Source organism: Tiliqua scincoides, chromosome 5, assembly GCF_035046505.1.
Source record: "Tiliqua scincoides isolate rTilSci1 chromosome 5, rTilSci1.hap2, whole genome shotgun sequence".
In the NCBI taxonomy this organism is placed as follows: domain Eukaryota; kingdom Metazoa; phylum Chordata; class Lepidosauria; order Squamata; family Scincidae; genus Tiliqua; species Tiliqua scincoides.
The window spans coordinates 137,233,101-137,376,231 of NC_089825.1; the positions used below are offsets into that span (position 1 = coordinate 137,233,101).

The window sequence follows — 143,131 nt, forward strand, 5'->3', positions numbered from 1 at the left end:
GTCCAGCACTTAGTGTTCTCACTTCTAGTTGTCACCATGTGGCATACAATGTCCTGCTGACAGGATAGCTTCTCCACCATGGCAGGGTTTGTTTGCTTTTTAGTACAGCAATCCCTCCGTATCAGCGGATCGAGTATGCACTTAGTTTCACTTAGCCATGGTTCTCTGCAGCCCCCCTGCAGCACTTATGAAACAGTTAATCCTGCAAGGTAGAAGGACACAGCCAGAAAGTTAACAGGAAGCTGCTTCCTGTTAATGTTCGCTTACTCTCCTCCCTGTAGCATGCGTGTTGCTTGCCCTGCATGTTGTGTTCTTCAGTTAAGCAGGAAAATACCCTTGGGTTTAAAAAAAAACAAAACAAAAAAAAAGCACACATATAGGCTTCCACAGCTAGCAAAGAAAAAAAAAGGTTACATGCATAGGGTTGGGATGCATGGTTGACGTGCATTGAAATGAATATAAAGTTCCCCATATCTGCTGTTTCTGTATCCACTGGGCCCACAAAACAGAAACCCCATACATGTATATGATAACATTCATCAGGGAACTATATTCACTGGATCCTGACCTTATACAACATCCTTTCAGTGGGAACATGTTAAATTATTTTGTAATAATGTTCGTTTGTTAGATTCAATGTATTTGCTTTTCATGGCTGTATATTAGTTATTCATAATGTTGTGATGTTTTGCCACTCCTAAAAGTTCTTTAAGATAGTGCCTCCCCCTTGCATCATTTTATATAACCCAGAAATTCCAGGGGAAATGGTAGGACTGCCTTCTTTTACTTAATGGTACCCCCCAAAATCAGCAGGCTTTTTCAAAGGGAGGCTATAACTTCCTTAGCACATGATATGCCATTAATTCTGACAACAGTGATATCGGTGCAAGGCCACATTCTCTGCTGGGCTTCTGGCTAATTACTGAAACCCACCAGGGCATGTTATGTGTCCTCGTAGACTGTGGGGTACAAAATAATTCTTGGATGTAGCTGTGCAGCCAGCAGAGAAGCAGTGCTGTTACTGCAGCTATCCAAAGCTGGATGGATTATTAAAAAAGAGATTGAGAATAAAACAGCCAAAATTATAATGTTGGGACTGAAGTGTTGGGACTGAAAAAGGGCACCTGATGAGGGACATGATTAAGGGTGCAATCCTAACCCCTTATGTCAGTGCTTTCCAGCACTGACATAAGGGCAATGCAGCTCTGCGATAAGGGAACAAACATTCCCTTTCTTTGAGGAGGACTCCGTAAGTGACACCCAACTGCAGGATGCAGCACATGTCCCATTGGCACCGTTATGCCAGAGCTGGAAAGCACTGATGTAAGGGGTTAGGATTGCACCTGAAGAGGTGTACAGTTAGGCCGGGGATAGATAGAGTGGAAAGGAAAATTGTTCTTTTGTCTGTCACAACCATGAAAATTGAGTAGAGGGAGAGCTGGAACAGACAATTAATCTGTGGAATTCTTTGCCACAGGATGTAGTGATGGCACATGACCAAGATGCATCTAAAAAGACATTGGAAAATCAGTAGGCTTTTTCAAAGGGAGGATATAGCTTCCTTAGCACATGATATGCCATTAATTCTGACAACAGTGATGGCGGTGCAAGGCCACATTCTCTGCTGGGCTTCTGGCTAATTACTGAAACCCACCAGGGCATGTCATGTGTCCTGGTAGACTGTAGGGTACAAAATAATTCTTGGATGTGGCCGTGCAGCCAGCAGAGAAGCAGTGCTGTTACTGCAGCTATCCAAAGCGCAATGAAAAGAAGCCCACCACCATGGTCAGTAATTCCCTCCAAAGCCCCTGAAACTGGCTGTCACTGCCATTTGTTGAGGACTGTTTGAGTTTACAGAAAGACAACCCTGACACCAAAAAGCCTCCACAACCACGAAGGTTCTGTCCAAAACAGATCAGTGCAGCATGATTGACAAGTAAGAGCTTCTGTATTCAGTGGGGCAATGATTCATGTGGATCATGAAATCATGCCAAGGAACATGGAACATTCTGGAAAGTGAAGACTTGGGGCATCAGGATCAAAAAGGATTCTGATCCTCTCCTCAAATTTGAGTCAGCACCTGAATCAACACTTAACACAAAGGTAGAATGATTTCAGTGCCAGTTGAAGTGCAGTTCAGTACAGCTGGATTGGGGAAGCACAGTCTGAAATGTGGTGAAAGGAGCTCTAAGATCCTGAAAAGTGAACAGGGTCTACCTGGTCATAGACGCTGGGCCAAACAATGGCACCTTCATCTATAGTGAACACATTGTCCGTAGGAGCCTTTGGGTCGATCTCTCCAACTTTAACTCGAAGAAAAGACTGGTTTGATAATGTGATCCAGTTGAGGATATCAAATCCAGCTACCCATTCCCCTTTTGGGTCAAAGGAAATTTCATCTCCAGCACTGTTGTTAAATGAGACTCTTCTCAGATAGTGGTGGAGCTAAATTGGAGCAAAAGAAACCCAAGTATTAGAAGAATCCCAGAATATGCCATCTTTAGAAGGCGAGTGATGGTCACAGCTGTGTATCCAAGTAAACTGGATGCTGACAAAACACTAGTGAATGAAGCAAGTTGGTAGTGTTTCACTCAAGTTTCCTCAGTTGGAATTGTGCTTAGGTATAGTGGGTGGTGAAGACCAGAAGGGAGTGTGAAGAGCTCCTGAAAGATCACTCCAAACTGGGAGAATGGGCAGCAGAATGTTCGATGTACTTGATTGCACGTAATTATATACTTACAAAGTATTAAGTATAAATGCTCATCGAGGAAAGAAACCAAAGCTTCACATATATGCTAAGGCAGTGGTTCGTAAACTGATGGGTCATGACCCACCAGCCCAGGAAGCATTGTCTTTCCTCCTTAAGAGGCAGGATGGAGAATGGGAGCTACAGCCACCAGGATTGTGCTGCTGCCGGGGATATAAGGGGTTTGTTAGTTTTTTTTACTTACTTCAGTCTGTGCCAACCTCAGGGGAAGGGCGCAGGGAGTCCCGTTGCCTCAATATTTTGAAAAAAATGCAATGGTAACTCACTTCTGGTTTGTGAATTCCATGTGTGAGGGAACTGACACAGTTGTCTGGTTCTCAGAGGATTGACTCCCATCAACTGAGATCAAGTCTCATTTTTAGTTGGTATTGATATTTATATTATGTATCTAGAACAGTGATTTCCAATCTTTTTCATCTCATGGCACTGTCAAGGGACACTATCAGTTTTTTTGACAGTTGAAAGAGCAGACTGCACTGCTGGCCATGGGCTCACATCCCCCTATGGTCCTACTAATACATGACACTTCCCAAGATTAGGTGGCACACTTGTGGACCATTCATAGACACATCAATGTGTCACAGCACAGTAGTTGAAACTCACTGATCTAGAAGGCAAGAGAATTCAACATTTGATTCTATTATTCTGGTGGTGTTAATGAGGCAAAAACTGAGACAACATTGTGATGGGGAACCCTTGACATAATGGATGTCATTCTTTGCCCTCCATTTTGGCCTGCCTTTCCCAATTCAACGGCATTGTACAGGTTGGTTGTCTTGTAAAATAAGCAGCGCAACCATGACAGGAAGATGATAAGACACCTAAATATTCACATTTAGCTCAATATTAACCCATTTTTGCCCAGCCCACAGATGTACACATTTGGTTCCCACCTCACCCCAGCAGTGTCTTTTCTAGTGGCTGTCTGCTGGTGTTGCATCTTTTTAGATTGTGAGCCCTTTTGGGACAGGGAGGCATTAGATATTTGATTTTCTCTGTAAACCGCTTTGTGAACTTTTTGTTGAAAAGCAGTATATAAATACTGTTGTTGTTGTTGTTGTTCCTGTTGCATATATGCAATGTTGGGCAGAAATGGCTTAGGGCCCAATTCTATTCAACTTTCCAGCACTGGTGGAGCTGCAGTGCAGCCCCAAGGTAAGGGAACCAATGTTCCCATACCTTGAGAAGGTCTGTGAGACTGACCTTCCACCTCAGGACGCAGTACATGCCCCACTGGCACAGCTGCACTGGCACTGGAAAATGGGATAGGATTGGGCCCTTAATGGAGAAGCTATGAGAGGACTGGGCTGTAAGTTATACTTGCATCCACCACACATATGTCAGCTTCCCCTTGTATTCACTCCTTCAGTGCCATAAGAATGTGAGAAGACCCCTGCTGGATTGGGCCAGAGGTCTGTCTAGTTGAAGACCCTGTTTCCCTTAGTTGTTAACCAGCTGCTTTTGGGAAAGCCACAAACAGGACAGAAAAACAAATAGTCATAATTTTCATCTTGGTTGAATGGGAAATAGTCAACAGCAGTGCTGGAGTCAGTGGCCTGTAAATGCAGAAGCACAGCTCAAATCCTATCCCCACTTCTGACCTGATCGGTCTTACATGGGCTGCTCAGACTTGTGTTGACGGATTCGCTGGTGGAAATCTGAGTAGCCCCATACAGGTGGCTGCTGTGCAACATGGGAAAAGGAGTAAAATATCCCCTTAACCTGAGTTGCGCTCCAGCCAGTACCTGCCTTGAACTGGATACAACACAGGCAACTCTGTCTACCTGTTCCAGTGCAAATTAGAATTGAACTGACAGTCATTTAGTGCCTCCAGAATTTTTCTCTGTAGGTCATGGTCCAAACAAGAAATTTCCCACTCTGTGTGGGGATCATTGAAGTCACCCTTTACTATCATACATGTTCCTTTGGATGCCTTCCTAATTTCTTTCTCCAGTTCCATGTGTTCAAGTTACCTGTGGGATCTTGTAGTTGAACAGAATGTTGGCTATGTACTTCCAGATGTGCGAGTTTGGCCCCCCAACGACAGCTACTATGTTGTCTTGCAGGTCACACTTGTAGTTGGGGATAAATCTTCCCTTTGTGGAGAGAAGTTCCATTGAGGCAAGATAGGTCCATCTTGCCATGAAGTAGCTATTCAAGATGTTGAAGCCAAGGGTGATGTTGGGTAAAATCTTGGAATTTTCATTTATTTCCTTCACGGCAAACACCAAGGCCAGGATATTCTGGTAGTTCTGCATCAAAACCCTACAATGAGAGTTGCATGCTGTATCACGGTGGGTATGTTTTAGGATATGACTCTTGCCACTTTGAAATCCAACATATATTTGGTAATGACACTACTAAAATAGTATGGCCACAATCTATGAAGTGTAAAGAAACTTTGGTGCATAGACTTGAAATGTAAACTTCTCTGAATGACAGCACAAATCAGCTTTCTAACTTGAAACCACACAGATTGAACACATACACAATGTTCAAATTCAGCTACAAAGGTTTCTTGGAAATATGCTCCCTATGACATGCTCATTTACTGCTCATTTACTGCTCTTGGAAAATCGGTTCATTCAGAACTTTTCTAGAACTTCAAGAAATTCAGCAATGAATCTGAGGAGAGTTTCACTCCACGGGGGAAGTGACTGGTGAATGACTACCAAACAGTTTTGTCTGTGGGTGGTAAGCATTGAAAAGGAAGACAGGGAGTGTCTGGATAACATCTCCAACTTCTGGGATAGTTTCTTTGGAACTTGGGCTGGGAGGGGACCATGAGGCTAGGTTTTTGAGGTTGAGTTGGAAGACATAGGTGGAAGGCAATAGGCAAGACGAAGTTCAATCGGTAAGACCCAGTGGGCTCTGAACAATTGCATCTGGACAATAGGGAAAGGCACAGGGAAGGGCGTAAAAGAATGGACACACTTGTACAAGCAAAGAAGTGAATGTTGGAGGTGCCAGGTTCGTAGAGAGAGTCCTGGATTGCAGATGGGATGGGAGTGTGTGACACGCTCTAGTAGGTCATTCTCAAACACAGCAGAGGGAGAGGGATAATGAAGAATTTGGGGGTCTGTGATTCGGTTTCTTATTGGGTTTTCTGACCATGAATTTAAATACAATATTTAGAGTCTTTCCTGATTAATGCCTTTTTTTCCCATTGAAAGCTAATAATAATAATAATAATAATAACAGGTATTTATATACCACCTTTCTTGGTCTTTATTCAAGACTTTATTCAAGGCGGTTTACATAGGCAGGCTTTATTTAAATCCCTTATTAAATAGGGATTTTTACAATTTGAAAGAAGGTTCTTTCTTTCAAGAACCACTACATTCAAGGTGTTTCATTCCAATCTGGCTTCACATTCTGGCCTCCATCCTCCCACGCTCAGAGCAGATGGAATAGCTCGGCTTCAGCTTGTCAGCTGCTTCAAGGTCGCACGGTGCTGGTGGCCTCGAACTGGCGGCCTTGTGGATGTTATCTTCAGGCAGACGGATGCTCTACCCTCTAGACCAGACCTCCTGCTAATGATGGCCAATGCCCGGCTCCCAGGTTTGGGAACATTCTTTTATGTTTACGGAAAGATAATGGGATTTGAGATTGGGAAAGGGTTGATACCACATTTTCTCTGGGAGGCTTGATAGTGGGCATCTTGTAGTGCAAGACAGCCAGGACACTGGATGAGCATATGCCTTCTGTGCCATAGAAGTGAGAAGGAGAAGGGTATCCTACAGTTCTATCTCAGGTGGAAATGATGCATGACCCATCTCTAAATCATAATGCCAGTTTCCCACTGGGGGCTTTAAGGGCCAAATACTATGGTCTCCCTGCACTGCCCAAACTCTCATTCTGGTAGCACAAAACCAGGCTGCTGATGGCTGCTGCAGCAAAAAGGCAGCAGCTCCGTTTATGCAGCAGTGGCTCCAGAGGTCTCCCTCAGCACCAGTACATTGGCAACAGAAGTGCATTGTGGGCAGGGAAGGCAAAAGTAGGGAGTTTTGAGGGCCACGGAGGAGGGTCTGGAAGGGCAGGGACAAGAGGGAGGGGTGGAGGGGTGGATCTCAGGGCACAAGCATATGCCAGAACCTTTCTCTTTCAGGCTAGCCCATGCCTTTCTCTCAGAGAGATACCACCATGATCTGAGTTTCTACTTCCATACCTTCACTAGATAGGGTGTTTCTAGTTAGACCTTGTACCTGCAATCATTCTCTGTTTGTTGGGTCAGGGTGTGTGTGTGAGTGTGAATCAGTGGCACAGCTAGAAGGGGTAAGGGGATCAAATTGTGTGAAACTCTTGGGAGGGTGGCACAACTAGTGGCCAACACTGTGGAAACTGTAGTGTAGTGTTTATGAATAATAGTGGAAAGGTATAGATTGTTTGATTGGTCATTTGACAATGAATGCATTGAAACAAACTTTGTTGAATTATCTGTGTTCTATCAGTTATAGCAAAATAACCAGAAAAGGAAAACACAACCGCCTTATGTTACAAAAAGTGGATTTCTTTAACTCAGAGCTGACCAATGAGTCTGACTGTTCTGAGAGCCAATGAGGTGCTATTATGACCCATGATGGAGCTGATAAGGTGTTGGTATGAGTCAGTTCTCATTTCCATGAGCTAATAATAGGAGTCCTGTTCAGTTGGGTATGTCTTATCAAGTTGTCCATTGGTTTTTTGTTGGTTACTGATTTATTGGGTGATCTGTACTGTTATATAGTAAAACAAATAAATTAACAGAGCCATCCTATCTTGTGCTGGAACAGGCAGGCCAGGAGGCCTGTGCTGTATCCAGTGCAAGATAAGGCCCCAAAGTGGCTCAGCTAAAGTTAAGGGGAAACTCCCATAACCCTGGGTAAGCCACTGTAGCCAGAAAGGGTCTCCTCGGACTTGCGTCACCTCCTGAGGTGACATAAGTTCGAGGAGAGCAGAGCGGCTTAGAGCCACTCCTCACTACTAAGGAATGGGGGCTAGGATCTGGCATAACAGCCGGATCCCAGCCCCAGTTCCTGGGGCCGCCATCCATCTGCCTCCCCCCACCCCGGAACACCTCCCTCCCACCTCCTTCCTGCCCACCCCAGAGCCTTGCATTGGCCAACCTTGGCCAACACAAGGCTCCATTCCTAAGTCGACGCGGAGGTTGGATTCAGCCTCTGTGGGCTGGTGTGCATCCCTGTGCTGGCCAAACCAACTCTAAAGGAAGTGCAAACATGCTTTACAGCACATTTGTGACCCACAACATAAAGACATTGTGCTTTGCAATGCAAGCAACTTGTGTTGGCCCAAGGTCACCCCACGATTGTGTCCTAAATTAATGGGGTGACACCAAGAGTTACCACAATTGGTGACACCAACCCTAGTGATGTCACTGGTGGGACGTTTGGATGTTGTTGGGCACGGGTTTAGATGACTTCAAAAGTGGATTTTAAACATTCATGGTGCAGTATAGACAGGACTGGGAGGGACGAAAGTGGAGCATTTCCATGCCCCCAACCCTCCCAACAGGGCATCCCACTCACATTGCACTTGTGACAACTGCAGCCGCAGCAAATCAAGCACTGGTAGTGCTTCATGCAAATCTGATTCCAAAATACGTAGTTGGAAGTAATGGGATGTCATCACCAGCAACCACTTCCAGAAGGCCCATTTCAGGCCAATTGGAGACAGGGGCAGGTGGGTGGGCCTAATGCACAGACCCTCTGCTCCTCTGCCAGTCTTTAACACACAGAGATCCCAGCTATGATCATGGCTGATTCGTTTGCCACACCAAAGCGTGGGACCCAATTTCATGAATTCTGGAAAAACAGCTGAAGTCTAGCCCTTTCTGCAAGTCTATTAGTATTTATCAGTATACCTATAGAGACATAAGCATATGCTTTCCTTCTCAGGCAAGTTCTTCCAGCATAGGTCTCCTTAAACCTGTGCCAGCAATTTAGCAGACACAGGTTTGAGTAGATCTGCTACAGCGGCTAAGGATTTCCTCAGGGCAAGGGAACAAATGTCCCTTTACCTTAAGGAGACCTCGATTCCCCTGCAGGTTGCAGTATATGCCACAAGGCATCAGTGCAGTGGCATTTCCATAGAACTGGCCTGCCCACCCCAGTTAACATCAACTCAGAAGTAAATCCCACTGGGTTCAATGACACCTACTCCCAGGTAAGTGTGTATTGCATTACAGCCGTAGCCACAATTAACTTTTGATATTTTGGGTCCACGTCATTTAAGATTTCTTAATTCCTTCTTCTAATTAGCTGCCCCCTTTTATTCAGTTCAGGTCTCACAATGATAATGTAGCACTTGGGGGAGAAGATACAAAACAGGAGCCCCAAACTGGAGGCCAAGATGGAGAAGATCTCCACAGCCACCAAGTGTTTTCCTTTGGTACTCAGGTAGGTTGGCACAAAAGACAACCAAACACTGCAAAAGACCAGCATGCTGAAGGTGATGAACTTGGCTTCATTAAAGCTGTCTGGCAACTTCCTGGCTAGGAAAGCCACAACAAAGCTGATTATGGCCAGGAAACCCATAAAGCTCAAAGTGCAGTAAAACATGGCAGCTGAACCTTCATTGCATTCCAGCACAATTTCTGTTGCCATTGAGTGCATATCAAAATCTGGGAATGGGGGAGACTTTGCTAACCATACAGTACAAAGAGTAGCTTGCATTAGGAAGCAAGAAAGAACAATGGAGAACGCCAGTCTTGTGCCCACCCATTTCCTTATGCTGGACCCTGGTTTGGTGGCCAGGAAAGCCAGAACCACAATGATGGTTTTGGCCAACACGCAAGAAATGGCCACTGAGAAGATGAGACCAAAAGCAGTTTGTCGAAGGAGGCATGTCAGTTTCTCAGGTCGACCAATGAACAGGAAAGCAGAAAGGAAGGCGAGCAAGAGGGAGGCGAGAAGAACGTAGGTGAGGTTCCGGTTGTTGGCTTTGACTATGGGAGTGTCCTTGTTCTTCATGAAGATCCCAAGCACCAAAGCAGTGATGAAAGAAAAGGAAAAAGCCAGAGCTGCTAAAATGATCCCCAAAGTTTCTTCATAAGACAAGTAGGTCATTTCTTTTGGCACGCACAAAACCTGGTCCTTACTGGGATATTGGTCTTCTGGGCAGTGAAAACAGTCATCCATGTCTGAAAAAAAGAACATGGGGATTTTCTATAACTGGGCCCTCAGGATAGAGTTCAGTGATGTACTTAAGCATTACTAGAAAGTCCTGAATCAGGGCTTTCCAAACCCTGAACCAAGGGCCAAATCCAGGGTTTGGGGAAAGTCCTTTTCTCCGTGAGTAGAGCTTAGCAGTTTCCATGCTGCAAGCATTTCCAGTAGAACTGGGCTCCGGGACACTCTGGGCAGTCATATCTGCCTGGATGTCCTGTTGCACAGCCTTCTGGGCCACCGGGTAACAGAGGCAACTGCCCAGAGCATCCCGGTGCCCAGATCTACTGGAAATACTTGAGGCACGGAAGCAGAATGTAAGTTCTGTTCTGAATGGGGACTGCATTTTCGTCAAACAGCAGATGTGACTTTGGTGACTGCTGTCTTAAATGAGGGCCGCAAGGTCCAAATGCAAATATGTTTCTACCTTTCTCAACCAAGTATTTGGCAATCCCCAGTTAACCACGACCAATCCAGGTTGTTGGCTCCTGTTGTTCATTACCAAGATGCATTATTCTCACCTTAGGCATCACAAAGGAGAACTTTTCAATACATTCAACTTGTCTGCACAAGTCAAAAGTTCCCTTTTCTGTTTCTGTGAAATGGGTGCTGCTCTACCCAGGAGTGCACATATCATTGATTCTGTCAGCTCAGGATCTCTGATCAGTGCTCATCATTATGAATTCTGAACAATTGTTTAAATACAAGGGAAATGAGACTTTTTTGGGGGGCGGCGTTTGTTCAGCAGTGGCCAGGTAGATGGAGGCATGGGGGGAGGTGGAGAAGTGGCATTCCAGGAAGGGGGGAGATGGAGGGAGGGTGGGGAGAGAGCGGGGAGAAGCCGTTCCGAGGGGAAGGAGTAGGGTGGGAGGGAGGCAGGACTGGTGAAGCTTCACCAGATCCAGAGAGCCTCTGTGTTGGGCTCAGTGTCCAACACAGAGGCTATTGAGTCTACGCTGACCTTTGGGTCACTATAGAATCAAGTAGTTCCATTGCTTTACTACAATGGAGGGCTACTTGCTTTACCCGCGGGGAAGGGGATGAATGTCCCCTTCTTCTGAGGAGCCACCGGCGGCTGCCTGGAGCTTACTGGATGCAGCGGAAGCCATTTCCAGCACTGCTGCAGCCCAGCATGCCGGTCTGCTTAGGATTCGGCTACCCACCATTAGGAAAATTTCTGGATTATCATCAATGTATTTGATGAACTTTAAGCAGGGCATGTCCTACCGTTCTGATTTGAAATCTTCCCTTCTGGACATTGGAGGCAATCATAGCAGCAAAAGGGTTGTCCTTCCACCTTTCTCCTGCTATAGCCAGAATGACAATGGCCATTACATAGAGAAAGGGGTTGTGCCTGTCCGTAAACAAAAGCAGAAAGACATTATGAAGGCATCTAAACATACTATATGTTCAGAAGACATAGTTTGGACTTTATATTTCACTGATCACTTTACTTTTAAGAAATGAGTAATGCCGGCATGACAGAACGGAAGTGGTATGAACAGAAAGTTGCAACCTGATATTCCTGACTTCTGCCTAAATAATGTAGGCTTTATTCACAGATGTCCAGCATTTGGTCACATTACTTCTAGTTAGTACTAAGTGCCCTACAATGTCCAACTCATTGGACATAGTGCTGTAGAGTTTGGGGGCTATGACAACATTCGTCGGACAATTATTTTTACTGTCTCCAGACTTTATCCAAAGTCTTCTCCATTGGAACATATGAGTGGCAGGTTACCCCTTGATTAGTGCTCAGCTGTTAATTCCATTGTTTCACATGATTTCATGAATCATACGAACAGCAGTATTGCCCTGACAACATTCTCATTCACATGAATCATATAAACCTGGCAGGGACAACATTTTGCAAAATGAAGATTTGGGGTATAGAATCAGTATCTGGGTCAACCTCATCTGATTGACAAGACACAGAGATAGAACGATTTCAGTGCAGTTGGGTACAGGCTATGTGGTGAAGCACAGCTTGCAAAATGGTGAAAGGGATTCTTTCACCTTGAAAGGTGAAGTCTCTACCTGGTCATAGATGCTGGGCCACACAATGGCATCTTCAGCAATGGTGAACATTTGGACCTCAGGTTCCATGGGGTCTATCCTTCCGACTTTAACTCTACGAAAGCTCCGGTTTGCGAATGTGATCCAGTTGATAATATCAAACCCAGCTATTAATTCCCCATTTTCATCAAAGGAAAATGTTTCTCCAACACTGTTGTTGAACATGGAACTTCTCAGGTAGCGGTGGAGCTAAATTGATGCAGAAGAAGGCAATTAATCGTGATATTCAAGAATGTGGAAATACCCAAATCTAATGATTGGTCCGAAAGTATGAGTAGCATCTTTATGTAAGAGAATGTGGCTCTTAATACTACAGGTGTGCGCCACTTAGATATATTCTCTTAGAAACATTCTTAGATACATACTTAGATACGCAATTAGGCCATTAAGTGAACATTCAGTCCAAGCTATTGCCTTGTTGTGCAGACACTCCCTGCCAGTCACTAGTTGGCTGCACAGGCTACTGGAGACAGACACTTTCTTCTTTACATTAAGAGCCTCTCTGTTGTGTAAACAGACCCTTTGCTGCAGGTTATGGGAAATGTGATTGCCTCATTAAGAACATCTTTATTGTGCTGTGACCACCATCATATATGGGGTCTGTTGTTAAACGAAGAGTTGTTAAGCGGTGCACACCTGTATTTCATTTGAAAGGTTCAAGTGACATGATTCAAGATAGTGTAAATCAAGATTCTTTCAAAAATATTTTAAATAAAAATAAATTTCTCTCTATATACTTAAATGATGTATAAGCGTTCATAAATGTTAATATATATGTACAACAATGTGTAAGTGTTCATATATGTTAATATTTGTACTAAAATGTGCATAATCCAACCAAAACTGTATTTTCATATAAAATAAAATCCCCCCCAGTAACATTCCAGAGTCATTGGTGTAAATGACGCCACTATTGCATCTCTCTCACAACTCTGTTTCAGCTCCCACAGCCACAAATCAAGGTTTTGTTGTTGTTGTTTTGTATTTTTAAACAAACAACAAATCAAAATTTCAGGGCCAAACTACTCATTGAAAATGGCAGGCGAATTTACTCTTAAATTCCAAAAGTTTAGTGCTGACATCAATGGAGAATATTTTAGAGATTTATGGGACAACCAACAGTGGTTGCACAGATAGAGATGATGTGCTCTGGACATTACCTGCCATGGCTGCTGATTCAGAAAATTCCATCTCTCATTCACTTTCGTTCCGTGGTTTAACTGGGATGAATGAAGGGCATGCAAAGCATGTGCCACAGCATAGACCGCATTGTAGACACTGTAGCTGTGGGAAGTCATGCTCACTTCAAAGACAGATGTGGGGAGAGTCTCCAACTTCTCCTCCCCACTGCAGGGATTTCCATTGTCATTGTCTTTGTTAGAGTCGGGGAAAAAGCAATCAAAGGCCTGTTCCCAGAAGACCTTGATAAAGCCGTCTTCTCTATCTGAGGCAGGATTTCTGCTCTGAAGGAATTTCTGAAATCCCAAAACCTCCTTTGAGGGCACTGCAAAGGAGATGGCGCCATGCATGCACTCCACACTGAAGGTTCTTTCAAAGGGAAGTGATGTGAAATCCGACTGGGCTGGCATAATCCAAACTTTGCCTTTTGTCTTCATTGGTGCACCCTCATATTCTTTCATGAGGGGGAACGTTCTAAAAAGTGCAGTGACCTGAATTTCACCATATAAGAGCACAACAGTGGCAGTGCTTCCTAATATCGTTTTGTATGCCCCATGCCACAACTCCACCGTTTCATAGATTTCATTGGAGAAAGATTCTTTGGGCACGGCTTCTACGAAAGCAAAGCAGATGCCTTCTTGGGTGAATGTGGGGAGCACGTTCTGAACAAACCACTCTCCACTGTCACTAGGTACATAAATCACCCCAACCCACGTCCACCTGAAATGCAGCAGCAACTTGAGAAATCCCTTATATTGATGGTCAATTTTTGGAAACATCCGGTGAAAGAAAACAGCCTTGGTTTCAAGATTCAGAACTGGAACAGAGCCATATACAAGCTGGAGAACATTAAAAAATGGAATGATACATGTCTACACAGAAACAAATGCTTGTGTCTCTCTTTCTGTGAGAGAGTTATGAGAGTACAGGCGGGATCTTGGTATCCACAGGGGATCCATTCCTGGGCCTCCCATGGATACTGAAACCCATGAATAAGTGAATATGCAAGTCCAGTTCACTACGACCACTATGATCTCTGGATACGACCACCAGAGTCTGGAGGTGTTCTGAGATACCCTTGTCTTGTGTGCTCCCTGAGGCATCTTTTGGGCCACTGTGAGACACAGGAAGCTGGACTAGGTGGGCCTTTGGCCTGACCCAGCAGGGCTTTTCTTACCATGTGAGTAAACAAGGTTTCACAGATCTGGAGAGATGAAAGGCATGGTGAAAAGATGGATGCTATCAAAAGAAGGGAAGAGGAAGGAAGCAACTTCAGAGAAAGCAAGACTGATTACAGACCTAAAGAGAGATGAAAGCTGGGGAAAATGGGCATGAGAATGCACAAGGCTTCCCAATGTGGGGAATGAGGTGCACTAAAGTTGTAAAAACATGCCAATAAATTAGAGGAAGAAGAACAACTTATGTTCTTCTCAGACCCTTATAGGTACACAATTGTCCAGATTCTTTCCAGAAAAAGGCATTTGGCCTCCCTCCTTCCTCTGTGTGACTTTCAATGAGGAGCAGCGCTGTTCATAGATGGCTTAGCAGGTTCCCCTCCCTTGGCTAGGGAGGAGGACAGAGGTTCCCCCACACTTTCAGCTTGACTGACTGGAGATCCACACACAGCCTCTCCTCCTCCTCTGTTTGAAAAGAACAGGAGCGGCAAAGGAAAAGTGAAGAGAAAGGGCACCCCTCCTCCCTTCCTAGACTGGGAATTGCCCATTCAAGTATCAGACTTCTACAGGCAGCCTCTCTTCCCAGCCCACACCACTCATGCTCACTTCAAATAGAAGCCACACTGAGGAGAGAGAGAGAGAGAGGCTGCAGGCAGACCTCTTGTAAGTAGGTCCAGCTTTAGGCTAATTGGACTGATTGCTCCAAATTGGGCCCCGAGCTAGGTAAATTGACTCTAGCCTAGTATATGATTTATATTAAAATGAGCTTGGATACATCTGGTGCATTAACTCACATGCATTTTTTAAGCACATGTTTTGATTGCTTTCCATCCTTTCATAGATCTGTAACATCTATAAGTGATATTTATAGCTCTGTGATACTACAGACTGTGGCTGTGAACCTGGGGCCCCACCACTAATGTTTCCCCACAGCTTCTAAGGTCAGCTCTGCTTCTAAGTAGAGGGAAGGGAGGTGTGGATAGCACTGTTCCCCCTCTCTGTCTTGGACACATGTTGCCTCCCTTGCTTACTCACTCACCCAGCTGCCCTGTCCCTTCATCTACACAGGTGCATGTACAAATGAGCCTGGGGGTGGCAAAAGTGGGGGGACACAGGCTGTCACCAGCTATCAGGGTAATATTTATGAATGGATAGTACACTTATAAACTTATATTTATGCATATTTATCTAACTCTCATTCCAGTTGATCAAACAACTGACCCTCAGCTTACACTTGTCTGCAGTTTAATGAAATCTGATGGCAGCTTACCTGTGGTATCTTGTAGTTGCACAAAATGTTTGCTATGTAGTTCCACATGGGAGAGTTGGGTCCCCCAGTGACAGCTACTACATTGTCTTGTAGGTCACACTTGTAGTTGGGGTTGAATTTGCCCTTTGTGGAGAGAAGTCCTAGCGAGGCAAAGTATGTCCAGCTAGCTGAGAAATAACTGTTATAGATGTTGAAGCCTAACGTGACATTGGGTAAGATATGGGGATTTTCATTTATCTCCTTCACGGCAAATTCCAAGGCCAGGATATGCTGGTAGGTCTGAATGAATACTCTACAATGAGAGTTGCATGTTCTATCACAGTAGGTATGTTTTAGGATATGACTTTTTCTACTTTGAAAACCAACATATATTTCGTAATGACACTACAAAAAAAGAATGGCCACAATCGATGAAGTGCGAAGAGCCATTGGTGCCTAGACCTGGAATGTAAACTTCTCTGAATCACAGCTGGCAATTCTGAATGACTACGAAGAAAGTTATATGACATTGCAACACATTTACTCCACAATATGACATTAACTACACTTAAATTTAAGGAAAATCCATAGATGCTTGCCAGCTAGACATTTTTTTAAAAAATTACTGTAACTGCCAGGACTTGCATCAGAGGTTGGGGTACTTAGGCAGCTGCCCAAAGGCTCACTACTGATCCATGTGACTGCATCTGTGCCCGTTTCCTTCAAGTTGTGTTGGGCAGAGTGACTATCTCAGGGACCACCCAGAGAGGAGGAAGCCAATTCAGGGTGGTTTACACAAGTGTCCCCAGAAGCAATGCCAGGATGTTGGCTGTGAGGGTGGGGGGAGTGGGTCAGGAAAGGGATGGAATGGGGCACGTGGGAGAAGGGAGCACAGTAGGTGGAATGCAGGAGAGAGGGGATGGATCCCAGTGACACCGGCATATGGAAGGACTCCATCCCCATTACTTCTCCTCTTCCCTCTCCCTTACTCTCCTCACTTCTGCTGCAGCAAAATGGTTGGAACACTCCAAGGAGGTACATTGGAGCAACAGAAACATGCCCCACGGGTAAGGGAACAAATGCTCCCTTAACCCCTGCTAACTCAGTAAGCGGCACTTTTTAAGTGGGTGCCCTTCTTTTATTTAGCAGGGGGAGAGTAACTGGCCCTCCTCACTGCAGCAGTGTCTTTTCTAGTGGCTGTCTGCTGGTGTTCTTTTGCATCTTTTTAGATTGTGAGTCCTTTTGGAGTTGTTTGTTTGATTTTCTCAGTAAACCGCTTTGTGAACTTTCTGTTGAATAGCGGTATATCCTCCTGTATGACGCAGCCTACAATTCATTGACCCAGCTGCATTTCTAGTTAGGATTCAGTTGTTTGCTGCAATTCATATGAAACTGAATACATCACTTGTCAAATGTATTCCTAAAATCAAGACAAACAGCGTCCTCAGCATTCCCACCACCCACTCAGCTAGTCTGCCAAGTAAAAATTGGAACAGTTTAATGCTGTATTACATGTCATACAAAAAGATTCACTTTATGATAAGGAATTTCTTAATGCCAGTCATTCCCATCGCAATCATGACTATCTCAATCCCATCTCAACCTGTCTAATCAGCCTGTCTGAGCATAATATCTGAAAACATGCATGAAAGGTTCAGGAAAGTCAGCTCCTTACAGACGATCATCAAGCAGTCCCTGAGATGGATGTCTTCTGAAAGTATGTGGGTCAGAAATCAGGTAGCTTTGAGAAATAATGCCACCAATGATGAAGTCTCCAGACTCATAATAACTGTAATGGAGAGGAACATGCTCGCCTACAGAACACTTCGTAATAGGGGCACTGTACACTCCTTGAGGCAGGCATATTAATAATAACACCATGAATTGCAACATCCTCTATGACTATCTACCTTTTGTAAACCCATTCACTGTATCCAGATTATGCCATATATTTAGATGTTTCTGAAGGGAGCAATGATTCCCATGAGACTTGGAGAAATCGGTCAAGTCATCATACTTAATTTGATAATGACAAGGGGAGAAAATCATCTCCTGAGTGTTATGGACACCCTGAGACATGTCAGAAGAAAACATGTTGATTTGAACTGGGTGATCTTGGCAGGAGCTGAAAGATGTAATGAAAGCTAAGATGGAGACAATGTTCTAACCCAATGGTTGCCAAACATTTCAGCGCCACAACACATTTCATCCTCCCCACACTCTTGGCAGTGTCACAGAACCATTTGGCAGGCCCCAGAGAAGCAATTTCTGGTAAAATGAGAAGTTGTGTCCACAAACCAAAAGTTGCTTCTAGTTGGTTCTGTGGGACATTCTGAGGCCTGCGGTGGCCAATAAAGTGGGTCACAGGCCTGGTGAAGAGGACTCCACAACTTCCCAATTAGGCAGTGTAGCACTACCAGGAGCATTGTGTTGGGTCTGGCACACATGGAGTACCCACCGTACATGGACCCACAGTTTGTGAAATGCTGTTCTAACCCACTGCATGGGAGGGACTGCAGAAATGAAGTCTACATCCCCTGTTGGGCATTTATTTGTACAATCAAGTTTACAATACTGCACCTCTAAGTGCATTGGACTAACTTTTGGTAAGAAATAGTTAACTGGAACTAGATTGGGTCTACAAATTTTAGATATTATATTCCCTTCTTCTTATCAGTTGCCCCCTTTCATTCAATTCAGGCCTCAGCACTATAATGAAGCATTTGGGGGCAAAGATACAAAATAGTAAACCAGCCCCAGAAGCTAAGATGGAGAAGATCTCCACAGCCACCATGTACTTCCCCTTGGTGCTCAAGTAGGAGGGAACGAAGGACAACCAAACGCTGCAAAAAACCAACATGCTGAAGGTGATGAACTTGGTTTCATTGAAGGTGTCTGGCAACTTCCTGGCTGAAAAAGCCACAGTGAAGCTGATAATGGAAAGGAGACCCAGAAAGCCCAAGACACAGTAAAACATGAGAGTGGAGCCTTCATTACATTCCAGTACAATTACTCCAGTCACTGAGTGCATGTCAAGATCTGGGAATGGAGGGGAAGTTGCCAGCCACTCAGTACAAATGATGACTTGAAGGAAGGAGCAGGAAAGGACGATCACGGTTGCCAATTTATTTCCCACCCATTTCCTCACCCTGGACCCTGGTTTGGTGGCCATGAAAGCCAAAACCACAGTGATGGTTTTGGCCAACACGCAGGAAACGGCCACTGAGAAGATGATGCCAAAAGCAGTTTGTTGAAGCAGACATGAGACTGCATTGGGTTGTCCAAGGAACAGCAGAGCACAAAGGAAGCAGAGCAGGAGGGAGATGAGAAGAGCGTAGGTGAGGCTCCGGTTGTTGGCTTTGACGAGGGGAGTGTTCTGATGCTTAATGAATATTTGGAGGATTAGAGCAGTGATGATAGAAAAAGAAAGTGTGAATGTAGTTAAAGTGAGCCCTAAAGGCTCTTCATAAGACAAGAAGCTGTAAACCTTTGGAATGCAGTTATCCTTATTACGGTTGGGATATTGATCTTCTGTGCATGGAAAACAGTAGTCCATGTCTTTTCAGAGAAAAGGGAAAATGAGAACAATGAGAAAAGCTGCATACAGTACAGGCATTCTCCCATATACGGAAAGGATCTGTAGCACAAAAGCCCTGCAAATACGGAAATCACGGATAGACCGGACACCTGTTTCAATGGTGCCCCCCATGCAGCACTACCCCCCATGCATGCATTCACATTGTTAAACTGCTTACCCGTCGAAGTTTTCTTGTTTGAACAAGTTGCTATAAGCTCATGGTGCAACGTGAACAGGCTGCCAACAATCTAAATAATTAATCTATCTCTATTGCTAGACAGGAAGCGGAAGTTAACCACTTCCAGTTTAGCATTTGAGCTCGTTTCAGCAAGTGTTTAGGCAGCCTGTTCACATCGCACTATGAGTGCAAGTGCTTATAGTGACTTGTTTTAGCAAGAAATCTTTGCTGGGTAAGCTGCTTATTGACAGTAAAGGGCGGGGGGCATATCCGCAGATAACCAGAACCGCTGATATTAGATTATGTGGATACGGGGGCCAGCCTGCACCCTACATTGATCAGCACTTGGAATTATAAAGCACTGAATGAGGGTGGCTGGCTCAAAACCTTAGAAAAATTAGCTTATTCAAACATTGTTGCTTTCATGAAGTTCTACTCCAAGGCAATTCATATCTTAAGAACCTGCAACCAAGGGGAAAAAAGCACCTCATCAAGGAGGGCATCTTCTCACCTTTGGTACGATGCACTGGCAGCCCAATTGGGTTGTGCTGCTGAGCTTATTATGACAGTGGAAGTCACTTCCATGGTTGTAAATGGCTGCCAATGGAGTGTGGAGCATTCTGTGAGTGCTGCTGCAAGAGGGCCCTGCTGTGCCCATCCGACTAGGGAAGGCAACCATGGGGTGGTGGTGGTAATGGGGCAGGCTAGGCGTGAAACTGGATGGGGTGGGAGAAAGGGAGCGGGGAAGCTGCACGGCAGGGTTGATTTGGTGGTGATGGTGCACAAAAGATCCTAACCCCTCCTTTGTCAAGCTTCCCACCCAGTGTAACTGATACTGTTCTACGCAGCATGTCTCTCACCATTCTGATCGGATATTTTCCCTTGTGGGCACGGAAGGCACTCGTAGCAGCAAAATGGCTCCCCTTCCAACTTATTCTTATGATACCCAGGATGGCAGGGTGGGTTACACCTCGAGAGGGGCTGTGACTGTCCAGGAAAGAAAGCAGGAAAAGTTTCAGAGACCAGAGTTTTGGATGTCATGTCTCACTAGGCACAGTACAGTTAAGAAACGGACACATACTGACACAGCATATTGGTACAAATGGACAGTTGAAATCTGTTCTTGACATCTTTTCCCCATAAGATATAGATTTGATTCAAAGCTGTCCAGCACTTGGACACTTGGTGTCCTCACTTCTAGTTATCACTGTGTGGTATACAATGTCCAGCTGAAATGAGGGCCACCATGGTATGGTCCTGTTTGCTTGTTAGTATAAGATAAAATTCCTCTGGGAATTCTTTCCACTTCCTCCAGACTTCATCCAATGTCTTTTCTGCTGGAACATGTTAAACTAGTTTGCTATAACATTCTTCTATCAGGTGCAATGCATATGTTTTTCATAGTTGTATATTGTTTATTCATCATGTTGTGATATTTTGTTACTCCTAAATGTTCTTTTGGATAGTGCCTCCCCTTGGCATCATTTTTTCTAACCCAGAAATTCAAGGGAAAATGGCAGGAATGCCTTGGTCTTCTTAGTGCTACCCAACAGCATAGCTAGTGCATCTGATACCTGATACCCCTCCTCTATATAACGGCCTCAATTCCCCCCATCTCTTAATTGTTTCTTCTTCTTGCTTTCTGGCTGCCCAGGTCATTTGTCTGTTGTAAATTTTACTGCAAAGGAGGAAGAACCAACAGGCAAATGAAACGGACAACCTCTCTCTCTTCTTGCTGGCCTAGCAGCCAGCAGGAGAGAGCCTGTCTGCATTTTTTTCAAGAAAGGACATAAGTTCTTTAACTCTTGGATGCCATTAATTCTGAGAGTGGTGGTGGTGGTGCAGGCCCTGCTTCTTTGCTGGGCACTTGGCTAATTACTGGAACCTTCCAGGGCATCTCATGTATCCAGGAGGCCATGGGGATACAAAATGATTCCTGAAAGTAGCTGGACACCAAGCAGAGAAGCTGTGCTTTCACTGCTGCTACTGAAGCTCCCTCAGGTGGCAAGGCTTTAAGCAGGGGCTATCATGTTTGCTCAAGGGCTCTGAGTTATCAGTAGGATTGCCCAGGCACCAAAAATAGCTCTCCAAAACCACGAGGGTCCGGCTAGAATGAATAAATGAATGAATAAATGAAGCAGTATTTGCAAGTAAAAGCTGCTATATTCCATGGGACATTCTGCCATTCACGAGAATCATGAAATCATGTGAAGCAACTCAGCTATAACATTTTTCTAAGCGAAGATGTGGAATACAAAATCCAAATTTGGATCAACTTCATCTGATTGACAGAACACAGAGATAGAATGATTTGAATGTAGTTGGGTACAGGCTGTGTGGTGAAACCCAACTTAAAAAATGGTGAAAGGGACTCGTACATCCTGAAAGGTGAACAGACTCTACCTGGTTATAGACGCTGGGCCACACAATGGCATCTTCAGCAATGGAGAACATTTGGACTTCAGGTACTATGGGGTCTATCCTTCCAACTTTAACTCTACGAAAGCTCTGGTTTGTGAATGTGATCCAGTTGATAATATCAAATCCGGATATTAGTTCCCCATTTTCATCAAAGGAAAGTGTGTCTCCAATGCTGTTGTTGAACACGGAACTTCTCAGATAGCGGTGAAGCTAAATTAATGCAGAAGAAGGCAATTATAGAAGTATGTGGAAAGACACAAAAGGTAATGATTGTTCAGAAAGTATGAATAGTGTTATTATGTAAGGGGATGCTACCCTTCCTGCATAATTCAAAATTCCCTCATTGAAAGATTCAAGTGACATAACTCAAGCTTCTGTAAAGAATCAAATTACACAGCAACCCCCAATAAAGACACAGACAAGGGCAATATGGTACAAAGGGCCACTTTATTAACTATTTAAATATACTTAAGATTACAACAGGACCTAACAAATAAGTCATGCGAGTTCTACATGGGGGAAACGGAGTTGCCCGTCTACTTCCCCCTATAACAATTTGGGGGACCACACCCGACTCTGGGCAACATCAGTGCAAGCCTGCCGCCCGCTTCATTGTCACCCCGAAGGGCCAGGGTGGCAGGCTAGCTCAGAACACCCGAGCGAACCCACGATGCGCCTTTCCACCAGGTCGAGGTTCATCCAGCCTGCGTCACCCAGCCGGGAATGCCAGCAAGACCAAGCGTAGAGTCCACCTGGCCCTTGCCACCCTGCGGTGTACACCGAGATGGCCTTAGCTACCCAAAACCTGCATGACACCTGCCTAAAGTGACCAACAAGACCTATGGAAACCCCAACTCCACCCCTAACTCCACAGTCCAGGGTAGGCAAAAAAAAAAACAAAAAAAAACAAAAACACACCAACCAACGTGCCAATTAGGCTGATGGCAAAAAATTCCTACCTGGCCCCAGCTAGTCTCGGACTGCCAAAGGGTGGGCGGGTGGGGGATTGCTGCCTGGTCCTGACTGAGCGGGCTCCCCTGTGCAGCCTGCATGTGGCCCCAATCCAGTTAGCCCCCAGCCAATAGGCTGCAGGGCTGGCCCCTCCTGTGCCTCATGCAAACGCCGGTGCCACGTTAATTCACGTGCCACCGGAATTCAATAAAAAAATAAATTACTCACTACATCTGGATATGATCTTATACGTTAAGAACAACGTATAAAGGCGCAATCCTAACCTCTTATGTCAGTGCTTTCCAGCACTGACATAAGGGCAATGCAACTTTGAGGTCAGGGAACAAATATTCCCTTACTTTGAGGAGGCCTCCATGAGTGACACCCAACCGCAGGCTGCAGCACATGTCCCATTGGCACCGCTATGCCAGTGCTGGAAGACACTGACATAAGGGGTTAGGATTGTGCACTATGTATTTTAATATATGAACTATAATGTATGTATTTTTATCCCACCCCCCAAAAATATATATATAGTAGCCCCCACAAATCCACAGACTTGGTTTCTCTGGATCTGCAGGTCAAATGTATTTGAAAAAAAAATTGAAACTCTCCTTCCTTCCTTCCTTCCTTCCTTCCTTCCTTCCTTCCTTCCTTCCTTCCTTCCTTCCTTCCTTCCTTCCTTCTCTCTAGCCATTTAAGCCACACCATACTGCTAAAACTTTTCAATGCCTTGTTTGACTGAGACTTGTACAGTTTTCGAGCAGTCCTTCCCAAAGAGGTAGCATTAATGAATGTAGTTGTCAATCTACCACTGAGCGCATGCCTTTTCCTGTTGTGCCTTTTTTGCTTCCTGATAAAGCCTGATAAAGCAGGCATGTTGCTTGACTCCAGAATTACCAGCCAGCCCCACCTCCTGTCTCCAATCTGTCCCCATCAAACTTGCCTGGGGGGGGGCAAGGCAAGGTAGCCTGAAGCTCCTGTTTGCACACCCACATCCAGCAGAAGCTACAATCAAGCAGAGGGAAAGAAAAGCAGCTTCAGCTCAAAAAAAATCCAAGGCTAATGCTTGGCTTAAAAAAATAAAATCCCCCCAGGTTACTGCTGGTTCTGGAGGAGAGGCTGTCATTGGTGTAAATGGCCCCACTCTTGCACCACTTTCATGACTCAGTTTGACCTCCCATAGATCCTTTACAGCTTTCAAAAAACAAACTAAATTTCAGGGTCAAATTACTCATTTACTGAAAGATGACAAAAGTTCTGACAGACGTGGATAATATTTTACTCATATAAGGGTCAGTTGTAGAGTACAGAGAGACAATGTCTTCAAGACATTACCTGCCATGGCTGCTGACTCAGAAGCTTCCACCTCCCCAAATCTTCCTTTGTCCTGTGTTTGAACTGGGATGAACGGAGGGCATGCAAAGCATGTGCCACAGCATGAACCACATTGTATACACTGTAGCTGTGGGCAGTCATGCTCACTTCAAAGACAGATGAGGGGAGATTCTCAAACCTCTCTTCCCCACTGCAGGGATTTCTATCACCATTGCCTTTGTCAGAGTTGGGGAGGGAACAGTCAAAGGCCTGTTCCCAGAAGACCGGGAGAAATCCATCTTCTGTGTCTGAGGCAAGGTTTCTGCTCTGAAGAAATTTCTGAAATCCTAAAACCTCCTTTGAGGGAACTGCAAAAGAGATGACACCATGCATGAACTCCACACTGAAAGTTCTTTGAAAGGGAAGGGATGTGAAGTCCATCTGGGCGGGCATGATCCAAACTTTGCCTTTCGTCTTCACTGGTGCATCCCAAAAAATTTTCATGAGGGGTAACATTCTAAAAAATACAATACTCTGAATTTCACCATATAAGAGTACAACAGTGGCAGTGCTTCTGTATATAGCTTCGTATATTCCAAGCCACAAGTGAAACATTTCATAGGCATCACTGGAAAAAGATTCTTTGGGCATGACATCAATGAACGCAAAGCAGATCCCTTCTTGGGAAAATGTGGGGAGCACGTTCTGAACAAACCACTCTCCGCTGTCAATATTTACATAAATCACCCCAATCCACGTCCACCTGAAATGCAACAGCAACTTGAGAAGTCCCTTATATTGATGGTCACTCTTTGGAAACATCCGGTGATTGAAAACAGCCTCCGTTTCATGATTCAAAATTGGAACAGAGCCATAGGCAAGCTGGAGAACATTAAAAATTGAATTGTGAATGTTCTCACTGAAACCTAAATCTGTGTCTCTCTTTCGTATCGGGATCATATTGACAAATTCTAATGCATCTCTGTTTCTCTGTGATTCATATATGGCCTTACCATTTGCTTACCATTGCTTACCAAAGAAAATGAATTTCAATTATACTTTCATTTTCTTTCCCCCTCCTTGTTATGGTACACCTTTCTACCTAATTATTACTGTGTTTAAACCTTGTGGCTTCGTAATCTACTTTTGGCACCCAAGGCCGCAGTACAGTTGAACAGTGCCCTATGACTGTGTTGCTGCAGAGGGAGCTGCACAGTTGGAGCTGGCCAAGATTGGTCTCCATAGGTTGGATGGGGGTTAAGAATAGGATGGAAATATCATAAGAGAGACTGAAAAGAGTCAGGGAGAAGGCAGGCAAGAAAGAGAGAGAGAGAGAGAGAGAGAGAGAGAGAGAGAGAGAGAGAGAGAGAGAGAGAGAGATGGGCCCTGGAGGATGGGAATCGGGACTAGAATAAACAACAAAAATATTCATTTACTCAGCATGTAATTAATCTGTGGAACTCCTTGCTTCAGGATGTGCTGATGTCACTTGGCCTAGATACCTTTTGAAGACAATTGTCTTCAAAGAAGAGTCCATCACAGGTTACAAGCCATAATAGGGATATGGAACCTCCTGGTTCTAGGTTATTTCTGAATGCCATGTGAAAGGGAGTGGCCACAGAATGCAGCTATCTCACTGCCTTGTCGGCCCCCTGAGGCATCTGGTGAAGCACTGTGAGATACAGGAAGGTGGACTAGATGGACCTTTTGCCTGATCTGGCAGGGCTCTGTAATGTGTGGGGAGGAAGGGCTTCACAGAATTGGCTAGACAGAAAGGCATGGTGAAAAGACAGGAATAGGAACACCACAACTTCAGAGAAAGCAGGACTGATTACAGGACTAAATACAAAGGGTTCCAGGGACAGATGGGCATCTGTGTAAGATTACAGGGCTTCTCTGTGTGGGATCTGAGGTGCACCTAAGTTGTAGAAAACATGCTAGTAAATTAAAAGGAGAAGCACAGTTTATCTGGCTCCATATGTTTATTGACCACAGTGTCCTCCTCAAACCGCTTTAGGTGCCCTTTCACCCAACCACTTACCAGAGAATGCAACTTCTTTCCTTCTTCCATGTGGCTTCTGTTTAAATCAGGAGTTGCCCTGTTCATAGCTGGCCAAGCAGCTACAACTCCTGTGGCTATGCAGGAGAAGGTTTCCCCACCACTTGACATTCTGGAGGTCCATACCAGCCTCTCTCCTCTGCACAGCTTGAAATGGACAGGAGCAGAAAAGCAAAAGGAGATGAGGGTACCCCTCTCCCCTTCCTAGCCCCATGTGCAGCCTCTCCTCCCAGCACACACTGCTCCTGTTCACTTCAAATAGAAGCCACGTGGATGAGAGAGAGAGAGAGAGAGAGAGAGAGAGAGAGAGAGAGAGAGGCTGCACACAGACCTCTTGTAAGAAAAGTGAAGGGTGAAGATACCTTCTCCTCCCTCCCTAGCCTTGAGTACTTGGCCCCTCTGTCTATTTATTTACTCACCCACCTCACTCTCTTGCAGGTACATGTACAACTGTGCCCAGGGGTGGCAAACTTGGGGAAGTTCAGGCAACGTACAGACACAGGCTGCCACTTTTTAATCATGGTAATGTTTATGAAAGGAATTTCACTTTATAAAATGTGTTGCTTTAAGAGCCATAGATGTTAGGGCATATTTATCCAACTCTTATCCCAGATGATCAAACAACTGACCCACAGCATACACTTGCCTGCAGTTTTATGAAATCTGATGGTAGCTTACCTGTGGTATCTTGTAGTTGCACAGAGTATTTGCTATGTAGTTCCACATGGGAGAATCTGGTCCCCCAGTGACAGCTACTACATTGTCATGTGCGTCACACTTGTAGTTAGGGATGAATTTGCCCTTTGTGGAGAGAAGTTCTAGTGAGGCTAAATATGTCCAGCTAGCCGAGAAATAACTATTATAGATGTTGAAGCCCAAAGTGATATTGGGTAAAATCTGGAGGTTTTCATTAATCTCCTTGGCAGCAAAGATCAAGGCTAATATATTCTGGTAATTCTGGAAGAGGACACTATAATGAAAGCGACATGGTGTTGACATTTGCTTGATAATACGACATAAGCTGCACTTGAAATCAATATATGTTTGCTAGCAGCACTGCAAAAAAGAGATCTAGGAAGATCTGAACTTTGGTGCCCACATCTGAATCACTAACTTTTTTTACAACACTTTGGCCATGCTTCCAATCAGAAAGCCACACACACATGAAATTCATGCTCAAAGATATATCGTGTTTTGATATTGTCTTTGGTTTATAGCTTACTCATCCCTCTTGCATCTATTGCTCTCCTATACAACCTCTCATGATCAATAATAGAGTGAGGATAAAGATATTATTCTATGGGCTAACTGCACCTCCCGGTCACTCTGGCATTCACTCTTTGCCTGAATAGTGTGGGTCGAACACACAGAAAGTTCCTGTTCTGCATTGTTGATCTGTATGAAGGTGTCCACCAAGTTGGAGAAATGTGTAGATGTCCCACCTACTGCAATACAGGACATAAAAATAGAGGCAATGTGACTTCATTATTTAGCAGGCGAAACCTTTAGATTGATTCATAATCGGTTAGACAGCCACACACAAAGAGCAGTGTCTCCTCATCATACTGCAGAAAAATTTGAATGGAGTACCCCAGGGCTGTGTCTTGGGCCCAATCCACTTCAATGTCTTTATCAATGGCTTTCATGAAGGGATAAAGGAAGCCCTCATGTTCAGAAATACACTGTTTTCGAGCAGAACTTATCCATATTATTAAAGCTGCATTACAACAATCACTGTATACAACAATCCTTTGTGTTGTGGTGGTAGAGTGACTGTCTCAGGGAGTCCCCCAGAGATGAAGAAGCCTGTCCCTGGAAGCAGGGCCAGTAAGTTGGCTGTGAGGGTGGGTGGTGGGAGGAATGGGTCAGGGAAGGGATGTCTGGGTTGGGAGGAGGGGGGCAGAAGGTGGAACGGAAGGCAGAAAGGATGGATCTAAGCAGCATTGGCACATGTGGCCAAAATCTATCCCCATTCCCTCTCCTTTCCCCTCTCCCTTACTCTCCTTGGTTCTGAGCCAGAAAAATGGCAGGCACAGATCCAAGAAGAATCATTGGGGCAGCAGACACTTGCCCCAGGATAATGGAACAAAGTGTCCTTTACATCCTTCCATGACTGCTTCTCCTCCCTCGTGTATAATGCAACCTGCACTCCGTTGACATGGCTGCATTGGCAGAGGGGTTAGTTAGGATTAGGCTGTTAGTTGGCATTCATATAAAATGCAGAAGTGCTGTCACTTCCTGCAGCTTTACTGAAATCAAGACATGTGGCATCCACAACACTCCCATCACCCACTAAGCTAGCAATCCAATTTAAAAAGAAGTGAAATGATTCAATTCTGTATTGTGTGCCCTACAGAAGGATTTGCTTCATTACAAAGACGTTTTTAAGAAATGCGAGTCTTGCCATTCATTCTCACCTCAGTCATGTTAGAGCCAACTGGATCAGCCTGCCTGAGCATATCTGAAAACAAGTAAGAAAGGTTCAAGTAAGTGAACTCCTTACAGGCAGTCGTCGACCAGTTCCTGAGAGGGATGCCTTCTGAACGTTCTCAGGTCAGAAATCAGGTAGACTTGGGACATAATGCCACCGATGATGACATCTCCAGACTCATAATATTTGTAATTGATTGGAACAGGCTTGCCTGTGGCACACTTAGTAGTAGGGGAGTTGTATACTCCTTCAGGCAGGCATGTTAACAGCGACAGCATGAATTGCAACATCTTCTGTGGCTATCTCCCTTTTGAAAACCTATTCACTGTATCCAGATTGTGCCATATATTTAAACGTACCAGAAGAACACAATGATACCCATGGGAGCTGGAGAAATCATTCAAGTAATCATGCTTAATTTGATAATGACCAGGGGAGAAAATCATCTCCTAAGCATTTTGGACTGTCTGAGATATTCCAGATGAAAACATGTTTATTACAATTCTGCAGAAATCATCCATGACCCCCCCCCCAGTGGCATAGCAAAGACATTGGGGGCGCAATCCTAGGAGCGACCTGGGCCTGCACAAGCCCCCAAGTCCTCAGGAGTCAGCTGGGCTGGTGCAGAGGTGTGTGCCGGCCTGTGGAGGCTGAATCTAGCCTCCGTGCCGACTTCATGGGGGGAGGCTTGTGTTAGCCAAGCTCAGCCAACGCAAGGCTCTGGGAATGTCAGGGAGGTGGCAGGGGGAGGTGCTACAGGATGGGGGGAGGGAGGGCAGTCCCAGGAGTGGGGGGGGGGAGTGTGAAGCATGGCCGGGTCCTAGCAGATATGCCAGATCCTAGCACCTGTTCTCGAGCCACACAGAGCGGCTGCAAGCCTCTCCGCTCTCCTTGGACTTATGCCACCTCCAGAGGTGGCGCAAATCAGAAGAGATCCATTGAGGCTGCAGTGACTTACCCAGGGGTAAGGGGAAAAGTTTCCCCTTGCCTCCAGCTAAGCCACTTTTGGCCCTTATCTTGCTCTGGGTGCAGCACAGGCCTCCTGGCCTCTCTGTTCCAGCATAAGGTAGGATTTTGCTGTAATAGCCCAATTCTATCCACTAACCTCCCCGTCAATGACGCTGTGCCAAAAGGATGACCACTGCATCCCATGGTGGGAGGGCAGTTGCAGAGGTCTATTATTCCTCTAAGTAAAGGAATAATAATTCCCTTTCCTGGAGCTAAACATCGGTGGCGCAGAGTGATCTACTTGGACCTGTGACCACTAAACAGCTGTTGCATGCCCACATTGAACCATGCCATAGGAGTGGGTCTGGGAAGAGATTAGGATATCTGTGGCACCCGTGCTGCTTATCTCGCCCACCTCCTGGGACCTGATCTAGGTGTCCCCACCCTCCCCCCACCCTGTTCCACCCTCCTGCCATCCCCTTCCACCTCTCCCTCTGACGTACCTGCTCCAGCACTCTGTGGGAGAAGCAACAATGGAGTGGGAAGGTGCAGGCATTCCTGCTGGCAGTACACTAAATTAGTTAATGGTTAGAATGGAGGTTGAAAGGGAAGGTGAAAAGAGTCCAATCTCTCCAGAGTGCATGGAGAGACTGCTTAAAACAACAGTAATAGAGGCCCAGCGGAAGTGTATACCGCAAAGGAAGAAGGACTCCACTAAGTCCAGGAGGGTGCCCGCATGGCTAATGAGCCGAGTTAGAGAGGCTGTAAAGGGCAAGGAAGCTTCCTTCCATAAATGGAAGTCTTGCCCCAATGAGAAGAATAGAAAGGAACATAAACTGTGACAAAAGAAATGTAAGAAGGTGATACGGGAGGCCAAGAGAGACTATGAGGAACACATGGCCAGCAGCATTAAGGATAATAATAAAAGCTTCTTCAAATATGTTAGAAGCAGGAAACCTGCCAGAGAAGCAGTTGGCCTTCTGGATGGTGAGGGAGGGAAAGGGGAGATAAAAGGAGACTTAGAGATGGCAGAGAAATTAAAAGAGTTCTTTGCATTTGTCTTCACAGCAGAAGACGTTGAGCACATACGGCCCCTCCTGACCATGGAATTAAGTCAGACAGAAGTTAAAAAAGAAGATGTTTTAGACCTCATTGATAAATTAAAGATCAATAAGTCACCGGGCCCTGATGGCATCCACCCAAGAGTTATTAAGGAATTGAAGAACGAAGTTGCTAATCTCTTGACTAAAATATGCAACTTGTCCCTCAAAAAGGCCATGGTGCCAGAAGATTGGAGGATAGCAAATGTCACTCCTATCTTTAAAAAGGGAAAGAGGGGGGACCCGGGAAACTATAGGCCAGTCAGCCTAACATCCATACCGGGTAAGATGGTGGAATGCCTCATCAAAGATAGAATCTCAAAACACATAGATGAACAGGGCTTGCTGAGGGAGAATCAGCATGGCTTCTGTAAGGGTACGTCTTGCCTCATGAACCTTTTAGAATTCTTTGAAAAGGTCAACAGGCATGTGGATGCGGTAGAACCTGTAGACATTATATATCTGGACTTTCAGAAGGCATTCGACATGGTCCCTCACCTAAGGCTACTGAAAAAACTCCACAGTCAGGGAATTAGAGGACAGGTCATCTCATGGATTGAGAACTGGTTGAAGACCAGGAAACAGAGAGTGGGTGTCAATGGGCAGTTTTCACAATGCAGAGAAGTGAAAAGTGGTGTGCCCCAAGGATCTGTCCTGGGACTGGTGCTTTTCAACCTCTTCATAAATGTCCTGGAGACAGGGGCAAGTGGTGAGGTGGCTAAATTTGCAGACAACACCAAACTTTTCCGAGCGGTGAAGACCAAAAATGATTGTGAGGAACTCCAGAAGGATCTCTCCAGACTGGCAGAATGGGCAGCAAAATGGCAGATGCGCTTCAATGTCAGTAAGTGTAACGTCATGCACACTGGGACAAAAAATCAAAACTTCACATATAGGCTGATGGGTTCTGAGCTGTCTGTGACAGATCAGGAGAGAGATCTTGGGGTGGTGGTGGACAGGTCGATGAAAGTGTCGACCCAATGTGCGGCAGCAGTGAAGAAGACCAATTCTATGCTTGGGATCATTAGGAAAGGTATTGAGAACAAAACGGCTAATATTATAATGCCGTTGTACAAATCGATGGTAAGGCCACACCTGGAGTATTGTGTCCAGTTCTGGTTGCCGCATCTCAAAAAAGACATAGTGGAAATGGAAAAGGTGCAAAAGAGAGCGACTAAGATGATTGCGGGGCTGGGGCACCTTCCTTATGAGGAAAGGCTACGGCGTTTGGGCCTCTTCAGCCTAGAAAAGAGATGCCTGAGGGGGGACATGATTGAGACATACAAAATTGTGCAGGGGATGGACAGAGTGGATAGGGAGATGCTCTTTACACTCTCTCATAACACCAGAACCAGGGGACATCCACTAAAATTGAGTGTTGGGAGAGTTAGAACAAACAAAAGAAAATACTTCTTTATTCAGCGTGTTGTTGGTCTGTGGAACTCCTTGCCCAGGATGTGGTGACAGCGTCTGGCCTGGACACCTTTAAAAGGGGATTGGACAAGTTTCTGGAGGAAAATCCATTACGGGTTACAAGCCATGATGTGTATGCGCAACCTCCTGATTTTAGAAATGGGCTATGTCAGAAGGCCAATGCAAGGGAGGGCACCAGGATGAGGTCTCTTGTTATCTGGTGTGCTCCCTGGGGCATTTGGTGGGCCGCTGTGAGATACAGGAAGCTGGACTAGATGGGTCTATGGCCTGATCCAGTGGGGCTGTTCTTATGTTCTTATGCCGGAAGCACAGTTTAAGATTTCGGGGAAGCCTCAGGAGGCTTCCCCGACTCGTCCTGGAGTTGCACGAGGCTTTGCAACATTTCGATGAGTGGAGGGGTGGATTTGTGCTCAAGGGGCGGCGGCATCCTGCCGGGCGGCGCCATTACAAACCTTTGCCTGGGGGTGCAGGGCTGGGGAGGTCCTCCACTGCTTGTGCCTAATTTTATGCCACATCAACAAATATAGTCTATTATTTTTAGGGGTGCCCCGAACATGTCTTTAGTCCTGGACAAGTGCCAGAGATGCTAATAGATCTCAAACCTAAACCAAATGCAAAACAACTCTTTTTCTCTCCACCTCCCCTCTTCTTCTTCTAATACAGAGAAGTTGCTTGAACATTTCCTGAGGCAGTCATACCTTGCAAGTCTGTTTTTCAAGGCACTTGCACAACCTTAGTCTCCTGACCTCAGGAAAAAAAAAAGAGCCCTTTACTAGCTACTGGCTCCAGCGGTTGACTATTTACCATTCAACCAAAATCCAAATTACAGCTATTGGCCTTTTCTGTCCAGTTTGGGGGTTTCCCAGAAGCACCTGGCTGGGTATTGCCAGGAACACACCTCCCTCCTGACTGGGAGGGAACCCCGAAGCTAGAGGAGGCTCTGCGCTGATCAAATGCAGCACCCCCCCTGGCCAGCCTTCTCGACCGTGGGAAGCCTGTTCTGAGCATGCTTGCCGCGGAAAGGAAGTCCAACACAAGAGTAGGGTGGCTGGCAATGAAGCTCAGAGGTGCTGTGAGCGTTTCCATCCAAGCCTTCCCTAGCTCCAGAGGGAAGCCTGATACTAGAGGGGCTTGGCTGGTCAGCACACGCAGCACCCGTCCCCCTGCCAGCCTCCTCTAGTGTTGGGCTTCCCTCGCGCTCCAGCCAGTAAGCAGGGTCCTGCGCTATACGTGTTTGCCGGTCAGATCCTCTCTGGCCTCGGGTTTCCCTTGGTCTGGAGAAGGCTTGGCTGGTAAGCACAAGCCTTCTCCATACTAGGAGGGAAGCCCGAGGCACACGCAGTGCAGGACCTTCCTTACTGGCCAGGTGCTCTTCTGTAGGAGGAGGGAAGCCCGAGGCACACGCAGTGCAGGACCTTCCTTACTGGCCAGGTGCTCTTCTGTAGGAGGAGGGAAGACCAAGCCCAGAGAAGCCTGGCCAGGAGGCGGTGTGTGCTCGATGCCAGGGAGGCTCTGCCAGCCCCCCCACCATGTTTCACACACCCCCACCTCATACTGCCCCACCCACCTCATTCAAAGCTGCAGCCACTGCTTTTCCCCATGAAAGCAGCAAGTAGGGAGGCCACCACAGGCAACTGAGCTGAGCTGCTGCAACCACTTCTCTCCCCAAGATGCCTCGAGATGCCCCTGGAGACTTTCCCCGCCTCCCCAGGGAATCCCGATGCACAGATTGAAAACTTCAGGTATAGCATGTGGCCAGGCATGCTAAAAACATGCTGATTACGCTTTTGCTACCTTTGGTTGGCAACCTTCAGTCTCAAAAGACTATGGTATAAGCCTACAGCACCCAGTATTCCCAAGCGGTCTCCCATCCAAGTACTAACCAGGCCTGACCCTGCTTAGCTTCCAAGATCAGACAAGATCAGGCATGTAGCACAGGTTGAACATCTATTACATAAAGGTTCCACCATCACAGCAGTTTTTGTTTTTTTTTACCTTTTTCACTTTTTGCTTTATTAACACCATCACAATCATAGAAACAAAAGTGTTGGTTTCTTGTGCCTTCAGGATCAACAATTTTCAACCACTGTGACATGTGCTGCTGATGATCCAGGGGAGTTTGGTAGAGGGTCATATATTAGTAGGGCAATTGAGGCATGTGAGCCCCTGGCTGGGAGTGTGGTGAAGAAAATGATGATGTTCCTTGACAATCTTAGTGCCATGCAATGAAAAAGGTTGAAAATGGCTGCTCTAGATACATGATATAAATACATTATAAACACAAATGGAAAACAAGACTGGATCTCAGATGATGGCTGAGAATCTGCATCAGTTCCCTCACACATGGAATTCACAAATAGATTTCATTTTGGAAATCTCTCTTCTCAACTTCTTTAGCTTGTATATGGCTCCATCCCAGTTGTGAATCATGAGACCGAGGCTGCTTTCATGCACCGGATGTTTCCAAAGAGTGACCATCAGGATAAGGGACTTCTCCAGTTGCTGCTGCATTTCCGGTGGACGTGGATTGGAGTGATTTATGTACCGACTGATAGTGGAGAGTGGTTTGTTCAGAACGTGCTCCCCACATTCACCCAAGAAGGCATCTGCTTTGCTTTCATAGAAGTCATGCCCAAAGAAGCTTACACCTCCGACCTCCCAGAAATGGTGGATTTGTGGCTAGGGACTTACAAGGTTATAATGGAAAGCACTGCCACTGTTGCAATCTTATATGGTGAAATTCAGAGCATTTTATTTTTGAGGATGTTCCCTCAAGTTAAAGAATATGTGGACATCCTAATGACAACCAAAGGTAAAGTTTGGATTATGCTGGCCCAGATGGATTTCGTCACACTTCCCTTACAAAGAACATTGGATGTTGAGTTCATGCATGGTGCCATCTCCTTTGCAGTTCCCTCAAAGGAGGTTTTAGAATTTCGGAAATTTCTGCAGAGCAGAAATCCTGCCCCAGATACAGAAGACAGCTTTATCAAGTTCTTCTGGGAAAAGGCCTTTGACTGCTTCTTCCCCAACTCTGACAAAGGCAATGTTGATGGAAATCCCTGCAGTGGGGAAGAGAAGTTGGAGACCCTGCCCTTGTCTGTCTTTGAAATTAGCATGACTGCCCACAGCTACAGTGTCTACAATGCTGTCTATGCTGTAGCACATGCTTTGCGATCCCTGCATTTATCCAAATTCAGATACAGATCAATGAGTGATGGTGGAATATCCAAGCTTCTGAACCAACAGTCATGGCAGGTAATGTGCAGAGTAGATCAATGTGACTTTCCTCAACATATCTGTGAAACCACCTGCCCACAATTGCATAAAATAGTATTTCTGTGTCAACTTTGGGGATTTGGCTTTACAAGCTGAACTACTAATTAAAAGAGCAACCTGGCTCTGAATTTTTGTTCATTCTACGAAGCAGTGACAAATCAGCCTGATCAGAATTGGTTTATAGGGAGGGAGTCTTTATCCCCTTCTTTGAATTCCATGGTCCCATCAAAAGCTATTAAAAAAAAAAAGATGTTTCCACCAGAAGAATCAACTGGAAGCTTTCCTCCACAGGCAAATACCAGTTTCAAGGAGGAGGGCAGTTCTGCTGAATGTCGGTGTGAAGGGAAAGGACTGGGCAGCCCAATCCTAATGGCGGTGCCACCACAAGTGGTGCCACTGGGGCTGCCAGAGGCTTCCTCAGAGGAAGGGGACTTTGGTCCCCTTCAACCGAGTAAGGGCACAGGGGTTGCAATGGGTCTCCTCCAGTCTGCAGTAGCTATTTTGCCAGTGCAGACTTGAGGAGTTCTGTGTCTAACTTTTCAGCCCGACAAGCAGCACAGGATACGGTGGGGCAGGGCATACACCTATGTTTTGCTCCCCCTGCTCTGAAGGGAGGGGTGCTTGCACATCATGGGGGGGGGTCCCTGCAAAATGCACTGCTTTACACTCCCTCTAGCCAGACTGTTTCGTCACAGGTTAGGAGCAGGCTGGAGGCCACCTCGGGATAGGGGGATATGTAGCTATGGGGCTATTCAGAATTCTGCCAGTAAATCCAAGAAGCCCAAATAGAGCTCTGAGGCACGGGGCCAGGGGTTAGGAAATGACATGCACTGCCGCAGCTGATCCCACCTTCTTCCTTTCCCCCACCCCAAAACACACCCTCCATGCCCAAAATGCCCTCCCACCACCCTCTCCCACCCCCTGCAATGCCCAGCTCAACCTTACTTGCTCAGGCTGGTGCAGGGACTGAATCTGTCACCAGTAAGCTGGTGTGCATTGTTGAACCAGGATGGCCAACTTCCAAGTTGGCATAAATGTGCCTTGTGGCACATTTGCAACACATGGGAGCCTGTGCAGTGCACCTGCACCAGTGCAATGCAAATTTAGGATTGGGCTGTCACTGATTTCAATAGCATTTTGTCAGCGTCCAGTGCACTTGGATAAACAGCTGTGACCATCACCCGCCTTTTCTATACTGCCATGCTCTTGGATTCCGCTATTATTTGATTTCTTTTGCTTCAGTTTAGCTCCACCACCATCTGAGAAGAGTCTAATTTACAACAGTGCTGGTGAACAAATTTCCTTCAACCAAAATAGGAAGTTGGTATCTGGTCTTGATATCATCAACTGGGTCACATTCTCAAACCAGTCCTTTCTTCGAGTTAAAGTTGGAGGGTTCGACCCAAAGGCTCCCACAGGCAAAGCGTTCACTATAGATGAAGATGCCATCGTTTGGCCCAGCGTCTATAACCAGGTAGAGTCTGTTCACCTTGAAAGATCTGATGGCTCCCTCCTATAGTATGTCTGTGCTGGTGGACTGATCGCTCCACCAGTTCAGACTGCCGCACACATGCTGTAAAGCAGGTTGCAACTGCAAACAAGGTAAGCATATGAACAAGAAGGCTGTAGCATTCTTGCTGGTGTTAGTGGTGGACCCAGAGGAGGGGGGAAAGTTGTAAGGGTCACACAGCTCCAAAATGTGCATGGAGACTGCCCCCCACACTCTCGGAGACTGTCTCTGCATTGCTTTCACTCCCCGGAAATGGACCCGAGACTAATTGGGAGGGGCAGCTTACACAGCAAGTTTTGGAGCTGTGCAGCACTTACAGCTCTGACCCCTCCCCTTGGTTCTGCGATTGGCTGGCGCCACTGCAAACTGCAGTGCATGCTGGGGCAGGTGACTGCCCTGACAAGCAGCACAGGGGAGGGGGAAGGGGTGTAATGGGATGGGGAGAATGGGGAGGGGCAGGGGTGAGCAGATTGGGCCTGGGAGGGGTACAGAATCTGTGACACTGATGCATGCCATATCCTATCCCTCTTCCCAGCCCAGATTCCCACACCAGGGGAACTTCAATAGGAGTGGGTTCTCACAGTTCCTTTCACCATAGAGTTCATTCCCCATTGGTTCACCTCTCATTTCCCATTGGTAAAGCTGTGCTTCACCAATCAAACTGCACTGAACTGCACTGAAAGAATTTTATCTTTGTGCTTAGCTTTGATTCAGCTTCTGATTCTGAATTTGAGGAGAGGATCAGAACCAGAATTCTTCTGCTTCCCATATCCCAAATATCTGTATTTCAGCTGGCTATAACTTCAGCTGGACATCGTACGCCACATGGTGAAAACAAAAGTGATGACATCAAGTGCTGGACAGCTTTGAATAAAATCTGTATCTTATGGGAAAATATCCCCAAAACAGGTTGCTACAGTCCTTGTTGTGTCAGTATAGATCCATTTCTTAACTGTAGTATGGCTAGCGAGACACGACATTCAAGACTAATTTCTGAATTTTGAAAGCTTTTTCTGCTCTCTTTGCTGGACAGTCACAGCCCCTCTCGAGGTGTAACCCACCCTGCCATCCTGGGTATCATAAGAATAAGTTGGAAGGGAAGACGTTTTGCTGCTATGAGTGCCTTCCGTGCCCACAAGGGAAAATTTCAGATCAGAATGGTGAGAGAAATGCTGCGTAGAATTGTATCAGTTATATTGGGTATCATCCAGGACATGGACATCAAGTTATAACAACACTGGTGGTTCAGGGTGCTGAGAAATTAATACTGTACTTATTAAATTAATTAATTAATTAATTACTGTACTGTACTGTACTGTACTGTACTGTACTGTATATTAATTAATACTGTACTTATTATATTAATTAACTAATATAATTAATATTAATAAATTAATTAATACAGAAATTAATATGGTACTTATTATATTATACTTATGCAACCACTGAAGAGTGTTCATGTTCTTCTCGGGCGCACTCATGTCATAGGTACAGTTTTTTTTAACAAAAGGAATATGAACATATCCAGACAAGATGGAAATAATAAGTTCTAGGCCCAATTGTCTACTCTATCCCACTGTTTCTCAATGCCAGGTTGGCCCCCATTCATTTCAATATTTTATTTTTAATATATCAGACTTGATGCTTCCATGGTACGTGACTACATTTGGGGAGATGTTACAGATCAGTACTGTTAACAGGTTACTTTATATATGCTTTTAACAATGATCGTCAATGGGACCTACTCCTGGTAAGTGTGGCTAGGATTGCAGCCTACAATTGTTAAAAATTTTCCTACTTGATGATGTTGCTTCTGGTCATGACATCACTTCTGGTGGGTCCTGACAGATTTTCATTCTAAAACGTGGGTCCCGGTGCTAAAAGTTTGACAGCCTCTGCTATATCCCACTCAAGGGAGGTGACTTGAGGGCCAAAGGGAGGTAGGTATAAAACAGTTATATTTACCTTCCTGTAAGACCTCGGGCCATCTATGGGTCTCTTTGGAAATATGCCAGTTTGAATTGGTAGTATGTCACGGGTGGGATGCTTCAAAAGGAGAGGATAGGATCTGGTGCACAGCATTGTCACTGGATCTAGCCATTCCCATCACCTCCCTACCCCTGATCCTCCCCTGTTTCACCCCCTATCCACCCCCTCCCACCACCCTTGCCTTCCCTGATCTGGCTGCACATAGGGTTTGATGCTCTTGGGGCAGCACTCGCTGAGTTCTCATTCACATGCTCGATCAGCAGACATTTTATGAAAGCAGATGTGACTTCCACTGTAGTTGCAGGCTCTGCATGGAACCCTTGCATAGGATTGGGCTGCTAGTGTAAGATACTAAACGTGACAAGATGAATTCCTTAATTGGGCTGTTTTTCTGTCCTTGGTCACAGATTGTTGAGATTTGAATTGCCCCGAGCATGACTTCAGGACTAAAATTCTAAAATACTCATACCTTCCCCCAGATGTTGAGTTAGCCATCCTTATTCAGAGTTTTATAGTTTCAATTGCTGACTAATGTAGTCACACAGTTGATTGATGTAGTTCTGTGGTTCTCACACATTGAGCTCTGGGACCCACTTTTTAGAATGAGAATCTGTCGGGATCCACCAGAAGTGATGTCATGACCAGAAGTGACATCATCAAGCAGGGAAATTTTTGACACTCCTAGGCTGCAATCCTACTCACACTTACCCAGGAGTAAGTCCCATTGACTACCATTGTTACAAGAATATACATAGTAGCTTGTTAAAAGTACAGGTCTGTAACATTTCCCCAAATGCAGTCTCGTGGTTGCATCAAGTCTAATAGGTTAAAAATAAAATATTGAAATTAATGGGGACGCACATGAAATTGGCTCATGACCCACCTAGTGGATCCCGACCCTCAGTTTGAGAATCACTGATGTAGTTAATGTAGTTGATTAATGTAGTTACAGTTACACAATTAACTGTAAACTACTTTTTTGTTTGTAGACATGGATGACTGTTTTGAATGCACAGAAGATCACTACCCCAACCATGATCAGGTTATCTGCATTCCAAAAATTTACAGCTTCTTGTCTTATGAAGAGCCTTTAGGGCTCACTCTGACTACATTCACACTTTCTTTTTCTTTCATCACTGCTTTGATCCTCCGAATATTCATTAAGCACCAGGACACTCCCATCGTCAAAGCCAACAACCGGAGCCTCACCTATGCTCTTCTCATCTCCCTCCTGCTCTGCTTCCTTTGTGCTCTGCTGTTCCTTGGACAACCCAAAGCAGCCTCATGCCTGCTTCGACAAACTGCTTTTGGTATCATCTTCTCAGTGGCCGTTTCCTGTGTGTTGGCCAAAACCATCATTATGGTTCTGGCTTTCATGGCCACCAAACCAGGGTCCAGGGTGAGGAAATGGGTGGGAAATAAATTGGCAACCTTGATCGTCCTTTCCTGCTCCTTCCTTCAAGTCATCATTTGTACGGTGTGGCTGGCAGCATTCCCTCCATTCCCAGATCTTGACATGCACTCAGTGACTGGAGTAATTGTACTGGAATGTAATGAAGGCTCCACTCTCATGTTTTACTGTGTCTTGGGCTTTCTGGGTCTCCTTTCCATTATCAGCTTCACTGTGGCTTTTTTAGCCAGGAAGTTGCCAGACATCTTCAATGAAGCCAAGTTCATCACCTTCAGCATATTGGTCTTTTGCAGTGTTTGGTTGTCCTTTGTTCCCTCCTACTTAAGCACCAAGGGGAAGTACATGGTGGCTGTGGAGATCTTCTCCATCTTAGTTTCTGGGGCTGGTTTACTATTTGTATCTTTTCCCCGAAATGCTTCATTATAGTGCTGAAGCCTGAACTGAATGAAAGGGGACAACTGATAATAAGAAAGGATTATAGTATAAGAACATAAGAACAGCCCCACTGGATCAGGCCATAGGCCCATGTAGTCCAGCTTCCTGTATCTCACAGCGGCCCACCAAATGCCCCAGGGAGCACACCAGATAATAAGAGACCTCATTCTGGTGCCCTCACCTCATTCTGGTGCCCTCACCAGAATCTAACATTTATGTACATAGTATCTAACATTTACGAACTTAGTCTAGTTCCAGTTCACCTTGGCTTACCAAAAGTTAGTCCACTGTACTACTGTGTACTACTACTGTACCACCACTGTACTTGGTGTTGCAGTGTTGTCACCTTGATTGTACAAATAAATGCCCAACAGGGGATGTAGACCTTATTTCTGCAGTCCTTCCCATGCAGTGAGTTGGAACAGCATTTCACAAACTGTGGGTCCATGTGCGGTGGGTCACAACTCCATGTGTGCCAGACCAAACACAATGCTCCTGGTAGTGCTACAATGCATAATTGGGAAGTTGTGGATTCCTCTTCACCAGGCCTGTGACCCACTTTATTGGCCTCCGCAGGCCTCAGAATATCCCACAGAACCAACTAGAAGCAACTTTTGGTTTGTGGACACAACTTCTTGTTTTACCAGAAATTGCTTCCAGCAGGGCATTCTGAGGCTTGCAGATGCCAATATAGTGAGTTATGGGCCCGGCACAACCCAGCCTAGGCCTCTGGGGCCTGCCAAATGGTTCTGCGACACTGCCAAGAGCATTGTCTGTAGCCATTGGGGAGGACGAAATGTGTTGTGGCGCTGAAATGTTTGGCAACCATTGGGTTAGAACAGAGGTGTCTAAACCCCGGCCCAGGGGCCACTTGCGGCCCTCAAAGCCTCTCAATGCTGCCCTCAGGGAGCCCCCAGTCTCCAATGAGCCTCTGGCCCTCCCGAGATTTTTTGAAGTCTGCACTGGCCCAATGCAACTGCTCTCAGCATGAGGGCGACTATTTGACCTCTCGTGTGAGCTGTGGGATGAGAGCTCCCTCCACTGCTTGCTCTCTCACAGCTGTGATGCAGCAGTGGCAGCAAAGGAAAGGCCAGCCTTGCTTTGTGCAAGGCCTTTTATAGGCCTTGAGGTATTGCAAGACCTTCATTCATTCATATAAGTTCTTCTTTAATATATTCATTTATGTAAACTTATGTAAATTTATTCAAATTTTAAATGTAAATTAATTCTTTTTTTTCCCCAGCACCTGACAAAGTGTCAAAGAGCTGATGTGGCCCTCCTGCCAAAAACTTTGGACACCCCTGGGTTAGAACATTGTCTCCAGCTTAGCTTTTGTTACATCTTTCAGCTCTTGCCAAGTTTACCTGGTTCAAATCAACATGTTTTCTTCTGACATGTCTCAGGGTGTCCATAACACTCAGGAGTTGATTTTCTCCCCTTGTAATTATCAAATTAAGTATGATGACTTGACCGATTTCTCCAAGTCTCATGGGAATCATTGCTCTCTTCAGAAACATCTAAATATATGGCACAATCTGAATATGGTGAATGGGTTTACAAAAGGTAGATAGTCATAGAGGATGTTGCAATTCACAGTGTTACTATTAATATGCCTGCCTCAAGGAGTGTACAGTGCCCCTATTACGAAGTGTGCTGTAGGCGAGCATGTTCCTCTCCATTACAGTTATTATGAGTCTGGAGACTTCATCATTGGTGGCATTATTTCTCAAAGCTACCTGATTTCTGACCCACAGACTTTCAGAAGACATCCATCTCAGGGACTGCTTGATGATCGCCTGTAAGGAGTTGACTTTCCTGAACCTTTCATGCATGTTTTCAGATATTATGCTCAGACAGGCTGATTGGGCAGGTTGAGATGGGATTGAGATAGTCATGATTGCAATGGAAATGACTGGCATTAAGAAATTCCTTATCATAAAGCGAATCTTTTTGTATGACATGTAATACAGCATTAAACTGTTCCAATTTTTAGTTGGGTGACTAGCTGAGTGGGTGATGGGAATGCTGAGGATGCTATTTGTCTTGATTTTAGGAACACATTTGACAAGTGATGTAATTTTGAATTGAGTTTCATATGAATGCCTGCAAACAGCTGAATCCTAACTAGAAATGCCGCCGGCTCAATGAATTTCAGGCTGCTTCATACAGGAGGTCAGTCATGGAAGTCTCCTTGAGATAAGGGAGCATTTGTTCCCTTACTCCTGGGGCAGGACTCTGTTGCCCCAATGTACTTCCTTGGAGCTGTTCCAACCATTTTGCTGCAGCAGGAGAGTAAGGGAGAGGGAAGAGGAGAAGTAATGGGGATGGAGTCCTTCCATATGCCGGTGTCACTGGGATCCATCCCCTCTCTCCTGCATTCCACCTACTGTGCTCCTTTCTCCCACACGCCCCATTCCATCGCTTTCCTGACCCGCTCCCCCCACCACCCACCCTCACAGCCAACATCCTGGCATTGCTTCTGGGGACACTTGTGTAAACCACCCTGAATTGGCTTCCTCCTCTCTGGGTGGTCCCTGAGAGAGTCACTCTGCCCAACACAACTTGAAGGAAATGGGCACAGATGCAGTCGCATGGATAAGTAGTGAGCCTTTGGGCAGCTGCCTAAGTACCCCAACCTCTGGTGCAAGTCCTGGCAGCTGCAGTAATTAAAAAAAAAGTCTAGCTGGCAAGCATCTATGGATTTTCCTTCTGTACTTCCTTTCCAAGCTTGTTTCCAGTATGCGAGAGGCTCCACTGCTTCTAGCAAAGCTTCCTTAAATTTAAGTGTAGTTAATTTCATATTGTAGAGCAAATGTGTTGCAATGTCATATCATTTTCTTTGTAGTCATTCAGAATTACCAGCTGTTATTCAGAGAAGTTTACATTCCAGGTCTAGGCACCAATGGCTCGTCGCACTTCATCGATTTTGGCCATTCTTTTTTTGTAGTGTCCGATTATAAATATAAACTACCAAATATATGTTGGATTTCAAAGTGGAAAAAGTCATACCCTAAAATATACCCACTTTTATAGAACATGCAACTCTCATTGTAGGGTATATATTCAGACCTACCAGCATATTCTGGCCTTGGAATTTGCCGTGAAGGAGATAAATGAAAATCCCCAGATTTTACCCAATGTCACTTTGGGCTTCAACATCTATAATAGTTATTTCTCAGCTAGCCGGACGTACTTTGCCTCGCTAGGACTTCTCTCCACAAAGGGCAAATTCATCCCCAACTACAAGTGTGACCTACAAGACAACGTAGTAGCTGTCACTGGGGGACCCAACTCTCCCATGTGGAACTACATAGCAAATATTCTGTGCAACTACAAGATACCACAGGTAAGCTGCCATCAGATTTCATTAAATATGCATAAATATTAGATAAATATGCATAAATATCTATGGCTCTTAAAGCAGCAAGTTTTATAAGTGAACTATCCATTCATAAATATTACCCTGATAGCCGGTGACAGCCTGTGTCCCCCCAATTTGCCACCCCCAGGCTCATTTGTACATGCACCTGCGTAGATGAAGGGACAGGGTAGCTGGGGGGTGAGTAAGCAAGCAGACTGGAGAGACAACATGTGTCCATGGCACAGAGGGGGAACAGTGTCATTCAAATCTCTCTTCCCTTTACTTAGAAGCACAGCTGACCTTAGAAGCTGTGGGGAAACATTTGTGGTGGGGCCCCAAGTTCACAGCCACGATCTGTAGTATCATCATAGAGCTATAAATATCACTTATAGATGTTATAAATCTATGAAAGGATGGAAAGCAATCAAAACATGTGCTTAAAAAATGCGTGTGAGTTAATGCACCAAATGTATCCAAGTTCATTTTAATATAAATCATATACTAGGCTAGAGTCAATTTTCCTTGCACGGAGCGCAATTTGGAGCAATCAGTCAAATCAGCCTAAAGCTGGTCCTACTTCCAAGAGGTCTGCGTGCAGCCTCTCTCTCTCCTCAGTGCGCCTTCTCTTTGAAGTGAGCATGAGTGGTGTGGGCTGGGAAGTGGAGGCAGCATGTAGAAGTCTGATACGTGAATGGGCAATTCCCAGTCTAGGAAGGGAGGAGGGGTGCCCTACCTTCCTTTCTCTTCACTTTTCCTTTGCCGCTCCTGTTCTTTTCAAACAGAGGGGGAGAGGCTGTGTGTGGATCTCCAGTCAGTCAAGCTGAAAGGGTGGGGGAACCTCTGTCCTCTTCCCTAGCCAAGGGAGGGGAACCTGCTAAGCTGTGTATGAACAGTGCTGCTCCTCACTGAAAGAGGAAAGAGGGAGGCTGAATGCCTTGTTCTGGAAAGAATCTGGACAAGTGTGTACCTGTAAGCGTCTGAGAAGAACATGGTGGTTAATAAACACAAGGAACAACGTTAGTTGTTCTTCTCCCTCTAATTTATTGCCATGTTTTTACAACTTTAGTGCACTTCATTCCCCACATCGGGAAGCCTTGTGCCTTGTGCATTCTCATGCCCTTTTCCGCAGCTACCATCTCTCTTTAGGTCTGTAATCAGTCCTGCTTTCTCTGAAGTCACTACATTCCTCCTCCCTTCTTTTGATAGCATCCATCTTTTCACCATGACTTTCATCTCTCCAGATCTGTGAAGCCTTGTTTACTCACATGGTAAGAAAAGCCCTGCTGGATCAGGCCAAAGGCCCACCGAGTCCAGCTTTCTGTGTCTCACAGTGGCCCAAAAGATGCCTCAGGGAGCACACAAGACAAGAGTATCTCAGAATACCTCCAGACTCTGGTGGTCGTAGCCAGAGGTCATAGTGGTCGTAATGAACTGGACTTGCATATTCACTTATCATGGGTTTCAGTAACCATGGGAGGCCCAGGAATGGATCCCCTGTGGATACCAAGATCCCACCTGTACTCTCATAACTCTCTCACAGAAAGAGAGACACAAGCATTTGTTTCTGTGTAGACATGTATCATTCCATTTTTTCAATCTTCTCCAGCTCGTATACGGCTCTGTCCCAGTTCTGAGTCATGAAACCAAGGCTGTTTTCTTTCACCGGATGTTTCCAAAAAGTGACCATCAATATAAGGGATTTCTCAAGTTGCTGCTGCATTTCGGGTGGACGTGGGTTGGGGTGATTTATATACCTAGTGACAGTGCAGAGTGGTTTGTTCAGAACGTGCTCCCCACATTCACCCAAGAAGGCATCTGCTTTGCTTTCATAGAAGCCTTGCCCAAAGAATCTTTCTCCAATGAAATCTATGAAATGCTGGAGTTGTGGCATGGGGCATACAAAACGATATTAGGAAGCACTGCCACTGTTATGCTCTTATATGGCGAAATTCAGATCACTGCACTTTTTAGATTGTTCCCCCTCATGAAAGAATATGAGGATACACCAATGAAGACAAAAGGCAAAGTTTGGATTATGCCGGCCCAGATGGATTTCACATCACTTCCCTTTGAAAGAACTTTCAGTGTGGAGTTCATGCATGGCGCCATCTCCTTTGCAGTGCCCTCAAAGGAGGTTTTGGGATTTCAGAAATTGCTTCAGAGCAGAAACCCTGCCTCAGATAGAGAAGATGGCTTTATCAAGGTCTTCTGGGAACAGGCCTTTGATTGCTTTTTCCCCGACTCTAACAAAGTCAATGACAATGGAAATCCCTGCAGTGGGGAGGAGAAGTTGGAGACTCTCCCCACATCTGTCTTTGAAGTGAGCATGACTGCCCACAGTTACAGTGTCTACAATGCAGTTTATGCTGTGGCACATACTTTGCATGCCCTTCATTCATCCCAGTTAAACCACAGAATAAAAGTGAACAATGAGAGATGGAAGTTTCTGAATCAGCAGCCATGGCAGGTAATGTCCAGAGCACATCATCTCTATCTGTGCAACCACTGTTGGTTGTCCCATAAATCTGTAAAATATTCTCCATTGATGTCAGCACTAAACTTTTGGAATTTAAGAGTAAATTCACCTGCCATTTTCAATGAGTAGTTTGGCCCTGAAATTTTGATTTGTTGTTTGTTTAAAATACAAAACAACACAAACAAACCTTTATTTGTGGCTGTGGGAGCTCAAACAGAGTTGTGAGAGAGATGCAATAGTGGTGACATTTACACCAATGACTCCGGAATGTTCCTGGGTGGGGGAATTTTATTTTATATGAAAATACAGTTTTGGTGGGATTATGCACATTTTAGTACATGTATTAACATATATGAACACTTACACATTGTTGTACATATAAACGTTTATGAACACTTATACATCATGTAAGTATGTAGGGAGAAATTTATTTTTATTTAAAATATTTTTGAAAGAATCTTGATTTACACTATCTTGAATCGTGTCACTTGAACCTTTCAAATGAAATACAGGTGTGCACCGCTTAACAACTTTTTGCTCAACGACAGACTCCATACATGACGGTGGTCAAAACAAAATAAATAACGACAACTAGGTATTTATATACTGCCTTTCTGATCATCAGATTACTCCTCTGACTTTATTCAAGGCAGTTTACACAGGCAGGCGTTTCTAAATCCTTCAAGGGGATTTTGCAATCATAAAGATTCTCTCTTTCAAGAACCAACAACATTTCAGAATGGATCTTCCTGGTTTGGTCTCACTTCTGGCCTCCAGTTCTCCTATGCAGGCTGACAAGCAGCTCCATCTCTCACATGGAGGGCAGCCAAGACACTTCTTGCTCACACCAAGAGCAGGTGGAATCACTCAGCTTGTCAGCTGCTTCAAAGTCTTGCCATTCTCAGCTGTTCAGGGAGCTGCCAGTGTCCTCAAACTGGCAACCTTCTAATGTTATCTTTGGGCTAACGAAGGCTCTACCCTCTAGACCAGACCTCCTGCCCTAAAGATGCTCTTTAAATAAAGATGCTGTTAATGAGGCAATCACATTTCCCATAGCCTGCAGCAAAGGGTCTGTTTACACAACAGAGAGGCTCTTAATGCAAAGAAGAGAGAGTCTGTCTCCAGTAGCCTGTGCAGCCAGCTAGTGACTGGCAGGGAGTGTCTGCACAACAAAGGCAATAGATTGGACTGAATGTTCACTTAATGATATAATTGCATAAAAATGGGGATTGGAGAATGTATCTAAGTGGCGCACACCTGTAATATTAAGAGCCACATTGTCTTACATAAAGATGCTGCTCATACTTTCTCACCAATCATTAGCTTTGGGTATTTCCTCATTCTTGAATATCACGATTAATTGCCTTCTTCTGCATCAATTTAGCTCCATCGCTACCTGAGAAGTTCCATGTTCAACAACAGTGTTGGAGACACACTTTCCTTTGATGAAAATGGGGAAGTGATAACCGGGTTTGATATTATCAACTGGATCACATTCGCAAACCGGAGCTTTCGTAGAGTTAAAGTCGGAAGGATAGACCCCATGGGACCTGAGGTCCAAATGTTCACCATTGCTGAAGATGCCATTGTGTGGCCCAGCATCTATGACCAGGTAGAGACTTCACCTTTCAAGGTGAAAGAATCCCTTTCACCATTTTGCAAGCTGTTCTTTACCACATAGCCTGTACCCAATTGCACTGAAATCATTCTATCTCTGTGTCTTGTCAATCAGATGAGGTTGACCCAGATTCTGATTCTATATCCCAAATATTCCCTTTGCAAAATGCTGTCCCTGTCAGGTTTACATGATTCACTTGAATGGGAATGTTGTCCGAGTAATCCTGCCATGCATGGGATTCATGAAATCATGTGAAACAATGGAATTAACAGCTGAGCACTAATCAAGGGGTAACCTGCCACTCATATGTTCCAATGGAGAAGACTTTGGATAAAGTCTGGAGATAGTAAAAATAATTGTCCAATGAATGTTGTCATATCCCCCAAGCTCTACAGCACTATGGTCTGAGTTGGACATTGCAGTGCACTTAGTACTGACTAGAAGTAATGTGACCAAATGCTGGGCATCTGTGAATAAAGCCTACATTATTTAGGCAGAAGTCAGGAATAACAGGTTGCAACTTTCTGTTTGTAGCGGTTCCGTTCGGTCATGCCAGCATTACTCAGTTCTTAAAAGTAAAGTGATCAGTGAAATATAAAGTCCAAACTATGTCTTCTGAACATATAGTATGTTTAAATGCTTTCATAATGTTTTTCTGCTTTTGTTTACCGACAGGCAAAACCCCTTTCTCTATGTAATGGCCATTGCCATTCTGGCTATAGCAGGAGAAAGGTGGAAGGACAACCCTTTTGCTGCTATGATTGCCTCCAATGTCCAGAAGGGAAGATTTCAGATCAGAATGGTAAGACGTGCCCTGCTTAGAGTTCATCAAATACATTGATGGTAATCCAGAAATTTTCCTATGGTGGGTAGCCCAATCCTGAGCAGCCTGGCGCACTGGACTGCAGCGGTGACAAAAAGGTCTGCTGCCACATTCAGTGCGCTCCAGGCAGAAGCCAGTGGCTCCTCGGGAGAAGGGGACATTCATCCCTTTCGCTGTGGGTAAAGCAAGTAGCCCTGCAGTGGAACTACAGGTTGAGACTAATTATTCGTGTGTTCCGTTCCAAGCAGTCATGTGGATTAAAAAAAACGCACTATAGCAAATCAATTTAAAAAACAAAGTTTCTTTGCTCCAGTGATTGAAAAACAGCCCTGCTGACCTTTTGACTCTAAGATAAAATCATTTAGAAGACAATCCATCAGCACTTCACTCAGCCCCTCCCTTCACCAATATAAAATGATGATGTATCTTTCAAATGCTGGAGGAGGGGAGGGGTCTGAAGGAGAGAGAAGGATTGATGGGTTTTTAGCCTGCGCTCTCTCTCTCTCTCTCTCTCTCTCTCTCTCTCTCTCTCTCTCTCTCATTAAGGAGGCTGTTGTTAAAGGACTGTTCAGTTTTTAAAACTGATTTTAAATGGGTGCTTTTTCCCCCTTCTCCAGGGATCAGCAAATTCTTCCTCATTTGCAGGGGCCATTCATGTTGAGTCAAATCCGTGTATAAAAAATCTGTGTATAAATAGGCTGGACCTGTCCTCGATTCTATGGCAACCCAAAGGTCAGCGTAGACTCAAGAGCCTCTGTGTTGGACACTGAGCCCAACACAGAGGCTCTCTGGATCTGGTGGAGTGAAGCTTCACCGGTCCTGCCTCCCTCCCACCCTACTCCCTCCCCTCGGAACGGCTTCTCCCCGCTCTCTCCCCATCCCTCCTCCATTCCCCCTTCCTGGAATGCCACTTCTCCACCTCCCCCCATGCCTCCAACTACCTCTCAGCTGCTTGATGGTTTGCACCCCCCAAAAAACCTCATTCCCCTTGTATTTAAACAATTGTTCAGAATTCATCATGATGAGCACTGATCAGAGTTCCTGGGCTGACAGAATCAATGAAATGTGCACTCCTGGGTACAGCAGCACCCATTTCACAGAAACAGAAAAGGGAACTTTTGACTTATGCAGACAGTTGAAGGTATTGAAAAGTTCTCCTTTGTGATGCCTAAGGAGAGAATAATGCATCTTGGTAATGAATGACAGGAGCCAACAACCTGGATTGGTCGTGGTTAACTGGGATTGCCAAATATACTTGGTTGAGAAAGGTAGAAACGTATTTGCATTTGGACCTTGCAGCCCTCATTTAAGATAGTGGTCACCAGGGCTTTTTTGTAATGGAACACACCGGAACACCATTCCGGCACCTTTTTTCCCCTCCTCCCTGCCCCCACCTTTTTTCCCTCCCTGTGCTGCCCCCGTCCCATACTGCTGGCTAGGGAGGGATTCGAACCCCCCACCTTGTGCTCCACAGCCCAGCACTCTCTACATTGGGCTATAGGAAAGCCTATAGTTAAAGTGTTCAGAACTAATATATAAGGTCTTGAGCCCAGCTGGTGGCCAGCAGCGCCTCAAGTATTAGTTCCAAACACTCTGAGCCTAAGAACTCTTATGGCTCAATTGCTAAAGTGCTGGTCTGTGGAGCCAGAGGATAGGTGTTGAGGCTAGGCCAGTTGAGGGTGCTAAATTCCTCAAAGTTCTGTCCCAGGCAGGTTTTTTTTTTGCAGCCTCAACTGGCCCCCCCTTTTGGCAACTGGCAACCAACCTTTATATTTTGCAGCCATGGAGAACCTCCCCACCTTAAAAAAAAGAAAAAAGGAAAAAAGGAAAAAAAAAATATTCCTCATTGGGATTTGAACCCCTAGCCTCTGGCTCCACAGACCAGCACTTTAACAATTGAGCCATAAGAGCTCTTAGGCTCAAAGTGTTTGCAACTAATACTTGAGGCACTGATGGCCACCAGCTGAGCTCAAGACCTTACATATTAGTTCTGAACACTTTAACTATAGGCTTTCCTATAGCCCAATGGAGAGAGTTTCCTATAGCCCAATAGAGCACCTCCCCACCTAAAAAAAATGGGGTGTTTCACTCCAGCTGTGGCAGGAGTGCTTTTGCTATCAGGGAGCTCACACGGGATGGACGTGTGTGTGTGTGTGTGTAGTTATTGATTATGTCTAGTTGTATCTTTTTACTTATTTCTCCGATTAAAAAATGGTTTATAAATCAATCAATCAATCAATCAATCAATCAATAAAAGATTAACAACTTGTGATTTCCTGAACCTTTTTTTTTCTGAACAAAAAAAGCACTGGCGGTCACCAAAGACGCATCTGCTGTTTGACGAAAATGCAGTCCCAATTCAGAACAGACCTTACATTCTGTTCCCTGCCTCAAGTATTTCCAGTAGATCTGGACACCACGAAGCTTTGGGCAATTGGGTCTGTTGCCCGGCATCCCAGAAGGCTGCGCAACAGGACATCCAGGCAGATGTGACTGCCCAGAGTGTCCCGGTGCCCAGTTCTACTGGAAATGCTTGCAGCATAGAAACTGCTAAGCTCTACTCATGGAGGAAAGGACTTTCCCCAAACCCTGGATCTGGCCCTTGGTCCAGGGTTTGGAAAGCCCTGATTCAGGACTTTCTAGTAATGCTTAAGTACATCACTGAACTCTATCCTGAGGGCCCAGTTATAGAAAATCCCCATGTTCTTTTTTTCAGACATGGACGACTGTTTTCACTGCCCAGAAGATCAATATCCCAGTAAGGACCAGGTTTTGTGCGTTCCAAAAGAAATGACCTTCTTGTCTTATGAAGAAACTTTGGGGATCATTTTAGCAGCTCTGGCTTTTTCCTTTTCTTTCATCACTGCTTTGGTGCTTGGGATCTTCATGAAGAACAAGGACACTCCCATAGTCAAAGCCAACAACCGGAACCTCACCTACGTTCTTCTCGCCTCCCTCTTGCTCGCCTTCCTTTCTGCTTTCCTGTTCATCGGTCGACCTCAGAAACTGACATGCCTCCTTCGACAAACTGCTTTTGGCCTCATCTTCTCAGTGGCTGTTTCTTGTGTGTTGGCCAAAACCATCATTGTGGTTCTGGCTTTCCTGGCCACCAAACCAGGGTCCAGCATAAGGAAATGGGTGGGGACAAGACTGGCGTTCTCCATTGTTCTTTCTTGCTTCCTAATGCAAGCTACTCTTTGTACTGTATGGCTAGCAAAGTCCCCCCCATTCCCAGATTTTGATATGCACTCAATGACTACAGAAATTGTGCTAGAATGCAATGAAGGTTCAGCTGTCATGTTTTACTGCATTTTGAGCTTTATGGGTTTCCTGGCCATAATCAGCTTTGCTGTAGCTTTCCTAGCCAGGAAGTTGCCAGACAGCTTTAACGAAGCCAAGTTCATCACCTTCAGCATGCTGGTCTTTTGCAGTGTTTGGTTGTCTTTTGTGCCAACCTACCTGAGTACCAAAGGAAAACACTTGGTGGCTGTGGAGATCTTCTCCATCTTGGCCTCCAGTTTGGGGCTCCTGTTTTGTATCTTCTCCCCCAAGTGCTACATCATCATAGTGAGGCCTGAACTGAATGAAAGGGGGCAGCTAATTAGAAGAAGGAATTAAGAAATCTTAAATGATGTGGACCCAAAATATCAAAAGTTAATTCTGGCTAAGGCTGCAACCTGATACACACTTACCTGGGAGTAGGTCTCATTGAACCCAGTGGGATTTACTTCTGAGTTGACCTTAACTGGGGTGGGCAGGCCAGTTCTATGGAAATGCCACTGCACTGATGCATTGTGATTGGGTAAGAGGCACTTTTTCAAGTGGGTGCTCCTTTTTTAGCAGGGGGTATATAAATACCGTTAATAATATATAAATTATTATATATTTTATAAATTATAATATTATATATTCTATAAATTATACAAATACCGTTAATAATAATAATAATAATAATAATAATAATAATAATAATAATAATAATAATAATAATAATAATAATTGTGGCATATACTGCATCCTGCAGGGGAATCGAGGTCTCCTTAAGGTAAAGGGACATTTGTTCCCTTGCCCTGAGGAAATCCTTAGCCGCTGTAGCAGATCTACTCAAACCTGTGTCTGCTAAATTGCTGGCACAGGTTTAAGGAGACCTATGCTGGAAGAACTTGCCTGAGAAGGAGAGCATATGCTTATTTCTCTATAGATATACTGATAAATACTAATAGACTTGCAGAAAGGGCTAGACTTCAGCTGTTTTTCCAGAATTCATGAAATTGGGTCCCACGCTTTGGTGTGGCAAGCGAATCAGCCATGATCATAGCTGGGATCTCTGTGTGTTAAAGACTGGCAGAGGAGCAGAGGGTCTGTGCATTAGGCCCACCGACCTGCCCCTGTCTCCAATTGGCCTGAAATGGGCCTTCTGGAAGCGGTTGCTGGTGATGACATCCCATTACCTCCAACTATTTTGGATACAGATTTGCATGAAGCTCTACCGGTGCTTGATTCGCTGAGGCTGCAGTTGTCACAACTGTAATGTGAGTGGGATGCCCTGTTGGGAGGGTTGGGGGCATGGAAATGCTCCACATTGGTCCCTCCCAGTCCTGTCTATAGTCCACCATGAATGTTTAAAATCCACTTTTGAAGTCATCTAAACCGGTGCCCAACAACATCCAAACTTCCCACCAGTGACATCACTAGGGTTGGTGTCACCTATTGTGGTAACTCTTGGTGTCACCCCATTAATTTAGGGCACAATCCTGAGGTGACTTTGGGCCAACGCAAGTCCCTTGCGTTGCAAAGCGCAATGCCTTTACGTTGTGGGTCACAAATGTGCTGTAAAGCATGTTTGCACTTCCTCTAGAGTTGGTTTGGCCAGCACAGGGATCCACACCAGCCCACAGAGGCTGAATCCAACCTCTGCGTCGACTTAGGAATGGAGCCTTGTATTGGCCGAGGTTGGCCAATGCAAGGCACTGGGGTGGGCAGGAAGGAGGTGGGAGGGAGGTGTTCCGGGGTAGGGGGAGGCAGATGGATGGCGGCCCCAGGAGGTGGGGCTCAGATCCAGCTGTTATGCCAGATCCCCCATTCCTTAGTAGTGAGGAGTGGCTCTAAGCCGCTCCGCACTCCTCGGACTTATGTCACCTCAGGAGGTGACGCAAGTCCGAGGAGACCCTTTCTGGCTACAGTGGCTTACCCAGGGTTATGGGAATTTCCCCTTACCTTTAGCTGAGCCACTTTGGGGCCTTATCTTCCACTGGATACAGCACAGGTCTCCTGGCCTGCCTGTTCCAGAACAAGATAGGATGGCTCTGTTAATTTATTTGTTTTGCTTTATAACAGTACAGATCACCCAACAAATCAGTAACCAACAAAAAACCAATGAACAACTTGATAAGACATACCCAACTGAAGAGGAGTCCTATTATTAGCTCTGATTCATGGAAATGAGAACTGACTCATACCAACAACTTATCAGCTCCATTGTGGGTCATAATAGCACCTAAGTGGCTCTCAGAACAGTCAGACTCATTCAAAAAGAAATCCACTTTTTGTAACATAAGGTGGTTGTGTTTTCCTTTTCTGGTTATTTTGCTATAACTGATAGAACACAGATAATTCAACACAGTTTGTTTCTTTGCATTCATTGATAAATGACCAATCAAATGATCTATACCTTTCCACTATTATTCATAAAGACTACACTACAGTTTCCACAGTGTTGGCCACTAGTGGTGCCACCCTCCCAAGGGTTTCACACAATTTGATCCCCTTACCCCTTTCTAGCTGTGCCACTGATTCACACTCACTCACACACACTCTGACCCAACAAACAGAGAATGATTGCAGGTATAAGGTTCTAACGAGAAACACCCTATCTAGTGAAGGTATGGAAGTAGAAACTCAGATCACGGTGGTATCTCTCTGAGAGAAAAGGCATGGGCTAGCCTGAAAGAGAAAGGTTCTGGCATATGCTTGTGCCCTGAGATCCACCCCTCCACCCCTCCCTCTCGTCCCTGCCCTTCCAGATCCTCATTCGTGGCCTCCCAAAAGGAAGGCCTTTCTCTCAGCCTCACCTACCTCACAGGGTTGTTGTGAGGACAAAAGGAGGGGAGCAGCTGTGTACACTGCCCTGAGCTCTTTGGAAGAGGGGCGGTATAAAAATGTGAAAAATAAATAAATAAATAAATAAATAAATAAATAAATAAATAAATAAATAAATAAATAAAATGCACTTCTGTTGCCAACTTCCTGGTGCTGATGGAGACCTCTGGAGCCACTGCTGCATAAACGGAGCTGCTGCCTTTTTGCTGCAGCGGCCATCAGCAGCCTGGTTTTGTGCCACCAGAAAGCTCTCTGTGCTACCAGAATGAGAGTTTGGGCAGTGCAGGGAGACCATAGTATTTGGCCCTTAAAGCCCCCAGTGGGCAACTGGCATTATGATTTAGAGATGGGTCATGCAACATTTCCACCTGAGATAGAACTGTAGGATACCCTTCTCCTTCTCACTGCCAACCCCAGTTCATGCCAGGAAAAAGCGATTTCTTACTTGGAGGAATGGGGAACTGGGAAGTGGCAGAGTCCCTGGCAGAACAAGCTTTGGTTAGAGTCTCTAAGTGATTTGATCACCTCTCAAAGTTTCAAGCTCTCATGAACACCAGGTGTTTGCTGGTGTGGCAGCATTCTCAAAATGGTCACCAGTGCCGCTGTAGGTGGCCATTTTGCCACAGCAGAATTCTGGTCAATAGTCACCAACGCATCCTCATGAAAGCCCAGTCCTACAAAGGATTCTGTTTTGATTTTGAAATGTTCTAGTTTTGGAGCCGTAATTTGGAACTTGCCCGCAATTTTATACCATGTCAACAAATACAGGTATGCACCGCTTAGCAACCTTCCGATTAAAGACAGACTGCGTATATGATAGTGGTCAAAGCACAACAAGGAGACGCTTAATGCAGGGAAGAGGAAATCGGTCTCTAGTAGCCTGTGCAGCCAGCAAGTGTCTGGCAGGGAGTGTCTGTTGACACAACGAAGGAACTAGATTGAGCTGCATGTTCACTTAACAACCTAATCACATTACAACAGGGATAGGAGAAGGAAGAGTCATTTGCAGCAGCTTGCCCCACGAGGATTCCAATGCCGTGAAAACAGTAAGAAAGCTCCCCCCCCAACACAGGCAGGCTCGAGTCTTGCATGGGGATGAGTGCCGAATGGGCGGAGCCTGACTGGAGTCTTTTTCAGAGTCTTCCACGTACGTGACTCACAAGTCAAGTCACAGAAAAACATGCATTTTTGCAACTCGAGTCCGAGTCTCCTGACTCTAGTTCCCAACACTGTATAGACTTTCCCCCCCAAAATTGTCTCAAATTCCTGCTTATTACACTTTGCTATGTCATACAGATCGGTTCTGCTGTGATTTTATGAACGCATGGTGTTTCTCCATTATTCACAGAAGCCATAAGGATTATTATAGATTATCTCCTCTGTAATTATCAGATTGATTATGTTTATTATGACTTCTTAGCCAAATACCATAGCCTGTCCAATGGCCAACAGGAAAAAGCCTGCCAAGACCATCAATTTGAATAACCTCCCAAGTTATTCTGCTCTGGGATTTGAAAAAGACAGGTTGCCACCAACCTGATTGCTGATATTTTACACTCTGCAGGTCTCTGTTTAAATTACTGGGAATCTCCAGTGTTTCTGCTTTTCACATCAGAGATCCTTTTCATGTTGTGCTGTTCAGAGACACTTATGACAATGTGGTCCAGGTGAATGATGGTGTTTCCACATGAGATGTTGATATTCACGTTTTCGTTTGCTCTTCTGCTAGAGGTACACGATGTTTCTGTCGCAAAGTGTGTCATCGGTGAGCCTGCTCCTATTCATTTCAAGTATTATCAGTCCGGAGACCTCCTCATTGGTGGCATCATTTCTCAGATCTACATGATTTCTGACCTGACAGCATTCGAAGGACATCCAGCTCAGCGTCTGGTTGATGACTTCATGTAAGGAGCTGCTTCTCTTAAACGTATAAACCATCTGCTCAGGCAGGCTTGTCCAGTTGATTTGATGGGGAATTTGTCTACTGGCTACTGCTTCCTTATTGCTTTCTTGATCAAATAAACCTAATTCTCCCTGTGCTACATTCGTGTTGCTGTTATCAGTATTGTTCTCCCCCCCCCAATATTTTCTTTTACTTTTTCCAGATACAGCCTGCAATTTAATAGTTCAAAATTTTAAAAATGGAAAACAATAAAATAACTGATATTTAAAATGCATTTGTACCTATTTAGATGATAAATGTATAAGTGACCCCCCACCCCAGATGACATGAGACAAGGTCAGCTTTTAGTATGAAATGGACCACTTTTATTGATTACAAATATTCAATTCAATATAAATCCTACGGCAGTTCCTCTCTAGGTAGAACTCCTCCCCGTTTAGTGTGGGCATCTACCCTGGAGGAGACAGTCACAACTATTGCTTCCTGCTTGGGCATTAGCACCCTGGATCTGATCACACTTTCCAATTATCCCTTTTCATCTTGTTATTTCCAAAGCACACATAAATCTGGGATCTGATTCAAATTCTTCGTCTGTAATGAGTACTGAAAGATGTAACTGCCTATGTGATAAAACTCAAAATGGGCAGCTTATTTCATTATGGCAGCTTAGTTAATATTAATGTCAGCATGCCTGTGAAATTTTGATGCAGTTCAGAAGTGCTTTTGAAGTGAATGTCAGGATTCAGACACTGAAATCTTTCATGACTCCCTCCAAGCAATGATCCTTTCCTGAACAGAGGCAAATCAGAGACACAGAAGCCATATGCTCACCCAGTGTCCTGGCTGTCTTGCACCACAAGATGCCCACTATCAAGCCTGCCAGAGAAAATGTGGTATCAACCCTTTCCCAGCCCCAAATCCCATTATCTTTCCGTAAACATAAAAGAATGTTCCCAAACCTGGGATCCGGACATGGGCCATCATGAACTTTCAATGGGAAAAAAAAAGGCATTAATCTGGAAAGACTCTAAATATTGTATTTAAATTCATGGTCAGAAAACCCAATACGAAACCGAATCACAGACCCCCAAATTCTTCATTATCCCTCTCCCTCTGCTGTGTTTGAGAATGACCTACTGGAGTGTGTCACACACTCCCATCCCATCTGCAATCCAGGACTCTCTCTATGAACCTAGCACCTCCAACATTCACTTCTTTGCTTGTACAAGTGTGTCCATTCTTTTACACCCTTCCCTGTGCCTTCCCCTATTGTCCAGATGCGATTGTTCAGAGCCCACTGGGTTTTACCGATTGAACTTCGTCTTGCCTTTTGCCTTCCACCTATGTCTTCCAACTCAACCTCAAAAACCTAGCCTCATGGCCCCTTCCCAGCCCAAGTTCCAAAGAAACTATCCCAAAAGTTGGAGAGGTTATCCAGACACTCCCTGTATTACGTTTCACTGTTTGCCACCCACAGACAAAACTGCTCAGTTGCCTTTCGCCAGCCACCTCCCCTGTGGAGTGAAACTCTCTTCAGTTCCATTGCTGAATTTCTTGAAGTTCTAGAAAGTTCTGAATGAACCAATTTTCCAAGAGTGCAGTAAATGAGCATGTCATAGAGAGCATATTTCCAAGAAACCTTTGTAGCTGCATTTGAACATTGTGCATGTGTTCAATCTGTGTGGTTTCAAGTTAGATAGCTGATTTGTGCTGTAATTCAGAGAAGTTTACATTTCAAGTCTATGCGCCAAGTTTCTTTGCACGTCATAGATTGTGGCCATACTATTTTAGTAGTGTCATTACCAAATATATATTGGATTTCAAAGTGGCAAGAGTCATATCCTAAAACATACCCACTGTGATACAGCATGCAACTCTCATTCTAGACTATTGATGCAGAACTACCAGAATATCCTGGCCTTGGCATTTGCCGTAAAGGAGATAAATGAAAATCCCAAGATTTTACCCAACATCAGCATTGGCTTCAACATCTTGAATAGCTACTTCATGGCAAGATGGACCTATCTTGCCTCAATGGAACTTCTCTCCACAAAGGGAAGATTTATCCCCAACTACAAGTGTGACCTGCAAGACAACACAGTAGCTGTCGTTGGGGGGCCAAACTCGCACATCTGGCAGTACATAGCCAACATTATGTTCAACTACAAGATCCCACAGGTAACCTGAACACATGGAACTGGAGAAAGAAATTAGGAAGGCATCCAAATGAACTTGTGTTATAGCAAAGGGTGACTTCAATGATCCCCACACAGAGTGGGAAAATTCTTGTTTAGACCACGACCTACAGAGAAAAATTCTGGAGCCACTAAATGACTGTCAGCCCAATTCTAATTTGCACTGGAACAGGTAGGCAGAGTTGCCTGTGTTGTATCCAGTTCAAGGTAGGTACTGGCTGGAGCACAACTCAGGTTAGGGGGATATTTTACTCCTTTTCCCATGTTGCACAGCAGCCACCTGTATGGGGCTACTCAGATTTCCACCAGCGAATCCATCAATGGAAGTCTGAGCAGCCCATGTAAGACCGATCAGGTCAGAAGTGGGGATAGGATTTCACCTATGCTTCTGCATTTGCAGGCTACTGACTCCAGCACTTCTGTTGACTATTTCCCATTCAACCAAGATGAAAATTATAACTATTTGTTTTTCTGTCCTGTTTGTGGCTTTCCCAAAAGCAGCTGGTTAACAACTATGGGATACAGGGTGTTCAACTAGACAGACCTCTGGCCCAATCCAGCAGGAGTCTTTTCACATTCTTATGGCACTGAAGGAGTGAATACAAGGGGAAGCTGACAACTGTGTGGTGGATGCATGAGTAACTTACAGCCCAATCCTCTCATAGCTTCTCCATTAAGGGCCCAATCCTATCCAATTTTCCAGTGCCAGTGCAGCTGTGCCAGTGGGGCATGTACTGTGTCCTGAGGTGGCGAGCCAGTCTCACAGACCTTCTCAAGGTATGGGAACATTGGTTCCCTTACCTTGGAGCTGCACTGCAGCTCCACCAGTGCTGGAAAGTTGAATAGGTTTGGGCCCTAAGCCATTTCTGGCCAAAGTTGCATATATGCAACAGGAACCAAATGTGTACATCTGTGGGCTGGGCAAAAATGGGTTAATATTGAGCTAAATGTGAATATTTAGGTGTCTTATCATCTTCCTGTCATGGTCGCGCTGCTTATTTTACAAGACAACCAACCTGTACAATGCCGTTGAATTGGGAAAGGCAGGCCAAAATGGAGGGCAAAGGTTGAACTGCCATTTTGTCAAGGGTTCCCCATCACAGTGTTATCTCCGTTTTTGCCTTGTTAACACCACCAGAATAATAGAATCACATGTTGAATTCTTTTGCCTTCTAGATCAGTGAGTTTCAACCACTGTGCTGTGACACATTGATGTGTCTATGAATGGTCCACAAGTGTGCCACCTAATCCTGGGAAGTGTCATGTATTAGTAGGACCATAGGGGGTTGTGAGCCTGTGGCCGGCAGTGCAGTTTGCTCTTTCAACTGTCAAAAAAACTGATAGTGTCCCTTGACAGTGCCATGAGATGAAAAAGATTGAAAATCACTGTTCTAGATACATAATCTAAATATCAATACCAACTAAAAATGAGACTTGATCTCAGTTGATGGGAGTGAATCATTTGAGAACCAGACAACTGTATCAGTTCCCTCACACGTGGAGTTCACAAATAGATTTCTCTCTCCTCGACTTCTTTAGCTTGTATATGGCTCTGTCCCAGTTGTGAATCATGAGACCGAGGCTGCTTTCATGCACCAGATGTTTCCAAAGAGTGACCATCAGGATAAGGGACTTCTCCAGTTGCTGCTGCATTTCCGGTGGACGTGGGTTGGGGTGATTTTTGTACCTATAGACAGTGGAGAGTGGTTTGTTCAGAACGTGCTCCCCATGTTTACCCAAGAAGGCATCTGCTTTGCTTTCATAGAAGTCATGCCCAAAGAAGTTTACATGTCTGACCTCCCAGAAATGATGGATTTGTGGTTCGATCTTTTCAAGGTCTTAATGAAAAGTACTGCTACCGTTGTGCTTTTATATGGTGAAATTCAGAGCATTTTATTTTTTAGGGTGTTCCCTTACGTTAAAGCATATGAGAACATCCCAATGACTACCAAAGGTAAAGTTTGGATTATGCCAGCCCAGATGGATTTCATCACAATTCCCATACAAAACATATGTAATGTAGATTTCATTCACGGCACTGTCTCCTTTGCGGTTCCCTCAAGAGAGGTAAAAGAATTCCAGAAATTTCTTCAGATCAGAAAACCTGCCTTGGAAAAAGAAGATGGCTTTATCAAGATCTTCTGGGAACAAGCCTTTGACTGCTTGTTCCCCAAATCTGACAAAGGCAATGGTCATGGAAATCCCTGCAGTGGGGAAGAGAAGTTGGAGACTCTTCCCATGTCCACGTTTGAAATGAGCATGACTGCCCACAGCTACAGTGTCTACAATGCTGTCTATGCTGTAGCACATGCTTTGCAATCTGCGCATTCATCCAAATCCAAATACAGATCAATGACTGATGGAGGAAGAGCCAAGCTTCTGAATCAACAGGCATGGCAGGTAATGTGCAGAATAGACCAATGCAGCTTTGCTCAACATGTCTTTGTTACCAAACATGTATACCCATCATGGCTTGTAACGTACTGTGGATTTTTCCTTCATAAATCTTTCCAATGCCTTTTTAGATGCATCTTGGCCATGTGCCATCACTACATCCTGTGGCAAAGAATTCCACAGATTAATTGTCTGTTCCAGCTCTCCCTCTACTCAATTTTCATGGTTGTGACAGACAAAAGAACAATTTCCCTTTCCACTCTATCTATCCAAGGCCTAACTGTACACCTCTTTGGGTGCAATCCTAACCCCTTACATCAGTGCTTTCCAGCACTGGCATAACGGTGCCAATGGGGCATGTGCTGCATCCTGCAGTTGGGTGTCACTTACAGAGTCCTCCTCAAAGAAAGGGAATGTTTGTTCCCTTATCTTCGAGCTGTATTGCCCTTATGTCAGTGCTGGAAAGCACTGACATAAGGGGTTAGGATTGCGCCCTTAATCATGTCCCTCATCAGGTGCCCTTTTGCAGTCCCAACACTTCAGTCCCAACATTATAATTTTGGCTGTTTTATTCTCAATCTCTTTTTTAATAATCCCAAGCATGGAATTGTTCCATGGAATTGTGTGTGGCAACTTCTTCACAGTTGCCACACACTTGCTCAACACTTTTATCAAGCTGCCCACCAGTACACCAAAATCTCTCTCCTGATTCATCACATGCTGCTCAGAACCAATTAGCACAGCTGTTCTCAAACTCACAGGGAGTTTGAGAACTGAGATAAGTCTTTGTGTGTGTGTGGGGGGGGGATGGCAGCAACACAATCACAACCACTGCTGTGGACATAGGGTATCTTTTCTAACTTAACTCTGTTTGTACCAGCCTCCAGGGTATGCGGGGGGGGGGCAGCCCATGGAGCCCTCTGTAGGGCTCCCCTGGCTGCAGAACACAGGAAAAAGTGTGATCGCAAACAACTTCTGGTTTCGCAATCACAACCCAGAAGTGAGTTGCCACTGCATTTTTTCAAACTACTGAGGCTGTGGGGCTCCCTGCGCCCTTCCCCTGAGGTTGGCACAGACTGAAGTAAGTAAAACAAACAAACAAACCCCTTCTATCCCCGGCAGCAGCACAATCCTGGTGACTGTAGCTCCCATTCTCCATCCTGCCTCTTAAGGGGGAAAGACAATGCTTCCTGGGCTGGTGGGTCATGACCCATCAGTTTACGAACCACTGCCTTAGCATATATGTGAAGCTTTGGTTTCTTGCCTTGATGTGCGTTTATACTTAATACTTTGTAAGTATATAATTTATACTTACGTGCAATGAAGTACATCTGTCATTCTGCTGCCCATTCTCCCAGTTTGGAGTGATCTTTCAGGAGCTCTTCACACTCCCTTCTGGTCTTCACCACCCACTAGCACAATTTCAACTGAGGAAACTTGAGTGAAACACTACCAACTTGCTTCATTCACTAGCATTTTGTCAGCATCCAGTTTACTTGGATATACAGCTGTGACCTTCACTCTTCTTTTAAAGACAGCATATTCTGGGATTCTGCTAATACTTGGGTTTCCTTTGCTCCAATTTAGCTGCACCACTATCTGAGAAGAGTCTCATTTAACAACAGTGCTGGGGATGAAATTTCCTTTGACCCAAAAGGGGAATGGGTAGCTGGATTTGATATCCTCAACTGGATCACATTATCAAACCAGTCTTTTCTTCGAGTTAAAGTTGGAGAGATCAACCCAAAGGCTCCTACGGGCAAAGTGTTCACTATAGATGAAGGTGCCATCGTTTGGCCCAGCGTCTATGACCAGGTAGACTCTGTTCACCTTTCAGGATCTTAGAGCTCCTTTCACCAAATTTCAGGCTGTGCTTCCCCAATCCGGCTGTACTGAACTGCACTTCAACTGGCACTGAAATCATTCTACCTTTGTGTTAAGTGTTGATGCAGGTGCTGATCCAAATTTGAGGAGAGGATCAGAACAAGAATCCTTTTTGATCCTGATGCCCCAAATCTTCACTTTCCAAAATGTAATGGCCATGTTCCTTGGCATGTTTTCATGATCCACATGAATCATTGCGCCACTGAATACAGAAGCTCTTACTTGTCAATCATGCTACACTGATCAGTTTTGGACAGAACCTTCGTGGTTGTGGAGGCTTTTTGGTGTCAGGGTTGTCTTCCTGCAAACTCAAACAGTCCTCAACAAATGGCAGTGGGCATACTAGATGGGCCTATGGCCTGATCCAGTGGGGCTGTTCTTATGTTCAGTGACAGCCACTTTCAGTGGCTTTGGAGGGGTTTATTGACCATGGTGGTGGGCTTCTTTTCATTGCACTTTGGGTAGCTGCAGTAAAAGCACTCCTTCTCTACTGGCTGCATGGCTATATCCAATAATTATTTTGTACCCCACAGTCTACCAGGACACATGACATGTCCTGGTGGGTTCCAGTAATTAGCCAGAAACCAGCAGAGAATATGGTCTTGGACCGCCATCACTGTTGTCAGAATTAATGGCATATCATGTGCTAAAGAAGCTATATCCTCCCTTTGAAAAAGCCTGCTGATTTTGGGGGGTAAAAAAAGTAAAAAGTAAGTTAAAAAAAGTAAAGTAAATTTTTTTTTAAAAAGTTAAGTAAAAAAGGCAGTCCTACCATTTCCCCTGGAATTTCTGGGTTTGGTAAAATGATGCAAGGGGGAGGCACTAACTTAAAGAACTTTTAGGAGTGGCAAAACATCACAACATTATGAATAATATACAACCATGAAAAACAAATGCATTGAATCTAACAAAGGAACATTATTGCAAAATATTTGAATATGTTCCCACTGAAAATACATTGTACAAAGTCATGATCCAGTGAATATAGTTTCCTGATGAATGTTATCATATACATATATGAGGTTTCTGTTTTGTGGGCCCAGTGGATACAGAAATAGCAGATATGGGGAACTTTGTATTCATTTCAATGCACGTCAACCATGCATCCTGCCCCTGTGCATATAACCTTTGTTTTTTTCTTTACTAGCTGTGGAAGCCTACATGTGTGGTTTCTTTTTTTTTTAAACCCAAGGGTATTTTCCTGCTTAACTGAAGAACACAACATGCAGGGCGAGCAAGATGCATGCTACAGGGAGGAGAGTAACTGAACATTAACAGGAAGCAGCTTCCTGTTAACTTTCTGGCTGTGTCCTTCTACCTTGCAGGATTAACTCTTTCATAAGTGCTGCAGGGGGGCTGCAGAGAACCATGGCTAAGTGAAACTGTGGATAGTGGATCCGCTGATATGGAGGGATTCCTGTACTAAAAAGCAAACAAACCCTGCCATGGTGGAGAAGCTATCCTGTCAGCAGGACATTGTATGCCACATGGTGATAAATAGAAGTGAGAACACAAAGTGCTGGACAGCTTTCTTTCAATTTTATTTATTTATTTTTAATTAACACACACAAACATATAACATACAATTAGGAGTGCTAAATACCATATACCATTACTCATTAATCATACTATATCCCCTAATCTACTACTCATCTACTTCTGCCTCTTATTAGTTTATCCATTTATTTATATAATATATACTAAATTTTCCTAATACCCTGTACTATATTTTCTAAATTTTCATTTTCTAGCAAACATAAACTTACTTCAATTACTCATTAATATTAAAACAAAATAATCTAATTACCAAAATATAACAATACATAAAACAATTCTTCCATCTACTTCTGACTCTTCTACTCCTTTATATATTTCTTATATCAAATATAATTTTTTTTCAAATTTCCTATAATATATTTTAAATATTCACTTTTTATCATTTAGCATAATAACCACCTATAAAACAATTCATTCACACGCTAATATTTCCAGCTATTTTTTCTAATTCATATCTAACAATTTTGAATTTGTTTTTAAGTAAATTTAAACCAGTTATTAACTAAATAAAATCCTCCAATTCTCTTTAACCCTCAGGTTTCTTTTTCTTTCTTTCTTTCCATTTTTTCTCCTGTAATATCTTTAATAATTTATTTCCATAACAGAATCCAATAAGCCCACACTTTCTTGTATAAAGTATGTTCATTCTTCCAATTAACTGGGATATGTTTTCTTCTTCTTGTTCCAACAAATTTTGTATTTTGTGCACCCATGTTACTCTGTCCATCTTCTCTATTTCAATCTCCATCAGCGTCCCCTCTAGATCCTGTTGATTTTTCACTCTTCTAATTTCTGTATCCACTCTTCTGATGATGATTTCATCCCTCACCATTGTCTTTTCTGCTTTCTCCTTCTGTGTATCTTCTATTTGTTTCTTCATATCGTCCAGTTTCCCCTTGAACACATCTATCTGTTGAGAGAGAGTTTTTAAACTGGCCTGAATCTTCAAGGACCAACTCAACGGCTGTCTTCTCATTGTGAGCAATGTTTCAAGGATCATTTGAGTCCAAATATCTGGAACAGGCTCCATCTTGCAATTTCTCTCTAATCCACAAATTGTCCACAGTGTATTAGTCTCCTTACTTCCACCACATGTTTTTTTTCTTTTTTCAGTCAGGCATTCTTCAAATTTTTCTGACAGATAACAGTGTGGTTAATGGAGAAAAACAAAATGAAAGAAACAGTCTCAAGGAGACAAAACTCTCTCAAATCTAATGAAAATTATGTCCACAAGCAACTCTGGATTTTAGTCCACACACCAAATTATATTTATAATTATAATCCATGACGGATTTATTCCACAACAAAGATGAAGAGCACTTTCAACATCCTTAAAAAGTTTCTCATTAATGCCTTCAGTGTATGCAGGGCTTTCAGCCAAATTGGTCAATCAAAGCCGGGGACAATATTAACAACTTATCTTAAATTTCCAACTTAAACTTTACGCTTCATGCTTTTTCTTCCATATGGTATCTTAGCCAGCAGCTTGATTACACTGCACCCCCCCCAGAACTACCCCTGACAATTAGGTTTCCAAGAAGAAAGCCCCCCCCCCAAGTCGGGCTTTCAAAATCTCAGATACCTGCACCTTGGAAAGATCGTATCTCTCCTGATAAAGATGTTCAGACCCTCTTCAGACCTGCAGTTTTTTGGGAGAAAACAGATGTCTCTCAGGAGCCCCTGGAGACATGTTTGTTCATCCACTGTTGGCTCCTCCTCCTCATTCAGTGCTGGACAGCTTTGAATAAAATCTAGATCATATGGGGAAAAGGCCCCCAAAACAGGTTGCTACAGTCCTTGTTGTGTCCATATAGATCCATTTCTAACTAGTATGGCTAATGAGACATGATATTCAAAACTCTGAATTTTCTGAATTCTAAAACTCCTTCTGCTTTCTTTCCTGGACAGTCACAGCCCCTCTCGAGGTGTAACTCACCCTGCCATCCTGGGTATCATAAGAATAAGTTGGAAGGGCAGCCGTTTTGTTGCTATGAGTGCCTTCCGTGCCCACAAGGGAAGATTTCAGATCGAAATGGTAAGAGACATGCTGAACAGAATTATACCAGTTGTATTGGCTGTCATCCAGGATGCGAACTTCAAGTTGGACCAACACTGGTGGTGCTGGTTGCTGAGAAGTTAATACTATCTGATGTAACCATTGATGTGCATGTATGTGCTTTTGTGAAGCACTTCCTTCACAGGTACATACTGTTTGGTCATCCTTATTCACGGGTCCAGGACCTGTGGATTTGGCTTACCACAGGTCCCGACTTGCTGTTGGAGGGCCTCACTGAACCGTCCGGGCACAACTGAACGTGCTTTCCAGTCACACTTAGAAGGTGTTCTGAGGCATGGGGAGACCACAAGCATCTTCCTTACTCCTCAGAAACCCTCCCAGAAGCTTCTAAGCGGCACTTCTGTTTTGACAAAAACTGGAAGTGCATCTCAGAAGCCTCCAGAAGGCCTTCTGAGATATGCATAAGTCACTTGTACCCTTCCCACATCTCAGGAGGGTTCCCAGAAGCGTCAGAGAGGAACTTCCAGTTTGTTAAAAAAACAGAGGTGCTTGTCAGAAACCTCTGGGAGGTCTCTGAGGTGTGGAGAGGCTGCATGCGACTTCCCCACACTTCGTAACGCCTCTGGATGCAACCAGAAGTCACTTTCAGCCATGTCCAGAGGTTGTCTGAGGACTCCCTCGTAGATATTAATATTCTCAGGTTTGGTATTTGTGGGGTGTCCAGGAACAGATCCCCTGTCGATACTGAGGGCCAACCTGTATACAAAAAAGGAAATATGAGCATATCCACACTGGAAGAAATAAGAGATAACCCTTTAGGGCGCAATCCTAACCCCTTATGTCATTGCTTTCCAGCACTGGCATAGCGGTGCCAATGGGACATGTGCTGCATCCTGCAGTTGGGTGTCACTCATGGAGGCCTCTTTAAAGAAAGGTAATGTTTGTTCCCTTACCTCAGAGCTGCATTGCTGTTATGTCAGTGCTGGAAAGCACTGACATAAGGGGTTAGGATTGCGCCCTTAGGTGTTTTCTGTTTATTACTACACCTAATACATTAATACCCCCTTAAATACTCCTTAATGCTGGTTAAGGACCCTTTAGTACTCCCTAAAAACCACTTTGTAAACTCATTGTATCCCTTAATAGGCCCTAAGGGCCTCTCAATAACCCCGTAAAGACCACTATAGAGGCTATTAAATGGTTCTTACATAATATTTTTTATAGAGACTTTGGGGATGTTTAAGGTGCTTTTGGGGGACACCTTAATATTAATACCCCTTTATTAATACCCCTAAATGTAGGAGTATTAATACCCCAAAAGAACCTTTTAGTGGTGTTAGTGGTGTTAGGGGTATTTTTATCCAAACTATTCTCTTTTATGTTTTTCTAGGCTAATAGTTTTTCACTTTACTGCACTGGTTCAGAACAATAATTTGAATGCAAATAGTCAGAGAAACAACCTTTTCTTCCAAGATGACATAGGTGGACAGTCAAAACAACTCTGGCTTTGAAAAGGCCTATCCTTATACCGTTCACAGTGTAACTATCAGGTCTTTTGGTGGGGCCAATTTTTTTAAAACCCACTTTAAAAAACTGGTGCCTGAACAAATCATTCGTAGAAAGTGGGTTTTTAATGAAGTGCATTCTACACAACTAACTGCTTTCTCATTTTCAGACATGGCTAACTGTTTTCCATGCGCAGAAGATCATTATCCCAACCATAATAAGGATGTCTGCATTCCAAAAGTTTACAGCTTCTTGTCTTATGACGAAACTTTAGGGCTCACTTTGACTACAATCACCCTTTCTTTTTCCATCATCACTGCTTTGATCCTCCAAATATTCATTAAGCACCAGGACACTCCCATCGTCAAAGCCAACAACCGGAGCCTCACCTACACTCTTCTCATCTCCCTCCTGCTCTGCTTCCTTTGTGCTCTGCTGTTCCTTGGACAACCCAAAGCAGCTTCATGCCTTCTTCGACAAACTGCTTTTGGCATCATCTTCTCAGTGGCTGTTTCCTGTGTATTGGCCAAAACCATCATTGTGGTCCTTGCTTTCATGGCCACCAAACCAGGGTCCAGGATGAGGAAATGGGTGGGAAATAAATTGGCAACCTTGATGGTCTTTTCCTGCTCCATCCTTCAAGCCATCATTTGTGCAGTGTGGGTGGCAACTTCCCCTCCATTCCCAGATCTTGACATGCACTCAGTGACTGGAGTAATTGTACTGGGATGTAATGAAGGCTCCACTCTCATGTTTTACTGTGTCTTGGGCTTTCTGGGTCTCCTTTCCGTTATCAGCTTCACTGTGGCTTTCTTAGCCAGGAAGTTGCCAGATACCTTCAATGAAGCCAAGTTCATCACCTTCAGCATGTTGGTCTTTTGCAGCGTTTGGTTGTCCTTTGTTCCCTCCTACTTGAGCACCAAGGGGAAGTACATGGTGGCTGTGGAGATCTTCTCCATCTTAGCTTCTGGGGCTGGTTTACTGTTTTGTATCTTTGCCCCCAAATGCTTCATTATAGTGCTGAGGCCTGAATTGAATGAACGGGGGCAACTGATAAGAAGAAAGGATTAAAATATCTAACATTTATGGACTCAGTCTAGTTCCAGTTCACCTTGGTTTACCAAAAGTTAGTCCAATATACTTAGCAGTGTAGATTTTTGAACTTCATTGTACAAATAAATGACCAAGAAGTTGTTGGGGAAAAGCAACACCGAGGGCACAATCCTAACCTTGGGTTAGGCCAGCGCATGTCCCTTGCGCCTGTCCAGGAGGGTTGCAAAAGTGCCATAAAGCACCTTTGCACCTCCTTGGGAGTCGGCAGGGCCAATGCAGGGATGTGTGTCAGCCTGCTGAGGCTATATCCGTTCTCCATGCCTGCTTGTGGAGGAAAAGTTCAGTCGACTAAGCTCGGTTGATGCAGGGTTCTGGGGAGGAGGTGGGAGGGAGTTGTTCCAGGGCAGGGGGAGGGCTGCTAGAGGGTGGTCCCAGGGGTGTGCTGGTGGGGGGGTAGAGGGAGGTGGGGTTGGGACCCAGCTGATATGCTGGATCCCAATCCCATTCCCCAAGCAGTGTGAATCAAGCAGCTCCATTCTCCTCAGTTTGGTGCCCCCTCCTGAGTTGGTGGTGAGGAGACCCATTAGGTTTGTGGTGGTCTATCAAGGGGTAAGGGGAAGATTCGCTCCTTGCTTCTGACTGAGCCATTTCTCTCCCCATTCTTGTGGTGGATACAGTGCAGTCCTCCTGGCCTACCTCTTCCAATGCAAGTTCGGATTGCGCTATGAGTTGCACATACCAGCCGAGAGTAGCATCTAATCCTCTGAAGTGTTACACCAATTCCCTTTTAGTGGTTCTTGTAAAGCGTGTACCCTTTGGTGAGTTCCTTTTAGAGTATATATTCTCTTTCTTCCTGACTTCTTTTGTGTAGATGTGTATTTCTCAGGGCCCAATCCTAACGTTAAGCTGGGCCGACAGAAGTCCCTTGCGGCGGTCCAAAATTGTTGCAAAAGTACTGTGAAGCACTTTTGCAACAACACAACTGCAGGGAGGTTGGCACAAGGGACTTGCTTTGGCCTCCCTATGCTGGATCCAGCCACAGCGGGTAAGTTTGTGCTGGCCTTTCCAGATTGGGTTGGGGGGGCATGAAGAGGGCAGAGAGGAGGTGGGAGAGAGGTATTTTGGGACAGGGGAGGATGGGCATCTCCCCAGGGTATTTGTTTTACTATATAACAGTACAGGTCACCCAACAAATCCATAACCAACAAAAAAACCAGTGGCCAACTTGATGAGACACACACAAGTGAACAGGAGTCCTAGTATTAGCTCTGATTCATGGAAATGAGAGCTGACACCTTATTGGCTCCATGCTGTCTCATAATAACATCTCATTGGCTTTTGGAACAATCAGACTCATCGGTCAGCTTAAAGAAATCCACTTTTTGATACACAAGGCAGTTGTGTTTTCCTTTTCTGGTTATTTTGCTATAATGTTTCATAGAAAACAGATAATTCAACACTGTTTGTTTCATTGCATTCTGTGTTAATTTACCTATCAGCTGATCTGAACCTTCCTGCTATTATTCATAAAAACCAAAGTTTCCACAGTTATGGCCACAAGTGATGTCACTCCCCCCACAAGATGGGATTCCCCAACCCCCTCTAGTGATGCCACTCATACACGCTCTGACTCCAGAAACAGATAATGACAGGTACAAGGTTCTACCTAGGAAGATTCTAAGTAGCTAACTAGCTAAGGTATGGAAGTAAGAACTGAGATCACACTGGCATCTGTCTGGGCAGAGAAAAAGGGGTGGGGTAGCTTGAGGGTGGTCAGTAAATTTAGGCATGTGCCACTGAGATGCACCCCTCCCTCCCTCCCTCCCTCCCCTCCCTGCCCTCCCAGTTCTGCCTTGATACACCGTGACTTTGTCCTCCCTGCCCACAATGCACTTCTGCTGCCAACCTACTGGTACTGATGGAGACCTCTGGAGCCACTGCTGCATGACGTGAGCTGCTGCATTTTTGCTGCAGCGGCCGATATGTTTGCGTCAGCTGCCTGGTTTTGTGCCACCAGAAAGCTCCCTGTGCTACCAGAATGTGCAAGGAGACCATAGTACATGGCCTTTAAAGTCCCCAGTGGGAAACTGGCATTATGATTTAGAGATGGGTCATGTCATTTCCACCTGAGATAGGGCTGAAAGATACCCTTCTCCTGGGTAGAAATGATTGAAACAAGATTTTCTTCTCACTGCCTGCCCCGTTCATGCCAGGGGAGGTTGCTCCTTTCCACAAAGATATTTAATTTTGTGGAATGGGGAACTGGGAGGTGACAATGTCTCTAGTATAAAAACATAAGAAGAGCTCCGCTGGATCAGGCCATAGGCCCATCTAATCCAGCCTTTTGTATCTCACAGCGGTCCACCAAATGCCCCAGGGAGCACACAAGACCAGAAGAGTCCTGCATCCTGGTACCATCCCTTGCATCTGGCAACCTGGGGACTGGGAAGGGCAATGAGGAGGCGGGAAGCAGGTGGGTTAGAACAGCATTTCACAAACTGTGGGTCCATGTGCGGTGGGTCACAAGTCCATGTGTGCCAGACCCAACACAATGCTCCTGGTAGTGCTACAATGCGTAATTGGGAAGTTGTGGAGTCCTCTTCACCCGGCCTGTGACCCACTTTATTGGCCTCCGTGGGTGTCAGAATGTCCCACAGAACCAACTTTTGGTTTGTGGACACAACTTCTCATTTTACCGGAAATCGCTTCCAATGTGTCTGCAGGGCATTCTGCGACTTGCAGATGCCAATATAGTGAGTCATGGGCCCTGCATGACCCAGCCTAGGCCTCTGGGGCCTGCCAAATGGTTCTGCGACACTGCCAAGAGCATTGTCTGTAGCCATTGGGGAGGATGAAATGTGTTGTGGCGCTGAAATGTTTGGCAACCATTCGGTTAGAACAGAGGTGCCCAAAGCCCGGCCCAGGGGCCACTTGCGGCCCTCAAGGCCTCTCAGTGCTGCCCTCAGGGAGCCCACAGTCTCCAGTGAGCCTCTGGCCCTCCGGAGATTTTTTGAAGTCCGCACTGGCCCAATGCAACTTCTCTCAGCGTGAGGGCGACTGTTTGACCTCTCGTGTGAGCTGTGGGATGAGAGCTCCCTCCACTGCATGCTGTTTCACGTCTGCGATGCAGCAGTGGCAGCAAAGGAAAGGCCAACCTTTGCTTTGTGCAAGGCCTTTTATAGGCCTTGAGCTATTGCAAGACCTTCATTCATTCATATAAGTTCATCTTTAATATATTCATTTATGTAAACTTATGTAAATTTATTCAAATTTTAAATGTAAATTAATTCTTTTTTTCCCCCCCTGGGAGAAGAGCTGATGTGGCCCTCCTGCCAAACACGTTGGACACCCCTGGGTTAGAACATTGTCTCTGGCTTAGCTTTCATTACATCTTTCACCTCCTGCCAAGATTACCCAGTTCAAATCAACATGTTTTCTTCTGACATGTCTCAGGGTGTCCATAACACTCAGGAGATGATTTTCTTCCCTTGTCATTATCAAATTAAGTACGATGACTTGACCAATTTCTCCAAGTCTCATGGGAATCATTGCTCCCTTCAGAAACATCTAAATATATGGCATAATCTGGATACGGTGAATGAGTTTACAAAAGGTAGATAGTCATAGAGGATGTTGCAATTCATGGTGTTACTATTAATTTGCCTGCCTCAAGGAGTGTACAGTGCCCCTATTACGAAGTGTGCCGTAGGCGAGCATGTTCCTCTCCATTACAGTTATTATGAGTCTGGAGACTTCATCATTGGTGGCATTATTTCTCAAAGCTACCTGATTTCTGACCCACAGACTTTCAGAAGACATCCATCTCAAGGACTGCTTGATGATCGCCTGTAAGGAGTTGACTTTCCTAAACCTTTCATGCATGTTTTCAGATATTATGCTCAGACAGGCTGATTGGACAGGTTGAGATGGGATTTAGATAGTCATGATTGCGATGGGAATGACTGGCATTAAGAAATTCCTTATCATAAAGCGAATCTTTTTGTATGACATGTAATACAGCATTAAACTGTTCCAATTTTTAGTTGGGTGACCAGCTGAGTGGGTGATGGGAATGCTGAGGACGCTATTTGTCTTATTTTAGGAATACATTTGACATGTGATGTATTGAGTTTCATATGATTTCCAGCAAACAGCTGAATCCTAACTAGAAATGCAGCCAGGTCAATGGGTTGCAGTCTGCGTCATACAGGAGGATATACCGCTATTCAACAGAAAGTTCACAAAGCCGTTTACAGAGAAAATCAAACAAAGAACTCCAAAAGGACTCACAATCTAAAAAGATGCAAAAGAACACCAGCAGACAGCCACTAGAAAAGACACTGCTGCAGTGAGGAGGGCCAGTTACTCTCTCCCTGCTAAATAAAAGAAGGGCAACCACTTAAAAAGTGCCACTTACTGAGTTAGCAGGGGTTAAGGGAGCATTTGTTCCCTTACCCGTGGGACAAGTCTCTGTTGCCCCAATGTACCTCCTTGGAGTGTTCCAACCAATTTGCTGCAGCAGGAGAGTAAGGGAGAGGGAAGAGGAGAAGTAATGGGGATGGAGTCCTTCCATATGCTGGTGTCACTGGGATCCATCCCCTCTCTCCTGCATTCCACCTACTGTGCTCCCTTCTCCCATGCGCCCCATTCCATCCCTTTCCTGACCCGCTCCCCCCACCACCCACCCTCACAGCCAACATATATGCATTGCTTCTGGGGACACTTGTGTAAACCACCCTGAATTGGCTTCCTCCTCTCTGGGTGGTCCCGGAGAGAGTCACTCTGCCCCACACAACTTGAAGGAAACGGGCACAGATGCAGTCGCATGGATCACTAGTGAGCCTTTGGGCAGCTGCCTAAGTACCCCAACCTCTGATGCAAGTCCTGGCAGCTGCAGTAATTAAAAAAAATGTCTAGCTGGCAAGCATCTATGGATTTTCCTTCTGTGCTTCCTTTCCATGCTTGCTTCCGTATACAGGAGGCTCCACTGCATCTAGCAAAGCTTCCTTAAATTTAAGTAAATGTCATATTGTGCAGCAAATATGTTGCAATTTCATATCACTTTCTTTGTAGTCATTTAGAATTGCCAGCTGTTACTCAGAGAAGTTTACATTCCAGGTCTAGGCACCAATGGCTCTTCGCACTTTGTCGATTGTGGCCATTCTTTTATTTGTAGTGTCCAAATATAAATATAAAGTACCAAATATATGTTGGATTTCAAAGTGGAAAAAGTCTTATCCTTAAACATACCCACTGTGATAGAACATGCAACTCTCATTGTAGGGTATTGATTCAGACCTACCAGCATATCCTGGCCATGGAATTTGCCGTGAAGGAGATAAATGAAAATCTCCATATCTTACGCAATGTCACTTTGGGCTTCAACATCTATAATAGTTATTTCTCAGCTAGCCGGACGTACTTTGCCTCACTAGGACTTCTCTCCACAAAAGGCAATTTCATCCCCAACTACAAGTGTGACCTACAAGACAACGTAGTAGCTGCCATTGGGGGACCCAACTCTCCCATGTGGAATTACATAGCAAACATTTTGTGCAACTACAAGATACCCCAGGTAAATGACCATAAGATTTCATTAAACTGTAGACAAGTGTAAGCTGAGGGCCAGTTGTTTAATCATCTGGAATGAGAGTTAGATCAATATGCACAAATATCTATGGCTCTTAAAGCAGCAAGTTTTATAAGGACAGTGAACTTCCCATTCATAAATATTACCCTGATAACCAGTGACAGCCTGTGTCCCCCCACTTTTGCCGCCCCCAGGCTCATTTGTACATGCACCTGTGTAGATGAAGGGACAGGGCAGCTAGGGGTTGAGTAAGCAAGGGAGACAACATATGTCCATGGCAGAGAGGGGGAACAGTGCCATCCACACCTCCCTTCCCTCTACTTAGAAGGAGAGCTGACTTTAGAGTCTGCGGGGAAACATTTGTGGTGGGACCCCACGTTCAGAGCCACAGTCTGTAGTATCACAGAGCTATAAATATCACTTATAGATGCTATAGATCTATAAAAGCGTGGAAAGCAATCAAAACATGTGTTTAAAAAATGCGTATGAGTTAATGCACCAAATGTATCCAAGCTCATTTTAATATAAATCATATACTAGGCTAGAGTCAATTTTCCTAGCACGGGGCCCAATTTGCAACAATTAGTCCAATTAGCCTAAAGCTGGACCTACTTACAAGAGGTCTGCGTGCAGCCTTTCTCTCTCTCTCTCTCTTCAGTGTGGCTTCTATTTGAAGTGAGTATGAGTGGTGTGGGCTGGGAGAGTCTGTATGTAGACGTCTGATATGTGAATGGGCAATTCCAAGTCTAGGAAGGGAGGAGGGGTGCCCCAACTCCCTTTCTCTTCACTTTTCCTTTGCTGCTCCTTTTCATTTCAAACAGAGGAGGGGGAGAGGCTGTGTGCAATCTCCAGTCAGTCCAGCTGGAAGGGTGGGGGAACCTCTTTCCTCCTCCCTAGCCAAGAGAGGGCAACCTGCTAAGCCATCTATGAACAGCGCTGCTCCTCATTGAAAGTCACACAGAGGAAGGAGGGAGGTCAAATGCCTTGTTCTGGAAAGAATCTGGACAAGTGTGCATCTGTAAGGGTCTGAAAAGAAAATGGTGGTTAATAAACACAAGGAACAATGTAAGTTGTTCTTCTCCCTCTAATTTATTGGCATGTTTTTACAACTTTAGTGCACCTCATTCCCCACATTGGGAAGCCTTGTGCATTCTCATGCCCTTTTCCCCAGCTACCATCTCTCTTTAGGTCTGTAATCAGTCCTGCTTTCTCTGAAGTCACTACATTCCTCCTCCCTTCTTTTGATAGCATCCATCTTTTCACCATGACTTTCATCTCTCCAGATCTGTGAAGCCTTGTTTACTCATATAGTAAGAAAAGCCCTTCTGGATCAGGCCAAAGGCCCACCTAGTCCAGCTTCCTGTGTCTCACAGTGGCCCAAAAGATGCCTCAGAAAGCACACAAGACATAAAGAGTGTCTCAGAATACCTCCAGACTCTGGTGGTCGTCTCCAGAGGTCATAGTGGTCGTAGTGAACTGGACTTGCATATTCACTTATCATGGGTTTCAGTATCCATGGGAGGTCCAGGAATGGATCCCCTATGGATACCAAGTTCCCACCTGTACTCTCATAACTCTCTCATAGAAAGAGAGACACAAGCATTTGTTTCTGTGTAGACATGTATCATTCCATTTTTCAATCTTCTCCAGCTCGTATACGGCTCTGTCCCAGTTCTGAGTCATGAAACCAAGGCTGTTTTCTTTCACCGGATGTTTCCAAAAAGTGATCATCAATATAAGGGATTTCTCAAGTTACTGCTGCATTTCAGGTGGACGTGGGTTGGGGTGATTTATGTACCTAGTGACAGTGGAGTGTGGCTTGTTCAGAACGTGCTCCCCACATTCACCCAAGAAGGCATCTGCTTTGCTTTCGTAGAAGCCTTGCCCAACGAATCTTTCTCCAATGAAGTCTATGAAATGCTGGAGTTGTGGCATGGGGCATACAAAACGATATTAGGAAGCACTGCCACTGTTGTGCTCTTATATGGTGAAATTCAGGTCACTGCACTTTTTAGATTGTTCCCCCTCATGAAAGAATATGCGGATACACCAATGAAGACAAAAGGCAAAGTTTGGATTATGCCGGCGCAGTCGGATTTCACATCACTTCCCTTTGAAAGAACTTTCAGTGTGGAGTTCATGCATGGCGCCATCTCCTTTGCAGTGCCCTCAAAGGAGGTTTTGGGATTTCAGAAATTCCTTCAGAGCAGAAATCCTGCCTCAGATACAGAAGACGGCTTTATCAAGGTCTTCTGGGAACAGGCCTTTGATTGCTTTTTCCCCGACTCTAACAAAGACAATGACAATGGAAATCCCTGCAGTGGGGAGGAGAAGTTGGAGACTCTCCCCTCATCTGTCTTTGAAGTGAGCATGACTTCACACAGCTACAGTGTCTACAATGCAGTCTATGCTGTGGCACATGCTTTGCATGCCCTTCATTCATCCCAGTTAAACCACGGAACAAAAGTGAATGAGAGATGGAATTTTCTGAATCAGCAGCCATGGCAGGTAATGTCCTGAGCACATCATCTCTATCTGTGCAACCACTGTTGGTTGTCCCATAAATCTGTAAAATATTCTCCATTGATGTCAGCACTAAACTTTTGGAATTTAAGAGTAAATTCACCTGCCATTTTCAATGAGTAGTTTGGCCCTGAAATTTTGATTTGTTGTTTGTTTAAAAATACAAAACAACAACAACAAAACCTTGATTTGTGGCTGTGGGAGCTCAAACAGAGTTGTGAGAGAGATGCAATAGTAGCATCATTTACACCAATGACTCCGGGGGGGGGGGAATTTTATTTTATATGAAAATACAGTTTTGGTGGGATTACGCACATTTTAGTACATGTATAAACATATATGAGCACTTACACATTGTTGTACATATATATTAACATTTATGAACACTTATACATCATATAAGTATGTAGAGAGAAATTTATTTTTATTTAAAATATTTTTGAAAGAATCTTGATTTACACTATCTTGAATCGTGTCACTTGAACCTTTCAAATGAAATACAGGTGTGCACCGCTTAACAACTGTTCGCTCAACAACAGACCCCATACATGACGGTGGTCAAAACAAAATAAATAACGACAACTAGGTATTTATATACGGCCTTTCTGATCATCAGATTACTCCTCTGACTTTATTCAAGGCGGTTTACACAGGCAGGCGTTTCTAAATCCTTCTAGGGGATTTTGCAATCTTAAAGGTTCTCTCTTTCAAGAACCAACAACATTTCAGAATGGATCTTCCTGGTTTGGTCTCACTTCTGGCCTCCAGTTCTCCCATGCAGGCTGACAAGCAGCTCCATCTCTCACATGGAGGGCAACCAAGACGCTTCTTGCTCACACCAAGAGCAGGTGGAATCACTCAGCTTGTCAGTTGCTTCAAAGTCTTGCCGTTCTCAGCTGTTCAGGGAACTGCCAGTGTCCTCGAACTGGCAACCTTCTAATGTTATCTTTGGGCTAATGAAGGCTCTACCCTCTAGACCAGACCTCCTGCCCTAAAGATGCTCTTTAAATAAAGATGCTGTTAATGAGGCAATCACATTTCCCATAGCCTGCAGCAAAGGATCTGTTTACACAACAGAGAGGCTCTTAATGCAAAGAAGAGAGAGTCTGTCTCCAGTAGCCTGTGCAGCCAGCTAGTGACTGGCAGGGAGTGTCTGCACAACAAAGGCAATAGATTGGACTGAATGTTCACTTAATGATATAATTGCATAAAAATGGGGATTGGAGAATGTATCTAAGTGGCGCACACCTGTAATATTAAGAGCCACATTGTCTTACATAAAGATGCTGCTCATACTTTCTCACCAATCATTAGCTTTGGGTATTTCCTCATTCTTGAATATCACGATTAATTGCCTTCTTCTGCATCAATTTAGCTCCATCGCTACCTGAGAAGTTCCATGTTCAACAACAGTGTTGGAGACACACTTTCCTTTGATGAAAATGGGGAAGTGATAACCGGGTTTGATATTATCAACTGGATCACATTCGCAAACCGGAGCTTTCGTAGAGTTAAAGTCGGAAGGATAGACTCCATGGGACCTGAGGTCCAAATGTTCACCATTGCTGAAGATGCCATTGTGTGGCCCAGCATCTATGACCAGGTAGAGACTTCACCTTTCAAGGTGAAAGAATCCCTTTCACCATTTTGCAAGCTGTTCTTTACCACATAGCCTGTACCCAATTGCACTGAAATCATTCTATCTCTGTGTCTTGTCAATCAGATGAGGTTGACCCAGATTCTGATTCTATATCCCAAATATTCCCTTTGCAAAATGCTGTCCCTGTCAGGTTTACATGATTCACTTGAATGGGAATGTTGTCCAAGTAATCCTGCCATGCATGGGATTCATGAAATCATGTGAAACAATGGAATTAACAGCTGAGCACTAATCAAGGGGTAACCTGCCACTCATATGTTCCAATGGAGAAGACTTTGGATAAAGTCTAGAGATAGTAAAAATAATTGTCCAATGAATGTTGTCATATCCCCCAAGCTCTACAGCACTATGGTCTGAGTTGGACATTGCAGTGCACTTAGTACTGACTAGAAGTAATGTGACCAAATGCTGGACATCTGTGAATAAAGCCTACATTATTTAGGCAGAAGTCAGGAATAACAGGTTGCAACTTTCTGTTTGTAGCGGTTCCGTTCGGTCATGCCAGCATTACTCAGTTCTTAAAAGTAAAGTGATCAGTGAAATATAAAGTCCAAACTATGTCTTCTGAACATATAGTATGTTTAAATGCTTTCATAATGTTTTTCTGCTTTTGTTTACCGACAGGCAAAACCCCTTTCTCTATGTAATGGCCATTGCCATTCTGGCTATAGCAGGAGAAAGGTGGAAGGACAACCCTTTTGCTGCTATGATTGCCTCCAATGTCCAGAAGGGAAGATTTCAGATCAGAATGGTAAGACGTGCCCTGCTTAGAGTTCATCAAATACATTGATGGTAATCCAGAAATTTTCCTATGGTGGGTAGCCCAATCCTGAGCAGCCTGGCGCACTGGACTGCAGCGGTGACAAAAAGGTCTGCTGCCACATTCAGTGCGCTCCAGGCAGAAGCCAGTGGCTCCTCAGGAGAAGGGGACATTCATCCCTTTCGCTGTGGGTAAAGCAAGTAGCCCTGCAGTGGAACTACAGGTTGAGACTAATTATTCGTGTGTTCCGTTCCAAGCAGTCATGTGGATTAAAAAAAACGCACTATAGCAAATCAATTTAAAAAACAAAGTTTCTTTGCTCCAGTGATTGAAAAACAGCCCTGCTGACCTTTTGACTCTAAGATAAAATCATTTAGAAGACAATCCATCAGCACTTCACTCAGCCCCTCCCTTCACCAATATAAAATGATGATGTATCTTTCAAATGCTGGAGGAGGGGAGGGGTCTGAAGGAGAGAGAAGGATTGATGGATTGTTAGCCTGCTGCTCTCTCTCTCTCTCTCTCTCTCTCTCTCTCTCTCTCTCTCTCTCTCTCTCTCTCTCATTAAGGAGGCTGTTGTTAAAGGACTGTTCAGTTTTTAAAACTGATTTTAAATGGGTGCTTTTTCCCCCTTCTCCAGGGATCAGCAAATTCTTCCTCATTTGCAGGGGCCATTCATGTTGAGTCAAATCCGTGTATAAAAAATCTGTGTATAAATAGGCTGGACCTGTCCTCGATTCTATGGCAACCCAAAGGTCAGCATAGACTCAAGAGCCTCTGTGTTGGACACTGAGCCCAACACAGAGGCTCTCTGGATCTGGTGGAGTGAAGCTTCACCGGTCCTGCCTCCCTCCCACCCTACTCCCTCCCCTTGGAACGGCTTCTCCCCGCTCTCTCCCCACCCTCCCTCCATCTACCCCCTTCCTGGAATGCCACTTCTCCACCTCCCCCCATGCCTCCAACTACCTCTCAGCTGCTTGATGGTTTGCACCCCCCAAAAAACCTCATTCCCCTTGTATTTAAACAATTGTTCAGAATTCATCATGATGAGCACTGATCAGAGTTCCTGGGCTGACAGAATCAATGAAATGTGCACTCCTGGGTAGAGCAGCACCCATTTCACAGAAACAGAAAAGGGAACTTTTGACTTATGCAGACAGTTGAAGGTATTGAAAAGTTCTCCTTTGTGATGCCTAAGGAGAGAATAATGCATCTTGGTAATGAATGACAGGAGCCAACAACCTGGATTGGTCGTGGTTAACTGGGATTGCCAAATATACTTGGTTGAGAAAGGTAGAAACGTATTTGCATTTGGACCTTGCAGCCCTCATTTAAGATAGTGGTCACCAGGGCTTTTTTGTAATGGAACACACCGGAACACCATTCCGGCACCTTTTTTCCCCTCCTCCCTGCCCCCACCTTTTTCCCCTCCCTGTGCTGCCCCCGTCCCGCACTGCTGGCTAGGGAGGGATTCGAACCCCCCACCTTGTGCTCCACAGCCCAGCACTCTCTACATTGGGCTATAGGGAAGCCTATAGTTAAAGTGTTCAGAACTAATATATAAGGTCTTGAGCCCAGCTGGTGGCCAGCAGCGCCTCAAGTATTAGTTCCAAACACTCTGAGCCTAAGAACTCTTATGGCTCAATTGTTAAAGTGCTGGTCTGTGGAGCCAGAGGATAGGTGTTGAGGCTAGGCCAGTTGAGGGTGCTAAATTCCTCAAAGTTCTGTCCCAGGCAGGTTTTTTTTTTTGCAGCCTCAACTGGCCCCCCCTTTTGGCAACTGGCAACCAACCTTTATATTTTGCAGCCATGGAGAACCTCCCCACCTTAAAAAAAAAAAAAGGAAAAAAGGAAAAAAAATATATTCCTCATGGGGATTTGAACCCCTAGCCTCTGGCTCCACAGACCAGCACTTTAACAATTGAGTCATAAGAGCTCTTAGGCTCAAAGTGTTTGCAACTAATACTTGAGGCACTGATGGCCACCAGCTGAGCTCAAGACCTTACATATTAGTTCTGAACACTTTAACTATAGGCTTTCCTATAGCCCAATGGAGAGAGTTTCCTATAGCCCAATAGAGCACCTCCCCACCTAAAAAAAATGGGGTGTTTCACTCCAGCTGTGGCAGGAGTGCTTTTGCTATCAGGGAGCTCACACGGGATGGACGTGTGTGTGTGTGTGTGTGTAGTTATTGATTATGTCTAGTTGTATCTTTTTACTTATTTCTCCGATTAAAAAATGGTTTATAAATCAATCAATCAATCAATCAATCAATCAATAAAAGATTAACAACTTGTGATTTCCTGAACCTTTTTTTTCTGAACAAAAAAAGCACTGGCGGTCACCAAAGACGCATCTGCTGTTTGACGAAAATGCAGTCCCAATTCAGAACAGACCTTACATTCTGTTCCCTGCCTCAAGTATTTCCAGTAGATCTGGACACCACGAAGCTTTGGGCAATTGGGTCTGTTGCCCGGCATCCCAGAAGGCTGCGCAACAGGACATCCAGGCAGATGTGACTGCCCAGAGTGTCCCGGTGCCCAGTTCTACTGGAAATGCTTGCAGCATAGAAACTGCTAAGCTCTACTCATGGAGGAAAGGACTTTCCCCAAACCCTGGATCTGGCCCTTGGTCCAAGGTTTGGAAAGCCCTGATTCAGGACTTTCTAGTAATGCTTAAGTACATCACTGAACTCTGTCCTGAGGGCCCAGTTATAGAAAATCCCCATGTTCTTTTTTTCAGACATGGACGACTGTTTTCACTGCCCAGAAGATCAATATCCCAGTAAGGACCAGGTTTTGTGCGTTCCAAAAGAAATGACCTTCTTGTCTTATGAAGAAACTTTGGGGATCATTTTAGCAGCTCTGGCTTTTTCCTTTTCTTTCATCACTGCTTTGGTGCTTGGGATCTTCATGAAGAACAAGGACACTCCCATAGTCAAAGCCAACAACCGGAACCTCACCTACGTTCTTCTCGCCTCCCTCTTGCTCGCCTTCCTTTCTGCTTTCCTGTTCATCGGTCGACCTCAGAAACTGACATGCCTCCTTCGACAAACTGCTTTTGGCCTCATCTTCTCAGTGGCTGTTTCTTGTGTGTTGGCCAAAACCATCATTGTGGTTCTGGCTTTCCTGGCCACCAAACCAGGGTCCAGCATAAGGAAATGGGTGGGCACAAGACTGGCGTTCTCCATTGTTCTTTCTTGCTTCCTAATGCAAGCTACTCTTTGTACTGTATGGCTAGCAAAGTCCCCCCCATTCCCAGATTTTGATATGCACTCAATGACTACAGAAATTGTGCTAGAATGCAATGAAGGTTCAGCTGTCATGTTTTACTGCATTTTGAGCTTTATGGGTTTCCTGGCCATAATCAGCTTTGCTGTAGCTTTCCTAGCCAGGAAGTTGCCAGACAGCTTTAACGAAGCCAAGTTCATCACCTTCAGCATGCTGGTCTTTTGCAGTGTTTGGTTGTCTTTTGTGCCAACCTACCTGAGTACCAAAGGAAAACACTTGGTGGCTGTGGAGATCTTCTCCATCTTGGCCTCCAGTTTGGGGCTCCTGTTTTGTATCTTCTCCCCCAAGTGCTACATCATCATAGTGAGGCCTGAACTGAATGAAAGGGGGCAGCTAATTAGAAGAAGGAATTAAGAAATCTTAAATGATGTGGACCCAAAATATCAAAAGTTAATTCTGGCTAAGGCTGCAACCTGATACACACTTACCTGGGAGTAGGTCTCATTGAACCCAGTGGGATTTACTTCTGAGTTGACCTTAACTGGGGTGGGCAGGCCAGTTCTATGGAAATGCCACTGCACTGATGCATTGTGATTGGGTAAGAGGCACTTTTTCAAGTGGGTGCTCCTTTTTTAGCAGGGGGTATATAAATACCGTTAATAATATATAAATTATTATATATTATATAAATTATAATATTATATATTCTATAAATTATATAAATACCGTTAATATTAATAATAATAATATTAATATTAATAATAATAATAATAATAATAATAATAATAATAATAATAATAATAATAATTGTGGCATATACTGCATCCTGCAGGGGAATCGAGGTCTCCTTAAGGTAAAGGGACATTTGTTCCCTTGCCCTGAGGAAATCCTTAGCCGCTGTAGCAGATCTACTCAAACCTGTGTCTGCTAAATTGCTGGCACAGGTTTAAGGAGACCTATGCTGGAAGAACTTGCCTGAGAAGGAGAGCATATGCTTATTTCTCTATAGATATACTGATAAATACTAATAGACTTGCAGAAAGGGCTAGACTTCAGCTGTTTTTCCAGAATTCATGAAATTGGGTCCCACGATTTGGTGTGGCAAGCGAATCAGCCATGATCATAGCTGGGATCGCTGTGTGTTAAAGACTGGCAGAGGAGCAGAGGGTCTGTGCATTAGGCCCACCGACCTGCCCCTGTCTCCAATTGGCCTGAAATGGGCCTTCTGGAAGCGGTTGCTGGTGATGACATCCCATTACCTCCAACTATTTTGGATACAGATTTGCATGAAGCTCTACCGGTGCTTGATTCGCTGCGGCTGCAGTTGTCACAACTGTAATGTGAGTGGGATGCCCTGTTGGGAGGGTTGGGGGCATGGAAATGCTCCACATTGGTCCCTCCCAGTCCTGTCTATAGTCCACCATGAATGTTTAAAATCCACTTTTGAAGTCATCTAAACCGGTGCCCAACAACATCCAAACTTCCCACCAGTGACATCACTAGGGTTGGTGTCACCTATTGTGGTAACTCTTGGTGTCACCCCATTAATTTAGGGCACAATCCTGAGGTGACTTTGGGCCAACGCAAGTCCCTTGCGTTGCAAAGCGCAATGCCTTTACGTTGTGGGTCACAAATGTGCTGTAAAGCATGTTTGCACTTCCTCTAGAGTTGGTTTGGCCAGCACAGGGATCCACACCAGCCCACAGAGGCTGAATCCAACCTCTGCGTCGACTTAGGAATGGAGCCTTGTATTGGCCGAGGTTGGCCAATGCAAGGCACTGGGGTGGGCAGGAAGGAGGTGGGAGGGAGGTGTTCCGGGGTAGGGGGAGGCAGATTGATGGCGGCCCCAGGAGGTGGGGCTCAGATCCAGCTGTTATGCCAGATCCCCCATTCCTTAGTAGTGAGGAGTGGCTCTAAGCCGCTCCGCACTCCTCGGACTTATGTCACCTCAGGAGGTGACGCAAGTCCGAGGAGACCCTTTCTGGCTACAGTGGCTTACCCAGGGTTATGGGAATTTCCCCTTACCTTTAGCTGAGCCACTTTGGGGCCTTATCTTCCACTGGATACAGCACAGGTCTCCTGGCCTGCCTGTTCCAGAACAAGATAGGATGGCTCTGTTAATTTATTTGTTTTGCTTTATAACAGTACAGATCACCCAACAAATCAGTAACCAACAAAAAACCAATGAACAACTTGATAAGACATACCCAACTGAAGAGGAGTCCTATTATTAGCTCTGATTCATGGAAATGAGAACTGACTCATACCAACAACTTATCAGCTCCATTGTGGGTCATAATAGCACCTAAGTGGCTCTCAGAACAGTCAGACTCATTCAAAAAGAAATCCACTTTTTGTAACATAAGGTGGTTGTGTTTTCCTTTTCTGGTTATTTTGCTATAACTGATAGAACACAGATAATTCAACACAGTTTGTTTCTTTGCATTCATTGATAAATGACCAATCAAATGATCTATACCTTTCCACTATTATTCATAAAGACTACACTACAGTTTCCACAGTGTTGGCCACTAGTGGTGCCACCCTCCCAAGGGTTTCACACAATTTGATCCCCTTACCCCTTTCTAGCTGTGCCACTGATTCACACTCACTCACACACACTCTGACCCAACAAACAGAGAATGATTGCAGGTATAAGGTTCTAACGAGAAACACCCTATCTAGTGAAGGTATGGAAGTAGAAACTCAGATCACGGTGGTATCTCTCTGAGAGAAAAGGCATGGACTAGCCTGAAAGAGAAAGGTTCTGGCATATGCTTGTGCCCTGAGATCCACCCCTCCACCCCTCCCTCTCGTCCCTGCCCTTCCAGATCCTCATTCGTGGCCTCCCAAAAGGAAGGCCTTTCTCTCAGCCTCACCTACCTCACAGGGTTGTTGTGAGGACAAAAGGAGGGGAGCAGCTGTGTACACCGCTCTGAGCTCTTTGGAAGAGGGGCGGTATAAAAATGTGAAAAATAAATAAATAAATAAATAAATAAATAAATAAATAAATAAATAAATAAATAAATAAATAAAATGCACTTCTGTTGCCAACTTCCTGGTGCTGATGGAGACCTCTGGAGCCACTGCTGCATAAACGGAGCTGCTGCCTTTTTGCTACAGCGGCCATCAGCAGCCTGGTTTTGTGCCACCAGAAAGCTCTCTGTGCTACCAGAATGAGAGTTTGGGCAGTGCAGGGAGACCATAGTATTTGGCCCTTAAAGCCCCCAGTGGGCAACTGGCATTATGATTTAGAGATGGGTCATGCATCATTTCCGCCTGAGATAGAACTGTAGGATACCCTTCTCCTTCTCACTGCCAACCCCAGTTCATGCCAGGAAAAAGCGATTTCTTACTTGGAGGAATGGGGAACTGGGAGGTGGCAGAGTCCCTGGCAGAACAAGCTTTGGTTGGAGTCTCTAAGTGATTTGATCACCTCTCAAAGTTTCAAGCTCTCATGAACACCAGGTGTTTGCTGGTGTGGCAGCATTCTCAAAATGGTCACCAGTGCTGCTGTAGGTGGCCATTTTGCCACAGCAGAATTCTGGTCAATAGTCACTAACGCATCCTCATGAAAGCCCAGTCCTACAAAGGATTCTGTTTTGATTTTGAAATGTTCTAGTTTTGGAGCCGTAATTTGGAACTTGCCCGCAATTTTATACCATGTCAACAAATGCAGGTATGCACCGCTTAGCAACCTTCCGCTTAAAGACAGACTGCGTATATGATAGTGGTCAAAGCACAACAAGGAGACTCTTAATGCAGGGAAGAGGAAATCGGTCTCTAGTAGCCTGTGCAGCCAGCAAGTGTCTGGCCGGGAGTGTCTGTTGTCACAACGAAGGAACTAGATTGAGCTGCATGTTCACTTAACAACCTAATCACATTACAACAGGGATAGGAGAAGGAAGAGTCATTTGCAGCAGCTTGCCCCACGAGGATTCCCATGCCGTGAAAACAGTAAGAAAGCCCCCCCCCGACACAGGTAGGCTCGAGTCTTGCATGGGGATGAGTGCCGAATGGGCGGAGCCTGACTGGAGTCTTTTTCAGAGTCTTCAACATACGTGACTCACAAGTCAAGTCACAGAAAAACATGCATTTTCGCAACTCAAGTCCGAGTCTCCTGACTCGAGTTCCCAACACTGTATAGACTTTTCCCCAAAAATTGTCTCAAATTCCTGCTTATTACACTTTACTATGTCATACAGATCAGTTCTGCTGCGATTTTATGAACACATGGTGTTTCTCGATTATTCACAGAAGCCATGAGAATTATTATAGATTATCTACTCTGTAATTAACAGATTGATTATGTTTATTATGACTTCTTAGCCAAATGCCATAGCCTGTCCAATGGCCGACAGGAAAAAACCTGCCAAGACCATCATCAATAACCTCTGGTGTCATTCAGAACTAGGAGTTCTAAATGACAGGTTGCCACCAACCTGATTGCTGATATTTTACACTCTGCATGTCTCTGTTTAAATTACTGGGAATCTCCAGTGTTTCTACTTTACGCATCAAACATCCTTTTTATGTTGTGCTGTTCAGAGACACTTATGACAATGTGGTCCAGGTGAATGATGGTGTTTCCGCAGGAGATGTTGATATTCATGGTTTTGTTTTCGGTTCTGCTTCTGCTAGAGATACACGTTGCTTCTGTTGTGAAGTGTGTCATCGGTGAGCCTGTTCCTATTCATTTCAAGTATTATCAATCCGGAGACCTCCTCATTGGTGGCATCATTTCTCAGATCTACATGATTTCTGACCTGACAAAATTCGAAGGACATCCAGCTCAGTGTCTGGTTGATGACTTCATGTAAGGAGCTGCTTTTCTTAAATGTATAAACCATCTGCTCAGGCAGGCTTTTCCAATTGATTTGATGGGGAATTTGTCTACTGGCTAATGCTTCCTAATTGCTTTCTTGATCAAATAAACCTAATTCTCCCTGTGCTACATTCGTGTTGCTGTTATCAGTATTGTTATCCCCCCCCAATATTTTTTTTTACTTTTTCCAGATACCGCCTGCAATTTAATAGTTCAAAATTTTAAAAACAGAAAACAATAAAATAACTGATATTTAAAATACATTTGTACCTATTTAAATGTTAAATGTATAAGTGACCCCCCCCCCATGACATGAGACAAGGTCAGCTTTTAGTATGAAATGGACCACTTTTTATTGATTACAAATATTCAATTCAATATAAATCCTACGGCAGTTAATCTCTAGGTAGAATTCCTACCCATTTCGTGTGGGCATCTACCCCAGAGGAGAAAGTCACAACTATTGCTTCCTGCTTGGACATTTGCACCCTGGATCTGATCACACTTTCCAATTATCCCTTTTCATCTCATTATTTCCAAAGCACAGATAAATCTGGGATCTGATTCAAATTCTTCGTCTGTAATGATGCTGAAAGATGTAACTGCCTATGTGATAAATCTCAAAATGGGCAGCTTATTTCATTACGGCAGCTTAGTTAATATTATTGTCAGCACGCCTGTGAAATTATGATACAGTTCAGAAGTGCATTTGAAGTGAATAAGTCAGGATTCAGACCCTGATATCCTTCATGACTCCCTCCAAGCAATGATCCTTTCCTGCACAGAGGCCAATCGCAGACACAGAAGCCATATGCTCATCCAGTGTCCTGGCTGTCTTGCACCACAAGATGCCCACTATCAAGCCTCCCAGAGAAAATGTGGTATCAACCCTTTCCCAATCCCAAATCCCATTATCTTTCCGTAAACATAAAATAATGGTCCCAAACCTGGGAGCCGGACATCAGCCATCATGAGCTTTCAATGGAAAAAAGGGCATTAATCTGTAAAGACTTTAAATATTAAAGAATTTAGAAATTTAGGAAAGACTCTAAATTCATGGTCAGAAAACCCAAAAAGAAACCGAATCACAGACCCCAAAATCTTCATTATCCCTCTCCCTCTGCTGTGTTTGAGAATGACCTACTAGAGCGTGTCACACACTCCCATCCCATCCCATCTGCAATCCAGGACTCTCTCTACGAACCTGGCACCTCCAACATTCACTTCTTAGCTTGTACTTGTGCTTCCATTCTTTTGCACCCTTCCCTGTGACTTCCCCTACTGTCCAGATGCGATTGTTCAGAGCCCACTGGGTCTTACCGATTGAACTGTATCTTGCCTTTTGCCTTCCACCTATGTCTTCCAACTCAACCTCAAAAACCCAGCCTCATGGCTCCCTTCCCAGCCCAAGTTCCAAAGAAACTATCCCAGAAGTTGGAGAGGTTATCCAGATACTCCCTGTCTTCCTTTTCACCGTTTGCCACCCACAGATGAAACTGTTTGGTAGTCATTCACCAGCCACTTCCCCTGTGGAGTGAAACTCTCCTCAGATCCATTGCTGAGTTTCTTGAAGTTCTGGAAAAGTTGTGAATGAACCGATTTTTGAAGAGTGCAGTAAATGAGCATGTCATAGGGAGCATATTTCCAAGGAACCTTTGTAGCAGAATTTGAACATTGTGCATGTGTTCAATCTGTGTGGTTTCAAGTTAGAAAGCTGATTTGTGCTGTCATTCAGAGAAGTTTACATTTCAAGTCTATGCGCCAAAGTTACTTTGCACTTCATAGATTGTGGCCATACTATTTCAGTAGTGTCATTATCAAATATATATTGGATTTCAAAGTGGCAAGAGTCATATCCTAAAACATACCCACTGTCATACAGCATGCAACTCTCATTCTAGACTATTGATGCAGAACTACCAGAATATCCTGGCCTTGGCATTTGCCGTAAAGGAGATAAATGAAAATCCCAATATTTTATCCAACATCAGCCTTGGCTTCAACATCTTGAATAGCTACTTCATGGCAAGATGGACCTATCTTGCCTCAATGGAACTTCTCTCCACAAAGGGAAGATTATCCCCAACTACAAGTGTGACCTGCAAGACAACATAGTAGCTGTCGTTGGGGGACCAAACTCACACATCTGGCAGTACATAGCCAACATTATGTTCAACTACAAGATCCCACAGGTAAATTGAACACATGGAACTGGAGAAAGAAATTAGGAAGGCATCCAAAGGAACTTGTGTTATAGTAAAGGGTGAATTCAATGATCCCCACACAGAGTGGGAAATTTCTTGTTTGGACCACAACCTACAGAGAAAAATTCTGGAGCCACTAAATGACTGTCAGCCCAATTCTAATTTGCACTGGAACAGGTAGGCAGAGTTGCCTGTGTTGTATCCAGTTCAAGGTAGGTACTGGCTGGAGCGCAACTCAGGTTAGGGGGATATTTTACTCCTTTGCCCATGTTGCACAGCAGCCACCTGTATGGGGCTACTCAGATTTCCACCAGCGAATTTGTCAACACAAGTCTGAGCAGCCCATGTAAGACCAATCAGGTCAGAAATGGGGATAGGATTTGACCTGTGCTTCTGCATTTACAGGCTACTGACTCCAGCACTGCTGTTGACTATTTCCCATTCAATCAAGATGAAAATCATGACTATTTGTTTTTCTGTCCTGTTTGTGGCTTTCCCAAAAGCAGCTGGTTAACAACTAGGGGAAACAGGGTCTTCAACTAGACAGACCTCGGGCCCAATCCAGCACGGGTCTTTTTACATTCTTATGGCACTGAAGGAGTGAATACAAGGGGAAGCTGACATCTGTGTGGTGGATGCAAGTATAACTTACAGCCCAATCCTCTCATAGCTTCTCCATTAAGGGCCCAATCCTATCCAATTTTCCAGTGCCAGTGCAGCTGTGCCAGTGGGGCATGTACTGCGTCCTGAGGTGGAGAGCTAGTCTCACAGACCTTCTCTGGGAACAAGGTATGGGAACATTGGTTCCCTTACCTTGGGGCTGCACTGCAGCTCCACCAGTGCTGTAAAGTTGGATAGGTTTGGGCCCTAAGCCATTTCTGCCCAACGTTGCATATATGCAACAGGAACCAAATGTGTACATCTGTGGGCTGGGCAAATATGGGTTAATATTTAGCTAAATGTGAATATTTAGGTGTCCTGTCATCTTACTGTCATGGTCGCGCTGCTTGTTTTACAAGACAACCAACCTGTACAATGCCTTTGAATTGGGAAAGGCAGGCCAAAATGGAGGGCAAAGGTTGAACAGCCATTTTGTCAAGGGTTCCCCACCACAGTGTTGTCTCAGTTTTTGCCTTGTTAACACCACCAGAATAATAGAATCACATGTTGAATTCTTTTGCCTTCTAGATCAGTGAGTTTCAACCACTGTGCTGTGACACATTGATGTGTCTATGAATGGTCCACAAGTGTGCCACCTAATCCTGGGAAGTGTCATGTATTAGTAGGACCATAGAGGGATGTGAGCCCGTGGCCAGCAGTGCAGTTTGCTTTTTCAACTGTCAAAAAAACTGATAGTGTCCCTTGACAGTGCCATGAGATGAAAAAGATTGAAAATCATTGTTCTAGATACATAATCTAAATATCAATACCAACTAAAAATGAGACTTGATCTCATTTGATGGGAGTGAATCATTTGAGAACCAGACAACTGTATCAGTTCCCTCACACGTGGAGTTCACAAATAGATTTCTCTCTTCTCAACTTCTTTAGCTTGTATATGGCTCTGTCCCAGTTGTGAATCATGAGACCGAGGCTGCTTTCATGCACCAGATGTTTCCAAAGAGTGACCATCAGGATAAGGGACTTCTCAAGTTGCTGCTGCATTTCCGGTGGACGTGGGTTGGGGTGATTTATGTACTGCTCGACAGTGGAGAGTGGTTTGTTCAGAACGTGCTCCCCACATTCACCCAAGAAGGCATCTGCTTTGCTTTCATAGAAGTCATGCCCAAAGAAGTTTACGTGTCTGACCTCCCAGAAATGGTGGATTTGTGGATCGATCTTGTCAAGGTCGTAACGAAAAGTACTGCTACTGTTGTGCTTTTATATGGTGAAATTCAGAGTATTTTATTTTTGAGGATGTTCCCTCAAGTTAAAGAATATGAGGACATCCCAATGACAACCAAAGGTAAAGTTTGGATTATGCCGGCCCAGATGGATTTCATCACACTTCCCTTCCAAAAAATTTGGAATGTAGATTTCATTCACGGTACTGTCTCCTTTACAGTTCCCTCAAGAGAGGTAAAAGAGTTCCAGAAATTTCTTCAGATCAGAAAACCTGCCTTGGAAAAAGGAGATGGGTTTATCAAGGTCTTCTGGCAACAGGCCTTTGACTGCTTCTTCCCCAGCTCTGACAAAGGCAGTGATGATGAAAATCCCTGCAGTGGGGAAGAGAGGTTGGAGACCCTACCCTTGTCCATCTTCGAAATGAGCATGACTGCCCACAGCTACAGTGTCTACAATGCTGTCTATGCTGTAGCACATGCTTTGCAATCTGTGCATTTATCCAAATTCAAATACAGATCAATGACTGATGGAGGAAGAGCCAAGCTTCTGAATCAACAGGCATGGCAGGTAATGTGCAGAATAGACCATTGCAGCTTTGCTCAACATATCTTTCTTACCAAACATGTATACCCATCATGGCTTGTAACCTGCGGTGGATTTTTCCTTCATAAATCTTTCCAATGCCTTTTTAAAAGCATCTTGGCCATGTGCCATCACTACATCCTGTGGCAAAGCGTTCCACAGATTAATTGTCTGTTCCAGCTCTCCCTCTACTCAATTTTCATGGTTGTCCCCTGGTTCTGCTGTTGTGTGACAGACAAAAGAACAATGTCCCTTTCCATTCTATCCATCCCAGGCCTAACTGTATACATCTTCGGGTGCAATCCTAACCCCTTACGTCAGTGCTTTCCAGCACTTGCATAGCGGTGCCAATGGGACATGTGCTGCATCCTGCAGTTGGGTGTCACTCCTCAAAGAAAGGGAATGTTTGTTCTCTTACCTCAGTGCTGCATTGCCCTTATGTCAGTGCTGGAAAGCACTGACATAAGGGGTTAGGATTGCGCCCTTAATCATGTCCCTCATCAGGTGCCCTTTTGCAGTCCAAGCACATTATAATTTTGGCTGTTTTATTCTCAATCTCTTTTTTAATAATCCCCAGCATGGAATTGACCTTCTTCACAGTTGCCACACATTTGCTCAACACTTTTATCAAGCTGCCCACCAGTACACCAAGATCTCTCTCCTGATCCATCACAGGCTGCTCAGAAACAATTAGCACAGCTGTTCTCAAACTCACAGGGAGTTTGAGAACTGAGATCAGTCTTTTTTTGGAGGGGGGGGGAGGAATGGCAGCAACACAATCACCAGCATCAAACCACTGCTGGGGACATAGGGTATTTTTCCTAACATAACTCTGTCTGTACCAGCTCCCAGAGTGTGCGGAGAGGCCCATGGAGCCCTCTGTAGGGCTCCCCTGGCTGCAGAACACAGGAAAAAGTGTGATTGCAAACAACTTCCGGTTTCGCAATCACAACCCAGAAGTGAGTTGCCACTGCATTTTTTCAAACTACTGAGGCTGCGGGGCTCCCTGCGCCCTGCCCCTGAGGTTGGCACAGACTGAAGTAAGTAAAACAAACAAACAAACCCCTTCTATCCCCGGCAGCAGCACAATCCTGGTGACTGTAGCTCCCATTCTCCATCCTGCCTCTTAAGGGGGAAAGACAATGCTTCCTGGGCTGGTGGGTCATGACCCAGCTAGTTGGCAACCTTCAGTCTCGAAAGACTATGGTATCGCGCTCTGAAAGGTGGTTCTGGAACAGCGTCTAGTGTGGCTGAAAAGGCCAATCCGGGAGTGACAATCCCTTCCACACTGGGAGCAAGTGCAGTCTGTCCCTGGCCTGTCTCCCTGGCTATGGGCCTTCCTTCTTTGCCTCTTAGCCTCAGACTGTTGGCCAAGTGTCTCTTCAAACTGGGAAAGGCCATGTTGCACAGCCTGCCTCCAAGCGGGCCGCTCAGAGGCCAGGGTTTCCCACTTGTTGAGGTCCACTCCTAAGGCCTTCAGATCCCTCTTGCAGATGTCCTTGTATCGCAGCTGTGGTCTACCTGTAGGGCGCTTTCCTTGCACGAGTTCTCCATAGAGGAGATCCTTTGGGATCCGGCCATCCATTCTCACAACATGACCGAGCCAACGCAGGCGTCTCTGTTTCAGTAGTGCATACATGCTAGGGATTCCAGCACGTTCCAGGACTGTGTTGTTTGAAACTTTGTCCTGCCAGGTGATGCCGAGAATACATCGGAGGCAGCGCATGTGGAAAGCATTCAGTTTCCTCTCCTGTTGTGAGTAAAGAGTCCATGACTCGCTGCAGTACAGAAGTGTACTCAGGACGCAAGCTCTGTAGACCTGGATCTTGGTATGTTCCGTCAGCTTCTTGTTGGACCAGACTCTATTTGTGAGTCTGGAAAACGTGGTAGCTGCTTTACCGATGCGTTTGTTTAGCTCGGTATCGAGAGAAAGAGTGTCGGAGATCGTTGAGCCAAGGTACACAAAGTCATGGACAACCTCCAATTCATGTGTAGAGATTGTGATGCAGGGAGGTAAGTCCACATCCTGAACCATGACCTGTGTTTTCTTCAGGCTGATTGTCAGTCCAAAATCTTGGCAGGCCTTGCTAAAACGATCCATGAGCTGCTGGAGATCTTTGGCAGAGTGGGTAGTGATAGCTGCATCGTCGGCAAAGAGGAAGTCACGCAGACATTTCAGCTGGACTTTGGACTTTGCTCTCAGACTGGAGAGGTTGAAGAGCTTTCCATCTGATCTGGTCCGGAGATAGATGCCTTCTGTTGTAGTTCCAAAGGCCTGCTTCAGCAGGACAGCGAAGAAGATCCCAAACAAGGTTGGTGCAAAAACACAGCCCTGTTTCACGCCGCTTCGGATGTCAAAGGGGTGTGATGTGGAGCCATCAAAGATAACAGTGCCCTTCATGCCCTTGTGGAAGGATCTGATGATGCTGAGGAGCCTGGGTGGACATCCAATCTTGGGGAGAATCTTGAAGAGGCCATCCCTGCTGACCAGGTCGAAAGCCTTCGTGAAATCTATGAAGGCTATAAAGAGTGGCTGTCGTTGTTCCCTGCATTTCACCTGCAGTTGTCTAAGGGAGAATACCATATCAGTGGTGGACCTGTTGGCTCGGAATCCACACTGTGATTCTGGATAAACGCTCTCTGCAAGTACCTGGAGCCTCTTTAGTGCAACTCGGGCAAACAACTTTCCTACAACGCTAAGGAGAGAGATGCCACGGTAGTTGTTGCAGTCACCCTTGTCGCCTTTGTTCTTGTACAGCGTGATGATGTTTGCATCCCTCATGCTTTAAGGTACTCCACCTTCTCTCCAGCAGAGACAAAGGATTTCATGCAGCTCAGTGATGATGATCTCTTTGCAGCACTTTAGGACTTCAGCAGGGATGCTGTCTTTTCCAGGTGCCTTGCCAAAGGCAAGGGAGTCCAGGGCCACGTGAAGTTCTTCTAGGGTTGGTTCACTGTCAAGCTCCTCCAGCACAGGCAGGCACTCAATGTTGTTCAGCGCTTCTTCGGTGACTACATTTTCTCTGGAATATAGCTCAGAGTAGTGCTGCACCCAGCGTTCCATCTGCTGTGCCCGATCCTGGATGACCTCGCCTGTTGCAGACTTCAGAGGGGCAATTTTCTTCTGTGTTGGACCTAGGGCCTGCTTGATACCATCATACATCCCCTTGATGTTGCCCGTGTCAGCTGCTATCTGTATCTCGGAACAGAGCTGGAGCCAGTAGTCGTTAGCACATCTCCTGGCAGTCTGCTGGACTTTGCTGCGAGCACCTCGGAGGACCTGCAGGTTGCGCTCACTGGGACAGGCCTTGTATGCTGCTTGAGCTCTCCTCTTTTCCTCAATGACTGGTGTCAACTCCTCAGAGTGGGCTTCAAACCAGTCTGCTGTCTTGTTGGTCTTCTTGCCAAATATGGACAAGGCGGTGTTGTAAACGGCATTCTTGAAATGTTCCCATCTGTTGGATGCGTTTGCATCGACCGGGCCTGGAAGAGATTCCTCAAGCGCTTGTGCAAATTCCTCCACTTTTCTCTGATCCCTGGTCTTGCTCGTATCAATGCGAGGTCTTCCTTCCCTTTTCGTGTGATACAGTCTCTTTGTTTGCAGTTTCACTCTGCTGCACACCAGCGAGTGGTCGGTGTCACAGGCAGCACCCTGATAGCTGCGCGTGATCTTGATGCTGGGAAGGCTGGAGCGTCTGGTGAGAATCAGGTCGAGCTGGTGCCAGTGCTTTGATCTTGGGTGTCTCCAAGAGACTCTATGTTGGGGCTTCGTGTTGAAGAACGTGTTGCTGACACAGAGACCGTGATGACAGCAAAACTCTAGCAGGCGTTGGCCATTTTTGTTCATCTTCCCAGTGCCGAACTGACCTAAGCAAGTGGGCCACGAACTGTTATCAGCACCAACTCTAGCGTTGAAATCGCCGAGGATGAACAATGGCTCTTTTACGGGGATCTTCTTGATAGTGGTGGCCAGGTCATCATAAAATTTGTCTTTGGCTTCTGCTGGAGACGACAGAGTCAGTGCATAAGCACTGATGAGAGTGACAGGTCCTGCTGATGACTGGAGCTGCAGGGACAAAATTCTTTCACTTCCCACAGTAGGTGGGATGATGGATTTCAGCAGGGTATTTCTGACCGCAAAGCCAACACCATGTTCCCTGGTTTCATTTGGTGGTTTTCCCTGCCAGAAGAATGAGAAATTTCACTCCTTGACAGATCCGGAATCTGGCAGCCTTGTCTCTTGAAGGGCGACAATGTCCATCTGCAGTCTGCTCAGCTCCATGTCGATGACAGCTGTTTTGCGTGCATCGTCTATTGCTTGCAGGTCATCAGAGAAGCCAGGTGTCATTGTCCTTACATTCCACGTGCCCAGCTTTAGGGCAGGAGTTTTCTGTTTTCTATTGCATGGTGCAGAGTTGTCGATCCGCTTGTCGGTTTTCACCCTAAACCCCACGCACCCCGTGAGGTTAACGGACCGTGGCGAGGCAACACCTTACTGGCTGGGGACTGCCCAGCTTAAGGCGGGCGGTAGCTGCCCAATGAGATGCAATGATCTCTCCCACCGTCGGAAGCAGCCCCTGGCGTCATGCCCTACGCCAATCGAGCAAAGACTTATAACCGGTAACTGCTGCTTCCCGTGTTGTGCCGACGCCGTATGGTGAAGTTGGAGTGTCCTCTCCAGTGCGCGAAGCCTGGGTAAAGAAGGTATGGAGGATAGGCTGTTATCCTCCATAACAGGAACATAACATAATGGGTCATGACCCATCAGTTTACAAACTGATGGGTTTACAAACCCATCAGTTTACAAACCCATAACATAATGGGTCATGACCCATCAGTTTACAAACCACTGCCGTAGCAAATATGTGAAACTTTGGTTTCTTTCCTCAATGTGCGTTTATACTTAACACTTTGTAAGTATATAATTTATACTTACGTGCAATGAAGTACATCTGTCATTCTGCTGCCCATTCTCCCAGTTTGGAGTGATCTTTCTGGAGCTCTTCACACTCCCTTCTGGTCTTCACCACCCACTAGCACATTTCCAATTGAGGAAACTTGAGTGAAACACTACCAACTTGCTTCATTCACTAGTGTTTTGTCAGCATCCAGTTTACTTGGATATACAGCTGTGACCTTCACTCTTCTTTTAAAGACAGCATATTCTGGGATTCTGCTAATACTTGGGTTTCTTTTGCTCCAATTTAGCTGCACCACTATCTGAGAAGAGTCTCATTTAACAACAGTGCTGGGGATGAAATTTCCTTTGACCCAAAAGGGGAATAGGTAGCTGGATTTGATATCCTCAACTGGATCACATTATCAAACCAGTCTTTTCTTCGAGTTAAAGTTGGAGAGATCAACCCAAAGGCTCCTATGGGCAAAGTGTTCACTATAGATGAAGATGCCATCGTTTGGCCCAGCGTCTTTGACCAGGTAGACTCTGTTCACCTTTCAGGATCTTAAAGCTCCTTTCACCAAATTTCAGGCTGTGCTTCCCCAATCCGGCTGTACTGAACTGCACTTCAACTGGCACTGAAATCATTCTACCTTTGTGTTAAGTGTTGATGCAGGTGCTGATCCAAATTTGAGGAGAGGATCAGAACAAGAATCCTTTTTGATCCTGATGCCCCAAATCTTCACTTTCCAAAATGTAATGGCCATGTTCCTTGGCATGTTTTCATGATCCACATGAATCATTGCGCCACTGAATACAGAAGCTCTTACTTGTCAATCATGCTACACTGATCAGTTTTGGACAGAACCTTCGTGGTTGTGGAGGCTTTCTGGTGTCAGTGTTGTCTTCCTGCAAACTCAAACAGTCCTCAGCAAATGGCAGTGACAGCCACTTTCAGGGGCTTTGGAGGGGTTTATTGACCATGGTGGTGGGCTTCTTTTCATTGCACTTTGGGTAGCTGCAGTAACAGCACTGCTTCTCTGCTGGCTGCACGGCCACATCCAAGAATTATTTTGTACCCCACAGTCTACCAGGACACATGACATGCCCTGGTGGGTTCCAGTAATTAGCCAGAAGCCCAGCAGAGAATATGGTCTTGGACCGCCATCACTGTTGTCAGAATTAATGGCATATCATGTACTAAAGAAGCTATATCCTCCCTTTGAAAAAGCCTGCTGATTTTGGGGGGTAAAAAAAGTAAAAAGTAAGTAAAAAAAAGAAAAGTAAAATTTTTTTTAAAAAGTTAAGTAAAAAAGGCAGTCCTTCCATTTCCCCTGGAATTTCTGGGTTTGGTAAAATGATGCAAGGGGGAGGCATTAACTTAAATAACTTCTAGGAGTGGCAAAACATCACAACATTATGAATAACTAATATACAACCATGAAAAACAAATGCATTGCATCTAAGAAAGGAACATTATTGCAAAATATTTGAATATGTTCCCACTGAAAATACATTGTACAAAGTCAGTATTCCAGTGAATATAGTTCCCTGATGAATGTTATCATATACATAAATGGGGTTTCTGTTTTGTGGGCCCAGTGGATACAGAAACAGCAGATATGAGGAACTTTATATTGATTTCAATGCATATCAACCATGCATCCTGCCCCTGTGTATATAACCTTTGTTTTTTTTTTCTTTATGATTTAGAGATGGGTCATGTCATTTCCACCTGAGATAGGGCTGAAAGATACCCTTCTCCTGGGTAGAAATGATTGAAACAAGATTTTCTTCTCACTGACTGCCCCGTTCATGCCAGGGGAGGTTGCTCCTTTCCACAAAGATATTTAATTTTGTGGAATGGGGAACTGGGAGGTGACAATGTCTCTAGTATAAAAACATAAGAAGAGCTCCGCTGGATCAGGCCATAGGCCCATCTAATCCAGCCTTTTGTATCTCACAGCGGTCCACCAAATGCCCCAGGGAGCACACAAGACCACAAGAGTCCTGCATCCTGGTACAATCCCTTGCATCTGCATTCTGAGATGGCCCATTTCTGAAATCAGAAGATTGCACATGCACATCATGGCTTGTAACGCGTGATGAACTTTTCCTCCAGAAACTTGTCCAATCCCCTTTTAAAGGTGTATAGACCAGATGCCATCACCACATCCTGTGGCAAGGAGTTCCACAGACCAACTAAATGCTGAGTAAAGAAATATTTTCTTTTGTCTGTCCTTAACTCTCCCAATTTGAGTCAATGCCCCCTGGCTCTGGTGTTGTGTGAGAGGGAAAAGAGCATCTCTCTATCCACTCTATCCTTCCCTTGCAGAACAAGGTTTGAGTCTCTGAGTGATTTGATCATCCACAAAAGTTTCAAGCTCTCATGAACACTTCCAGGTTTTTACCAGTGTGGCTTGTTCTGTTGGTGGACATAAAGCCCTTCTGCCTCATTCAGCTTACCTCCAATGCCGCTGTTGGCGGCCATTTTGTGACAGCAGAATTCTGTTATGCTGTCGCCAACGCTTCCTCATGCAAGCCCCATCCTGCAAAGGATTGGACCATCAGAGTGGAAGCAAAAAGATTCAGTCTCTCTTGAACCAATTTCACACATCTGGTAACTGATTGACAGCTGAAGATTCTGTTTTGATTGTGAAACGTTCTAATTTGGGAGCCTTAACTTGGAACTTGCGCCCAATTAAACTTTGGGATATCACACAACTGGGTTCTGCTGAGATTTAATGAACACATGCTGTTTCACAACTATTCACAGGAGCCACAGTGGTTGAAACAGATTATCTCCTCTGTAATTATCACATTAGTTCATGTTTACTATGACTTCTTGGCCAAGTCCCATAGGAGGTCCAATGACCAACTGCAAAATAGCCTGCCAAGACCATCAATTTGAATAACCTCTGGTATCATTCAGAACTAGGAGTTGTAAATGACAGGTTGCCACCAACCTGATTGCTGATATTTTACTCTCTGCAGGTCTCTGTTTAAATTACTGGAAATCTCCAGTGTTTCTGCTTTTCACATCAGAGATCCTTTTCATATTGTGCTGTTCAGAGACACTTATGACAATGTGGTCCAGGTGAATGATAGTGTTTCTGCAGGAGATGTTGATATTCATGTTTTCGTTTGCGCTTCTGCTAGAGGTACACGATGCTTCTGTTGCGAAGTGTGTCATCGGTGAGCCTGCTCCTATTCATTTCAAGTATTATCAGTCCGGAGACCTCCTCATTGGTGGCATCATTTCTCAGATCTACATGATTTCTGACACAACAGAATTCGAAGGACATCCAGCTCAGCGTCTGGTTGATGACTTCATGTAAGGAGCTGCTTTTCTTAAACGTATAAACCATCTGCTCAGGCAGGCTTGTCCAGTTGATTTGATGGGGAATTTGTCTACTGGCTAATGCTTCCTAATTGCTTTCTTGATCAAATAAACCTAATTCTCCCTGTGCCACATTCGTGTAGCTGTTTCAGTATTGTTCTCCCACCCCCAATATTTTTTTTTACTTTTTCCATATATAGTTTGCAATTTCATAGATCAAAATTTAAAAAATGGAAAACAATAAAATAACTGATATTTAAAATTCATTTGTACTTATTTAAATGGTAAATGTATAAGTTCCCCCCCCCCCCAGATGACATGAGACAAGGTCAGCTTTTAGTATGAAATGGACCACTTTTATTGATTACAAATATTCAATTCAATATAAATCCTATGGCAGTTAATCTCTAGGTAGAACTCCTCCCCATTTAGTGTGGGCATCTACCCTGGAGGAGACAGTCACAACTATCACTTCCTGCTTGGACATTTGCACCCTGGATCTGATCACACTTTCCAATTATTCCTTTTCATCTCATTATTTCCAAAGCACACATAAATCTGGGATCTGATACAAATTCTTCATCTGTAATGAGTGCTGAAGGATGTAACTGCCTATGTAATAAATCTCAAAATGGGCAGCTTATTTCATTATGGCAGCTTAGTTTATATTATTGTCAGCACGCTTGTGAAATTTTAATACGGTTCAGAAGTGCTTTTGAAGTGGATAAGTCAGGATTCAGACCCTGAAATCTTTCATGACTTCCCCCAAGCAATGATCCTTTCCTGCACAGAGGCCAATCACAGACACAGAAGCCATATGCTCATCCAGTGTCCTGGCTGTCTTGCACCACAAGATGCCCACTATCAAGCCTGCCAGAGAAAATGTGGTATCAACCCTTTCCCAGCCCCAAATCCCATTATCTTTCCGTAAACATAAAAGAATGTTCCCAAACCTGGGATCCGGACATGGGCCATCATGAGCTTTCAATGGAAAAAAAAGGCATTAATCTGGAAAGACTCTAAATATTGTATTTAAATTCATGGTCAGAAAACCCAATAAGAAACCAAATCACAGACCCCCAAATTCTTCATTATCCCTCTCCCTCTGCTGTGTTTGAGAATGACCTACTGGAGCGTGTCACACACTCCCATCCCATCTGCAATCCAGGACTCTCTGTATGAACCTGGCACCTCCAACATTCACTTCTTTGCTTGTACTTGTGCGTCCATTCTTTTGCGCCCTTCCCTGTGCCTTCCCCTATTGTCCAGATGCGATTGTTCAGAGCCCACTGGGTCTTACCGATTGAACTTTATCTTGCCTTTTGTCTTCCACCTATGTCTTCCAACTCAACCTCAAAAGCAAACCCTCATGGCTCCCTTCCCAGCCCAAGTTCCAAAGAAACTATCCCAGAAGTTGGAGAGGTTATCCAGATACTCCCTGTCTTCCTTTTCATTGTTTGCCACCCACAGACAAAACTGTTCGGTTGCCATTCACCAGTCACTTCGCCTGTGGAGCGAAACTCTCCTCAGATCCATTGCTGAGTTTCTTGAAGTTCTAGAAAAGTTCTGAATGAACTGATTTTCCCAGAGTGCAGTAAATGAGCATGTCATAGGGAGCATATTTCCAAGGAACCTTTGTAGCAGAATTTGAACATTGTGCATGTGTTCAATCTGTGTGGTTTCAAGTTAGAAAGCTGATTTGTGCTGTAATTCAGGGAAGTTTACATTTCAAGTCTATGCACCAAAGTTACTTTGCTCTTCATAGATTTTGGTCATACTATTTTAGTAGTGTCATTATCAAATATATATTGGATTTCAAAGTGGCAAGAGTCATATCCTAAAACATACACACTGTGATACAGCATGCAACTCTCATTCTAGACTATTGATGCAGAACTACCAGAATATCCTGGCCTTGGCATTTGCCGTAAAGGAGATAAATGAAAATCCCAATATTTTACCCAACATCAGCCTTGGCTTCAACATCTTGAATAGCTACTTCATGGCAAGATGGACCTATCTTGCCTCAATGGAACTTCTCTCCACAAAGGGAAGATTTATCCCCAACTACAAGTGTGACCTGCAAGACAACATAGTAGCTGTCGTTGGGGGACCAAACTCGCACATCTGGCAGTACATAGCCAACATTATGTTCAACTACAAGATCCCACAGGTAAATTGAACACATGGAACTGGAGAAAGAAATTAGGAAGGCATCCAAAGGAACTTGTGTTATAGCAAAGGGTGAATTCAATGATCCCCACACAGAGTGGGAAAATTCTTGTTTGGACCACGACCTACAGAGAAAAATTCTGGAGCCACTAAATGACTGACAGCCCAATTCTAATTTGCACTGGAACAGGTAGGCAGAGTTGCCTGTGTTGTATCCAGTTCAAGGTAGGTACTGGCTGGAGCACAACTCAGGTTAGGGGGATATTTTACTCCTTTTCCCATGTTGCACAACAGCCACCTGTATGGGGCTACTCAGATTTCCACCAGCGAATTCATCAACGTAAGTCTGAGCAGCCCATGTAAGACCGATCAGGTCAGAAGTGGGGATAGGATTTGACCTGTGCTTCTGCAGCTGTTCCTCTTCCAGGCCCAATCTGCCTCCCAGTCCACCTACCCCACATGCAGAAATGCCGCCACCCTGCCTCCATTCCACCCTTCTACCACCCTCGCTCAGCCTCTGTACTGGCCTCCCTTGGCCAGTGCACATTTCTGCCATCCACACTGTGATGGCAGTGTGTGCCCTGCTCTTAAGGAGGTGCAAACGTGCTTTATGGCATGGTTGTGACACTCTTGGGTCAACGCAAGGGACTTGCGCCAGCCAAAGACCACAACGGGATTGCGCTCGGTGTCTTAGAAAAAGCTGGTATTAGAACCAAAGGGGAAATATCTCTGAACATGCTTTTGTGTGGCACCCAGTACCTGATTTGAGATGTAAGCATTGAACTAATAGAGAACAGTGTCCATTGTGCTATACACAATTGAAGATGGATTTGAACATTCTGCATATATTTGGCAGCCTAATGATTTTTAGGGGTGCCCCTGAACATGTCTTTAGTCCTGGGCAAGTACCAGAAGGGCATAGAGCCCAGGCCAAATTAATATATCCTCTGACCAAGCTTGATGCTAATAGATCTCAAACCCAAGCCAAATTCAAAAGATCAACTCCTTTCCTCTCCACCTCCACTCCTCCTTTTTTTTTAAATACAGAGGAGCTGCACAAACATTGTCTGAGCAGCTGTGCCAAAGTTAGTTTCCCTGTCTTGCAAGGCACTCACACAACCTTAGAAACTCCTGACCTCAGGAAAAAATAAAATAGCCATTTACAGGCCACTGAGTCCAGCACTGCTGCTGACTATTTCCCATTCCGTCAAGATGAAAATTATGACTATTTGTCTTTCTGTCCTGTTTTTGGCTTTCCCAAAAGCAGCTGGTTAACAACTAGGGGAAACAGGATGTTCAACTAGACAGACCTCGGGCACAATGCAGCAGGGGTCTTCTCACATTCTTATGGCACTGAAGGAGTGAATACAAGGGGAAGCTGACATCTGTGTGGTGGATGTAACTTACAGCCCAATCCTCTCATAGCTTCTCCATTAAGGGCCCAATCCTATCCAATTTTCCAGTGCCAGTGCAGCTATGCCAGCGGGGCATGTACTGTGTCCTGAGGTGGAGAGCCAGTCTCACAGACCTTCTCAAGGTATGGAAACATTGGTTCCCTTGCCTTGGGGATGCACTGCTGCTCCACCAGTGCTGGAAAGTTGAATAGGATTGGGCGCTAAGCCATTTCTGCCCAACGTTGCATACATGCAACAGGAACCAAATGTGTACATCTGTGGGCTGGGCAAATATGGGTTAATATTTAGCTAAATGTGAATATTTAGGTGTCCTGTCATCTTACTGTCATGGTCACGTTGCTTATTTTACAAGACAACCAACCTGTACAATGCCTTTGAATTGGGAAAGGCAGGCCAAAATGGAGGGCAAAGGTTGAACAGCCATTTTGTCAAGGGTTCCCCACCACAGTGTTGTCTCAGTTTTTGCCTTGTTAACACCACCAGAATAATAGAATCAAATGCTAAATTCTTTTGCCTTCTAGATCAGTGAGTTTCAACCACTGTGCTGTGACACATTGATGTGTCTATGAATGGTCCACAAGTGTGTCACCTAATCTTGGGAAGTGTCATGTATTAGTAGGACCATAGGGGGATGTGAGCCTGTGGCCGGCAGTGCAGTTTGCTAATTCAACTGTCAAAAAAACTGATAGTGTCCCTTGACAGTGCCATGAGATGAAAAAGATTGAAAATCACTGTTCTAGATACATAATATAAATATCAATACCAACTAAATATGACCTCAGTTGATGGGAGTGAATCATTTGAGAACCAGACAACTGTATCAGTTCCCTCACACATGGAATTCACAAATAGATTTCTCTCTCCTCAACTTCTTTAGCTTGTATATGGCTCCATCCCAGTTGTGAATCATGAGACCGAGGCTGCTTTCATGCACCGGATGTTTCCAAAGAGTGACCATCAGGATAAGGGACTTCTCAAGTTGCTGCTGCATTTCCAGTGGACGTGGGTTGGGGTGATTTATGTAGCTATTGACAGTGGAGAGTGGTTTGTTCAGAACGTGCTCCCCACATTCACCCAAGAAGGCATCTGCTTTGCTTTCATAGAAGTCATGCCCAAAGAAGTTTACATGTCTGACCTCCCAGAAATGGTGGACTTGTGGCTCGATCTTTTCAAGGTCTTAATTAAAAGTACTGCTACTGTTGTGCTTTTATATGGTGAAATTCAGAGCATTTTATTTTTGAGGGTGTTCCCTTCTGCTAATGCATATGAGGGCACCCCATCAAATACCAAAGGTAAAGTTTGGATTATGCCAGCCCAGATGGATTTCATCAAAATTCCCATACAAAGCATATTTAATGAAGATTTCATTCATGGCACTGTCTCCTTTGCGGTTCCCTCAAGAGAGGTAAAAGAGTTCCAGAAATTTCTTCAGATCAGAAAACCTGCCTTGGAAAAAGAAGATGGCTTTATCAAGATCTTCTGGGAACAGGCCTTTGACTGCTTCTTCCCCAAATCTGACAAAGATAGTGGTGCTAGAAATCCCTGCAGTGGGGAAGAGAAGATGGAGACTATTCCCATGTCCACGTTTGAAATGAGCATAACTGCCCACAGTTACAGTGTCTACAATGCTGTCTATGCTGTGGCGCATGCATTGCAATCTCTGCATTTATCCCAAATCAGATATAATTCAAGGGCAGGTGGTTGGAGAGGCAAGCTTCAACAGGTGTGGCAGGTAATGTGCAGCTTTCCTCAACGTATCTGTGTGGCCACATGCATAGACCTATCATGGCTTGTAACCTGTGATGAACTTTTCCTCCATAGATCTGTCCAATTCCCTTATTAAAGGCATCTAGGCCAGGCGTCATCACTACATCCTGTGGGAAAGAGTTCCATAGATTTATTACCCGCTGGGTAATAAAATATTTTCATTGGTCTGTTCCAACTGAATTTTAATGGTTGCCCCCTGGTTCTGGTGTTGTGTGAGAGGGAAAGGAACATTCCCCTATCCTCTCTATCCTTCTCATGCCTAACTGTATACACTTTAATCATGACCTCCCTCAAGTGCCTTTTTTTCCTAGATCAAAGAACCTCAACAGAATGACATTATCCTATTGGCTGATGTCTTCTCAATCTCTTTTTTAATTCTTGAGGATGGAATTGACCTTCTTCACAGCTGCCACACACTTGGTCAACACTTTTATCAAGCTGCCCACCCCTGATCCATCACAGAGAGCTCAGAACCCTTTAGCACAGTTGAGATAAGTCTTTGTGGGGTGGGGGTACAGTGGCAATGTGACCTCCAGGATTGAACCACTGCCTGAGGGGCTTTTGTAAAAACTTGTGTCAATCTATACTGGACGCCAGGAGGCGCAGGGAACCCCATGGAGCCCTCTGCCAGGTGCCTCTTGCCTCAGAACACAGAAAAAAAAAAAAAAATGTGATTGCAATCAACTTCTGCTTTCCAGCATTTTTTTCAGTCCTCGGAGGCATTCCTTCAAAGGGTTTCGCAGGGCTCCCTGCATGCCCCAGATGCTGGCAAAGACAGAGGTAAGTAAAGAACAAAAGACTCAATGTCCCTGGCAACTGTGCAATCTTGATGATCGTGTCACCACCATTCCCCACCATTCCACCTCCGTTTTACCGCCGTGTATTAAGTGAAACACTACCAACTTGCTTCATTGACTTCACTAGCGTTTTGTCAGCATCCGGTTTTCTTGAATAAACAGCCGTGACCTTCACTCATCTTTTAAAGATGGCATATTCTGGGATTCTGCTAACGCTTGGGTTTCTTTTGCACCAATTTAGCTCCACCACTATCTGAGAAGAGTCTCATTTAACAACAGTGTTGGGGATGAAATTTCCTTCGACTCTAAAGGGGAATGGGTAGCAGGATTTGATATCCTCAACTGGATCACATTATCAAACCAGTCCTTTCTTCGAGTTAAAGTTGGCGGGATCGACCCAAAGGCTCCCACAGGCAAAGAGTTCACTATAGAAGAAGATGCCATTGTTTGGCCCAGCGTCTATAACCAGGTAGATTCTGTTCACCAAGAGGTTTTTTTTCACCAAATTCTGAGCTGTTCTTCACCAATCCAACTGTCACCGCAATCCAAACTGCGCCTTGGGATGGCGCAATTCCCTTGCGCTGGCCCAGGAGGGTCACAAATGTGCTGTAAGGCATGTTTGCACCTTCTTGTGAGTCAGCTAGGCCTGCGCTCAGAGGTGTGCTGGCCTGCAGAGGGTGACATAAGCCTCCGCGCCAATGGAGGTACTGAGCCTTGTGTAGGCCAAGTTGTGCCAAGGCTCTGGGATGGGCAGGGAAGAGGCAGGGAGGAGGTGGGAGGCATTCCAGGGCAGGGGGAGAGCGAGTGGTGGGCGGCCCCAGGTGGGTCTGGAGCGGAAGGCGGGGCTGGAACTCGGCAGTTATGCCAGATCCCAACCCCGGTTCCCAAGGACCGCAAAATGGCTTCAAACTGCTCTGCTCCCCTCAGACTTGTGCTACCTCAGGAGGTGGCACAAGTCTAAGGAGACCCATTGGAGCCAGGGTGGTTTACCCAGAGGTAAGGGGAAAAGTTTCCCCTTACTTCTGGCTGAGCCACTTTGGGCAGCTATCCTGTGCTGGATACAGCGCAAGCCTCTAGACTTGCCTTTCCCAGCGCAAGATAGGAGTGCCCCCTGTTCTGAACTGCACTTCAACAGGCACTGATATCATTCAATCTTTGTGTTAAGTGTTGATTCAGGTCCTAATTCCAAATTTGAAGAGAGGGTCAAAACAAGAATCCTTCTGATTCTGATCCCCCAAATCTTCACTTTCCAAAATGTAACAGCCAAGTTGCTTGGTATGATTTCAGGATCCACATGAATCATTGTCCCTTGGAATACAGAAGATCTTACTTGCCAATCATGCTGCACTGATCTGTTTGGACAGAACCTTCATGGTTGTGGAGGTTTTTTGGTGTCAGGGTTGTCCTTTGGCACACTCAGTCCACCCTTGACAAATGGTAACAATGATAGCCACATGCAGGGGAACTGGAGGGTCTTGCTGACCATGGTGGTGGGCTTCTTTTCATTACACTTTGGGTAGCTGAAATAACAGCAGTGAAAGCACTGCTTCTCTGCTAGGTACGCAATTACTTCCAGGGATCATTTTGTATCCAGAGACCACCAGGATGCATGAGATGGCCTGGTGGGTTCCAGTAATCAGCCAACAGAGAAGCAGTGCTTCCACCACCATCACCTCTCTCAGAATTAATGGCATATCAAGCATTAAGGAAGTTACATCCTCCCTCCGAAAAGGCCTCCAGATTTTTGTGGGTAGCACAAAAGAGAAGAAGGCATTCCTATCATTTGCCCTGCAATTTCTAGTTGAGATAAAATGATGCAAGGTGGAGGGGGGAGGCATTGCACACAAGAATATCCTGCCGTAGCACCCTTCAGACTCAGAAGACTATAATGTCACGCTCTGAATGGTGGTCAATGTCCTCTCCAGTGTGCAAAGCCTGGGGAAAGTAAATATGGAGGATAGACTGTTTCCCCTGCAGCAAATCTCCCCTCTCCACGTTGCTGAAATGGTCCAATGGAAAGGCAGAAACCAAGATGGATGGTTCCAGCGGCGTTGCAGGAGTTGTCAGAACGTGGCTGTATCTAGCCGTGAACTGCATCAGGGACTCCAGCTCTGGAATTTGCCTTGAGGTTGTCTCCTGAAGCCTTTTTCCACAACTGGATACAGGCAGCCACAAGGCAGTGGAGGTTTGAGATCAGAGTTTCCTTCTCTTAGATGAGCTGCCTACCCAGGCTAATGAGTCCCATCTATCCAGTGGCTGTTTAGTCGCCAATATACAACTATTGAAAACAAATACGTTGTATCGAATAGAAGCTTATTGAAAAATAGTTTAATATGTTCCAGCTGAAAAGACATTGTATAAAGTCTGGATCTAGTGAATGTGGTTCCCAAAAGCATTTTATCATATGCATATATGGGGGCCCATTTTTGGAGCTCAGTGGATACAGAAACTGTGGATATGGGGAACTTCATATAAATTTCAATACACATCCCCTGAGCATCCCACCCCAGTGCACATTCCCTGCATTTTTCTTTTCTAAGACGGGGCAGTCTCTTGTTTAGCTGAGGAATGTGACATGTGGGCAAGCAGCCTTCATGCAAGAGGGAGGGGAGTAAGCGAATGTCAACAGGAAGTAGGGCAGTTCCTGCTTTCTCTTAATGTTTTTACTGTGTCCCTCTAGCATGCAGGATAAACTGATCTGCGGGGGCTGCAGGGGGTGTCGAGAACCACAGGTCAGTGAAAATGTGGATATGAGATCCACTGATACAGGAGAATACCTGTATGAAAAGCAAACACAACCTACCATGGTGGCTCTCATTTCAGCTGGACATGGTATACCACACGGTGAGAAATAGAAGCAAAGACACTAAGTGCTGGACGGCTTTGAATCAAATCTGTATCTTATGGGGAAGACCCCCCCCCCCAAAAAAAAAACAGGTTGCTACAGTCCTTGTTGTGTCAGTACAGATCCATTTCTTAACTATAGTGTGGCTAGCGAGACATGACAATTTAAAACATTTTCTGCTTTCTTTCCTGGACAGTCACAGCCCCTCTCGAGGTGTAAACCACCCTGTCTTCCTGGGTATCATAAGAATAAGTTGGAGGGAGAGCCTTTTTGCTGCTACGAGTGCCTTCCGTGCCCACAAGGGAAGTTTTCAGATCAAAATGGTGAGACTTCTTACTTAATTTTACCTTAATAACTTCTAATACCCCTTAGTACCACCTACAAACCCCTTAATAACCCTTATCACCCCTTCATACCCCTAACGACTTCTAATACCCTCTACAGACCCATTTACCCACTTCATACCCCCCAAGGACCCCTTAACACCCCCTTTAATAACACTTAAGGATCCCTTAATCCCCCTATCGATGCATTAATACCCCCTATGAACCTTTTAATACCCCCTTAAAACCAATTTCTAACTAAGTTGCACTTTTGAAGCATGTTCAGGAGGCCTCCACAAAGGGAAACATGTCTTTGGAACAATGAAAAAGTGTCTCCATACACCTGAATGAAACTGATGTATTTCGGCATCAGTAGGCATCAATAGGCAGTCTTTTATTTTTATTTGGACCTGACTACAGCAGTGGTTCCCAAACATTTTAGAGATCCTAGAGGCTACTGCCTGATTTGTAAATGCCAAGGGGTGTGGCTATAATGGTGATTGGGCAGCAGTGCTCCCCCCTCCAACAGCAGCTTATTTAACCCTTGATGCACATAGCCTTATCTATTCACAAACCACCAAAAATGGCATCACGACCCACTGGTGGGTCCCGGACCCACAGACTGAGAACCACTGGTCTAAGGTGCTGACTGTTGATTCCTACGGAGATCCTGAAAAATCACCTACATCACCCTTTTCAGGCTGGTGCAGGGGTTGGGGGACATGGGGAGGGGAGAGGAAGGTCTTTCCGGCATGAGGAGGGCAGAGAGTGGATGGTACCATGGGTAATCAGCGAGGTAGCTGCGGTGGGGTCGGGATCTGGCTCATATGCGGATCCTATCACCATTCCCAGGCAGCCTGGGGCAGCCCCGGGCTGTTTGGATCTGTGCCAGTTCTTTAGGCAGTGCAGATCCCAGTAGCCCCATTGGAAGCAATTCCCTTTGCACTGGGCTGCACCACTTTTGGCCCCAACACTGCTCTGGATGCAGGGCAGGCCTGCAGGCTTCCTGCTGCAGGGCAGGTGAGGATTGGGCTGCCTGTTAGCCTAGAAAAACACAAAGGAAAACAGTTTGGATGAAAATTGAAATGGAAATGCCATTAGATGTGTTTGTGCCTCAGTTATTCAAAACATAATTAGAGTTGCTTATTTGTACCTGAAATCTTTAAGTTTGAACTCAGTGACACAGGTTAGCCAATGGTGTAATATAAGAAGCCAAAACTGTAACCTTTAATTCAGTCTGGGAGAGGGGAGGCTATGAATGAACAAAACTACATTGTCCATTTCAGGTCTTTTGGTAGGGCCGTTTTTCTTTTAATCCCTATTTAAAAAACTGATGCCTGAACAAATCATTCGTAGAAAGTGGGTTTTTAATGAAGTGCATTCTACACAACTAACTGCTTTCTCATTCTCAGACATGGCTAACTGTTTTCCATGTGCAGAAGATCATTATCCCAACCATAATAAGGATGTCTGCATTCCAAAAGTTTACAGCTTCTTGTCTTACAAAGAGCCTTTGGGGATCGCTTTGACTACGGTCACACTTTCTTTTTCTTTCATCACTGCTTTGATCCTCCGAATATTCATTAAGCATCAGGACACTCCCATTGTCAAAGCCAACAACCGGAGCCTCACCTACGCTCTTCTCATCTCCCTCCTGCTCTGCTTCCTTTGTGCTCTGCTGTTCCTTGGACAACCCAAAGCAGCTTCATGTCTGCTTCGACAAACTGCTTTTGGCATCATCTTCTCAGTGGCCGTGTCCTGTGTATTGGCCAAAACTATCATTGTGGTCCTTGCTTTCATGGCCACTAAACCAGGGTCCAGGATGAGGAAGTGGGTGGGAAATAAATTGGCAACTTTCATTGTCCTTTCCTGTTCCTCTGTTCAAGTCATCATTTGTACGGTGTGGCTGGCAACTTCCCCTCCATTCCCAGATCTTGACATGCACTCAGTGACTGGAACAATTGTAGAAGAATGTAACGAAGGCTCCACTCTCATGTTTTACTGTGTCTTGGGCTTTCTGGGTCTCCTTTCCGTTATCAGCTTCACTGTGGCTTTCTTAGCCAGGAAGTTACCTGACAGTTTCAACGAAGCCAAGTTCATCACCTTCAGCATGCTGGTCTTCTGCAGTGTGTGGTTGTCCTTTGTTCCCTCCTACCTGAGCACCAAGGGGAAGTACATGGTGGCTGTGGAGATCTTCTCCATCTTAGCTTCTGGGGCTGGTTTGCTGATTTGTATCTTTGCCCCCAAATGCTTCATTATAGTGCTGAGGCCTGAATTGAATGAAAGGGGGCTACTGATAAGAAGAAAGGATTAAAATACCTCCAATGTGTGGACCCCACCTAGTTCCAGTTAACTGTGGCTTACCCAAAGTTCATCCAATGTACTTAGTGCTATAGTGTTTTCATCCTGATTGTAGAAATAAATGCCCAACATGTGATGTCGATCTCCTTTCTGCAGTCCCTGCCATGCAGTGGGTTAGAACATTGTTTCTAGCTTAGTTTCCATCTGATCTTTCCTAGTCAACAGCCAACAAAACCTTTATTAGGCATAAACATTGGATGGGTGAAAACTCTGTACAGAAACCGTAGAGAGAATAGAAACCTAAGCAGTACACAAATATATGTATATGTGCGCACTTACGTGTACACACAGATACAAACATACATTACATTTGTCATACACACATGAATTATTTAAAAGACAGAAAACAATCAGTTACTCTACAGATATTGCCAAGATTTAACCTACTCAGTGATTGCTTGGTACAGAAAACCGGGCTCGATTCAGATTACTCAAATTTAGGAACTGTGCAACCGAGAGGGTTGTATGCTCAACATCACCTGCTAGAAGGAACTGAATTACAGCATTCTCAGAATGCCCTGTTTTAGCATTGAGCAAGGGAGAGAGAAATTGCCGTCTTAGTGCTTGAGATCTTGGACAGCGCAACATAATGTGTATGGATGATTCTACTTCGTCTAAATTGCAGCCTCATAAATGATCTTCCCAGGAGGCATTTCTGAATCTACCATGTAAGTCATTAGAGGGGGTCACATGACCATGTGCCAAGGTAAAGGCCCTTCTCTGCAGGGGGTACATTAGGAGGGACAGATATTTTGGTTGTTGACCAGTTGTAATTTTAAGTTGAAAATTCAAAGGGGAACATTTTTTCCATGCTGCGCCTAGAATCTCTTGCCTTTCTGTATCATATAGTCTGGTTGTCAAAATCCTGGTGATAACCTCAGGAGAGGGGGCCCCTTGTAGATCGGCCTCAAGGCCCATCTGTTGAGTTTTTTTATAAAATAGTACTAGGCAAGGAGTTAATGTTGAATCAGTCAACAGCCTCTTTAGCAGCAAATCGTGATCAGCCCTGAAAAAGATTTTGCTCCAGTGTTTTAAAAAACTGGACCATGCATGTCACTCCAGTCTATGTTGACCTGATTCCAGGCAGAGTGCTGCATAGGGAACACAATGCGGTAAGCCAAGAAGTTTGTAAAGAAATTTAGATTGAACCCTTTCAATTGTGTTATTTAATGCTGGCATCCATACTGGGATGCCATATAAAATTTGTGGTTTGACTTTAGCATTGAAAGCTTGTAAAGCAGCTGGTACAAACTGGTTGCCCCAGGAGAAGATGAAGCAAGTTATGACTTGAACCACTGGTTTGGATGAATTAATTGTAATCGATCGATGAGAGGACCAGGAATGCTTGTAATGAATTCAAAGACCAAGGTACTGGAATTCCTTGACCTGCTGTAATAATTTTCCACTGAAAAGCCAAGATTGCAGTTTCCATGAGTTCCCAAAAATCACAATTTTAGACTTTTCATAATTTAAGTGCAAAGAGTTTATTGTGAAATATTCAATGCAAGCTTTAACCAGTCTTCATAAGCCTATTTCTATACGTGAGATCAGAGCCATGTTGTCAGCATATAAAAGTAAAGGGACGTCCACCGATCCCAGTTTGGGGCAATGTGTGTCAAACTTTGTTAGGAAGGGGGCCAAATCATTGATGAAAAGAATGAACAAAATGGGTGCTAGCACACAACCCTGCTTGACCCCCTTGTTGATCAGGATTGGAGCGGAAAGGTCACCTTGTGGGGATAATTTCACTTGACAGGAAGTGTTTAGGTGGAGGACACAAATTAATTCTAATAATCTTTTTTTCAAGTCCCATCTTCTCAAGTTTTTCCCAGAGTCTGTCCCTATCAATAGAGTCAAAGGGAGACTTTAAATCCAGGAATGCCACATAGAGTCGAGATTTCTTTTGAGTTACCTGTTTGAAAATTAAATGGGACAGTATCACACAGTGGTCAACTGTGGACTTGTTTGGTCTGAAACCTGCTTGCTCTGGACCTTTGATGTTATAATCAGATATCCAAGAAGAAAGTTTCTTCAGTAAGTGGGATGCGTACATTTTCCCTGTGACATCCAAAAGGCTTATCGGCCTGTAGCTAGAGGGAATGTTCTTATTTCCCTTTTTGAAAATAGGGACCAAGATTGATCTGGTCTAGGATTCTGGAATTACTCCAAATTTATCGATTCTTGTGAATAGTTCCGCGATAATTGGTGCCCACCAGTCTGGCGCTGCTTTATAGATGTCTGAGGGAATGGCATCTGGGCCAGCTGCTTTACCCTGTTTTAGCTGGTTAATAATTGAAATGACCTCCTCTACTGAGATAGCAGGCCAGTCTGGGAGGTCTGGCAGGATGGATGCCTGAACAACAGAGGTCGATTTGGATTCATAAAAAAAAAAAAAGATTTAAAGTGCGATTCCCACAGTTTAGCAGGGATTGTGGTAGTACCAATTGACTCCTTATGAAAACAACCTGCTATAATTTGCCAAAAACTCTTAGCATTTTTTGATCTAACAGCGTTGATTAGCAGTGACCATCTTGCTTTTGCAATACGATTGATCGAAACTCTGACAGCTTCCTTGAGGTTGGCAGTCAGCTTGAAATATTGGTGCAAAAGTGTTTCACTGTTAGTGTCTCTAAATTTTTTATAAGTGCTGCAAACTGCAGTTTTCAGAGATAATCAGATCTGATCAATCTTAGAGTCATCTTGTCCACCCTCAACTCTTCAGGATGAGGGGATCTTACCTAATATGTTCAAAAGAGTAGGTATTAAGTCCTCAAAAAAGTGGACAATCCCTGGTTGATCCAGAGTGGACAACCGAGGGATTTCCTTGGCTTGTATTAATGTATAAAATGAGTCCTTCGAGTCTGGGTCCCATTTAATTCTTTTTGTTATGTTTGGGTAACCTTGTTCCTCCTGGGTGTTAGTGTTATGATAATGATTTGGGAGATAGTCTAAATCACACAGCAGAGGAAGATGGTCACTAGACTGAGGGTATCCAACACAAAAGTTTGCTATCTGGGGTAGGAGTTGAAGAGGAACCAAGATATAATCAATGACACTTGCACCTCTAGATGAGATGTAAGTGAATTCTCCATTATCCCCAATGCATCTATAGCCAAGTGAGGCCATAAGTAATACAAAATTTGGCTAGGAGAAGTCCCGTGGCATTGATTGTTCTATCTTCCGATTGCCTTTCGAATAAACAGGTCTCTGGCAATATCGTGTCAGTAGGTAAGTACCAAAGATGATGAAAGATGTCAGAATTATGCCCCATGCTGGAGCTGAAATCTTCTGCAATTAGAATCTTATAAGAGGGAAATTTACCAGTCAGGTCATTGATTATACCTCTAAGATATGACCATTGCTTTTCAGTTGCAGATTTATTTTTTAAAGGAGGCATATATATATATATATATATATTAATTATCATTATGCTTTGGGGCATTAGCTTCACCTTGATCGCTTGTATTTTGCAAAAACTATCAGCCATAAATAGCAATTCATGTTTGAAAGCAGGTTTCACTAACATGGCAAGGCCTCCAACTGGGCGCATTTTACTGCATTCTTCCATGGGGTGAAAATATAGGAAGAAACCCATCAAACTCAATAGTTCAAATTGCCCAAGTTTCCTGCAGTAAAATAATATCTCGGTCTGTTAAAACAGTATCTAGCTCTTTTCCATGAGTCTTTGCAAACCAACCAGCGATATTCCAAGACAGGATTTTCAGTTGGCCCCGTGGAATGCTCTGGGAGCGGACAGGTGAAAGTCAATCTGATGATGTTGAAGTTGAGGGTTATTTGAGTATTTGAATTCCTCTGATTTCTTATAAGAGGATGTCATGTTCCTATTTCAGGGGTAGTGTCCTCAGACAGTCTTGACTTGGCATCCAGGTTGTTCAGCAGATTTGCACCTTCTGGGGCTATTTCAGTTACTGGGAGAAGATGAGTGCAGTCATGTGTAGAAGGTATTTGCACCAATTGGCTAGATTGAATATCCTGTGATGAGAGCTGTGGTAATTGTGCTGTTGCTTCCTCTAGATTAGCAAATACTGTCTGTTGTTTAGTTGGTGGAAGTGAATTACATGTCTCTGCCACTGCTTTCTCCAGCACTACGACTGATTGGTAAGGGCCACTGACAAGGGACTCAAGGGACTCAAGGGACACTGACAAGGGATTATTCAAAGGCAGTTCCATAGGCTCAGAGATGTGAGCCACATTGACAGATGATAACCCTGGAGAGTAGGACAAACTTCCTCCAGCTGGAGCTCCTGATGAATCTCTGCCAGGAGGAATCGCCTCTGAGGCGGGGCCGCATCTGGAAGAGAAGTTGGATGGTCTTGTGAAGGAGGTAAGCTCTTAGATGATGCAGAGCAGCAGGGGGTCAATACAATGTCCGTTAGTTCTTGCCATACCATCTCCGCTTTCTTGACCATCCTTAGTTGTTTCCATTGGGGAAGAAATCTAAATGGCTCCAGGGCCTCCCTGGTCAGTGTGTCCTCATCAATGTCCAGGTGCAGAAATAGACCTATTCACTGGAAGCTTGTGTTGCTACTGGAAGAGCCAATTTTCCAAGGTGACATCATAGTTTGTGGAGGGTCATTAGGTGGACGCTGAGGAACATCACCAGTATTTATAATCTCATCAGAGCTGAGCACAGAGTTATTTCAAGGATGTTTCCTGGCACATTCCATATCTATGTCGGGCATCTCATCCTATGGCTATGTAGTTGAGTTAATGACCCTCTCAGGGCACCTTATTGAAGGCGAGCCCATATGATCCATCCTAACCAGTTGGTCATTTAGTGTTGCAGGGAGTTGTTGGTTCAAACCTGCAGAGGCGGTTGAAACTCTTTTAGCAGTCAGCTCTGTGGATGAAAGAGAGTCCGGAGGAACAGACCGATCTGCCAAATTCCTTGGGTTATTGGATTCTTCAGCAATTTCCATACTATCAATCTCAGTGGCATCGAGCTGTATTGAAAGATCTTTCCTAGGATTTCCAGGCATTGTGCCCACAATAGCATCAGCTGTTTCATCATCATCCAAAGGATAGCTTACCGACTTAGGTTCAGTCTCCCTCATTTGTTCCTGCCATGTGGCAAACGTATACATCAGATGGGACTCTGACAGAGGGGCCGGAGAAAGCTTTCCACATATGTCTTTGTCAGTCCCTGGATATCGCAGGTTGGAGGAGCGATTCAGCTTAGTTAAGGCAGCTTCTAGGCAGAAGGTTAGGTTTTGCAGGGTAGCTGAGTCCCTTTCAATAGTGTTCTTTATTATATTTGGACTTGGAGAGTTTGTTTGCTCATTAGAGGGGGATGTTGCTGCAGTCTTATCAGCTGTCTGGGCAGCCAGTCAAGAATCACTTTGTGCAGGGATGGAGGATGACACAGTGGTCAGAGGCTGCAAGCTATGTGTGGAGGAGGGCAGCAGCTCTTGATTAGAGTCAGAGAAATCAGAGAAGACTCTCTTTGCTGTTATTTTCAATGTGCCGAGAAACCTTCTCATCCAAAACAGAGTCAGGGGAATTGTAGAGGTGTCAAAGGATAGAAGTATCCTGGCTCTAGATGCAGGACTACTTAGCCATTGGGCACTTATCATATCAATCTGATTTAAATCCATACATAAAAGTTTACTTAAGGATATTTTTACACAGAACCTGATCCTCCATTTTCCATAATTTACTGGCACTCTGCCAACCTCCAGGAGAATTTGGTTTGCTTGGAAACAGCGTGCGTGAGAGCCAGCAGCATTAGGCAAAGAGACAGGTTTGATCCTAGATTCTTTCACAGAGACGGAGGCATCCTTGGGCATTATCTGCATGTGACTATAAGCTCGTGTTGTTGCCAGAGAACTGCCCTTGGTTCTTGGGGCTGAATGCTCCTGCAGCTTCTTCTGTAGTGCATCAATTTGGGAGGATATAAACTTGAGTTCCCAAGAGATTGCCAAAACTGTTCTAGCTGCAACAAGGGAGTGATCTCCCAATACAGTAAGGAGGGAAGTATTGCCTGGTTCAAGGTCCACCGGTTCCTCTTGCTCCCTGTGAGCTAGGTTCTTATCTCCCAGTGCACTTTCATGAACATAAACATTTTGTGGAATCACTTCAGGGCAGGACCCATTCTTAGTCTTTCCCAAACATGGTGTGTTGTTATGTTCTTGCCCCTCCAAATCAATTTCAGTCTCTGGACAGCCTGAGTTGTTAAACGAAGCAGGGTTGGGAGTAACACGGTCTCATTCCGAGATGTTATCTGGTCCAGTCAAAGTTGTTCAGAGACCTTCAGTGGGGAACCGCTGCCAGCTCGCAGCCTGAGCATGACTGCCCACAGCTACAGTATCTACAATGCAGTCTATGCTGTGGCACATGCTTTGTGTGCCCTCCATTCATCCCAGTTCAAACACAGGACAAAGGAAAATTTGTGGAGATGGAAGTTGATCCAGATTCTGATTTTATATCCCAATTCACTTTGCAGAATGCTGCCCCTCTCAGGATTTTTATGATTTACACGAATGGGAGTTTTTTGTTGTCAGGGCGATACAAGAGTGCGCCACTTAACAAACATTTGCTTAACAACGGACCGCATATTTGACGGTGGTCAAAGCACAATTGATGCTCTTAATGAGGCAATTGTGTCTCCTATAGCCTGCAGCAGAGGGTCTGTTTACACAACAGAGGCTCTTAATGCAAAAAAGAGGCAGTCTATCTCCAGTAACCCCTGCAGCCAGCTAGTGACTGACAGGGAGTGTCTGCACAACAAAGGCAATAGATTGGACAGAATGCTCACTTAATGACCTAATTGCATAACAAAGGGGATAGGAGAATGTATCCCCATCCTTAAGTGGCACACACCTGTACTCCTATTCCTGTGATTCATGAAATTATGTGAAGCAATGGAATTGACAGTAGAGTACTATGCAAGGGCTACCCTGCTGCAAGAGTTTCATATGTTCCAATGGAGAAGACTTTGAATAAGATCAGGAGGCAGTAAAGATAGTTACCTGATAAATTGTGTCGTATCCCCAAAATCCTACAGTACTGGCAATGGTCTGAGTTGGACATTGCAGACCACTTAGTGCTAACATGATTTCATGTTTCACCTGAATGGGGGTATGATGGTCACTTTCAGGGGGCTTGGGGAGACTGACTGACCAAGGTGGTGGCCTTGTTTTCCTACTCTGCCTTAAAAGACAGACAGACTATTATAATGCACATGTGTGGCCAAAATGGTCACAGTTCCTTCCCTTAGATCAGGGGCGACCAAACCCTGGCCCAGGGGCCACTTGCAGCCAATCCGACCCGCGGGGAGCCCCCAGTCTCCAATGAGACTTTGGCAGCCCACCCTGCCCCAACGCAACTGCTCTTCAGCGTGAGGGTGACTGTTCAATCTTTCATGTGAGCTGCGGGTTGAGGGCTCCCTCCCCTGCCTGCTGTTTCAGGTGTGGGATGCAGCAGCAGCAGCAAAGGAAAGGCCGGCCTACTTTGTGTAAGGCCTTTTATAGGCCTTGAGCTATTTCAAGAACTTCATTCATTCATATAAGTTCCATTTCTAATATATTCATTTATGTAAATTTATTCAAATTTAAAATGTAACTTATTTTCTTTTCCTGGCCCCCGACACAGTGACAGAGAGATGAAGTGGCCCTCCTGCCAAAAAGTTTGGACACCCTTGCCCTAGATCAACTATTTTCAGCCACTGTGCCATGGCACACTGGTATGCTGTGAATGGTCTGCAGGTGTGCTGTGGGAGTTTGAGGGAGGGTCATTTATTAATAGGGTGTGAGCCCCCACCAACAGCATGGTGTGCCCTGTCAATTGTCAAAAAGCAGATGGTGTGCCTTGACAATCTGAGCACCTTGTCAGTGTGCTGTGAGATGAAAAAGATTGAAAATGGCTACTCTAGATGCTCAAGTAGACAACTGATTGTCAATGTCCTTCACCCTTGTCTCAAGGATGAGGCAATCATGTTTCATCCTTCATACTCCCATTCATATGATTTATGAAGCCATGTGAAGCAATGCCCCTGACAGCTGAAAGCTACTGAAGTGTTAACCTGCCACTACAGTTTCACACATAAGAACGTAAGAACATAAGAACAGCCCCACTGGATCAGGCCATAGCCCTATCTAGTCCAGCTTCCTGTATCTCACAGCGGCCCACCAAATGCCCCAGGGAGCAAATCAGGAGGTTGTGCATACACATCATGGCTTGTACCCCGTAATGGATTTTTCCTCCAGAAACTTGTCCAATCCCCTTTTAAAGGCATCCAGGCTAGACGCCAGCACCACATCCTGTGGCAAGGAGTTCCACAGACCAACCACACGCTGAGTAAAGAAATATTTTCTTTTGTCTGTTCTAACTCTCCCAACACTCAATTTGAGTGGATGTCCCCTGGTTCTGGTGTTATGTGAGAGTGTAAAGAGCATCTCCCTATCTACTCTGTCCATCCCCTGCATAATTTTGTATGTCTCAATCATGTCCCCCCTCAGGCGTCTCTTTTCTAGGCTGAAGAGGCCCAAATGCCGTAGCCTTTCCTCATAAGGAAGGTGCCCCAGCCCCGTAATCATCTTAGTTGCTCTCTTTTGCACCTTTTCCATTTCCACTATGTCTTTTTTGAGATGCGGCGAACCGGAACTAGACACAATACTTCAGGTGTGGCCTTACCATCGATTTGTACCACGGCATTATAATATTAGCTGTTTTGTTCTCAATACTCTTCCTAATGATCCCAAGCATAGAATTGGCCTTCTTCACTGCCGCCGCACATTGGGTCGACACTTTCATCGACATGTCCACCACCACCCCAAGATCTCTCTCCTGATCTGTCACAGACAGCTCAGAACCCATCAGCCTATATCTAAAGTTTTGATTTTTTGCCCCAATGTGCATGACTTTACACTTACTGACATTGAAGCGCATCTGCCATTTTGTTGCCCATTCTGCCAGTCTGGAGAGATCCTTCTGGAGCTCCTCACAATCACTTCTGGTCTTCACCCCTTGGAAAAGTTTGGTGTCATCTGCAAACTTAGCCACTTCACTGCTCAACCCTGTCTCCAGGTCATTTATGAAGAGGTTGAAAAGCACCGGTTGCAGGACAGATCCTTGGGGCACACCACTTTTCACCTCTCTCCATTGTGAAAATTGCCCATTGACACCCATTCTCTGCTTCCTGGCCTCCAACCAGTTCTCAATCCATGAGAGGACCTGTCCTCTAATTCCCTGACTGTGGAGTTTTTTCAGTAGCATGTGGTGAGGGACCGTGTCAAATGCCTTCTGAAAGTCCAGATATATAATGTCCATGGGTTCTCCCACATCCACATGCCTGTTGATCTTTTCAGAGAATTCTATAAGGTTTGTGAGGCAAGACTTACCCTTACAGAAGCCATGCTGATTCTCCATCAGCAAGACCTGTTCGTCTATGTGTTTCCAATGGAGAAGACTTTGGATAAAGTCTGGGGACAGTAAAACTACTCGTAGTTGCCTGATGAATGTCATCATATGCCCAAAACTCTACTGTTCTGGCTATGGTTTGAACTGGACATTGCAGAAAACATGGTGCTAACTGGAAGCGATGACACCAAGTGTTGGACATTTTTGAATAAAACCTACATTATTTAGGAATAAGACACCAGGAGGCGGAGCTAATACTCAGTGCAGTAGCAGTGAACTTGGAGGGCTCTCAGGGGGTTTGCTAAATGGAGGTGTTTTCCAAAGTTCCTCATTATTGAGGAATAATTCATTCCCAAGAAGAAGGGACGAAGGCTGAGAGCGTGAACCAGGATCATCTTTTGAAACGGCAGTTTCAAAGATATACTGATTTTGCTCTGTGCTGGAGCACATTCCATCCCAGACGCCATCTTGGATAGATCTGGAAAACTGAGAAGACTCCCCCCCCATGGCCCACTAGATTCAACATGAAAGTGAACAAAGGTTTTAACCGTGAGTAATCAGATCATTAAATTTTAATTGAGAAGTTTGAAGGAGGGAAAGATATCTTTAAGACCATTGACGATGGCTGCCAGCCACCCAGAGGGGGGAAGTAGTGAACTCAGAGATTTAAAAGCCCCGTCTGGAGTATTTTTTTTTCCTAAAAAGGGTGATTGGAAGAAAAGAAGAGAGATAAGAAGGAAAAAATAAAGGAAGATTATGTAAATCATGTAACTTATGTAAATAAAGGAAGATTATGTAAATTATGTAAATACGATTGTAATGGTATACGTGCAAAAAGAATAAGCAACACTTTTAATAGCTTGAAGGATTTTACTTTTGTTTTCGTTGCAAGAGGCTTGTAATTGGATTCAGGCCTGGTGTTGCAGGAGGCTTGAACTGGATTTAGAACTGAGCATTTAAAGAGACAGTAATTTGACTTGATAGTGTTATTGATTGGAATTGGAACTGGATTCAGGCCTGTTGTTGAAAGAGGCTTGAACTGGATTTAGAACTATTTAAAGAGACAGTAACTTGATTTGCAGTTTCACTCTGCTGCACACCAGGGAGTGGTCGGTGTCGCAGGCAGCACCCTGATAGCTGCATGTGATCTTGATGCTGGGAAGGCTGGAGCGTCTGGTGAGAATCAGGTCGAGCTGGTGCCTGTGCTTTTATCTTGGGTGTCTCCAAGAGACTCTATGTTGGGACTTCGTGTTGAAGAACATGTTGCTGACACAGAGACCATGATGACAGCAAAACTCTAGCAGGTGTTGGCCATTTTCGTTCATCTTCCCAGTGCCAAACTGACCTAAGCAATTGGGCCACGAACAGTTAGCACCAACTCTAGCATTGAAATCGCCGAGGATGAACAATGGCTCTTTTACGGGAATCTTCTTGATAGTGGTGGCCAGGTCATCATAGAATTTGTCTTTGGCTTCTGCTGGAGACGACAGAGTTGATGCATAAGCACTGATGAGAGTGACAGGTCCTGCTGATGACTGGAGCTGCAAGGACAAAATTCTTTCACTTCCCACAGTACGTATGCACAGCAGTATTCTGCCGATACACTTCTGTACTGCAGCGAGTCATGGACTCTTCGCTCTCAACAGGAGAGGAAACTGAACGCTTTCCACATGCGCTGCCTCCGACGCATCCTCGGCATCACCTGGCAGGACAAAGTTCCAAACAACACAGTCCTGGAACGTGCTGGAATCCCTAGCATGTATTCACTGGTGAAACAGAGACGCCTGCGTTGGCTTGGTCATGTCGTGAGAATGGATGATGGCCGGATCCCAAAGGATCTCCTCTAAGGAGAACTCGTGCAAGGAAAGCGCCCTACAGGTAGACCACAGCTGCGATACAAGGACATCTGCAAGAGGGAACTGAAGGCCTTAGGAGTGGACCTCAACAAGTGGGAAACCCTGGCCTCTGAGCGGCACGCTTAGAGGCAGGCTGTGCAGCATGGCCTTTCCCAGTTTGAAGAGACACTTGGCCAACAGTCTGAGGCTAAGAGGCAAAGAAGGAAGGCCCATAGCCAGGGAGACAGACCAGGGACAGACTGCACTTGCTCCCAGTGTGGAAGGGATTGTCACTCCCGAATTGGCCTTTTCAGCCACACTAGACGCTGTTCCAGAACCACCTTTCAGAGCACAATACCATAGACTTTCGAGACTGAAGCTTGTCAACTCCATCAATGGAGAGTATGGCACTTTTACGACATCCAATGCCGGTGGGGGGGCTAGAGCAGCTAAGCACCACTTAGGATCAGGCCCTAAAACCCTCAAACTCTTTCTTCAAATCACATTTTACTCACTGCATCTTTGCCCCAAACTGGTATTGGTGGACGTCCCTTTACTTTTATATGCTGACGACATGGCTCTGATCTCACGTATAGAAATACGCTTACGAAGACTGGTTAAAGCTTGCATTGAATATTTCACAATAAACTCTTTGCACTTAAATTATGAAAAGTCTAAAATTGTGGTTTTTGGGAACTCATGGAAACCACAATCTTGACTTTTCAATGGAAAATTATTACAGCAGGTCAAGGAATTCCAGTACCTTGGTCTTTGAATTCATTACAAGCATTCCTGGTCCTCTCATCGATTGATTACAATTAATTCATCCAAACCAGTGGTTCAAGTCATAACTTGCTTTATCTTCTCCTGGGGCAACCAGTTTGTACCAGCTGCTTTACAAGCTTTCAATGCTAAAGTCAAACCACAAATTTTATATGGCATCCCAGTATGGATGCCAGCATTAAATAACACAATTGAAAGGGTTCAATCTAAATTTCTTTACAAACTTCTCGGCTTACCGCATTGTGTTCCCTACGCAGCACTCTGCCTGGAATCAGGTCAACATAGACTGGAGTGACATGCATGGTCCAGTTTCTTAAAATACTGGACCAAAGTCTTTTTGAGGGCTGATCACGATTTGCTGCTAAAGAGGCTGTTGACTGATTCAACATTAACTCCTTGCCTAGTACTATTTTATAAAAAAACTCAACAGATGGGCCTTGAGGCCGATCTACAAGGGGCCCCCTCTCCTGAGGTTATCACCAGGATTTTGACAACCAGACTATATGATACAGAAAGGCAAGAGATTCTAGGCGCAGCACGGAAAAAATGTTCCCCTTTGAATTTTCAACTTAAAATTACAACTGGTCAACAACCAAAATATCTGTCCCACCTAATGCACCCACTGGAAAGAAGGGCCTTTACCTTGGCACATGGTTATGTGACCCCCTCTAATGACTTACATGGTAGATTCAGAAATGCCTCCTGGGAAGATCATTTATGAGGCTGCAATTTAGACGGAGTAGAATCATCCATACACATTATGTTGCGCTGTCCCAGATCTCAAGCACTAAGACGGCAATTTCTCTCTCCCTTGCTCAATGCTAAAACAGGGCATTCTGAGAATGCTGTAATTCAGTTCTTTCTATCAGGTGATGTCGAGCATACAACCCTCTCGGTTGCACAGTTCCTAAATTTGAGTAATCTGAATCGAGCCCGGTTTTCTGTACCAAGCAATCACTGAGTAGATTACATCTTGGCAATATCTGTAGAGTAACTGATTGTTTTCTGTCTTTTAAATAATTCATGTGTGTATGTCAAATGTAATGTATGTTTGTATCTGTGTGTACACGTAAGTGCACACATATACATATATTTGTGTACTGCTTAGGTTTCTATTCTCTCTACGGTTTCTGTACAGAGACTTCACCCATCCAATGTTTATGCCTAATAAAGGTTTTGTTGGCTGTTGACTAGGAAAGATCAGATGGAAACTAAGCTAGAAACAATGTTCTAACCCACTGCATAGCAGGGACTGCAGAAAGGAAATCGACATCACATGTTGGGCATTTATTTGTACAATCACGATGAAAACACTATAGCACTAAGTACATTGGATGAACTTTTGGTAAGCCACAGTTAACTGGAACTAGGTGGGGTCCACACATTGGAGGTATTTTAACCCTTTCTTCTTATCAGTAGCCCCCTTTCATTCAATTCAGGCCTCAGCACTATAATGAAGCATTTGGGGGCAAAGATACAAATCAGCAAACCGGCCCCAGAAGCTAAGATGGAGAAGATCTCCACAGCCACCATGTACTTTCCCTTGGTGCTCAGGTAGGAGGGAACAAAGGACAACCACACACTGCAGAAGACCAGCATGCTGAAGGTGATGAACTTGGCTTCGTTGAAACTGTCAGGTAACTTCCTGGCTAAGAAAGCCACAGTGAAGCTGATAACGGAAAGGAGACCCAGAAAGCCCAAGACACAGTAAAACATGAGAGTGGAGCCTTCGTTACATTCTTCTACAATTACTCCAGTCACTGAGTGCATGTCAAGATCTGGGAATGGAGGGGAAGTTGCCAGCCACACCGTACAAATGATGACTTGAACAGAGGAACAGGAAAGGACAATGAAAGTTGCCAATTTATTTCCCACCCACTTCCTCATCCTGGACCCTGGTTTAGTGGCCATGAAAGCAAGGACCACGATGATGGTTTTGGCCAATACACAGGACACGGCCACTGAGAAGATGATGCCAAAAGCAGTTTGTCGAAGCAGACATGAAGCTGCTTTGGGTTGTCCAAGGAACAGCAGAGCACAAAGGAAGCAGAGCAGGAGGGAGATGAGAAGAGCGTAGGTGAGGCTCCGGTTGTTGGCTTTGACAATGGGAGTGTCCTGATGCTTAATGAATATTCGGAGGATCAAAGCAGTGATGAAAGAAAAAGAAAGTGTGACCGTAGTCAAAGCAATCCCCAAAGGCTCTTTGTAAGACAAGAAGCTGTAAACTTTTGGAACGCAGACATCCTTATTATGGTTGGGATAATGATCTTCTGCACATGGAAAACAGTTAGCCATGTCTGAGAATGAGAAAGCAGTTAGTTGTGTAGAATGCACTTCATTAAAAACCCACTTTCTACGAATGATTTGTTCAGGCATCAGTTTTTTAAATAGGGATTAAAAGAAAAACGGCCCTACCAAAAGACCTGAAATGGACAATGTAGTTTTGTTCATTCATAGCCTCCCCTCTCCCAGACTGAATTAAAGGTTACAGTTTTGGCTTCTTATATTACACCATTGGCTAACCTGTGTCACTGAGTTCAAACTTAAAGATTTCAGGTACAAATAAGCAACTCTAATTATGTTTTGAATAACTGAGGCACAAACACATCTAATGGCATTTCCATTTCAATTTTCATCCAAACTGTTTTCCTTTGTGTTTTTCTAGGCTAACAGGCAGCCCAATCCTCACCTGCCCTGCAGCAGGAAGCCTGCAGGCCTGCCCTGCATCCAGAGCAGTGTTGGGGCCAAAAGTGGTGCAGCCCAGTGCAAAGGGAATTGCTTCCAATGGGGCTACTGGGATCTGCACTGCCTAAAGAACTGGCACAGATCCAAACAGCCCGGGGCTGCCCCAGGCTGCCTGGGAATGGTGATAGGATCCGCATATGAGCCAGATCCCGACCCCACCGCAGCTACCTCGCTGATTACCCATGGTACCATCCACTCTCTGCCCTCCTCATGCCGGAAAGACCTTCCTCTCCCCTCCCCATGTCCCCCAACCCCTGCACCAGCCTGAAAAGGGTGATGTAGGTGATTTTTCAGGATCTCCGTAGGAATCAACAGTCAGCACCTTAGACCAGTGGTTCTCAGTCTGTGGGTCCGGGACCCACCAGTGGGTCGTGATGCCATTTTTGGTGGTTTGTGAATAGATAAGGCTATGTGCATCAAGGGTTAAATAAGCTGCTGTTGGAGGGGGGAGCACTGCTGCCCAATCACCATTATAGCCACACCCCTTGGCATTTACAAATCAGGCAGTAGCCTCTAGGATCTCTAAAATGTTTGGGAACCACTGCTGTAGTCAGGTCCAAATAAAAATAAAAGACTGCCTATTGATGCCTACTGATGCCGAAATACATCAGTTTCATTCAGGTGTATGGAGACACTTTTTCATTGTTCCAAAGACATGTTTCCCTTTGTGGAGGCCTCCTGAACATGCTTCAAAAGTGCAACTTAGTTAGAAATTGGTTTTAAGGGGGTATTAAAAGGTTCATAGGGGGTATTAATGCATCGATAGGGGGATTAAGGGATCCTTAAGTGTTATTAAAGGGGGTGTTAAGGGGTCCTTGGGGGGTATGAAGTGGGTAAATGGGTCTGTAGAGGGTATTAGAAGTCGTTAGGGGTATGAAGGGGTGATAAGGGTTATTAAGGGGTTTGTAGGTGGTACTAAGGGGTATTAGAAGTTATTAAGGTAAAATTAAGTAAGAAGTCTCACCATTTTGATCTGAAAACTTCCCTTGTGGGCACGGAAGGCACTCGTAGCAGCAAAAAGGCTCTCCCTCCAACTTATTCTTATGATACCCAGGAAGACAGGGTGGGTTACACCTCGAGAGGGGCTGTGACTGTCCAGGAAAGAAAGCAGAAAATGTTTTAAATTGTCATGTCTCGCTAGCCACACTATAGTTAAGAAATGGATCTGTACTGACACAACAAGGACTGTAGCAACCTGTTTTTTTTTTGGGGGGGGGGGTCTTCCCCATAAGATACAGATTTGATTCAAAGCCGTCCAGCACTTAGTGTCCTTGCTTCTATTTCTCACCGTGTGGTATACCATGTCCAGCTGAAATGAGAGCCACCATGGTAGGTTGTGTTTGCTTTTCAGTACAGGTATTTTCCTGTATCAGTGGATCTCATATCCACAGTTTCACTGACCTGTGTTTCTCAGCTCGCCCTGCAGCCCCCGCAGATCGGTTTATCCTGCATGCTAGAGGGACACAGTAAAAACATTAAGAGAAAGCAGGAACCGACCTACTTCCTGTTGACATTCGCTTACTCCCCTCCCTCTAGCATGAAGGCTGCTTGCCCACATGTCACATTCCTCAGCTAAACAAGAAACTGCCCCGTCTTAGAAAAGAAAAATGCAGGGAATGTGCACTGGGGTGGGATGCTCAGGGGATGTGTATTGAAATTTATATGAAGTTCCCCATATCCACAGTTTCTGTATCCACTGGGCTCCAAAAATGGGCCCCCATATATGCATATGATAAAATGCTTTTGGGAACCACATTCACTGGATCCAGACTTTATACAATGTCTTTTCAACTGGAACATATTAAACTATTTTTCAATAAGCTTCTATTCGATACAACGTATTTGTTTTCAATAGTTGTATATTGGCGACTAAACAGCCACTGGGTAGATGGGACTCGTTAGCCTGGGAAGGCAGCTCATCTAAGAGAAGGAAACTCTGATCTCAAACCTCCACTGCCTTGTGGCTGCCTGTATCCAGTTGTGGAAAAAGGCTTCAGGAGACAATCTCAAGGCAAATTCTGGAGTTGGAGTCCCTGAAGCAGTTCACGGCTAGATACAGTCATGTTCTGGCAACTCCTGCGACGGCGCTGGAACCAATCGTATTGGCATCTGCCTTTCCATTGGACCATTTCAGCAACGTGGAGATTTGCTGCATGGGAAACAGTCTATCCTCCATATTTACTTTCCCCAGGCTTTGCACAATGGAGAGGAAATTGACCACCATTCAGAGTGCGACATCATAGTCTTCTGAGTCTGAAGGGTGCCACGGCAGCATATTCTTGTGTGTAATGCCTCCCCCCTCCACCTTGCATCATTTTATCTCAACTAGAAATTGCAGGGCAAATGATAGGAATGCCTTCTTCTCTTTTGTGCTACCCACAAAAATCAGGAGGCCTTTTCGGAGGGAGGATGTAACTTCCTTAACGCTTGATATGCCACTAATTCTGAGAGAGGTGATGGTGGTGGAAGCACTGCTTCTCTGTTGGCTGATTACTGGAACCCACCAGGCCATCTCATGCATCCTGGTGGTCTCTGGATACAAAATGATCCCTGGAAGTAGCTGCATACCTAGCAGAGAAGCAGTGCTTTCACTGCTGTTGTTTCAGCTACCCAAAGTGTAATGAAAAGAAGCCCACCACCATGGTCAGCAAGACCCTCCAATTCCCCTGCAAGTGGCTATCAATGTTACCTTTTGTCAAGGGTGGACTGAGTTTGCCAAAGGACAACACTGACACCAAAAAGCCTCCACAACCACGAAGGTTCTGTCCAAACAGATCAGTGCAGCATGATTGGCAAGTAAGATCTTCTGTATTCCAAGGGACAATGATTCATGTAGATCCTGAAATCATGCCAAGCAACTTGGCTGTTACATTTTGGAACGTGAAGATTTGGGGGATCAGAATCAGAAGGATTCTTTTTTCGACCCTCTCTTCAAATTTGGAATTAGGACCTGAATCAACACTTAATACAAAGATTTAATGATATCAGTGCCTGTTGAAGTGCAGTTCAGAACAGGGGGCACTCCTATCTTGCGCTGGGAAAGGCAAGTCTAGAGGCTTGCGCTGTATCCAGCACAGGATAGCTGCCCAAAGTGGCTCAGCCAGAAGTAAAGGGAAACTTTTCCCCTTACCTCTGGGTAAACCACCCTGGCTCCAATGGGTCTCCTCAGACTTGTGCCACCTCCTGAGGTAGCACAAGTCTGAGGGGAGCAGAGCGGCTTGAAGCCATTCTGTGGTCCTTTGGAACCGGTGTTAGGATCTGGCATAACTGCCGAGTTCCAGCCCCGCCTCCCGCTCCAGACCCACCTGGGGCCACTCACCGCTCGCCCTCCCCCTGCCCTGGAAAGCCTCCCACCTCCTCCCTGCCTCCTCTCTGCCCATCCCAGAGCCTTGTGTTGGCACAACTTGGCCTACACAAGGCTCGGTACCTCCGTTGGCACGGAGGCTTATGTCACCCTCTGCAGGCCGGCACACCTCTGAGCGCAGGCCTAGCTGACTCACAAGAAGGTGCAAACATGCCTTACAGCACATTTGTGACCCTCCTGGGCCAGCGCAAGGGAATTTCAGCCATCCCAAGGCACAGTTTGGATTGCGGTGACAGATGGATTGGTGAAGAACAGCTCAGAATTTGGTGAAAAAAAACTCTTGGTGAACAGAATCTACCTGGTTATAGACGCTGGGCCAAACGATGGCATCTTCTTCTATAGTGAACTCTTTGCCTGTGGGAGCCTTTGGGTCGATCCCACCAACTTTAACTCGAAGAAAGGACTGGTTTGATAATCTGATCCAGTTGAGGATATCAAATCCAGCTACCCATTCCCCTTTAGAGTCAAAGGAAATTTCATCCCCAACACTGTTGTTAAATGAGACTCTTCTCAGATAGTGGTGGAGCTAAATTGGAGCAAAAGAAACCCAAGCATTGGCAGAATCCCAGAATATGCCATCTTTAAAAGATGAGTGAACGTCACGGCATTTTTTCCGAGTAAACCGGATGCTGACAAAACGATAATGAAGTCAATGAAGCAAGTTGGTAGTGTTTCACTTAATACACGGCGGTGAAACGGAGGTGGAATGGTGGGGAATGGTGGTGACACGATCATCAAGATTGCACAGTTGCCAAGGACATTGAGTCTTTTGTTCTTTACTTACCTCTGTCTGTGCCAGCATCTGGGGCATGCAGGGAGCCCTGCGAAACCCTTTGAAGGAATGCCTCCGAGGACTGAAAAAAATGCTGGAAAGCAGAAGTTGATTGCAATCACATTTTTTTTATTTTCTGTTTTCTGAGGCAGGAGGTGCCTGGCAGAGGGCTCCATGGGGTTCCCTGCGCCTCCTGGCGTCCAGTATAGATTGACACAAGTTTTTACAAAAGCCCCTCAGGCAGTGGTTCAATCCTGGAGGTCACATTGCCACTGCACCCCCCACCCCACAAAGACTTATCTCAACTGTGCTAAAGGGTTCTGAACATAAGAACAGCCCCACTGGATCAGGCCATAGGCCCATCTAGTCCAGCTTCCTGTATCTCACAGCGGCCCACCAAATGCCCCAGGGAGCACACCAGATAACAAGAGACCTCGTCCTGGTGCTCTCCCCTACATCTGGCATTCTGACTTAACCCATTCCTAACCCATTCTTAACCCATTTCTGAGCTCTCTGTGATGGATCAGGGGTGGGCAGCTTGATAAAAGTGTTGACCAAGTGTGTGGCAGCTGTGAAGAAGGTCAATTCCATCCTCAAGAATTAAAAAAGAGATTGAGAAGACATCAGCCAATAGGATAATGTCATTCTGTTGAGGTTCTTTGATCTAGGAAAAAAAGGCACTTGAGGGGGGTCATGATTAAAGTGTATACAGTTAGGCATGAGAAGGATAGAGAGGATAGGGGAATGTTCCTTTCCCTCTCACACAACACCAGAACCAGGGGGCAACCATTAAAATTGTGTTGGAACAGACCAATGAAAATATTTTATTACCCAGCGGGTAATAAATCTATGGAACTCTTTCCCACAGGATGTAGTGATGACGCCTGGCCTAGATGCCTTTAATAAGGGAACTGGACAGATCTATAGAGGAAAAGTTCATCACAGGTTACAAGCCATGTTAGGTCTATGCATGTGGCCACACAGATATGTTGAGGAAAGCTGCACATTACCTGCCACACCTGTTGAAGCTTGCCTCTCCAACCACCTGCCCTTGAATTATATCTGATTTGGGATAAATGCAGAGATTGCAATGCATGCGCCACAGCATAGACAGCATTGTAGACACTGTAGCTGTGGGCAGTTATGCTCATTTCAAATGTGGACATGGGAAGAGTCTCCATCTTCTCTTCTCCACTGCAGGGATTTCCATCAACATTGCCTTTGTCAGAGTCGGGGAAGAAGCAGTCAAAGGCCTGTTCCCAGAAGATCTTGATAAAGCCATCTTCTTTTTCCAAGGCAGGCTTTCTGATCTGAAGAAATTTCTGGAACTCTTTTACCTCTCTTGAGGGAACCGCAAAGGAGACAGTGCCGTGAATGAAATCTTCATTACATATGCTTTGTATAGGAATTTTGATGAAATCCATCTGGGCTGGCATAATCCAAACTTTACCTTTGGTAGTCATTGGGATGTTCTCATATGCTTTAACGTAAGGTAACACCCTCAAAAATAAAATGCTCTGAATTTCACCATATAAAAGCACAACAGTAGCAGTACTTTTCATTACGACCTTGACAAGATCGATCCACAAATCCATCATTTCTGGGAGTTCAGGCGCGTAAACTTCTTTGGGCATGACTTCTATGAAAGCAAAGCAGATGCCTTCTTGGGTAAACGTGGGGAGCACGTTCTGAACAAACCACTCTCCACTGTCAATAGCTACATAAATCACCCCAACCCACGTCCACTGGAAATGCAGCAGCAACTTGAGAAGTCCCTTATCCTGATGGTCACTCTTTGGAAACATCCGGTGCATGAAAGCAGCCTCGGTCTCATGATTCACAACTGGGATGGAGCCATATACAAGCTGAAGAAGTTGAGGAGAGAGAAATCTATTTGTGAACTCCACGTGTGAGGGTACTGACACAGTTGTCTGGTTCTCAAATGATTCACTCCCATCAAATGGGATCAAGTCTCATTTTTAGTTGGTATTGATATTTAGATTATGTATCTAGAATAGTGATTTTCAATCTTTTTCATCTCATGGCACTGTCAAGGGGCACTATCAGTGTTTTTGACAGTTGAATTAGCAAACTGCACTGCCGGCCACAGGCTCACAACCCCCTATGATCCTACTAATACATGACACTTCCCAAGATTAGGTGGCACACTTGTGGACCATTCATAGACACATCAGTGTGTCACAGCACAGTGGTTGAAACTCACTGATCTAGAAGGCAAAAGAATTCAACACTTGATTCTATTATTCTGGTGGTGTTAACAAGGCAAAAACTGAGACAACATTGTGATGGGGAACTGTCACCTAGGCCCAGCCCAGGAGGCCAGGAATCACCCTGGAGCAGGGGTCTCCTCAGGGGTGAAGGCCTCCTCAGGAGTAGAATCTGAGCACTGTCAGGACTGGGGTCCCAGGAAAGACACTTCCCTGGGAGTAGGCCCTAGTGCCTCCTGGGAGCAGTCAGCAGCCATGTGGGCAGAAGTGGTGGGGCTGGACCAGAACAAGGCTAGCCTCATAAGGAGGCTGGACAGCCTAGGGCAGGGGTCGGCAACCTTAAACACTCAAAGAGCCATTTGGACCCATTTTCCGGAGAAAAGAAAACCCCGGGAGCCACAAAACCATTTTGACATCTAAAATTAAGATAATACTGCATATATAATTTTTTTACCTTTATGCTATGTATAAAAAAAACTTTTTAAGAAAGCTTTAAAATATTAATGAAAAAATATTAAATACCTGACAAACTGTTATTAAAGATATTTCTATAATGCTGTTTGATTGGCGTCCTCATTTGCTCTTGCATGTTCAGTAGCCCCCCCCGAGTATTCCCATCAATTATCCAGACACCCATGGGTGCACGTGGGACGTGGGTCAGGGCTGCTTAGGGGAGGGGATCAGAGTTGCATGGGAGAAGGGGTCAGGGTTGCTTGTGGGAAGGGGGGTCAGGGCTACTAGGGGTCAGGGCTGCTTGTGGGAAGGGGGTCAGGGCTGCTTGGGGATCAGGGCTGCTTTTGGGAAGGGGTCAGGGCTGCTTGTGGGAAGGGGGTCAGAGCTGCTTGTGGGTCAGGGCTGCTTGTGGGAAGGGGGGTCAGGGCTACTGGGGGTCAGGACTGCTTGTGGGAAGGGGTCAGAGCTGCTTGTGGGAAGGGGTCAGGGCTGCTTGGGGGTCAGAGCTGCTTGCGAGAAGGGGGTCAGGACTGCTTGGGGGTCAGGGCTGCTTGTGGGAAAAGGGCTAGGGCTGCTTGAGGGTCAGTGCTGCTTTTGGGAAGGGTAGTCAGGGTATAAAACCCTGCCAAACGAGCAGGCGGCTGGCGCTGCGGCTCAGGCGGGAGGGGACATGCAGCAGCGAGGGGGCTCGCCCTCGGGGGCGGCGGGGGCTCTTTGGGCAGGAGCTGCTCCAGCGCCCTCCTCTTCATCCCACCCGTGCTGTCCCTCTCTGCAGACAGGTGGGGGGAGGGAGAAGTTGGAAGGTGTAAGGCGGGGAGGGGTGCATGCGAGTTGTCTGAAGGCGGAAGTGAGACTGAGCCCCGCGCCAAAGCAAACGGCGGGGGGAGGCTCCTGAAGAAGCCGTTTTATGAGGAGCTATCAAGCGTGGCGCTGCCAACACACAGCACGCAGCAGCCAACGCTGCAGCTCCCATCCAAGGCACGCTGGGGAGAGCCGTGGGAGGGGAGCGAGAGAGGGAGGTCAGCCGGGGTGGGTGGGAAGGCAGCCATGGCAGTTCACGCAGCGCCACCTTCCCTCGCGCTGCCTTGTCAGGAGGCGTCCCCCTCTCGCCACTGCGGTGTGGAGGGGGCTTCAAAGGATTTACTGTGCAGCACACGCCACGGGCGGGACATGATTCTGAGGGGGAAAGAGGTTGAGCAGCATGTCCTGTCCCTCTCGGCCGGGGAGGGGAGGGGAGGCGCGGGGCGGGCAGGAGGTGTCTGAGATGCACGCACGTGCGCTCGGGCTGGTGAGCAGCAGCTGCATCATGGGCACGGAGCCAACCCGTCCCGAGAGGGAAAGGGGGTTGCTCCCTGCGGGTGCTGAGGCTGCCGGGGCGGGTTGGCCCCGCACGGAGCCGCAGCAGATGGGTGAAAGAGCCGCTTGCGTCTCTGGAGCCGCAGGTTGCCAACCCCCAGCCTAGGGAGAGGTCGCTCCTCTCCAGTCGGGAGGGGGATCACAGAGGAGGCCAGAGGGAGTAGCCACCCCGGACTTATTCAACCAACCCAGGCTCCAAAGGAAACTTTGTGCACCTCAGCCCTGGAGAGAAGGGCCAGGGGCTGGGAACCACCTGATCCTAAACATGCCTGGGGCCCTGGGGTGAAAACCGGAGAGGCGAGGCTGCAACACCCAGGACCCCATATCAACGACCCCCACTGGAGGCCAGCGGTTCAAGGGGCAAGACCGGAGGTACAGGGGGCCCTCCTGAGGACAGCTAAGCTGACCCCCGACAACAGTACTGCAGCCCTCGGGAACCCATGCCCCTTGCCAACGGGCACCAGACGGGGAGCCCTGCCAGAACCCACAAGGGGTTGGGAAGGGGTGGGGAACGAGCATATTGTTCACTGACACCGCATGTCTGTGTAAAGCAAAGGGGCCTGTGACGTAACAGGCCCCATGAATGTCAAGAGTTTAACCAGAGTAAACCGTCTGTGCAAATCTGCTGTATCTGACTCCCGTCCTTCTTTCCGCCGACGACCTGCGCGCATCGTCCGGGTAAGCCCCCCATGCTCGGGCACACCCAAAGGGGCGGTGTCTCCGCCAGCCATGGACATCACAGGAACCCTTGACATAATGGCAGTTCAACCTTTGCCCTCCATTTTGGCCTGCCTTTCCCCAATTCAAAGACATTATAAAGGTTGGTTGTCTTGTAAAATAAGCAGCGCGACCATGACAGGAAGATGATAAGACACCTAAATATTCACATTTAGCTCAATATCAACCCATTTTTGCCCAGCCCACAGATGTATACATTTGGTTCCTGTTGCATATATGCAACGTTGGGCAGAAATGGCTTAGGGCCCAATCCTATGCAACTTTCCAGCATTGGTGGAACTGCAGTGCAGCTCCAAGGTAAGGGAACCAATGTTCCCATACCTAGAGAAGGTCTGTGAGACTGACCTTCCACCTCAGGACGCAGTACATGCCCCACTGGCACAGCTGCACTGGCACTGGAAAACTGGATAGTATTGGACCCTTAATGGAGAAGCTATGAGAGGACTGGGCTGTAAGTTACACATGCATCCACCACACAAATCTCAGCTTCTCCTTGTATTCACTCCTTCAGTGCCATAAGAATGTGAGAAGACCCCTGCTGCATTGTGCCCGAGGTCTGTCTAGTTGAAGACCCTGTTTCCCCTAGTTGTTAACCAGCTGCTTTTGGGAAAGCCACAAACAGGACAGAAAAACAAATAGTCATAATTTTCATCTTGGTTGAATGGGAAATAGTCAACAGCAGTGCTGGAGTCAGTGGCCTGTAAATGCAGAAGCACAGCTCAAATCCTATCCCCATTTCTGACCTGATCAGTCTTACATGGGCTGCTCAGACTTGTGTTGACAAATTCGCTGGTGGAAATCTGAGTAGCCCCATACAGGTGGCTGCTGTGCAACATGGGAAAAGGAGTAAAATATCCCCCTAACCCGAGTTGCCCTCCAGCCAGTACCTGCCTTGAACTGGATACAACACAGGCAACTCTGCCTACCTGTTCCAGTGCAAATTAGAATTGAACTGACAGTCATTTAGTGCCTCCAGAATTTTTCTCTGTAGGTTATGGTATAAACAAGAATTTTCCCACTCTGTGTGGGGATCATTGAAGTCACCCTTTGCTATAACACAAGTTCCTTTGGATGCCTTCCTAATTTCTTTCTCCAGTCCCATGTGTTCAGGTTACCTGTGGGATCTTGTAGTTGAACATAATGTTGGCTATGTACTGCCAGATGTGAGAGTTTGGTCCCCCAATGACAGCTAATATGTTGTCTTGCAGGTCACACTTGTAGTTGGGGATAACTCTTCCCTTTGTGGAGAGAAGTTCCATTGAGGCAAGATAAGTCCATCTTGCCATGAAGTAGCTATTCAAGATGTTGAAGCCAAGGCTGATGTTGGGAGAAATCTTGGGATGTTCATTTATCTCCTTCACAGCAAACGCCAAGGCCAGGATATTCTGGTAGTTCTGCATCAAAACCCTACAATGAGAGTTGCATGCTGCATCGCAGTGGGTATGTTTTAAGATATGACTCTTGCCACTTTGAAATCCAACAAATATTTGGTAATGACACTACTGAAATAGTATGGCCACAATCTATGAAGTGCAAAGAAACTTTGGCGTATAGACTTGAAATGTAAACTTCTCTGAATGACAGCACAAATCAGCTTTCTAACTTGAAACTACACAGATTGAACACATGCACAAATTTCAAATTCAGCTACAAAGGTTCCTTGGAAATGTGCTCTCTATGACATGCTCATTTACTGCACTCTTTAAAAATCGGTTCATTCACAACCTTTCTAGAACTTCAATAAATTCAGCAATGGATCTGAGGAGAGTTTCACTCCACAGGGGAAGTGGCTGGTGAATGACTACCAAACAGTTTTGTCTGTGGGTGGCAAACAGTGAAAAGGAAGACAGGGAGTGTCTGGATAACCTCTCCAAATTCTGGGATAGTTTCTTTGGAACTTGGACTGGGAAGGGAGCCATGAGGCTGGGTTTTTGAGGTTGAGTTGGAAGACATAGGTGGAAGACAAAAGGCAAGATAAAGTTCAATCGGTAAGACCCAGTGGGCTCTGAACAATCATATCTGGACAATAGGGGAAGGGCGCAAAAGAATGGACGCACAAGTACAAGCAAAGAAGTGAATGTTGGAGGTGCCAGGTTCGTAGAGAGAGTCCTGGATTGCAGATGGGATGGGAGTGTGTGACACGCTCCAGTAGGTCATTCTCAAACACAGTAGAGGGAGAGGGATAATGAAGATTTGGGGGTCTGTGATTCGGTTTCTTATTGCGTTTTCTGACCATGAATTTAAATACAATATTTAGAGTCTTTCCAGATTAATGCCTTTTTTTTCCATTGAAAGGTCATGATGGCCGATGCCCGGCTCCCAGGTTTGGGAACATTCTTTTATGTTTACGGAAAGGTAATGGGATTTGAGATTGGGAAAGGGTTGATACCACATTTTCTCTGGGAGGCTTGATAATGGGCATCTTGTGGTGCAAGACAGCCAGGACACTGGATGAGCATATGGCTTCTGTGTCTGCGATTGGCCTCTGTGCAGGAAAGGATCATTGCTTGGAGGGAGTCATGAAGGATTTCAGTGTCTGAATCCCGATTTATCCACTTCAAAAGCACTTCTGTACTGTATCAAAATTTCACAGGCGTGCTGACAATATTAACTAAGCTGCCATAATGAAATAAGCTGCCCATTTTGAGATTTATCACATAGGCAGTTACATCTTTCAGCATCATTACAGACGAAGAATATGAATCAGATCCCAGATTTATGTGTGCTTTGGAAATAATGAGATGAAAAAGGATAATTGGAAAGTGTGATCAGATCCAGGATGCTAGTGCCCAAGCAGGAAGCAATAGTTGTGACTGTCTCCTCCAGGGTAGATGCCCACACTAAACGGGGAGGAGTTCTACCTAGAGAGGAACTGCCATAGGATTTATATTGAATTGAATATTTGTAATCAATAAAAGTGGTCCATTTTATACGAATTGCTGACCTCATGTCATCTGGGGTGGGGGGAACTTATACATTTACCACCTAAATAGCTACAAATGTATTTTAAATATCAGTTCTTTTATTGTTTTCTGTTTTTAAAATTTTGAACTATGAAATTGTAGACTATATATGGAAAAAGTAAAAAAAATACGGGGGGGGGGAGGAAGAGAACAATACTGATAACAGCAACACAAATGTGGCACAGGGAGAATTAGGTTTATTTGATCAAAAAAGCAATAAGGGAGCATTAGCCAGTAGACAAATTCCCCATCAAATCAATTGGACAAGCCTGCCTGAGCAGATGGTTTATACGTTTAAGAAAAGCAGCTCCTTACATGAAGTCATCAACCAGACGCTGAGCTGGATGTCCTTCGAATGTTGTCAGGTCAGAAATCATGTAGATCTGAGAAATGATGCCACCAATGAGGAGGTCTCCAGACTGATAATACTTGAAATGAATAGGAGCAGGCTCACCGATGACACACTTCACACCAGAAGCATCGTGTACCTCTAGCAGAAGCGCAAACGAAAACATGAATATCAACATCTCATGTGGAAACACCATCATTCACCGGGACCACTTTGTCATATGTGTCTCTGAACAGCACAACATGAAAAGGATCTCTGATGTGAAAAGCAGAAACACTGGAGATTCCCAGTAATTTAAACAGAGACCTGCAGAGTGTAAAATATATGCAATCAGGTTGGCGGCAACCTGTCTTTTTCAAATCCCAGAGCAGAATAACTTGGGAGGTTATTCAAATTGATGGTCTTGGCAGGCTTTTTCCTGTTGGCCATTGGACTGTTTATGGCATTTGGCCAAGAAGTCATAACAAACATCTGATAATTACAGAGGAGATAATCTATAATCATCCTGATGGCTTCTGTGAATAATGGAGAAACACCATGCGTTCATAAAGTTGCAGCAGAACCGAGCTGTATGACACAGCAAAGTGTAATAAGCAGGAATTTGAGACAATTTTTGGGGGGGAAGTCTATACAGTGTTGGGAACTCGAGTCAGGTAACTCAGACTCGAGTTGCGAAAACGCATGTTTTTCGGTGAGTCGACTTGTGAGTCACGTCCGTGGAAGACTCTGAAAAAGACTCCAGTCAGGCCCCCCAACTCGGCACTCATCCCCACGCATTACTCAAGCCTGCCTGTGTCTGGGGGGGGGGGGCTTTTTATGGCCTGGGAGTCCTTGTGGGGCAAGATGCTGCGAATGACTCTCCTTCCTTTTGCCTTTTCTCTCTCGCAGTCCCTCCAACCCCTTCCGCCGTGTTTACAGATATGTGGGGACAGCAATGTTGAAGTGAACTTTGATATGCACCCCTGGCAGCAGTCCCATTTTTTCCGCAGCTGTCTTTTTAAAGGGGGGGTTGACTAGAATTGAATCATTAGACTCACTAAAGGATGACCTGGAGACTTGGAAAGTGCCCCTGTTATGACTCCTCTTTGAGTTGAGTCGTGGGGGGTGGTGACTCAGCGACTTGACTCGAGTCAAGCCATGCTGGATTTTCCCAGTACTGGGTGTGCACTACTTAATGATGGGAATATGTTCTCCTATCCCTGTTGTAATGTGATTAGGTTGTTAAGTGAACATGCAGCTCAATCTAGTTCCTTCGTTGTGTCAACAGACACTCCCTGCCAGACACTTGCTGGCTGCACAGGCTACTAGAGACTGATTTCCTCTTCCCTGCATTAAGAGTCTCTTTGTTGTGCTTTGACCACTATCATATACGCAGTCTGTCTTTAAGCGGAAGGTTGCTAAGCGGTGCATGCCTGTATTTGTTGACGTGGTATAAAATTGGGGGCAAGTGCCAAATTACGGCTCCAAAACTAGAACATTTCAAAATCAAGAGGTGTATACCGCAAAGAAAGAAGGGTTCCACTAAATCCAGGAGGGTGCCCGCATGGCTAACGAGCCAAGTTAGAGAGGCTGTGAAGGGCAAGGAAGCTTCCTTCCGTAAATGGAAGTCTTGCCCTAATGAGGAGAATAAAAAGGAACATAAACTGTGGCAAAAGAAATGTAAGAAGGTGATATGGGAGGCCAAGTGAGACTATGAGGAACGCATGGCCAGCAACATTAAGCGGAATAATAAAAGCTTCTTCAAATATGTTAGAAGCAGGAAACCCGTGAGAGAAGCGGTTGGCCCTCTGGATGGTGAGGGAAGGAAAGGGGAGATAAAGGGATTTGTCCCTCACCAAAGGCTACTGAAAAAACTCCACAGTCAGGGAATTAGAGGACAGGTCCTCTCATGGATTGAGAACTGGTTGGAGGCCAGGAAGCAGAGAGTGGGTGTCAATGGGCAATTTTCGCAATGGAGAGAGGTGATAAGCAGTGTGCCCCAAGGATCTGTCCTGGGACCGGTACTTTTCAACCTCTTCATAAATGACCTGGAGACAGGGGTGAGCAGTGAGGTTGCAAAGTTTGCAGATGACACCAAACTTTTCCGAGTGGTGAAGACCAGAAGTGATTGTGAGGAGCTCCAGAAGGATCTCTCCAGACTGGCAGAATGGGCAGCAAAATGGCAGATGCGCTTCAATGTCAGTAAGTGTAAGGTCATGCCCCTTGGGGCAAAAAATCAAAACTTTAGATATAAGCTGATGGGTTCTGAGCTGTCTGTGACAGATCAGGAGAGAGATCTTGGGGTGGTGGTGGACAGGTCGATGAAAGTGTTGACCCAATGTGCGGCGGCAGTGAAGAAGGCCAATTCTATGCTTGGGATCATTAGGAAAGGTATTGAGAACAAAACGTCGAATATTATAATGCCGTTGTACAAATCTATGGTAAGGCCACACCTGGAGTATTGTGTCCAGTTCTGGTCGCCGCATCTCAAAAAGACATAGTGGAAATGGAAAAGGTGCAAAAGAGAGCGACTAAGATGATTATGGGGCTGGGGCACCTTATGAGGAAAGGCTACGGCGTTTGGGCCTCTTCAGCCTAGAAAAGAGACACCTGAGGGGGGACATGATTGAGACATACAAAATTATGCAGGGGATGGACAGAGTGGATAGGGAGATGCTCTTTACACTCTCACATAATACCAGAACCAGGGGACATCCACTAATTTGAGTGTTGGGGGGGTTAGGACAGACAAAAGAAAATATTTCTTTACACAGTGTGTGGTTGGTCTGTGGAACTCCTTGCCACAGGATGTGGTGACGGCATGTGGCCTGGACGCCTTTAAAAAGGGATTGGATTTTTTTAAAAAAATATCCTTTAAAAAGGGATTGGATCAGGCCTATGGCCTGATTCAGTGGGGCTGTTCTTATGTTCTTATGTTCTTAATCATACATGTGGCACTCAATGCAGAAAACTGGATAGCCCCCACCCTGCTGCTGGCTGTCTGACAGCATAGCTTTGTTGTTGTTGTTTTTATTTAGGGGTACTATAAAAAATTCCTTCACTGGTTAGCAGTCCTCTTCTCAAGGGAAGAGAAAGAGCAGTGTCTGGGGCCCTGGCCTCCTCGCCCTGCTGCTGAACTCGCACTGAGGCTAAACTCGCGGTGCCTTACCTGGCACTTAGTTCCCAGAGGCACATGGGTTCCCAGAGGCCACGCGCGTCTGCAGAGGCCACACGTGTCTGCGCGTCATGCCTTTTCTCTCAGAGAGATACCACCGTGGTCTGAGTTTCTACTTCCATACCTTCACTAGATAGGGTGTTTCTCGTTAGAACCTTGTACCTGCAATCATTCTCTGTCTGTTGGGTCAGAGTGTGTGTGAGTGAGTGTGAATCAGTGGCACTGCTAGAAGGGGTAAGGGGATCAAATTGTGTGAAACCCTTGGGAGGGTGGCACCACTAGTGGCCAACATTGTGGAAACTGTAGTGTAGTCTTTATGAAGAATAGTGGAAAGGTATAGATC

The 143,131-nt window shown here is 45.1% G+C and overlaps 7 protein-coding genes across 7 annotated transcripts; 4 read left to right on the top strand and 3 right to left on the bottom strand.

The window, feature by feature from the left end:
• Positions 1–9,003: 9,003 nt before the first annotated feature.
• On the bottom strand, positions 9,004–17,502 carry LOC136650886 (vomeronasal type-2 receptor 26-like). The gene is made up of 6 exons (XM_066626803.1): positions 17,285–17,502; positions 15,631–15,808; positions 13,167–14,024; positions 11,968–12,195; positions 11,158–11,284; positions 9,004–9,905 (listed from the first exon to the last, which is right to left on the bottom strand). The coding sequence occupies exons 1-6, from the start codon at positions 17,500–17,502 to the stop codon at positions 9,004–9,006; spliced, it is 2,511 nt and encodes an 836-aa protein (XP_066482900.1).
• Positions 17,503–18,256: 754 nt separating this feature from the next.
• Positions 18,257–28,833, bottom strand: LOC136653787 (vomeronasal type-2 receptor 26-like). The gene is made up of 6 exons (XM_066630667.1): positions 28,616–28,833; positions 26,791–26,968; positions 24,075–24,935; positions 21,768–21,995; positions 20,225–20,351; positions 18,257–19,167 (listed from the first exon to the last, which is right to left on the bottom strand). The coding sequence occupies exons 1-6, from the start codon at positions 28,831–28,833 to the stop codon at positions 18,257–18,259; spliced, it is 2,523 nt and encodes an 840-aa protein (XP_066486764.1).
• Positions 28,834–42,229: 13,396 nt separating this feature from the next.
• On the top strand, positions 42,230–52,545 carry LOC136651055 (vomeronasal type-2 receptor 26-like). Its single transcript, XM_066627124.1, has 6 exons — positions 42,230–42,447; positions 43,818–43,995; positions 45,617–46,477; positions 47,871–48,098; positions 48,780–48,906; positions 51,644–52,545. Exons 1-6 carry the CDS (start codon positions 42,230–42,232, stop codon positions 52,543–52,545), a joined length of 2,514 nt encoding a protein of 837 aa, XP_066483221.1.
• A 3,576-nt stretch (positions 52,546–56,121) lies between these two features.
• On the top strand, positions 56,122–69,553 carry LOC136653788 (vomeronasal type-2 receptor 26-like). The gene is made up of 7 exons (XM_066630668.1): positions 56,122–56,173; positions 56,756–56,930; positions 58,930–59,107; positions 60,664–61,524; positions 63,106–63,333; positions 66,868–66,994; positions 68,652–69,553. The coding sequence occupies exons 1-7, from the start codon at positions 56,122–56,124 to the stop codon at positions 69,551–69,553; spliced, it is 2,523 nt and encodes an 840-aa protein (XP_066486765.1).
• Positions 69,554–73,165: 3,612 nt separating this feature from the next.
• Positions 73,166–83,711, top strand: LOC136651053 (vomeronasal type-2 receptor 26-like). The gene is made up of 6 exons (XM_066627123.1): positions 73,166–73,383; positions 74,933–75,110; positions 76,776–77,633; positions 79,024–79,251; positions 79,933–80,059; positions 82,810–83,711. Exons 1-6 carry the CDS (start codon positions 73,166–73,168, stop codon positions 83,709–83,711), a joined length of 2,511 nt encoding a protein of 836 aa, XP_066483220.1.
• Positions 83,712–90,152: 6,441 nt separating this feature from the next.
• On the top strand, positions 90,153–112,623 carry LOC136653789 (vomeronasal type-2 receptor 26-like). Its single transcript, XM_066630669.1, has 9 exons — positions 90,153–90,314; positions 91,878–92,177; positions 93,599–93,712; positions 100,812–100,984; positions 102,986–103,163; positions 105,455–106,309; positions 107,383–107,610; positions 110,183–110,309; positions 111,722–112,623. The coding sequence occupies exons 1-9, from the start codon at positions 90,153–90,155 to the stop codon at positions 112,621–112,623; spliced, it is 3,039 nt and encodes a 1,012-aa protein (XP_066486766.1).
• A 13,645-nt stretch (positions 112,624–126,268) lies between these two features.
• LOC136653790 (vomeronasal type-2 receptor 26-like) lies at positions 126,269–126,961 on the bottom strand (the record flags this gene model as incomplete). The annotated part of the gene is made up of 1 exon (XM_066630670.1): positions 126,269–126,961. A coding segment is annotated over exon 1 (693 nt), but the record flags the coding sequence as incomplete, so codon positions are not given.
• Between the last annotated feature and the right edge of the window lie 16,170 nt (positions 126,962–143,131).

What these genes read in the sequence shown, in the direction of transcription:
- LOC136650886 (XM_066626803.1), bottom strand. Translation starts at nt 17,502, where the DNA reads ATGTTGCAATTCATGGTGTTATTATTAATATGCCTGCCTCAAGGAGTG. An exon ending in GGCCCAGCATCTATGACCAG is followed by an intron (nt 11,285 to 11,967) that starts GTAGAGACTTCA and finishes GTTTACGGACAG; the next exon opens with GCACAACCCCTTTCTCTATG. An exon ending in GAAGATTTCAAATCAGAACG is followed by an intron (nt 9,906 to 11,157) that starts GTAGGACATGCC and finishes TCTTTTTTTCAG; the next exon opens with ACATGGATGACTGTTTTCAC.
- LOC136653787 (XM_066630667.1), bottom strand. Translation starts at nt 28,833, where the DNA reads ATGTTGCAATTCATGCTGTCGCTGTTAACATGCCTGCCTGAAGGAGTA. An exon ending in GCAACTACAAGATACCACAG is followed by an intron (nt 24,936 to 26,790) that starts GTAAGCTACCAT and finishes AATGTTCTCCAG; the next exon opens with CTTGCCTATGGCTCTGTTCC. An exon ending in GGCCCAGCGTCTATAACCAG is followed by an intron (nt 20,352 to 21,767) that starts GTAGAGTCTGTT and finishes TTTCCTGGACAG; the next exon opens with TCACAGCCCCTCTCGAGGTG.
- LOC136651055 (XM_066627124.1), top strand. Translation starts at nt 42,230, where the DNA reads ATGTTGCAATTCACAGTGTTACTATTAATATGCCTGCCTCAAGGAGTG. An exon ending in TGAATCAGCAGCCATGGCAG is followed by an intron (nt 46,478 to 47,870) that starts GTAATGTCCAGA and finishes GCATCAATTTAG; the next exon opens with CTCCATCGCTACCTGAGAAG. An exon ending in GGCCCAGCATCTATGACCAG is followed by an intron (nt 48,099 to 48,779) that starts GTAGAGACTTCA and finishes GTTTACCGACAG; the next exon opens with GCAAAACCCCTTTCTCTATG.
- LOC136653788 (XM_066630668.1), top strand. Translation starts at nt 56,122, where the DNA reads ATGAGTGCCGAATGGGCGGAGCCTGACTGGAGTCTTTTTCAGAGTCTT. An exon ending in GGCCCAGCGTCTATGACCAG is followed by an intron (nt 63,334 to 66,867) that starts GTAGACTCTGTT and finishes TTTCCTGGACAG; the next exon opens with TCACAGCCCCTCTCGAGGTG. An exon ending in GAAGATTTCAGATCGAAATG is followed by an intron (nt 66,995 to 68,651) that starts GTAAGAGACATG and finishes TCTCATTTTCAG; the next exon opens with ACATGGCTAACTGTTTTCCA.
- LOC136651053 (XM_066627123.1), top strand. Translation starts at nt 73,166, where the DNA reads ATGTTGCAATTCATGGTGTTACTATTAATTTGCCTGCCTCAAGGAGTG. An exon ending in GGCCCAGCATCTATGACCAG is followed by an intron (nt 79,252 to 79,932) that starts GTAGAGACTTCA and finishes GTTTACCGACAG; the next exon opens with GCAAAACCCCTTTCTCTATG. An exon ending in GAAGATTTCAGATCAGAATG is followed by an intron (nt 80,060 to 82,809) that starts GTAAGACGTGCC and finishes TCTTTTTTTCAG; the next exon opens with ACATGGACGACTGTTTTCAC.
- LOC136653789 (XM_066630669.1), top strand. Translation starts at nt 90,153, where the DNA reads ATGGACCTATCTTGCCTCAATGGAACTTCTCTCCACAAAGGGAAGATT. An exon ending in GGATCGATCTTGTCAAGGTC is followed by an intron (nt 92,178 to 93,598) that starts GTAACGAAAAGT and finishes TGTCTGTACCAG; the next exon opens with CTCCCAGAGTGTGCGGAGAG. An exon ending in TCAACTACAAGATCCCACAG is followed by an intron (nt 103,164 to 105,454) that starts GTAAATTGAACA and finishes CAACTTCTTTAG; the next exon opens with CTTGTATATGGCTCCATCCC.